The 144,179-nt window shown below is 42.9% G+C and overlaps 1 pseudogene; it reads left to right on the forward strand.

Annotated features, from left to right (window-relative positions):
- Positions 1-138,948: 138,948 nt before the first annotated feature.
- On the forward strand, positions 138,949-139,066 carry LOC126177306 (5S ribosomal RNA; annotated as a pseudogene).
- The last annotated feature ends 5,113 nt before the right edge of the window (positions 139,067-144,179 follow it).

Consider the following 144,179-nt stretch of genomic DNA (forward strand, 5'->3'; position numbering starts at 1 on the left):
ACATCCCTAGGTCCACTGTTTCCGATGTGGAAACGTGGAAGGACACGTACAGCTCAAAAACGTACAGGCTGACCTCATCTGTTGACAAAGAGGCCGTACACAATAATACACTACTGGCCATTAAAATTGATACACCACGATGTGATATGCAAATGATTAGCTTTTCAGAGCATTCACACGAGGGTGACGCCGGTGGCGACACCTACAACGTGCTAGCTTGAGGAAAGTTTCCAACCGATTTCTCGTACACAAACAGCAGTTGACCGGCGTTGCCTGGTGAAACGTTGTTGTAAGGAGGAGAAATGCGTACCATCACGTTCCCGACATTGATAAAGGTCGGATTGTAGCCTATCGCGATTGCGGTTTATCGTATCGCGACATTCCTGCTCGCGTTGGTCGAGATTCAATGACTGTTAGCAGAATATGGAATTGGTGGGTTCAGGACGGTAATACGGAACGCCATACTGGATCCCTACGGCCTCCTATCACTAGCAGTCGAGATGACAGGCATTTTATCCGCATGAATGTAGCGGATCGTGCAGCCTCGTCTCGATCTCTGAGTCATCAGATGAGGACGTTTGCAAAAACAACCACCATCTGCAAGAACAGTTCGACGACGTTTGCAGCAGCATGGACTATCAGTTACCCCTGACGCTGCGTCACAGACAGAAGCGCCTGCGATGGTGTACTGAACGACGAACCTGGGTGCACGAATGGCAAAAAGTCATTTTTTCGGATGAATCCAGGTTCTGTTTACAGCATCATGATGGTCGCTTTCGTGTTTGGCGACATTGCGGCGAACGCACATTGGAAACGTGTATTCGTCATCGCCATACTGACGTATCACCTGGCGTGATGGTATGGGGTGCCATTGGTTACACTTCTCGGTTACCTCTTGTTCGCATTGACGGGACTTTGAACAGTGGACGTTACATTTCAGGCGTGTTACGACCCGTGGCTCTACCCTTCATTCGATCCCTGCGACACTCTACATTTCAGCAGAATAATGCACGTCCGCATGTTGCAGGTCCTGTACGGGCCTTTCCGGATACAGAAAATGTTCGACTGTTGCCCTGGTCAGCACATTCTCCAGATCTCTCACCAAATAAAAACGTCTGGTCACTGGTGGCGGAGCAACTGGATCACAGTACGCCAGTCACTACTCTTGATGAACTGTGGTATCTTGTTGAAGCTGCATGGGCAGCTGTACCTGTACACGCCATCCAAGCTCTGTTTGATTCAATGCCAAGGCTTATCAAGGCCGTTATTATGGCCAGAGGTGGTTGTTCTGGGTACTGATTTCTCAGGATCTATGCACCCAAATTGCGTGAAAATGTAATCACATGTCAGTTCTAGTATAATATATTTGTCCAATGAATACCCGATTATCATCAGCATTTCCTCTTGGTGTAGCAATTTTAATGGCCAGTAGAGTATGTAATAGGCAGACATCTATCCAGACCATCACACAGGAATTCCAAGCAGCATCAGGACACACTGCCAGTACTATGGCATTTAGGCGGGAGGTGAGAAAACTTGAATTTCATGATCGAGTGGCTGCTCTTAAGCCACACATCACGCCAGTAAATGCCAAACAACGCCTCTCTTGCTGTAAGGAGCGCAAACATTGGACGAACGAACAGAGGAAAAACTTTGAGCACAGTGACGAATCACGGGACACAATGTAGCGATCCTATGGCAGGGTGTGGGTATGGCGAATGCCAGGTGAACGTCATCTGCCGGGGTGTCTAGTGCCAACAGTAAAATTCGGTGACGGTGGTGTTATTGTGTGGTCGTGTTTTTCGTGGAGGGTGAATGCACCCTTGTTGTTTTGCGTGGCATTATACATCACTGGCCTAAATTGATGTTTTAAGCATTTTCTTGATCCCAATGTTGAAGAGCAAATCGGGAACGGCAATTGAATCTTTCAACACGATCGAGCACCTGTTCATAATGCACGGCGTGTGGCGGAGTGATTACACGAAAATAACATCCCTGGACTGGCCTGCACAGTGTCCTGACCTGAGTCCTATAGGACACCTTTGGAATGTTTCGGAACGACATGATCCCTGTAGGACACCTTTGGGATGTTTTAGAACGCTGGCGTCGTGCCAGGCCTCACCGACCGACATCGACACCTCCCCTCAGTGCAGCACTCCGTGAACAATGGGCTGCCATTTCCCAAAAAACCTTCCACCACATGACTGAACGTATGCCTGCGAGAGTGGAAGCTGTCATCAAGGTTAAGGGTGGGCCAACACCTTACTGAACTCCAGCATTAGCGATGGAGGTCGTCACGAACTAGTAAGTCAGTTTCAACCAGGTGTCCGGATACTTTTGGTCACTTAGTGTATCTCTGTAGCCTTTGACAACGTTAGCTGCTCACCTGGTGCATGCACTACTGTGTTTAGACTGTCGTCATAAATCCCTTGGATAAACACTGCTCGCGTAGTATCGAAATGAGAGCAAGGCTGCCATCTGGCTCTGATTCTCTCATGATTGATTGCTTCCCTGAAATGGTGCTTCACGGTATTCAATCTCGTGCCCCACTGAGCTATACTTTTCCCACATTCTTGCCGACTTCCAAACACCTCACACGAATAAGAGGCAAGTGTCCTATTACTAGCGTAGATTTTTTCTAACATGGTGTACATATCTCGGCAAGTGACGGTTAGATCTCTGTCTAACAACGTACTACGAGCTGATTGCGAAAGTGTATCATGGTACTCTGTGTCTATTAATTCAAACGCAAAATCACAATTGTCAAGAAACTCATATAGAGTGTTCGTAGTGCCATCTAACGATGTTGTTGTTGTGGTCTTCGGTCCTGAGACTGGTTTGATGCAGCTCTCCATGCTACTCTATCCTGTGAAAGCTTCTTCATCTCCTAGTACCTACTGCAACCTACATCCATCTGAATCTGCTTAGTGTATTCATCTCTTGGTCTCCCTCAACGATTTTTTACCCTCCACGCTGCCATCCAGTACTAAATTGGTGATCCCTTGATGCCTCAGAACATGTCCTACCAACCGATCCCTTCTTCTAGTCAAGCTGTGCCACAAACTTGTCTTCTCCCCAATTCTATTCAATACCTCCTCACTAGTTATGCAATCTACCCATCTAATCATCAGCATTCTTCTGTAGAAAGCTTCTATTCTCTTCTTGTCTAAACTATTTTTCATCCATGTTTCATTTCCATACATGGCTACACTCCATACAAATACTTTCAGAAACGACTTCCTGAGATTTAAATCTGTACTCGATGTTAACAAATTTCTCTTCTTCAGAAACGCTTTCCTTGCTATTGCCAGTCCACATTTTATATCCTCTCTACAGTTATTTTGCTCCCCAAATAGCAAAACTCCTTTACTACTTTGTCTCATTTCCTAATCAAATTCCCTCAGCATCACCCGACTTAATTCGAATACCTTCCATTATTCTCGTTTTCCTTTTGTTGACGTTCATCTTATACCTTCCTTTCAAGACACTGTTCATTCCGTTCAACTGCTCTTCCAAGTCCTTTGCTGTCTCTGACAGAATTACGATGTCACCGGCGAACCTCAAAGTTTTTATTACTTCTCCATGGATTTTAATACCTACTCCGAATTTTCTTTTGTTTCCTTTACTGCTTGCTCAACATACAGATTGAATAGGATCGGGGATAGGCTACAACACTGTCGCACTCCCTTCCCAACCAATGCTTCCCTTTCACGTCCGTCGACTCTTATAACTGCCATCTGGTTTCTGTACAAATTGTAAATAGCCTTCCGCTCCCTGTATTTTACCCCTGCCACTTTTAGAATATGAAAGAGAGTATTCCAGTAAACATTGGCAGAAGCTTTCTCTAAGTCTACAAATGCTAGAAACGTAGGTTTGCCTTTCCTTAATCTTTCTTCTAAGATAAGTCGTAAGGTCAGTATTGCCTCACGTGTTCCAACATTTCTACGGAATCCAAACTGTTCTTTCCCGAGGTCGGCTTCTACCAGTTTTTCCATTCGTCTGTAAATAATTCGCGTTAGTATTTTGCAGCTGTGACGTATTAAACTGATAGTTCGGTAATTTTCACATCTCTCAACACCTGCTTTCTTTTGGATTGGAATTATTATATCCTTCTTGAGGTCTGAGGGAATTTCGCCTTTCTCATACCTCTTGCTCACCAGATGGTAGAGTTTTGTCAGGACTGGCTCTCCCAAGGCCATCAGTAGTTCTAATGGAATGTTGTCTACTCCGGGGGCCTTGTTTCGACTTAGGTCTTTCAGTGCTCTGTCAAACTCTTCACGCGGTATCATACATTCCATTTCGTCTTCATCTGGCCCCTCTTCCATTTCCATAATATTGTCCTCAAGGACATTGCCCCTGTATAGACCCTCTATATACTCCTTCCACCTTTCTGGTTTCCCTTCTTTGCTTAGAACTGGGTTTCCATCTGAGTTCTTGATATTCATACAAGTGGTTCTATTTCCTCCAAAGGTCTCTTTAATTTTCCTGTAGGCAGTATCTGTGTTACCCATCGTGAGATAAGCCTCTACATCCTTACATTTGTCCTCTAGCCATCCCTGCTTAGCCATTTTGCACTTCCTGTCGATCTCATTTTTGAGACGTTTGTATTCCTTTTTGCCTGCTTCACTTGCTGAATTTTTGTATTTTCTCCTTTCATCAATTTAACTCAGTATCTCTTCTGTTACCCAAGGATTTCTACTAACACTCGTCTTTTTACCTACTTGATCCTCTGCTGCCTTCACTATTTCATTCCTCAAGGCTACCCTTTCTTTTTCTACTGTATTTCTTTCCCCTATTCCTGTCAATTGTTCCCTTATGCTCGCCCTGAAACTCTATACAACCTCTGCTTCCTTCTGTTTATCCAGGTCCCATCACCTTAAATTCCCACCTTTTTGCAGGTTCTTCAGTTTTAATCTACAGTTCATAACCAATAGATTGTGGCCAGAGTCCACATCTGTCCCTGGAATTGTCTTACAATTTAAAATCTTGTTCCTGAATCTCTGTCTTACCATTATATAATCTATCTGAAACCTTCTAGTATCTCCATGGTTCTTCCATGTATGCAAACTTCTTTCATGATTCTTGAACCAAGTGTCAGCTATGATTAAGTTATGCTCTGTGCAAATTACCACCAGGTGGCTTCCTCTTTCGTTTCTTAGCCCCAACCCATATTCTCCTACTACGTTTCCTTCTTTTTCTTATCTTACTGTCGAATTCCAGTCGCCCATGACTATTAAATTTTCGTCTTCCTTCACTACCTAAATACTTTTTTTTTATCTTATCATACATTTCATCAATTTCTTCATCATCTGCAGAGCTAGTTGGCATATAAACTTGTACTAGTGTACTAGGCATGGGCTGCGTGTCTATCTTGGCCACAATAATGCGTTCACTATGCTGTTTATAGTAGCTTACCCGCACTCTTATTTTTTTATTCATTATTAAACCTACTTCTGCATTACCCCTATCTGATTTTGTATTTATAACCCTGTATTCACCTGACCAAAAGTCTTGTTCCTCCTGCCACCGAACATCACTAATGCCCACTATATCTAATTTTAACCTATCCATTTTCGTTTTAAAATTTTCTAGCCTACCTGCCCGATTAAGGGATCTGACATTCCACGCTCCGATCCGTAGAACGCCAGTTCTCTTTCTCCTGATAACGGCGTCCTCTTGAGTAGGCCCCGCCCGGAGATCCGAATGGGGGACTATTTTACCTCCGGAATATTTTATCCAAGAGGACGCCATCATCATTTAATCATACAGTAAAGCTGCATGCCCTCGGGAAAAATTACGGATGTCGTTCGCAGTACCACAACAGCAAGGCCGTTTTGGTTAGTGTTACAGGGCCAGATCAGTCAATCACCCAGACGGTTGCCCCTGCAATTACTGAGAAGGCTGTTGCCCCTCTTCAGGAACCACACGTTTGGCTGGCCTCTCAACAGATACCCCTCCGTTGTGCTTGGTACGGCTGTCTGTATCGTTGAGGCACGCAAGCCTGCCCACCAACGGCCAGGTCCGTGGTTCGTGGGAGGGGGGGGGGCATCTAACGATAGCGGTATTAATATTAGCACATCTGACAAACAGGCAAACTGACTACTTTGTGACTCAGACACATTAGAGACATCTCCATCGCCACCACCTCTGCTGATGTCTGGCTTGTGCTGTCCCACCACACCACCGCCTGTACTGTGGCCGCCGTATGTCGTAGCTGGTGCCAGTGCATCTCCTCTGTTGCGTCCCCGACCCCGTGCTCACGCCGTCTGCGGTCTGGCTACGATCTGTAACTGCAGTTGCCACTGCAATGCCTCTGCCCGCCGTCCGGCGCCCCTGCGCTGCCGGTCGTGGCTGCCGGCTACTCTCGTGCAGTTGTCCGTATCCTCAAGCTATCGTGGGAATCCCCTGGCTGCTTTCCAGAATTTTCTTCTCGACTCCGGATACGGTCTATCCACTTCCACTGCGACTGCACCACTCCTGGACGCCTTCTGTGATGTCCTTATTGTCACCAGGCACCGTCTGTTGCTAGGCTGGTCTTAGCCTCTTCCTCTGTCTTCGGACATATTCCTCCTTTATCTCTAAAGCGAGAGAGGTGCCCTCTTTGTTTTCTGTCCTGATTTCCTGGCTCTGACGCTGGCCTGAGTACGGATTATTCACGCAACGCAAAAGGGGATCTCAAAGCCATTCCGTCCTTGTACGTGACATTAGGTGGAGCAGATTCTACATTGCAATGAGAGATGGCCTATTCCTATAAATCGTGCTGTGACAACCGCACGTAATCCACAACCAATCCCTCACACCCGGCACCGTAAAAAAGAGTCCCTATGTCGCGTCCACTGAAGAGCCTAGACACTCAGTGACATAGGAGACTACAGCAGGTCGCTCCAAGCTGACGTGGAGATGGCTAACCGGAAGTTTGAAAGAGTTGTAGATCTTGGTCGGGAAATAATATAACAAAGATAACATTTCAATAACTGCAGTCTTTAACTGCTCATTTTAAGCAAGAATTAGAGACTAACTTGAAAGGCGCTTCAGTCTGGAACCGCGTGACCGCTACGGTCGCAGGTTCGAATCCTGCCTCGGGCATGGATGTGTGTGATGTCCTTAGGTTAGTTAGGTTTAATTAGTTATAAGTTCTAGGCGACTGATGACCTCATAAGTTAAGTCGCATGGTGCTCAGAACCATTTGAACCATTTGAACTAACTTGAAAGACATTCAGACTTATTAGCTTGCTTGAACTTCAAGTTGTTCAACTTAGTAATTGGAAATTGTGTGTGTGGCAAAACTTCAGATCACTATTGTGAAAGCGAATACTTTTAAGATCCCGATTACTGATACTGAACTAGTATCGTCGTAGCTGATCTAGTCTTAAGCTCAAACATAACTGTGAAAATTGCCTTTTATGTACGTGATACGAATTAATGTAAACTGCATCTGACTACCTGTAAATGATAGTGAGAATAAAGAGTGGCTACCAGTATTAGTCAGACTGATGTTCTCATGAAACAGTCACACACGATCGCTAACCGTTGCGTATGAAAATCTGTGCCGTGTTACAGAAAGCATTCACCGAATTTGTAAGAGATTTTTGCAAATCAAAACTAACATTCTCTTCAGTTTCGTTTATACCCTACAACTGCTTTTAACACTGGTAACGGGAAACTCTGCTCTGCTCTGTTTGAATTGCACATGTGATGGGCTGAAGGAAATCACTGCCTGGCGGTTTACCATCCTAGCTTGTTTTATTTTGTAAATTATACTTTTTTTTCTTTAGGTATGAACCATTGTCCACTCAGCAGCGTGATGCGTGACAATGCAAGTTTCTACGAAATACATTTTTCTTTTAAAAAGTGTGGCTAAGCTTAATTCAACTGTTTGGTAATTAAGTAAGTGGCTATGTTGCAGTTAGATTGAAACCTTTCGATAACACAGAAAAATCTGGAAGTATTTCTCTACATCATACTGAATAAATCGCCCTGGTTGTCAACGCGTAGGTATTATAATATACAATGAAATTTTTACACTACAAAAATTACTCCACAGCACTTGCAGCAAAATAAACTAAAATCAGTTACATTCTTCTAGAGCGTTGTTTCTCTATACAGTCCCCTCAAGATTCATTCCCTTTCCTCAAATTTTCCATCATGAACTTCTCAAACAATAATCTCTGTGCAGCACATCCGCAAGCCAAGCTCATCGCTCTGGCAGGACAATTTTCTCCCAATCTGGTCAACAGTTTCTTCCGAACCCTTCAGTCACCCGAGCTCTACTCAACAATGCTACGACGTCTGGTATACGAAGAATACGTATCACACATGTGTTCAGCATACAAAGATGTTTTCTGTGGTAAACATTCCAAATAATGTCATATGTACTAAGCAAACTAATATTTCTCGCGTTATATACATCTTTCATTACCATTTCGCCTAATACATATACGTTTCAACCTCACTTTTCCGTGGCTTTCACTATAGTTCCCATTCATGTTGCCTTCGGCTTCCCTCGTCTCCTGCTTCCGAGCGCAGACTATTTGCGTAAACACTACGGGCATCGTTGTTCCTCCATCCGTCAGACATCTTCCTATTATCTAGTTTATCTATCCTATATGGGACTACTTCCACGGCATTCATCACCATTCATATACGTATTTATATTTCTCAGTAGATCCAAGCGAGTCACTCTTACGCTACGCCGTAATCTGTTCATTTCGACATCCTCAGTTTCTAGCCTTTTCTCCCGTTCAGTGTACAACATTCCGACCCGTGTGACAGAATGCTTTACCCACAGCACGTAGCACTACTTTCTTTGTTCGTCTGGATACTATATAATGAACTAATATCTATACTCGATTGACTTTTCCTGTGGGATATGTGTAAGTCTCGTCGATCAATGAACCAAAGTATTTGAACACTTCTATATTTCTTATCCTGCCAAACCCAAAGTGCCAGTCCTTACCTCGTACGCTTCCAACAACAAGATATTCTGTTTTTACCATGCTGATTGCTATTCCCCATTGTTTTCAAGTATCCGTTAACTTCTCTTTTTATACGTGGCATCACCCTTATCCAGTAGCCCTAAGCAATAGACAAAACGGTAATGAATGTAAGCTTTAAAGCTGTAGTGTCACCCCTTAACGCCTGCACTGTCTATTCCAGTAACCAAAGACAACTTCTAATTCAACTTAAATAATGTTGCTGACACAGAAAATCCTTGTCTCAATCATTCACTTGTTTCAAAACTTTCCGATATCTTAGAACCAACCTTCACAACTGTCTCATTTCGGCTGCACATCCTTTTAACCAACTCTATTAATTCTCCATCCTCTCGAACATTTGCAGTGCTGTTCATAGCAACATCCTTGACAAAGTGTCATGGACTTTTACTAACTCTAATTATACCAAATGGAGATTTTTATTTTCGGCTATCATTTGCTGAAACATCTGGCTTACACAGATGTTATCAACACAGCTTTCCTCATCCGTAAAACCCGATTGTTTCTGTGATATGACGACATGCGAACCTTCAATCAGTTCTTTACTATACTAGTGAGCAACCTAGTCACCGAAGCTATTACACTTATTCATCTGTAATCAGTCGGATCTCTCTTGCTTCTTTTCTTGTGTGTGTCGGTAACCTACGATATTTCCATTCTTAGGCGCCTGATCTCCTTGAACCATGAGTCCTCTTTATTTCAGATAACTAAACCTTTCACTTATCTTTCAACTGTGTTATAGTGCTCTCTTATCTTCTTGGATTTTAGAGTTTAACGATATTTTGTTAGCAGTCTTTTTCTTCAGTCGTTTCATTTAAGGGCTGACTCATCCACGTATCACAACTTCCTCTCCTTCCTCCGTTTCAAAGACGTTCTCCAGCAGCTCCCTCTAAATATGATTTTAAATCTCCACATGGTGATGATGTACTTTCGTCCTTATCCAGTTTGAATTTCTGCTCAGGCCGTCTCTGGTATAAGCCTCGTATGCTCGAATCTTGCAGAAGTAATGCGTATAGCAGTGGTATTTCGATACTGAGTCCTTCTTCCTGTTCCATCTCTACATCATTTGTTCTTAGGGTGATCATGACTTCTCCCAATACCAATTGGTGATCTGTTCTACATTCTGGCCATCAAAACACTCTCGCATGCTAAGCTACCGATCTTATATCCTGCTTGACAATTACTATGTATATAATTGACCTAAAATTCCTAGTTGTTTGAATCAACGTATGCTTAAGGATGTCCTTATGTGGGAAAGACCCATTCGCTAAATTAACCAAAATCCAAATTCTAATTATTAATGATATTAGGTGAGGACAACGTATAATTTACATTTCTTCAATAAATTAAGTTCACATAATGGTAACATTCATACGGGAAATAAAACTGTCAATCGAAATTAGTTTTTACTTTATAAGTTGTGTAAACATGCGGCAAACATGTTTTCCTACAAAATTATCTAACTGAGGAATGCATTTAGACTTATCATTTGAGATTATTCGGAAAACTGTAACTAAATTTTTGTAAATTTTGCAATACTGTGGTATATAACGAGAGTATAATGCTGTATCTCTTTTCTATACGAATATAAGCCAGAACTAAGAATCACATGGTGGACAGAAAAAAATTCAAATGTCTGTGAAATATTACGGGACTTAACTGCTAGGATCATCAGTCCCTGTGCTTACAGACTACTTAATCTAAATTATCCCAAGGACAAACACACAAACCCATGCCCAAGGGAGGACTCGAACCTCCGCTGGGACCAGCCGCACAGTCCATGACTGCAGCGCCCGAGACCGCTCGGCTAATCCCGCGCTGCTGGTGGACAGAAATTGATAATCGGCAAAGCAAGCTATAGAAGTGAATGAAATATTTGTGAAAGATGAAATATTACCACTGTCAAACATTTGTTCAGTGACTGCCTCAAAATGTACTCCACGAAATCGAAGTATCTATCCAGAATCACTAATTAAGACAAACATAGTATGACGTTGATTTCTAGGGAACCAAAGTAACAGACATACAGCTACTCGTATCGTTATTTCCCGCAAACTTATCATTATGCTAATTAACTCATAAGGCATTCCGTCCAAACTGAGGAGTTGCGTAACGCCCAAAAATATTCTAGTTCAAGAACAGTTTTACTTTTCCAGCTATCAGTTCCTCTCCCTCCTGGTGATAGATGTAAACATCTACCTATCTTCCCTATGAATATAAACTACGTCGCCATTATTATTCCTTGCCTCAGCCAGTGTACTTTGTCGTCTGAAGCCACTAACGTTCTCTAATATGGGTGCGCGTTACCACAGAGATAATGTATGTATTGCGAGTACTTTTTTCGACTGACTATTAAAGCTCCGTATTATGATTGAAATAGTTTTACACCACTCAGTGGAGAGCGCACTGGTATAGAAAACTGACGATTTACTAGTGCTACGTCCACACGCTCTGCGAGTCGTAAGAATAATTAATGAATCTTGCGGTATTTCCTTGTATATGCTTGAAAGTAGTTTCTTAAAAAGAACAACGGAACATTTTACAGATAATACAATATATTACTTTATATTGGAAGCACAGACGACTGGTTAGTAAGGCAGTGAACACAAGACTGACAACATCAAAAAATTAAATCCTTAATAGGGATTGGTGCAAGGTGATAACTTAAAAACAAAGATAGCCACACGTTGTCACACCCAAAATAAAATCTCCTTCCTTTTCTTATGAAAATAATGTAAAGTACTAAGCAGCTAAAGCAAGGATTATTAATTACCGTACTGCGTAGCTCGTTAACAGACAATTACAAGTTAAGAACTTCAATTGGTCAAAATAATAGCTATACCAAGGAACTGCACAAACGATTAAGGCTATATGATAAATGCCTACCACGGCGAAGCCCTTTAAAGTAATTAAGCTGTACATAAAAATTTCATTAAGGAACTGTAATAACATTTAAGAGAGCTACAGGATAACAGATTCAATGGCCAGGGTGGGCGAAGGTCCCTTAGGATTAAAACGAAATTTGGTTAAGAATACAAAACGCCCATTATTTAACGTACCTTAAGCCTGCGGCGTAATGGCTGATCAAAATCCAGGTATAATGAGTGAGGTTAATGAGACCTTCAAGGAAAATTGCCCAGAACATACAGCGTGCCGTAAGCGGTCGAACGAGGCTGATACTAAGTGTCGCTTCTAGACGATGTCGCTCGATTTACGTAAGAGGGATTTAGAAGGAATCAGCTGTAATAAATCATACGGGAAACTAACTACAAATACAGAATAAAGACGCCGTGTCCGGTATCATATACAATTGAAATATAAAACGCTAGACAAGGGCAGATACTTACATTTAATGGATCACGGGAAAGTAAACAACGGCAATAGCCGCTCAACTATAGAGGAGTTAGCTAAGCCCGGCGGGCAGCCAGAAATGGAAAACAGACCCATCACAATATAATTATTATACAGGGCTAATACAAATGATTGAAGCGATTTCATAAATTCACTGTAGCTCCATTCATTGACATATGGTCACGACACACTACAGATACGTAGAAAAACTCATAAAGTTTTGTTCGGCTGAAGCCGCACTTCAGGTTTCTTCCGTCAGAGCGCTCGAGAGCGCAGTGAGACAAAATGGCGACAGGAGCCGAGAAAGCGTATGTCGTGCTTGAAATGCACTCACATCAGTCAGTCATAACAGTGCAACGACACTTCAGGACGAAGTTCAACAAAGATCCACCAACTGCTAACTCCATTCGGAAATGGAAGCGCAGTTTAAAGCTTCTGGATGCCTCTGTAAGGGGAAATCAACGGGTCGTCCTGCAGTGAGCGAAGAAACGGTTGAACGCGTGCGGGCAAGTTTCACGCGCAGCCCGCGGAAAATTGGCTCATGCCACAACTGGAGACCGACAGCGCCGACTTCATCTTTCAACAGGATGGTGCTCCACCGCACTTCCATCATGATGTTCGGCATTTCTTAAACAGGAGATTGGAAAACCGATGGATCGGTCGTGGTGGAGATCATGATTAGCAATTCATGTCATGGCCTCCACGCTCTCCCGACTTAACCCCATGTGATTTCTTTCTGTGGGGTTATGTGAAAGATTCAGTGTTTAAACCTCCTCTACCAAGAAACGTGCCAGAACTGCGAGCTCGCATCGACGATGCTTTCGAACTCATTGATGGGGACATGCTGCGCCGAGTGTGGGAGGAACTTGATTATCGGCTTGATGTCTGCCGAATCACTAAAGGGGCACATATCGAACATTTGTGAAAGTCTAAAAAAACTTTTTGAGTTTTTGTATGTGTGTGCAAAGCAGTGTGAAAATATCTCAAACAATAAAGTTACTGTAGAGCTGTGAAATCGCTTCAATCATTTGTAATAACCCTGTACATGTGGCTAGTTCGGCATGCAGTTAATAACATGTAACATGGATTCACTAGAATTCGCTGGCCGGATGCCTCACCAAATCATACATATTTTGCGCAAATGTACGAGAAATTGACAATGCCCAAAATGATCTGATGATAGCCACATGGCCAACTAAGGAATGTAGTGAGGCCCCTTTCCGTGCTTGATCTTGATTTCACTAAACAAGGTATTGAATAATGACGAATCTGTGTTGTAAAATACATACATAATCAGATTTTAACACTATTCCTATGAATTAAAAACAACGAATAAACAAAACAAGGCTGGCAACACTGAACAGGTAATATGCCAGACAGGTAGCTTACAGAAAAAATTGTATTAGTAAATGCGGGCATGCATACACAATCTACCGAGCGACGCTACCCATCAACATGGTAAATGGGAATCAAAATCAACATTATATTCCACGTCGGCCACAAATCACGAACACGTGTCAGAAAATAGGCTAAACACAGCCTGTTAAAAACAAACAAGCGCGCCGGCCGTGGTGGCCACGCGGTTAAAGGCGCTACAGTCTGGAACCGCGCGGCCGCTACGGTCGCAGGTTCGAATCCTGCCTCGGGCATGGATGTGTGTGATGTCCTTAGGTTAGTTAGGTTTAAGTAGTTCTAAGTTCTAGGGGACTGATGACCTTCGAAGTTAAGTCCCATAGTGCTCAGAGCCATTTTGAACAAACAAGCGCCTTCGATCACTGTAGAATATTGCAGAAACGACCACAAATACCAGTGGGATCCGGACGTAACCAGGATGCCGTGGGTCACAGGTCAACGAATAACAAAATTACTGCCCGTTACACAAAAGGGCTTACCATAAAGTTCACAATAAAGGCATGGAACATTCCCTAGCAAGCTAGCTTGCTCTAACGACCGTGTCGCTGACAAATATTCCAACCGGCGTGTTGGTGCCAGTAACACTCTACAGGCAAGGCCGCTGACCTCCAGCTATATGTGGCACAATGGAGCGGTCGTATGTCCTAGGTAAACATGCACCTTCTACTGTCCACACTGCTGCCAGCAAGTCCTTCTGCTTGCTGCGCACACCATTATATCACCACATGCCGCTGCTCACACACCCTATTACTGGCCGGCGTCCACCACTTCCCAAGCAAAGGAGTGGACACATACTCGGGGCAGATACTATGGATAACTGAGCACCAAGGATATGGCACACAAACGGCCCAATAACTATGGCACTCAAAAATGATATTTTGCTGAATTACTATTCCACTTCAATAGCCATTCTGCTTGTATAGCCTGGCCACGAAGGAAGAGGTCCAGCCTGTTATCATACAGAGAGAAGACGATTCATTACACTGATGTGTGTATTCACTGTGATGCTGGTATTAGAAATATAATGGTAATGCTATAAATAACATCCACCTTCGATCTTTGTCTGTCAAGTCGGCGCTGAACCAAATGCTCGTCTTTAGCCTGTAGTAACATGTATGACCAAACATATCAGGGCAGTGAAAACTGTGCTTCTGCTCTTCATGATATGCACCTACAATCGAAGATGAGTGAATATAAAACAAAGATTAATACCATATAATAAACTTTATCAAAATGTATACAGATGTAGGACAAAGATGTAGAACGTTAATAACGTTTGATTTATTCAAAAAGCTTTCACAGTTTCAACAAGTTAAATCGGAGGCCTTACTTTTCAGGACGCCCTCGTATCTCTCTGAAATGTCTGGAATTTTGTCAAATCAGTTTCTCTGACAAACTGACTGACAATTGTAGAGGTCTAGCGATGATCTCAGTAAACATCTGTATTGGTGTACTTTCAATCGACCGCATATATCGAGTGTAACAGGCGTCGTAATCGTACCTTGGTGACAGAACTATACGTTCTTGGGTCTAATGGTCAATCCCGTCATCTCTTTTATGTTCCACTCAATTGAATTACAATTTAGCTTGCGGCCTATATAGTCAGTCAACAGATATTTCGTCCTGTTCTGTTATTGTATTGTGTTCAAAAGCCCCATTTCCATTACCTGTCTTGAAAACTATGAAACTTTCGTTTGTTCGTGAGTTCATTAAGATCCCTTACTCCAATGCCGACGTACTGTTCAGGAATAGTTTCATATCCGAAATAGTTGTTAAATGATTGTGCTGCTAGTTCAACAATTAGACAATTACAAATGTAAAGCACAAAACGGATGCTCTATATACATTTAAGCAGGTTTCGGCATACTGTGCTGTAATTGGACTGTGTTTGACGATTGCCTTTCAAGCCGAAAGCTAACACTACGTTGTATAGTAATACTACTTACATCCACAGTTTTGTTCTTTTCATTTATAACTCCACATAGTTTCTAATATGTCTTTTATTGCGTCTTCTGCCTGAATACTAGGAAGCGGTGCACAGGCGACATTGATAAACTTTTCTTTGTGTATTCGATTATGTGTAGCCACAAAACTGCGACCTTTCCTCAACAGAAAGACAACGTCGACAGTGCTCACTCTGTCTAGAGTTTCAGCACTACTCGTCTTAGTTCGATAACATTTCCAACACGAATAAACTTGATTCTATGCATTTCTTTGCTGTCATAAGAAGAGACAAATGTCTCTAACGAAAAACTCAGATTCCATAGGAAGGACGATCTCATTTAAATTCTTTTGACGTAATGACGTAGTTTTTATTCGGATAGCTAACCGAAGCCTGGAGTCTCATGTGGTATAGGTCCTCGTCCACTGATCTGTGTTCAAATATCCGAAAATGCAAGGGGTCACACAACATAGGTCTGTGCAGAAGAGCAGAAACTGAAACTTGTCCCAACCGAATCCCTGAGGCGAGTCTCCCACCGTAGTCGAAACGTGCGGAGGGAAATATTGTGGAACTGGAGAATGAGGTCGGACAACATTCTAGTCGCTTCTGCTTTACTGACCGGTGCAGTTCGTTCATTTCGGTGGCGTTTCCATCCGGTAGTGGGACCGTACAAATGGAAATCGACAAGCAGCGGACCCCGTTATCCAAACAGAGAGCCGCAGTAACTTTTGCTGAGTTCCAATGAATGAGTGTGTGTTTTCGCGATGGAAGTAAAACCTTTTAATGCCACAGTTGATTTTTACTTTTCCCTTCAGGATGAACCTAGCGTACTCGCGCTTCGCAGACGATATTTTTCATCAGCTTGCTGATACTGTCGCTGTATGTGATACAGAATCTCAACCACTTTTGTTAACAATTTTTTCTAATTTCAATGACGCGGTTTCTGCGCATGTACTATTATGTACCAATTTTCTGATGTATACGGGGGATATACATAAAGATGCAAAAGGTAAAAGAGGAGGAAATTAAAACGAGACAGATAGAAAGAAAGTAAGCAATCTGCTTCTTATTTGTCATAAATGTTAATATTTACATGTCCGATGGAACAAGCATTGCGGTGATGCAGACTTCATGAAAAGCATGAAATGTATTCGTACTTCCGAATACGAACAACCATCAGATATACAAGGGGATGATGACAGTGAATATCCCTACTAGACACGAACTCGGTCCTAGATTTCCTACTTTACACGAGCGGTCGTCTGAACCGTTTTCCCCTATCCGTGAACGACTGCCAGTCAGACCGAAACTTACATATGTCGTCGTTCCTGCGTCACAACCTGTGCTCGTACACACACTACGTAATTTCCGTACAAGGAAGGTCATTTTAATTGAAAGTTCCAGCCTCGTATGGACAGATAAATACGATTTGTAGTGCCTGTGTTGTTAATAAGAACGATCAGACGTTCCTTCGTACATTAATTCATGTATGAAGGAACATTACATCATTTTTCTTAACAACGCAGTCACTGTAACATCATATTTATCCGCCTATACCCGGAAACAAAATAATGAAGACAATAACAAACCTCTGTCTGCGGGGATCACTGTGTCATCCAGAGATTTGGGATGTAACTGTGGGCCTGTACTACATAAGTTACATGACAGCTACAACATAAGCGGAGCGGTAGCATTTGCAGATGTCGTATTGTTCGTTGTAAATGGTGACTCCAGAAGAATTGTAGAAGACAAATGTGATGCGGCGCTCCACAAACTTGAGGGATGTTGTCGAAGTTATAAACTGTCAGTAACACAGAATGAGATTTTCACTCTGCAGCGGAGTGTGCGCTGATATGAAACTTCCTGGCAGATTAAAACTGTGTGCCCGACCGAGACTCGAACTCGGGAGCTTCTGTAAAGTTTGGAAGGTAGGAGACGAGGTACTGGCAGAAGTAAAGCTGTGAGTACCGGACGTGAGTCGTGCTTCGGTAGCTCAGTTGGTAGAGCACTTGCCCGCGAAAGGCAAAGGTCCCGAGTTCGAGTCTCGGTCGGGCACACAGTTTTAATCTGCCAGGAAGTTTCATGTCAGTAACACCTCACAAAACAACGTACCTTCTGCTGAAAGGGAATGTAACAAGAAACACTAAAATAAAAATAAATGATGTGACGATTAAGAGAATTGTAGTAGCAAGACATTTCTGGGCGAACTTCGTAACTTTGCACATCACACAGAGGATGCGGGCAGGAGAGGTGCAAATGTGCTAACGTGATGCATTAAATGATAGCCGTTTCAAATATGCAACATCACCAATCTATAACATCATCAGTTACATGATATGGTGTGAGCGTGCGAGCTCAGACTGCAACTAGTCAAACCAACCTCGTTAGTGACAAGAATTCAACAACGAGTGCTACTAAGATTAATGGACTCCGACTACTCTACCCGGAATGGTGTTTTGTTAGTAATTATAGGAATACGACCACTAGATTTTGAAATTAGGAAAAGGGGAGCCTTTTTTCTGGTTAAAGAAAGTCAATCGAATCTAACAATGAAGAAGGCTTGGAACTGAGGCCCATACGAGAAAGCTATTAAAAGATTGCCTATTAAAATGGTGGCAAAATGAATGGTACACTTCAAGCACAGGCAGGAGAACATATACATTTCTCCCTAACATCAGGAATGGGTTAAAATGATATTTCGTAACCTGTCTGGTGGACTGATACATTACCTGTGAGATCATGACGCGTCTGCTTCGATTGTACACAGAATCAAAAGAGAGATGAATGATAGCTGCGCCTGCGGCCTTGTTGACACAGCAGAGCATACACTGTGGGACTGTGCACTCTACAAACATGCGGTGGGTAATGAGTGTCAGGTATTACGGATGTTGGATCCAAAAGCATCACTAAGCAGCGGGCCGCAGTATCGAGGAAGGCCAAGGAAAACTTCACGAGGCATTCAGCCACAAGTAAACGTGCTGCCATCCCGACTAGACAACAGATTTTTGCCGGCAACTGAGGTCGGGGATCACCAAACGAAATCTGGTGCAAGTGATCATGAAAGTGTGGAATTATAAGACGTAACAGTGATTGGTGGAACTAATTGTTATGTTGGAAACCCCTGCTGACGTGCTGCCCGACGCCCAAGGATTGCAGCAGACAATGGAACTTGACAGGGGCAGGTTGAGGGCAGATGGTATAGCAGAAACAACCATCTACAGATGAAGTGCACAAAAGTAAATGAACAAACAAGTAATATATTCGGTAGTGCTTGTATAAATATTAGTAGCTGAGTAACTGGTCAAGAATCTTATTGTAGTTTTGTAGCAGTAGAAGAATCTATTGTGTTAAACAAATTGTCATAAAAAATTAATATATAAATCTATTGTGTGGACTATTTTAGATTATTTACAGCTAACAGGCTGTAAATTTTGAAGAATAAGAAAATAAATAACAGTCTTACACTCTTTTCCGACTGTTTATGATCACTCTGTATTTTAGTAAAAATTCAGTTCTATGAATTCCATTTTATCAGCTGTAACTAATTAATATTATGCTACCAACTATCGGTACAAATATCGTCGGACCTATATGAAAATTATAACCATGAGAACATAGATAGGCATAGTTGCTCCGTCCAACATTCACGTAGTGGCAGCGACTCCGCAGTTGCTCTTCCTGCCCCCAAAACCTTTTAGTTGTGGGATATCTTCTTCTCAATCAAACTAAATGTTTCTTAGAAGGCCTTCCTCAAGATGCTGCCAGTACCACGAACGATCAGCAGTTCTCATTCTTAAATCTCGATAGATGTTTTAATGACGTAGAGGTCCCAGGAGTTAAATGTCTGTGTCAGAACTTTTTTACGGTCGTAAATAAAAGTGTGTAGTCCTGAGAGGCAATTTTCCGTTACTGCCGACTTGTTTGGATGCAGTCAGCAGTCACAGCTCTGTCGGAAGTACAGGCTTTGCATTACGACCTTAGCTAGGTTGTGAGCGGTAACCGCGCCTGTAGGGCTGTTGGGAGAGAGTGTGGGAGGTGATATAAGCTCTGTAGTAGCTTTGGGTTTGAATTGCCTCGACTTGCGCGTGCAACCTCGCCATAGAAGCTGGGCTACACAAATATGAGTTACAAGTGATTGCTAAGACGCGCGCCACATTCAACTGTTGATTGCGGGGAAAGGCGAGGAGATAGACAGTTGAGCTGTAGTGTTAAACCCGGGCCGCTGAAACTTGTCACTTCATGGTCACTACCCAAGCACCGTAGAGTAGGTAATATAACTAACAAACAAGTGAGGAACATGAGGAGCCGCGTCTTTTGAACCAATAACAGCACCGAACAAAAGCCGGTTCCAGTGTCGACGCTACCACGTTGCCGACTTCCGTGTAAACACTGTATCTTAGTGCGCGAACGCCTGCTGCTGTGTTGTGTTACCGCCTCGTCTACAATTTTTGATTGTTAAACAATGTCACCAAAACGATGTCGTTCACCAAGCGACAATCCGTTGTGCCTTGGAGTGCCATTAAATAGTCAGGCTTTGGAATTGCTACGGAAGACACGTGAGTTTTACGAGCAAGAGAAGAATTTGTTTCTGATCATGAGCATGCGTCGATTCCTGCCGATAAAGTTTTAGAGCGTACCTCGAAAACTCTGGGACTCAGTGAAAGAACAGTTATAAGGAAAGGGGTGCTACCTCAAGACTTACAAGACAGTGAAGTAAACCGTCCGAAAGAAAGCCCTTGTGGAAGAAACAGTGTGTTTTTAAGTACTCCGGGAAAGAAAAGAAAAATCAGCCTCGTCCTGTTACAGATATTGATTCTTTCCAATATGATGAAATTCGTGGGCACATATACGGAAACTATAAAAGGAAAAAATACCCCACAATAGCGAAGCTGCTAATTTCTTTAAAAGGAAGTGATCTTTTCTCAGGGGGAAAAAGTCACTTCAGATGATAATAAAAAGTATGGGCTTCCGTTTTAAAAAGTTAGATGGACGAAAACTGTTACTTGAAAAAGCTCATGTCGTTGCAGCTCGTACAATTTTCTTACACAAAATTGTATGAAAGGACATACATTCAGTCATACGGTAAGACGAAACCTGGGTCAACGCTGGAGAATCATTTGTGAAATGCTGGACAGATGATACTCCGAATAGCAGCGGTCATCAGCCAACAGGAAGAGGAACCCGATTAATCCCGGCCCATGCAGGATCTTCAAACGGTTTTGTGTCTGAAGGACTTTCAGTTTTTCTATCTACAAAAACTGGTGACTATCATAACGATATGGACCACCTACGGTTTTTACAGTGGTTTAAAAATTTGTTGCTCCAGTTTAGTGTTTCGACAGTGTTTGTGATGGACAATGCACCGTACCATTCCGTGATTTTAGATAAAACTCCCACCACTAGTGACTGTAAAGATACTATGGTTCAGTGGTTGCAGGCGAGAGACATTGCTGCGGACAAGAGCATGACAAAGCTGCTGTTATACTCGCTCGTAAAACAAAATAAGCCCGTAACGCCTAAATACGTTGTAGATGAAATTGCAAGCGAACAGGGTCGCTTTGTAATTACTACCGCCTTATCACTGCCATTTTAATCCAATTGAATTGGTTTGGGGTGAAGTCAAGGCGTACATTAGAATTAACAATACGACTTCTACTATAAAAGAAGTGGATAGACTGCTATGTGAAGGTCTTGCTACTGTAGATGCTACTCATAGAGGAAAAAAGTAGAATATGTTGCTAAACTCTTAAGAGAAGCACAGATCATAGACGGCATTATACACGAAAAGGAACAATTAATGATTTCTCTTAATGATGATGAGGATGACGAAGACAACGATTTTGGCGTCGATTCCGATGGCAGTGGACGAGAACTGGATGAAATTGCGCCGTTGACGTCGTCAATTGGTGAGTATAAATGTATAGAGAATTAATTCTTTCTCTCTGCAATCGGGGAGGCTATGCATGTTTTGTTTTACTTATTTCTATGGGTGTGGATAGCGTGTTCTTTGGTATGCTTGGGTTTACATTATTATGCGACGTTTTACGTGGAGCTATTACGGTAACAATTTGGAACGACTTTTCATAGATACTGTCATTAACTTCGGGTGTTTTTATTTCCCGGTTTCGATTACTATCAAACGCTTAGTCTCCGTCGTCGTTCTCTCCATTGTTAGAAAAACGTACTTTGTTGCACTTAACGTATGAATGTTGATCGTAGCGTACATTTACAAAACGCGTATCGGAGTTGTGGGCGTGTGCGGTGGCAGCTATTGAAACCTCGCAACAGCAGTATAGCCAACCATACGTGAGCTGTCAAGTGACACGTTTCACCGGCTCGGATTTAGATGTGAAGAGTCGGGTTTTGGTTTAGTTGCGGTAGGCAGCAAACAATGAAGATTTTTCGGAATTATGTTGTGGATTAAGGGAAGATTTACTGTGAAGAGAAAAATAATTGATTTTTATGTTGGTGTGATTATTCTCTTTTCGAAGAACTAATTACAGATAATTATTTAGCTTGATTTATTTGCGGCAGCGGTTTGATAATGCAGAATTCTTGGTGCGTCAGACATCTATCTATTTGCTCTTAATTTTTTTTTTTTACTTAGGATCTAACGATCATTGTGAGAGAAATGGATTTAACGACTCAATTTAGGAATTTTGTTTAAGGAAAGATTTGCGAGGATTCACTCGCTTGCTAACGCTGTTTCCTTTCCGCCCTGCCATCACAATCCCAGATCACTGTCTAGCCTAGGATGCGGCATTGCAGTCTACGGTGCCAGTGAGCTTGAATTGAAAGTGATTTGTGTTATCGATAACAGTACAATTTTTTGCTAGTAACTAGTTTCGCATGTGCAGAAGAACATAGAAACAGAGTAGCTGAGCGTCATTTCGGCCCTCCACTGACAGAAAAAATCATTCGCGATTGGTGGGATGGTAAAGAAGAACTCAAAAAAATGAGGAAGGCTAAATGTGCATATAGAGGAATGAATGCAAAACGAACAAAAGTAGAAGCTGATGTACTGAAATGGAATCAAGGAGACTGTCAAAATGGCAGTAGGATTCATTCGGCAATGATTCAGAAATAAACGCTCGTAAGCTGGCGCTACAGTGGATCTTCAGACTTCAAGGATGGAGTTGGTAGGGAAGCTACAGGTTTATGAAGCCCCGTGGACTTAGCATACGAACCAAAAACAAAATATCTCGGAAAATGCCGCAGTAGTGTGAAGAGAAAATATTATCTTTCCATCGGTTAATTACTCATGTTGTTGTTGTGGTCTTCAGTCCTGAGCCTGGTTTGATGCAGCTCTCCATGCTACTCTATCCTGTGCAAGCTTCTTCATCTCCCAGTACCTACTGCAACCTACATCCTTCTGAATCTGCTTAGTGTATTCATCTCTTGGTCTCCCCCTACGATTTTTACCCTCCACGCTGCCCTCCAATACTAAATTGGTGATCCCTTGATGCCTCAGAACATGTCCTACCAACCGATCCCTTCTTCTGGTCAAGTTGTGCCACAAACTTCTCTTCTCCCCAGTCCTATTCAATACTTCCTCATTAGTTATGTGATCTACCCATCTAATCTTCAGCATTCTTCTGTAGCACCACATTTCGAAAGCTTCTATTCTATTCTTGTCCAAACTATTTACCGTCCATGTTTCACTTCCATACATGGCTACACTCCACACAAATACTTTCAGAAATGACTTCCTGACACTTAAATCAATACTCGATGATAACAAATTTCTCTTCTTATAAAACGCTTTCCTTGCCATTGCCAGTCTACATTTTATATCCTCTCTACTTCGACCATCATCTGTTATTTTGCTCCACAAATAGCTTAATTCCTTTACTATTTTAAGTGTCTCATTTCCTAATCTAATTCTCTCAGCATCACCCGACTTAATTCGACTACATTGCATTATCCTCGTTTTGCTTTTGTTGATGTTCATCTTATATCCTCCCTTCAAGACACCATCCATTCCGTTCAAATGCTCTTCCAAGTCCTTTGCTGTCTCTGACAGAATTACAATGTCATCAGCGAACCTCAACGTTTTTATCTCTTCTCCATGGATTTTAATACCCACTCCGAATTTTTCTTTTGTTTCCTTTACTGCTTGCTTAATATACAGATTGAATAACATAGGGGAGAGGCTACAACGTTGTCTTACTCCCTTCCCAACCACTGCTTCCCTCTCACGCCCCTCGACTCTTATAACTGCCATCTGGTTTCTGTACAAATTGGAAATAGCCTTTCGCTCCCTGTATTTTACCCCTGCCACCTTCAGAATGTGAAAGAGAGTATTCCAGTCAACATTGTCAAAAGCTTTCTCTAAGTCTACAAATGCTAGAAACGTAGGTTTGCCTTTCCTTCATCTTTCTTCTAAGATAAGTCGTAAGGTCAGTATTGCCTCACGTTTTCCAGTATTTCTACGGAATCCAAACTGATCTTCCCTGAGGTCAGCTTCTACTAGTTTTTCCATTCGTCTGTAAAGAATTTGTGTTAGTATTTTGCAGCTGTGGCTTATTAAACTGATTGTTCGGCAATTTCCACATCTGTCAACACCTGCTTTCTTTGGGATTGGAATTATTATATTCTTCTTGAAGTGTGAGGGTATTTCGCCTGTTTCATACATCTTGCTCACCAGATGGTAGAGTTTTGTCAGGACTGGCTCTCCCAAGACCGTCAGTAGTTCCAATGGAATGTTGTCTACTCCGGGGGCCTTGTTTCGACTCAGGCCTTTCAGTGCTCTGTCAAACTCATCACGCAGTATCGTATCTCCCATTTCATCTTCATCTACATCCTCTTCCATTTCCGTAATATTGTCCTCAAGTGTATCGCCCTTGTATAGACCCTCTATATACTCCTTCCACCTTTCTGCTTTCCCTTCTTTGCTTAGAACTGGGTTTCCATCTGAGCTCTTGATGTTCATACAAGTGGTTCTCTTATCTCCAAAGGTCTCTTTAATTTTCCTGTAGGCAGTATCTACCTTACCCCTCGTGAGATAATCCTCTACATCCTTACATTTGTCCCCTAGCCACCCTTTTTAGCCATTTTACACTTCCTGTCGATCTCATTTTTGAGACGTTTGTATTCCTTTTTGCCTGCTTCATTTACTGCCTTTTCATATTTTCTCGTTTCATCAATTAAATCCAATATTTCTTCTGTTACCCAAGGATTTCTACTCGCCCTTGTCTTTTTACCTACTTGATCCTCTGCTGCCTTCACTACTTCATCCCTCAAAGCTACCCATTCTTCTTCTACTGTATTTCTTTCCCCCATTCCCGTCAATTGTTCCCTTATGCTCTCCCTGAAACTCTGTACAACCTCTGGTTCTTTCAGTTTATCCAGGTCCCATATCCTTAAATTCCCACCTTTTTGCAGTTTCTTCAATTTTAATCTACAGGTCATCACCAATAGATGGTGGTCAGAGTCCACATCTGCCCCTGGAAATGTCTTACAATTTAAAACCTGGTTCCTAAATCTCTGTCTTACCATTATATAATCTATCTGATACCTTTTAGCATCTCCATGGTTCTTCCATGTATACAACCTTCTATCATGATTCTTAAACCATGTGTTAGCTACTCATAGTCGAAAGAAAAGCTGTGTGGAACTAAGCCAAATAGCGAATGTGGACAAAGCACCTCTGACATTTGATGTGCTGTGTAACACAACTGTTGCTATGAAAGGTGCTAAAAATGTAACTATAAAAACAAGTCGACATGAAGAACTGCACTACACTGTAGTCCTTACACGCTGTTCTGACAGTACTAAACTTAATCCAATGACCATTTTCAAACACAAAACAACGACAAAACCTTGTCAAATACCGTACATGACGAGCGTTGGAGGGACGAAACTGGTTTGAAACTACCGATTACCAGAGTGTGGGAGGGAAGGAAAGATACTTTATTGAAGAAAAATTCTCTTCTTGTGATAGATCAGTTTATCGGTCATTTGTAAATTCTATGAAAGAGAAATTGAGGCAGGGGAGTACAGAGCTCGCTGCCATTCCTGGAGGACTACAACCTCTTTATGCCTCTATAAATGAAACATTTAAAGTGTTTATGAGAGAGGAATGGAACAAATGCTCAGTATTTACAGCGGAGCTCTTCACCCTGTATCAGGCAATACAGTACATTCACGGCACAGGCTCTTCAATTGTGTCATTTGCTCCGACACTCTCAATGCCCTTCCCAGCCTGTGTGTGCCTTACACCGCCCATCACTTAGTGCAACAGGTTCAGGAAAGCTTTTACTTTTTCACTCGTTATGGAGATACTGTGATGTTTATGTGGGTCCCTGGTCACGTCGGTCTGACGGGAAACGCGGCCGCCGAGGACGCAGCCATGGCTGCAGTCGACGCACCTCGGCCTACTAATTCTTCCATTCCCTCCAGTGATCTCTGAGCTGCCGTCTGTCAGCAGGCGGTGTCGCTTTGCCATTAGTATTGGTCTTCGTTTCGAGGAAACAAGCGCCAGGGACTTGAACCTCTCACAGTGGCTTGGCGACCTCCTCTATGCCTTTTCGCCGCGAGGAGATCATTTTATCTAGTTGCGAATTGGGCACTGTCTTTTCAGCCATCGCCACTTGTTAAGTGATGATCCCCCACCATTTGGTGTTCATTGTCCGCAACTACTGACTGTTCGTCATTCCCTGACAGGGCGCCCTTTTTGTTTAACCACTTAAGTTCTAATTTACGTTTACCATCTGAGTTATCGGCCGGTTTCAGTGAACGACGCGCTGGCTGTCGACCGCGTTTTACTTTTTATCCGTCGCAGCAATATGGTGAAGGAGATTTAATCTTAAGTTCAACACCTCTTGTCTCTACGCCGTGTTTTATGAATCTTCCTCCAAATTCCTGTTTTTCGCTGTCTTTCCATCCGTCGATTGGGCTTAGTAGTCGCTTTTAACACGTTTTTCGTCTCCGTGTTCCACGGTTCTGACGTGAGTGCGTATGTCCCAAGTTGCCTATGCGTCCTAAAACCAAACAAAACAAACAGAACACCGAAGAGAGTCTTAGAACCATTTAAAATTGAAGAAATTTGTCACTGATTAAAACAGTCGTGGTCTAGAGTGAGAGAAGACTTTATTGTTAAATCTTTCTAGAAGTGCGGCATAAGTAACGCCATGGGAGTGAAGACCATCTTATATACGAAGAGGTCAACGATGACGACGAAGAGGAAGAAGAAGAAGAAAAAAATTGAGATGACGATTTTCAGGAATTTTAAACGTCAGTTTGGTTTCATAACTAAGAATTTGTTTTTAAGACTGGCTTTGCAATTTAATAATAAAAATGGAGAAAACGTTACTTTAAAAGAAATTACTTTAAAGTAAGGTGCTTCTTATAGTCGCTAGGATGTTACAGTCCATAAAATACGGCAGCGCTACGCAACAGACATTTTTACAATAAAAACACAATCAACGTTAAACAACCACTTGCACTAAAATAAATTTAAACGGACAACTTTCAACCCGATGACGGCAACGTAAAAACTTTCTAGAATATTGTGCTCGTTGGAGAGTGAAATCCGGCCATTCACCCATGAACTCTTTCGTAATAGATCTGATTATACACGGGTTGTGAAATATCAAAAATACACTCCTGGAAATGGAAAAAAGAACACATTGACCCCGGTGTGTCAGACCCACCATACTTGCTCCGGACACTGCGAGAGGGCTGTACAAGCAATGATCACGCGCACGGCACAGCGGACACACCAGGAACCGCGGTGTTGGCCGTCGAATGGCGCTAGCTGCGCAGCATTTGTGCACCGCCGCCGTCAGTGTCAGCCAGTTTGCCGTGGCATACGGAGCTCCATCGCAGTCTTTAACACTGGTAGCATGCCGCGACAGCGTGGACGTGAACCGTATGTGCAGTTGACGGACTTTGAGCGAGGGCGTATAGTGGGCATGCGGGAGGCCGGGTGGACGTACCGCCGAATTGCTCAACACATGGGGCGTGAGGTCTCCACAGTACATCGATGTTGTCGCCAGTGGCCGGCGGAAGGTGCACGTGCCCGTCGACCTGGGACCGGACCGCAGCGACGCACGGATGCACGCCAAGACCGTAGGATCCTACGCAGTGCCGTAGGGGACCGCACAGCCACTTCCCAGCAAATTAGGGACACTGTTGCTCCTGGGGTATCGGCGAGGACCATTCGCAACCGTCTCCATGAAGCTGGGCTACGGTCCCGCACACCGTTAGGCCGTCTTCCGCTCACGCCCCAACATCGTGCAGCCCGCCTCCAGTGGTGTCGCGACAGGCGTGAATGGAGGGACGAATGGAGACGTGTCGTCTTCAGCGATGAGAGTCGCTTCTGCCTTGGTGCCAATGATGGTCGTATGCGTGTTTGGCGCCGTGCAGGTGAGCGCCACAATCAGGACTGCATACGACCGAGGCACACAGGGCCAACACCCGGCATCATGGTGTGGGGAGCGATCTCCTACACTGGCCGTACACCACTGGTGATCGTCGAAGGGACACTGAATAGTGCACGGTACATCCAAACCGTCATCGAAGCCATCGTTCTACCATTCCTAGACCGGCAAGGGAACTTGCTGTTCCAACAGGACAATGCACGTCCGCATGTATCCCGTGCCACCCAACGTGCTCTAGAAGGTGTAAGTCAACTACCCTGGCCAGCAAGATCTCCGGATCTGTCCCCCATTGAGCATGTTTGGGACTGGATGAAGCGTCGTCTCACGCGGTCTGCACGTCCAGCACGAACGCTGGTCCAACTGAGGCGCCAGGTGGAAATGGCATGGCAAGCCGTTCCACAGGACTACATCCAGCATCTCTACGATCGTCTCCATGGGAGAATAGCAGCCTGCATTGCTGCGAAAGGTGGATATACACTGTACTAGTGCCGACATTGTGCATGCTCTGTTGCCTGTGTCTATGTGCCTGTGGTTCTGTCAGTGTGATCATGTGATGTATCTGACCCCAGGAATGTGTCAATAATGTTTCCCCTTCCTGGGACAATGAATTCACGGTGTTCTTATTTCAATTTCCAGGAGCGTAGTTGTAAGGGACTGCCTTCTTTTATAAAGATCTTTGACATTCCACAACTCATAATTAATCTCCTTTGAAACGGATTATTAAGTGATCGAAGGTAACTATTATTTGTGACTGATTGTAGCTGTTACAGTAAATGTTTTGAAGAAATATTCTTCAGCTGCTCACGTATCACTCCAATAGAGATCGTGACGACAAGATAAAACCAATATTACAGAGCGGATGTAGCATTTATGCAGTCAATCTTCGCCCACTCGACATGCCACTGGAAAGGAATGATACCATAACTAGCACTTCACAGTGGGCTGCAGAGCTGCATGTAGATGCAGATGTAACTGTAGATGATGTGCTGGTTTCACCATGCTGACTTTATTTGCGTCTTAGGCCATATGGATAATCAGAAGTAACCTACCTTCACCACTTTCCCAACCCACAACACCGAAGCACTTTATTTACAGTGGAAACAGAACGATATGCTGCTATATCTCGATGTAAAGGTGCACTCGTCGCCGGATGATACCCTTGAGCACACAGTCTACAGGAGGCCAGTCAGCAGCATTAGATATCTCCACTTTGTATTCGACGAAGTTGGCACACCATATCTGCGAGGCAGACAAGGTAAATTTAGAAATACAGGATGAGTATGCCACTTCAAAAATCAACGGATACACGATCGAAACCATGAATTATATCGTGTCAGTAAAGAAAAAGAGCAAGAGAGACTTGGAGCCGGAAAAATAACGCACTGCTCTTCTGTAAAGGACGATCAAAATGGGCGTGCGGTCCAAAATCGGTATGACAATCAGGCAAAATCGCAGTGACCATTATGGCTCTCATCTCACTGATACACCAGGGTTAATATACCCGTTTGGTAAAACACCATGTTCTGCTGCGCGAAGGATTCTGTAACTGCCTGCTGTACATCCTTGGCTAACAACAATCGTCGTCCCTTCAAGGTTTTTTTAAGGGACCGAAGGCTTGATAATCGCATGGGAAGAGATCAGGACTACAGGCCGGATGCTTGAGTGTCTGCCATTTCAGCTAGCATAGCTTCTGCGCTATGACATTTCCGATGCGGTACATGCGTTATCATGAACCACCAGTACTCCTTGTCACAGTTTTCCCTGACGTTTTACCTTAATTGTACTCCACACTTTCTCCAGCGTGGTGCAATACCGTTCCCCAGCGATGGGGACACCAGGTTCCGTGAAATCGGTAAGCAATACGTCACAGTAGTCAAATAACTGTTTGGCTCTTTTAACTTATTGGGACGAGGTACCGATGGATGCTGCAACTACATCGTCGACGCTTTCGACTTTGGTTTTCAGTGGTGGCACCAGCTTTCGTCCCCTGTAACAGTGCACTCAGGGAATGTGCGGCCTTCAACATTGAAACTCATCAGGTGCTTCGTGCCATCAGCCATTTGGTTTGCTTTTTTGTTCGGCATTAATTGCCCGGTGTATCCACTTGCTGCAGAATTTACGATGGTCATACTCCTAGCCAAAGTTGATGTAGAGATCCTTTGCTAGCTAACGAATGGTTATGTACCGTTCCTTCTTAATCGTATGATCGATCATCTGCTTTTTGGCCGTAATGGATGATGCTGGCGTCCCAGATCGAGCGGCATTTGGTGTTGAATCGCGACCAGCATGCAACTTGGAACGCCATTCTATAACGGTGATTTTCGATAGACATGTCATTTGTTACGCATACGTCATTCTGCAATGTATCTCCAACAGGTTTTGTTCTTCAGCAGCCAATGAAATAATAACAGCACTTTGCTACTGTATGGGCGTATTTGGTAATTACACCGCCATAGTTTACGTTCCCACATTTACTGCATGCTCGTAAGAACAACACGAACGCCACAGCAATTCCTTGCCTACATGTAGGTATTTATATACTTGTATCAGAATCACCCTGGTTTTCATTTACATTGTAGCAAACCCTCAACCGGGAATTTGTTGATCGTCTCTTATGTAACATGCTGGGGTTTGACAAAGTTGGTGTCTACACACTGCACACGTAAGGATGTCGTGAGCTTAGGTGCGAATGCGGCGTGCTTTATATAAGAGAGATGGACGAAATATCAAAAAACATCTGGAAGAGCATTGCATTAGAATAGGAAAAAATTATACATCTGCGTCAGCTGTTGACCAAAACTAATGTGTTGATGATGATGATTTGAAGTGAGGGTCGTTCAGCATCAAATTCACTATGCCATTTTCATGGGTGGGGACGAAGCCTGTCCCCACGTGTGGAACAGTTTATAATATATTACGGTCTGCCTTCTTTCCACATCAATTTAGGGATGAGGCCTGACAGTTCACATAATTTCACCACTCTTTTAACACTGGAATCAGTATCAGTGAGGATGGTTGGCAGATCTCCATTGAGAATGAGTTCTGCCCTAATATCAGAATATAGGACACACATTGCCAAAATATGCTGAAGTGAAAGTAGCACACCACGAACTTCACACAGTGGTGGATCTTGCCGATAGGCGAGGAACCCATGTTGTAAAGGGCTACGTCCTTTGAGCAGCCTGATATGCAGAACCTCCTTCCAGCGGTGCAGCTGACATGAACTCCGACTTGACTGTATGGTCCATTTGAGCGACCGCGGTTTGATTTTCGTGACCTGTAACAATTCAGTTTCAGAATGACACATGATGTGTCTATCATCCACAATGAAATGATGGCGTGCAACGGGATGGGGCATTGATTGCAACACTATCCTGATAGGCTTTCTTTGCTGCCTTGTTGACCATGTCGTTTTCCTGTATGCTGATGGGGCCAGGTGTCCAGCAAAAGATCACCTCCTAGCTACGGTGTTGTTAAGGCGTCATGGATAAGTTGAATCAACTGGTCTACTGGATACATTTGGTGAAGTGCTTGTTGTGCATGAAGCTGGCCAGAACAGACAGGAAATCTTGTACAGTAATGTCTATGAACCCACTCCAGTGAAATCATAATGCCATGTAACTCCACATCAAATTTTGAAAACCCTATCAGTGAAACAGCATAGTGAACGCATTATAGTGGCCAAGATAGACACGAAGCCCACACATACTACTGTAGTACAAGTTTATATGCCAACTAGCTCTGCACATGATGAAGAAATTGATGAAATGTATGATGAAATAAAAGAAATTATTCAGATCGTGGAGGGAGACGAAAATTTAATGGTGATAGGTGACTGGAATTCGAGGGTAGGAATACAGAGAGAAGGAAACATAGTAGGTGAATATGGATTGGGGGAAAGAAATGAAAGAGGAAGCCGTCTGGTAGAATTTTGCACAGAACATAGCTTAATCATAGCTAACACGTGGTTCAAGAATCATAAAAGAAGGTTGTACACGTGGAAAAATCCGGGAAATACTAGAGGGTATCAGATAGAAAAAAATGATTCAAATGGCTCTGAGCACTATGCGACTTAACTTCTGAGGTTATCAGTCGCCTAGAACTAAGAACTAATTAAACCTAACTAACCTAAGGACATTACACACATCGCCTCCAGACTGTAGCGCCTAGAACCGCACGGCCACTTCGGTCGGCTATCAGATAGATTATATATTGGTAAGACAGAGAATTAGGAACCAAGTAATAAATTGTAAGACATTTCCATGGGCAGATGTGGACTCTGACCACAATCTATTGGTTATGAACTGTAGATTAAAACTGAAGAAAGTGCAAAAAGGTGGGAATTTAAGGAGGTGGGACCTGGACAATTTTATTAAACCAGAGGTTGTACAGAGTTTTAGGGAGAGCATAAGGTAACAATAGTCAAAAATGGGAGAAAGAAATACAGTAGAAGAAGAATGGGTAGCCCTGAGGGATGAAGTAGTGAAGGCAGCAGAGGGTCAAGTAGGAAAAAGACGAGGGCTAGTAGAAATCCTTGGGTAACAGATGAAATATTGAATTTAATTGAAGAAAGGAGAAAATATAAAAATGCGGTAAATGAAGCAGGCAAAAATGAATACAAACGTCTCAAAAATGAGATCGACAGGAAGTGTAAAATGGCTAAAAAGGGTGGCTAGGGGACAAATGTAAGGATGTAGAGGCATATCTCACTAGGGGTAAGATAGATACTGCCTACAGGAAAATTAAAGAGACCTTTGGAGAAAAGAGAACCACTTGTATGAATATCAAGAGCTCAGATGGAAACCCACTTCCAAGCAAAGAAGGGAGAGCAGGAAGGTGGAAGGAGTATATAGAGGATCTATACAAGAGCCATGTACTTGAAGACAATATTACGGAAATGGAAGAGGATGTAGATGAAGATGAATTGGGAGATATGATACTGCGTGAAGAGTTTGACAGAGCACTGAAAGACCTGAGTCGAAACAAGGCCCCGGGAGTAGACAACATTCCATCAGAACTACTGACAGCCTTGGGTGAGCCAGTCCTGCCAAAATTCTACCATCTGGTGAGCAAGATGTATGAAACAGGCGAAATACCCTCACACTTCAAGAGGAATATAATAATTCCAATCCCAAAGAAATCAGGTGTTGACAGATGTGAAAATTACCGGACAATTAGTTTAATAAGCCACAGCTGCAAAATACTAACGCGAATTCTTCACAGACGAATGGAAAAACTAGTAGAAGCCGACCTTAGGGAAGATCAGTTTGGATTCCGTAGTAATATTAGAACACGTGAGGCAATACTGACCTTACGACTTATCTTAGAAGAAAGATTAAGGAAAGGCAAACCTACGTTTCTAGCATTTGTAGACTTAGAGAAAGCTTCTGACAATGTTGACTGGAATACTCTCTTTCAAATTCTGAAGGCGGCAGGGATAAAATACAGGGAGCAGAAGGCTATTTACAACTTGTATAGAAACCAGATGGCAGTTGTAAGAGTCGAGGGACATGAAAGGGAAGCAGCGGATGGGAAGGGAGTGAGACAAGGTTGTTGCCTCTCTTCGATGTTAGGCAATTAGTATATTGAGCAAGCAGTAAAGGAAACAAAAGAAAATTTCGGAGTAGGTATTAAAATCCATGGAGAAGAAATAAAAACTTTGAGGTTCGCCGATAACACTTTAATACTGTCAGAGACAGCAAAGGACTTGGAAGAGCAGTTGAACGGAATGGACAGTGTCTTGAAAGAAGGATATAAGATGAACATCAACAAAAGCAATACGAGGATAATGGAATGTAGTCGAATTAAGTCTGGCGACGCTGAGGGAATTAGATTAGAAAATGAGACACTTAAAGTAGTACAGGAGTTTTGCTATTTGGGGAGCAAAATAACTGATGATGGTCGAAGTAGAGAGGACATCAAATGTAGACTGGCAATGGCAAAGAAAGCGTTTCTGTAGAAGAGAAAATGGTTAACATCGAGTACAGATGTAAGTGTCAGGAAGTCATTTCTGAAAGTACTTGTATGGAGCGTAGCCATGTATGGAAGTGAAACATTGACGATAACTAGTTTGGACAAGAAGAGGATGGAAGCTTTCGAAATGTGGTTCTACATAAGAAAGCTGAAGGTTAGATGGGTAGATCATATAACTAACGAGGAGGTATTGAATAGGATTGGGGAGAATAGAAGTTTGTGGCAAAACGTGACTAGAAGAAGGGTTCGGTTGGTAGGACATGTTCTGAGGCATCAAGGGATCAAGAATTTAGCATTGGAGGGCAGCGTGGAGGGTAAAAATAGTAGACGGAGACCAAGAGATGAATACACTAAGCAGATTCAGAAGGATGTAGGTTGCAGTAAGTACTGGGAGATGAAGAAGCTTGCACAGGATAGAGTAGCATGGAGAGCTGCTTCCAACCAGTCGCATGTCTGAAGACCACAACAACAACAACATCATCAGTGAAAACAGCGGAACAGGTGAGGACATTCTCTTACTGGGATACATCAGTATAAACAACGATGAAACTGTGGTACATAACTTAAAGGGGAGAATAAATGTTGTTCTCGTAAAAACGTAATTTGGGGGAAGTTTACTGCTACTGTGTCAAGCTTAAAATCACGTTGGGCTTCTGATGACACTAAGGCAGCAACACGTTCCGTTCCTGTTTGTATATTTGGGGATCTGATACATCCAGGCCCTTGAAACCGTAAATAGCATGTACCCAAATCGCTTCGTTGCATGGGTCCAATTCCTGAACATCCATTTATGGTTGGGTTGGACGACTGCACTAAGTGCCAGTGACTGAGATGACGCTGTGATTTTCAGTGCCTGTCGAGCCAACAGGATACGTCGCCGAAACCAGGGTGGTGGTTCAGGAGACTCTGCACACAGACTGGGGTAGTCCAAAAGGCTCCAGTTGATATCCGATTGCCCTCAGGGTGGGCAGCGCCCAATATCTTCAGACAGGAAGTACAGTCTGATCCATAGACCACGCTGCCATAATCTAAACATGATTGAACAAATGCCCTATAAAAGTGCAGCAGATGGTACCCATTAGTTCCCTATGCTCTTCCGCTAAGGCATTTAAAAATATTCAATGGCCAGAAGCTCTTTATTTGTAGGGCTGTTAGGTGTAGGAGCCAAGTTAATCTTGAGACAAATAGTAAACGCAAAAAGTGTACACATTCTTGAATACGTAGCCCCCTTTATGTGCACTGATTGACTGATACTTCGACGAGTTCGGTTAGAATGCAAACATGTTGTCATCTTGGACGAGAACCGCAAACCAGGTGTCCTGGCCCTGGTTTGTCGCCTCCTAATGGTCAGATGTAGTTACCTCATAGTCACTGTAAGATTGGAGGAAGAGTATAAGATTGCCAAGTTATACAGAAACAAGGAGCATTTGACAGGAGGAAATACCATTGATAGCAGTGGCAAACAATGTGTCACTGAGTACACTGCCTTGGGGGATCCCGTTCTCTTGAACGTAAAAGTCAGACTAAGCATCGCCAACGTGATATCGGAAATGCTGGTAACGGAGAAAAGATTGGATTAGAAGTGGCAGACGTCAAAGTAGTCCCCATCTTTTATACACTCCTGGAAATTGAAATAAGAACACCGTGAATTCATTGTCCCAGGAAGGGGAAACATTATTGACACATTCCTGGGGTCAGATACATCACATGATCACACTGACAGAACCACAGGCACATAGACACAGGCAACAGAGCATGCACAATGTCGGCACTAGTACAGTGTATATCCACCTTTCGCAGCAATGCAGGCTGCTATTCTCCCATGGAGACGATCGTAGAGATGCTGGATGTAGTCCTGTGGAACGGCTTGCCATGCCATTTCCACCTGGCGCCTCAGTTGGACCAGCGTTCGTGCTGGACGTGCAGACCGCGTGAGACGACGCTCCATCCAGTCCCAAACATGCTCAATGGGGGACAGATCCGGAGATCTTGCTGGCCAGGGTAGTTGACTTACACCTTCTAGAGCACGTTGGGTGACACGGGATACATGCGGACGTGTATTGTCCTGTTGGAACAGCAAGTTCCCTTACCGGTCTAGGAATGGTAGAACGATGGCTTCGATGACGGTTTGGATGTACCGTGCACTATTCAGTGTCCCCTCGACGATCACCAGTGGTGTACGGCCAGTGTAGGAGATCGCTTCCCACACCATGATGCCGGGTGTTGGCCCTGTGTGCCTCGGTCGTATGCAGTCCTGATTGTGGCGCTCACCTGCACGGCGCCAAACACGCATACGACCATCATTGGCACCAAGGCAGAAGCGACTCTCATCGCTGAAGACGACACGTCTCCATTCGTCCCTCCATTCACGCCTGTCGCGACACCACTGGAGGCGGGCTGCACGATGTTGGGGCGTGAGCGGAAGACGGCCTAACGGTGTGCGGGACCGTAGCCCAGCTTCATGGAGACGGTTGCGAATGGTCCTCGCCGATACCCCAGGAGCAACAGTGTCCCTAATTTGCTGGGAAGTGGCGGTGCGGTCCCCTACGGCACTGCGTAGGATCCTACGGTCTTGGCGTGCATCCGTGCGTCGCTGCGGTCCGGTCCCAGGTCGACGGGCACGTGCCCCTTCCGCCGACCACTGGCGACAACATCGATGTACAGTGGAGACCTCACGCCCCACGTGTTGAGCAATTCGGCGGTACGTCCACCCGGCTTCCCGCATGACCACTATACGCCCTCGCTCAAAGTCCGTCAACTGCACATACGGTTCACGTCCACGCTGTCGCGGCATGCTACCAGTGTTAAAGACTGCGATGGAGCTCCGTATGCCACGGCAAACTGGCTGACACTGACGGCGGCGGTGCACAAATGCTGCGCAGCTAGCGCCATTCGACGGCCAACACCGCGGTTCCTGGTGTGTCCGCTGTGCCGTGCGTGTGATCATTGCTTGTACAGCCCTCTCGCAGTGTCCGGAGCAAGTATGGTGGGTCTGACACACCAGTGTCAATGTGTTCTTTTTTCCATTTCCAGAAGTGTATTTGCGAAGGATGTTTACCTCCAAGTAGTGTTGTATGCTTTTCTGAAGTCAAAAAACACACAAACCACATTGTTTCGACGTAAGAAGGATTCCTGCTCTGTCAGATAAAAGGTTGGATAAGAAGTGACAGACGTTCAAGTACTTCCCATCCTCGAAATTTGCGAGGGATGTTTACCTCCAAGTAGTGTTGTATGCTTCTCTGGGGTTAAAAAACCCACAAACCAAATGGTTTCGGCGTAAGAAGGATTCCTGTATCGTCGTTTGCAGTAGAATTGTCAAGTGTGGAACGGTAGCACCTGAAACCGCATTGTGAGCGGCTCAGGTGACATCAGAATGAGAACAGCCAGACGAGGCGGCGGTGGACCATGCGTACGAGACACTTAACCATAGGACTTCACTCTGGTAACTGTTAGAGGCACTAGGCTCCTTGCCTGATTTTCTGAACGGAATTATTATTATCTCCTTCCAAATCTTAAGGTACTGCCCATTAAACCAGATCTGATTAGAAGAAGAGAGGAGCTTCAGGGTAGAGATGTCGAAGCGTAGCATTGTGGATCTCATCTGGCCCTAGACCGAATTTATTCCAGTTCCGACATGGAGATGTTCTATACTTCCTCACTGTGCGGGAAGAAATGGTGGTTCCTCATCTACACAGTCCTATGGAACGCCTGAAAGCAGGATTCTTCTGGATGATGCAGTGACAGTAAAAAAGTGTTCATCTAAAACCTGAGCCATGTCTCCTGGCACGTCCACCAAGACCTCATCTCTTGACAAGGCCATAATATGACATATAGTTCCCTTGCCTGAAGTCCTCCTTATTCTCAAACTTGTGCAGTGGAAGTGGATAGATTAGTGGTCGTCGTGAATTGTTTCAGGGAGTCCCTCTTCCGTTGTTTCGTCACTCGCCTCATATGTGCTATCGCACATCTGAAGGCATTTAGGTTTCCTGTAGTAGGAAGGTATTTGAACTTCCACAGAACTGTTCGTCTGCCTCAGATTGCTCAGCGACAACCACCATTTGATCAAGCTCCAGGCCATCGTCCGAGGTGGTTACCAGACTAAAGTATGGACTCTGTGGCAGACCATTGGATCTCTAAAGTGATACGGCCCACCATCTCTTGTGCACATTCCTTTTGTTCCAAAATAGTGAGTCAATTGCAGCGCAACCACTTCCCTTTGAATCATCCATCTTTGTGGTCTCCTGTCCGCCACTGTCCAGGTCAGCAGACAGGTGCACACTCGAAAGTGGTCACTAGAATTTACGACTGTAGCCACTGCACACTGTTTGCAATAGTTGGGAATCAAAAACAAATATCAATGGCTGAAAAATATCCTGCAGCCGGGGAAAAGTGTGTCATCTGACCCGAGCACAGAATGCAGATATTCTCAGAATGAACGAGTAACTGGATCATTCGACCTCTGGAGCAAGCTGTATCCGAGCCTCACAGCACAATGTGTGCACTGGAGTCCCCCAGAAGAAGGTTCAAATGGTTCAAATGACTCTGAGCACTATGGGACATCCATTTTATTTCCACTGCAACATGGAAGTCCCTGTGGAAGCCATTGATTAGCCATTGTTGGTCTTGTGTTTCTCCCTCGGGGACAGTGATCAACCGGGACGCCAGAAGAACGTTAGCTGGTTCCTAGCTCTCTGGTTCCTCCAATTGGAAGCCCATACCCTCCAGACCATAACCCCCATCTGAGAGGGAGAAAACTCACCGATCTGAAGGTTTAACTGCCACGTTCTTTGACTTTGAACTACTTTTTAAAGGGCGTTTTTCCTTAGCTGTGGGAGGAGTTGGTTCCTTGGGTTGAGGGGACTGCCTCGTAGGTTTCTGACGGTGGGTAGTGGTTTGGGGCTTATATGGTAAGCCCATCACTGACAGCTTCAAAATGATTTGTGCTTCAAGTATAGCATTTCCGCCACAGACAAATGCATGTGCTCGCACTTAAATCTGTGGTCTGAGGTTTTCAGGAGGCATCACACTTTATAGTTCGTTTCTTAAGGGCCGATGGAAAGGAAGCAGCAAAAACTCTGGGTTGCATGGTGTTGAAAGCCTTTCTAGATTCACCGTATGATATGAGTCTCTCGACTTTCAACTCCTGGATTATCCTTTCCTTGTTTCCAACCTCACACTTTCTGCTCCACAATAGTTTATGTAATTTGGAGGAAGTGTACAAGAATTTCCTGATTCGTGAGCTGAGTCTCCACAATTTCCACACGTGGCTTTCCCATTACATCCCGTAGGGGCATGGCCAAATCTTTGACACTTGAAACATTGCGAAACCTAAGACGGATATACCCTGCAAGGATGTGTTCAGGTAATTCTGGGGTACTAAACGAAAGAATAAATGTTGTAGATCTTTCCAGTGTGCCACTGACTCTCCTCATATAATTCTGCATTTCCGTGACGCCAATAATTTTCCATTCTTCACCTAACTCCGCGGGGTCTAACTCCATTATTTCGGAGCTTTTAACGAGGCCTTTTACTAAAGTTAAGGGCGTTACGCTGCTCAGCATCGACTGGGTAGTCACATAAGGCCTTACATCCCAGAAGGTTAGATACTCGTTTCGAATTAACGGTTTCAACTAGAAATGTTCCATTACTAAGGGACCCAGCAGTACTCTCCAATGACTTCTGAATATAGAAAGGGAAAACCTTCTCAAAGGTCCCATGTTCTCTTGACTGCAACCGTTATGGCTCACTAACGTCCTGTTGATATGATTCTGAGACTTCTTATTTCTTTTTTTATTTACACGTTAAGTTCCGTAGGACCAAATCGAGGAGCAAGGTCTTGGAACGTGTCAGTACATGAAATTACAACATAAAAGTAATAACAGATAAAAATAGAGCGTTTATGAACCCGAAAAAAGTCAAGCCATAAGTTTAAGTACATGCAGTCAACAATGTAACATAAGAATCAGCTTAATTTTTTCAAAGAACTCGTCAACAGAAAAGAAGGGTGACCCTTGAGGAAACTCTTCAGTTTCGATCTGAAAGCGAGTGGATTACAGATAAGATTTTCGAATTCTTGTGGTAGCTTATTGCAAATGGATGCAGCAGTATACTGCACACCTTTCTGCACAAGAGTAAAGAAAGCTCGATCGAAATGCAGGTTGGATTTCTGCTGAGTAATTACTGAGTGAAAGCTGCTAATTTTTTGGAATAATGTTATATTGTTAACAAGAAACGACAGTAAAGAATACATATATTGACAGGGCAATTTCAAAATACGAACAGAATCGACAAGAGGTTCGCGAGCTTACGCCACTTATTGCCAGAACTGCCCGTTTCTGAGCCCAAAATAAACATTTTAGACTGGGAAGAGTTACGCCAAAATATAATACCATACGACTTAAGTGAATTAAAATAAGGAAAGTAGACTATTTTTCGTGTCGATCATTTACTTCATATACCGTTCGAAGAGTAAAAAAGCGAGCATTAAGTCTTTGAACAAGATCCTGAACGTGGGCTTTCCACGACAGTTTACGATCTACCTGAACACCTAGAAATTTGAACTGTTCGGTTTCACTATTCATATGACCATTCTGTGAATTCAAAATGTCGGGTTTTGTTGAATTGTGTGTTACAAATTGTAAAAACTATGTGTTACTGCGATTTAGCGTCAGTTTATTTTCTACAAGCCATGAACTTACGAACTTCACTACTTGAAACCGAGCCAATGTTGCACACAACATCCTTCTCTGGAGGACTGACGAACCGAGCTCTCTTTGAGTGTAGGTGCTGCCTGACAGTAGACCTGTGCGGTCGGAAGTAATAGTTTGACGAGACTGCGCCATTGGGGTTAGAAGATACTCTAGGGAAACAACTGCCGGCCGGGGCAGAGCCCTGCATGCCTGAACAAGCCTCATACAACTGAACGGTGGTATGCGGCCAGAGCTTGCTTGCTAGAGCCTTTTTTATCCCAACACCCATTCACCTCACTAGCACGTAGCATACTTCGAGGCTGAGGATTTTGTTATAGAGATGTGTACCTACCTCGCTGTCCAGACGGTGAAGCCAAGGCCGTGTTCTCCGAACCCGTTCTCCGAAACAAACGTTCCATCGCCGTGCCGAACGGTGATCGCTGAAGCATAGCCAGAGCTTACGGTAACAGACGACTGGTGGCGCTTACCAGTCCCCAGCTGAGATACCTGGGGTCGACAAGCAACCAAATACTGAGACCCTGGGAGAAGGGTGGGGGGTGGGCGCTGAATGTGCTAAACATATACAGTTAAAGGAAGGTCGTACACTAGCTGAAAAACCACTTAGTTTTAGAGGAAGATAGGGAGCCGGTATATTTAGTCACGCAACTTTAACGACGGATATAGTCATCAATAGTCTTTGCCCCACCAGTAGCAGAGATGCAGAGGGAGTGCGCTGGGCTGTAAACATTTCTGCTGCAGGCACTCAACGTAATTTGTATTCTTGAAAAACCAGTACCCGCGACAGGAGCACTACCTGGTTCGCTGATATGATTCAAATGGCTCTGAGCACTATGGGACTTAACTTCTAAGGTCATCGGTCCCCTAGAACCTAGAACTACTTAAACCTAACTAACCTAATGACATCACACTCATCCATGCTCGACCACAGCAGCAGCGCGGTTCCAGACTGTAGCGCCTAGAACCGCTCGGGCACCCCGGCCGGCTAGCTGATATGGACTAGTAAACTTTCACCCTATAAATTTAATCCCTAAACGACTGCCGTTCCCTTTCCGCCATTTATGACATCGGGTCATACGGGGTGCCCAAGGCCCCGTTCTCCGAATAAATTTTATTAACCTTTCTTTTATACAATTATATGGAAAATAGTGAAGGTAGTAAAAAAAGATTATTTGGTATATAACCCCGAGTATTTTACCGAATTTTACTATGGATGCGATAGCTTATTGGATATGACGTTGTTTTTGCGGCCTTCGGCCAGAATACGTATTTGATGCAGTTCTCCATGCCACTGGAAGCCTCTTCATCTCTACATCGCTACCGCAATTTTCATCCATTTGAACTTATACGCCATCGTCTACTACTACAGGTTTTGACCCTTCCACTATCAAAATGACACTTTCTTGATGCCTCGGAATGTGAACTATCAACCGATCACTTCTTATAGTCAAGTTGTGGCATAAATTTGGTTTTCCCTCAGTTATATCTAGTACCTTCTCATTACTTATTCGACCTACCCATACATCCTTCAGCGGTCTTCGTAGCAGCAGATTTCAAAACCTTCTATTCTCTTCTTGTCAGATCCGCTTATAATACACGTATCACTTTCGTACTAAGCTCCACTTCGGAGAAATACCTTCAGAAAAGATTTACTAACGCTTCCATCCACAATAAATGTTAAATGGTTCAAATGGCTCTGACCACTATTGGACTTAAATTCTGAGGTCATCAGTCCCCTAGAACTTAGAACTACGTAAACCTAACTAACCTAAGGACATCACACACATCCATGTCCGAGGCAGGATTCGAAACTGCAACCGTAGCCGTCGCGCGGTTCCAGAGTGTAGCGCCTAGAACCGCTCGGCCACTCCGGCCGGCAATAAATGTTAAAAATTTCTTCCTCTTTACAATTTATTTTATAGCTGCGTCCAGACTATGTTTTATATCCTCTCTACTTCGGTCAACATTTGTTACTTTGATGATGCATTTCAACTTATAATCCTTTCGTCATCACCTGATTTAATTCGCTTGCATTCCATTATCTTTATTTTGCTTTCGTTGGTGTCCGTCTTATATTGTCTTTTCAAAACACTATCAGTTCCGTTCAGCTGCTCTTCCAAGCCTTTTGCCGTCTCTGAAAGATTGTCACCTGCAAACTTAAAAACTTTTATTTCTTCTCTTTGAATTATAATTCTCTATCCGACTTTCTCCTTAGTTTTCTTCACATCTTGCTCAATGTACAGACTGAATAACATCAGGGGTAGGCTGCTATTCTGTCTCTCTCACTTGTCAACTGCAGCTTCCCAGTCGTGTCTTTCGGATTATTGCAAGTGAAGTCTGGTTTCTGTGCACGTCCTAAAATGCTATTACCGCCCTGTATTTTATCGCTGCTTCGCTTAAAATTTGAAAGCATTTAGTGGAGTCAACACAGTAAAAACCTTCATGTGTCACTACATTTCTCCGGAAGCAAAACCGATCTTCCCGGACATTTCCCCCAATTTTTCTAATCTCCTGTAAATAATTCTTGTAAATACATTGAGAAAGACAGTATATTCGATATCTGAAATAACTGATTCAATAGAAGTAACAGTCTTTGACGCGGTACTAATAGATATTTGTGTAAACCCGTTGTAACGTAGCAGAGAAGTTCCGGAAAGCGTAGGTGACCTGGGGTGGTGATTCGTGTAATCCAATTATACGGCTCAATGAGGTGGATAATCTCTTGCTGGGCTCACCACCTCGTTGCCATCTTTGTTCATGGATCGCAAGCCGCTGGTTTGTGCACTTTATATTCCAAGAGGAAATATTTTCACAAAATAAAGAGAAAAAATATGATTACTTTTTATTTCACGTTAGTTGGTAAAGACAAAACTTTCACTACACAGCATGGTAATTCGTGAAAGGAAAAGTGGTCGCAAAAGTGGCTGGGCCTATGCTGGTAATGACAGTCGTTTTGAAGTTGGGAACAAACTGCTCTTCGTTTGCAGAGTGCTACTGAGCGTCCTTGTTGTGGTTCATTCTTTCTGGGGACTCTTTCAAAGTGACCGCAACAGCGAACAGCGGTTCGTTTCAAACGATGTGGAAACAAAAGCATCAAGTGTCTGCATTACAACAATGCACATTATTACTCAGCACGGTGGAACTGTAAGGGCAGGCTGTATAGTGAGTTGTATTGCCATTGAGAATTGTCAGCTGATGTGTACCTCCAAAGCACGGCATGCGGGCGGAAAACACGACAAAAGATAATAGGTTAATATGCCACAGCGCGCGGATTATATTCGTACTGCGTTTTCCACTTTTCCGCAAACATGACTACGTGTACATATGGTAAGTGAATATCATAAATAAAGAGCGTGGAAATGTGGCTATCAGTGTGACCTGACCGTGCAGGCAGAATGTGGACTAAAATATGTCTCTTGACTGTTTTGTAAATGACTGAAACAGAGTCTGCTCTTGAAAAAGATGACTTTGCAGTACAATGTGGAGGTCTCACACCGTCGAAGAGCAGAATCGAAGTCCATTCTGCAATCTTTATTTGGAATACCATTACGAATTTCTTTCAAGAGCTGCAGTGTAAAGTTACTTTTACAATGAGAACTGGTGTTGGTGGAAAGGTATTTCTGATCCACTCTGATTCACCTCGATGTTTCTCTCCATTTGTATGTAAATGAGAAATGATTCGTAGCCACAACTTATGAGATTATCAAGAATGTATCAGTCGAATTATTGCCTCATGAGGAGTAGCAACGATCACGCAGCTACAGGTGCGTCAGTTGATGTACTTAAAAGTGTATATTAGTAGTAAAGGTATATAGTAAATAGCTGAGAACAGTTTTGAAGTAAATATTGCAGCACTATAAAATATGACACACGCTTTCTAATTACATATGGATGCGAATCATAAAGTCGTCCTTTTATAAGTCATTGCTTTGGACTCTCCGTCACATAGATGTTTCCCAGTCAGAGGTTACTAATACTAGAATGTCATTTTACTGGTGTCTATAGCTGTTTTAATTCTATTGTTAACGTGGATCATGGAAAAAGTTAACAGGCAGGCTTTCACGGATGTTCAGCTGCGACACCTGTATCTTAATATCCATCACATTATTGGCAGGGGCCGATATATGAAAATTCATGGCCATATTAAATAGTTACTAATTTTATGTTGCGCTATTTTAATATCCAGAGACATTTCTGATGCTTCACACTGTGATTTTCCCTTTCCTATTTTCCGTATTATCGTCAGTCTTACGCTATGTGATTCCTCCCTATCTTCGGGCCACTTTGTGACGATCTTCATTCCGTGAATGATACTCTCGCAAGATATACTGCAAAACTATGAGGTCTGGAAAGTAGAATATAGGTAATGGCGGAAGTCAAGCTGCGAGATGGGGCTGTGAGTCATGCTTGGACAGCTCAGTCGGTAGAGCACTCAATCGCCAAATGCGAGGGACTAGTTTCAAGTACACAGTTTTAATGTGCCAGCAAATTTTCAATCAACACAAACTCAGCCGCGGATTGAAAATGCATTTTGGATTCTTTTGCTTTTTTCCGTTCGTTACATTCAATTTTAATACTTTCTTCACAAAAATTTAACTTTCTGTAACATCTCAGTCTTACGACGCGACTTCTCAGTTTTTATTTGTTTCATCCAGATTATTTTTCCCTTCTCGTCAAACATGTTTCAAAATTAAGTTTTTTGCGTTTCAGTGTAAGTCATCAAAAATGAAACAAACTGAAAATTGCATGAAGCGAATGCGAAAATAACTGCACAGCAAATGTAGAGACGTCGCGAAGGAAGTATTCCTCGGAAAGACAGCATTACTGTACAGAAAAGACAAAATAACAATGTCATAAAATCTCTTCCGGCTTAAAGGCTGCATCATTCGGTTATACATCCGCGAGGTTCTGACCGGGAACTTATAATCCGTATATAGGGCGACTGTTAATACTCAAAGGTAGTGCCAGTATCAGAAATTCTAGTTTGACGACAAATTGTCTACTCAGAGATACTTATGCTGTTGTGAGTCATGTATCTGTGAAATTGTTATTGACGTCTTTGTAAAATCTGGTGGTATGATTATCCTTTACCCCTAAAGAAAATTTCAGTAATTTATTTTTTAAACTGGGCCCCTGCAATCGCTTTGTTAATTCAGGATATTTTAGGGATAATATGCCGTGTGTTTGTGTATATTTGAAATATGTATGAATATTTTGGAGGAATTTGAAATATACATACACACCAAGGGTTATCCCTACGATATTGTAAGTGAAAAATGCGATTCAGACGAACAAACTTTTGTAAAGAAATTGGTTGGAATTTTGTATAGGGATAACATGTAACAAAACATGAGAGATAATAAACACATCAATATGGAGGTAAAAGGAGAGAGAGAGAGAGAGAGAGAGAGAGAGAGAGAAGGGGCTCGTGAGCTCGTCATTACGTCACATACTTGAAGCCGATGTCTGTCATCTCAAATAGTTCCAAACATTAATTTCACCGCATTTAAGCTTCCATGGTTTTCTTCGGTGACACTTCCCCGTGACGTCATGACATGGAACATGGATCCCAAACATCGACTGAAAGCATTTCATAAAGTTCTGGAAAGTAATACGATATATCGAGATCAACCAGCAGAAACACGTAAATGCGTCCATACACACTACCGTGTACCACCTCTCCTCTCGTGAATATGGGAAAGACACCAAATAATCAACATACATCCTCTCAATGGGCTGATTCGTGCTTCAGATGCCAGGAACACTTGGCGAGTATTCAGTGTTGGCTTATTAACTGCAGATTCTTACAGTTCAATACGATATCCGTAATCTGTTTGCCTATGGCCTTACAGATAAAGTTATGCCTAATATGGATTCTGGTCTTGAAGACCCACAGACGACTGCTTACAGGGGTTTCGTGCTGGTACTTGAAGACCAGAGGTACAAAACCTGTGTGTTAAACTATTTTATACCCACAACTCAATCGCACTGTGCTGCACAGAACGTTCCCTTCATAAAACACAGCTTGGCTCTTACTGCTTTCTTCATTCTCTCCTCCAGCTCACTTAGCACCGGCGTAAAATTGGACTAACTCTATGGCCGGAGGTTTCCCATTGATAGAGTGCACAGGCCCCTTGTCTGGGACGTGATCGTGTCCGTCCCCAGACATCCTACTTACGTTATCCGCGAGAATTTTCTCGATGCCACGTGTGTGTTTAACCCTAAACTGAAATGCATAAATCCTCATGGGCCATTTCGTGATATCCGCGACAATTTTCTCGATGCTACGTGTGTGTTTAACCCTAAACTGAAATGCATAAATCCTCATGGGCCATTTCGTGATACATCCATTACATCTCAGTGTAGCTAGTGCCAGCTGAGAGCCTGGTTATGTCTCCGAACAACAATGGACAGTGGTCGAGATAAAGTTCTCAACTGGGAAGAACACAGTTCGTACACAAAATATTTGGCTGCAAACGAGGAGAGGGCAAATTAAGCATAAGCAATAGGCCACTCTCCCCTTCTCCCCCAATTGTCCTGTAAAACGACAACGGCAACACGCGCCATCGATGCATCGATCTGGACTAAAAACTGTTTATTGAAGTGACACATGGCTAACATTCACCAAAGCCTCTCACTCAAGACCTCAAATGCTGCTCCCTGAGTCGCTTCCCACTCGAATTTTTTCGCTTTTTCTGTGCCGTCATTGAGTGGCAGCACAAGCTGAGTAGAGTTGGAAATGACTGTTTTAAACCTGATCATGCCAATCTACCTGTAATTCAAAGCCCATAAACCCGAAGATCTCCGTATAGCATCCAGAAATAGCCAACAATCATGTGCACATTACATTTATTCTGGCATATGGTTAGCTACACATTGTGGAAACTTAAAGATTTTAATATCTGGTAGGTTTACACAGATACATCTTCATTAGTTTCGTCCTCTTCTATCCGTTACTTTCATTTCAGTGAAACCAGAATTGTCCTTTCAAGTGGCCCAACGAATCGGTAGGAGTATACAGAGAGCGCTGCCTCCGAAAACGATGTCGTTACACGTGACTGTCGTTTAGGTAATTAAGGGAGTTCAGGGTCAACCACTGATTTCTGTTTCGTGTAGTGCACGCTGAACGATACCGACCCTTGTCAAGAGCGCTTAAGGCAAAAACCATCATCTGGAAGTCGATGGGCGCACTTCTAGACCTTCTTTTCCAGCAATGGAGTCTTCTTGACCTATATACGAGGAATACCTCCGAACTCTTTATCTGAAAACTGTTGAAACCCATTGCATAATACAAATATTATTATCTCTGATGTGGTCAAGCTGGTAATGTATGGAGGGTGATCGATGACAGTAACCAAAGGCGTCAGATTGTTCCAGACTTAGCAGCGCTAATGTGCCTCTGGCATTGTCATGCTGAAGGTTAGGGTGCTCCTTGCGTGGACTTTTCTGCGGCTATAGACTCGATTACAGCACGCTAATTCCAAAGCGCAGACGTAGTTATGTCACACACCGTCATGTTACACAATATAATTTGGGCCCTCTAGTGGCAGAGGGTTGCAACTTCAATCAGCGAAGTGGCAAAGTCGACCAAGCAATGTGTACCAAATGTAATACCTCAACCAGTATTGAGAAGGGAACAAAGAATTCTGAGACATTTGTTATCAGCACGGCCGCTCACAACACTCTAGGAAAGTCTGAGTGTAGCAGGGATGAAATACGATGAGAAAAATATTACTTACTTAAAATGATCAACACAGCAATGGGATTTTAGTATTTCGTTATTCATCCGACGTAAAATCAACCGCCGGCACGGCGGCCTGGGACGTTACAGCAGAGAGGGCTGTGAGACGACGTCGGTCAATAGTTCGCTGACTAGGAAGACACTAAGCCAAGAGCGCCATCTATAGAAGATAATATAGGCCATGCAACTTAGCCGTGGAAGACTGGTAGAAGAGTCGTCATACAAACGGTACCGCAGTGACTTATGAACTGTTTTGCTTTGCTTGCATTGAAATTATATTTACCGAAGGACGCTGATTATTTCCCTGTCGTCATTTGCTTGCGATACACTTTGTGAATAGCAAAAGTTACGTAATGTCACTTTAATTTACTGTAATAAACTCAATTAATACGATTATCTTGAGTTGTTGTCTACAGGCAATCATTGTAGGCAAAACCACCCCTTCCTTCCACCTCCTTGATTTTTATATCACCATCTATGGCTGTCCTAATCACCACATCCACACCCTCAAGTACCTTGGTGTCACCCTTGACCGTCGCCATTCCTGGACCTCCCATTTCTGGACGATCCAAGCCAAGGCACGTTCCCGACTCCGCCTCCTCAAACTCCTTTCTAGCTGCACATGGGTTCTGAGCCCCTCCACTGTCCTCCACACTTACAAGCCCCTCATCCACCCCATCCTCTGCTATGCCCATTCTGCATGGATCTCCACCCCTCCCACCTATAAGACCCTCCAAATCCTTGAACGCCATGTGCTCCGCCCCACCTATCAAATCCGTCTCCCATCGCCCACGTGGATCCTACATGACTTGATTCCCTTCTCACACGTTCTCCTTTTCCTCGATTGGATATGGATCCTTTATACCTCCAGCAAGATCGATCCCCCACACCCACCTGTCTCTCCCATCCTCGCTCCCAGCCCACTGCCACCCCAGTATTCTTGCATCCCACCTGCTCTCCATTTTCACACCCTCCATACCCTTTTCCAAGGTGGTTTCTGCCAACTCCCCACCTTGTTTCATTCATCTACCCCTTACTACCAGCTCTGACTCTCCCTCCCGTTCCCCCACTTTTCCCCCAGGGCTCCCTCTCGCCCTCCTCACCTTTCGTTTCGCCCCCTCCTCTCTCCCACGTCTTCCGCTTCCAACCCCCTATCCCAGGCTTCCTACCCCTCCCCTCTCTCCTCCTCACTGCTCTCCCTTCCTTATCCCACTGGCTCCACCCCCTCCTTCCCGCCCTCCTACCTCTCTCTTTTACATGGAAGCAGCCCCCCCCGCCCCTTCATCATGTGAGTGCTTCACCAATGATCATCGCCTGTGTTTCCCATGTGTCAGTGTCTCTCCGTTTGTGTACAGTGTTTTCATCAGTGTTCTACTACGCTCACGTATCCACATGGATGGCTTCGTCTGTTCAACTGGTGTCACCCTTTCATGTAAAGTGCCTTACGTTGAACGAATTCTAATTTATTGTGCAGTGTTCATCATGTGTTTACCATGCTTTTTATGTTTTCTGTGTCTATATGTGGTGTCTTTTGGCCGAAGAGGGGCGTCTGTAGACCGCTGCTAGTCCACCTCAGCTGTTGCATGAAATACAATAAAGGAAAAAAAAAGTTGTTGTCTATCGATCCGAGAAAACAGCTTCCTAGGTACCCTGCATTAGCGAGAGTGCGCGATACTGAAGTTATGTTTATGGTACATGAAATTCGGAACTCATATATCAGTCCTCCACAGCAATTCGATGGAGCCCTAAAAAATTCTCGAGAAAATCAATTTTAAATTTTTACAAACGCCCTGAATACACTAAAGTGAGGCCGTTTTACCCTCTGTCTGTTGTGTTGCTCTGTGATTGTCTGGCTTGCGGCCATGTGATTGGCATTGCCTTGTGACGCTCTTTGCCACCGAGGGAGTTTTTTCTTTTCTTTTTTTTTCAATGTGCTTTTGCGAAATGTGAATAACGTTCCTTAAGAAACGGAAGATGTTAACTGGTCGGATACCTTGAATGTCCTTTTTATTATGAATGTAATGCACGCAACAGCCTATGAGACCCACGATTGGTCAATTAACGAGCTCGGCTTAACTGAGGACGATACGTACGGCATGCAGTGGAATATTTTCACCGGCACGTCGCAAAAGAATTGTACGTGAAAACCTAGGCTGCTGAAAATTTAAATATCACTGTGGAAGTGTGTGGGACGTGGTTTTGTTTCACACTGGATACTGAGTACGTCAGTTGCATCTGCTCATTTTGCCATTTGAGACCCCAAAACATCTCGTTCACACCCTGGTATCTACTTAAAATATTCAACTGGTTAGTAAAGAAAAATATGGCAGTGGTTTTACACTGAAAGTCTACACCGGCCTTAAAAGCGTTCGACATGAGCTCCAACAGCACGTTCCTCCGTTTCTCGTCATTTCAGGCAAAACTGTCCGAACAGATGGCGCCCAGTGAAGTCCTCTTTCTAATAGTCAGTGAGGGGATGGGCATCGTGAAATCACGTGTGTGTCTGTTACCTTGGGCACGACTTCGAGACAGCCAAAGCATGGGAATGCGGCTGTTTTATCAAATATTGAAGAAATTGCCGGCACTAATACACAGTATAAACCTATCCCCGAATACCCAACGACACGCCAAAGCGTTCCACAACATTTCTGAACAGTAGCAACAACTGTCACAAATGAAGTGATGAAAATTCAAAAAGAGTCGACAAATAGTGTACCGATAGCTCGCATTCCTACATCGAGTGTGACATTGCATAACGAACCGTAACCACCCTTAACAAACGAAGTAGAGTGTACAAAACAGTGGATGAAGGAAAAGGAAAACAAAAGAACAAAAATCAAACCTCCTAGGTCCTCCACAGATACAATAAAGCAAAAGTGAGAGCGGTACGCAACCCAACCGGCATGTCCCCCACAGACCACGTTTTCTAGTTCTGAGGTAGGAAAATCAAACGAAAGGTCGATCAACTTGCACTCAAAACGAGAAGAAACAATACTGTTGCTCCAGTTAAAAATGAAACTTACGATAATCATTCAGGAACATCACAGCGCGTGCGCCGGCTCTTTCTGTGGTGGCGCCGCGACGCGTAACACTCGCGTTAGCGATGCGGTAATCGAAGCGTCTGCTCACATACAGTCCGATAAAGATCCTCCCTAGTGGATTCACTTGGAACAAGGTCACAGTTAACAAGCCGCTCTTCCGTGTGCCAAGCAGGCAGAAAAATACTGGTAGTAATATCTAGCAGCTCAACAACTAAGAAAATTAACCGTGGTCGCATGCAAATTTCTTTATCTCTACTCGTTGTAAGCACCCCGTTTTACAAATTTCCCCTCCATTACCTAAACGTGACTGATGAAAATAGAATAGCTCTATAAACTAAAATGTCGCCTTTCTGTCTAGTGGTAACGAAATGGAGTATATTATTATCAACGGATGCTTTTTTAACACCCCGATGACGCAAAGTTAGTAAGTACTTTTACGTTATTTTTGTGACAATGGTCGGAAACAGAACTGACCGCATTTACCTTTACACGTGGAAGGTGTTTATAAACTACTGTCGTTATGTATTAAGTAACACCTAACTTAAATCTAATTTTACGTCTTGAAGTGAATGTCAAGCAATAATTACTAATAACTGAAATGTCACCAACTTTTGTCTTCACGCTCCTAAATGCCAACCAGCAATAGACAGATGCAACCTCCTTCAGTTTCAACACAAAACTTTAATACCATAACAGCCCTTCATAGGATTTTATCCTTTATTGATTTTGTAAAGTATGATGATTCTGACGTATTTCTACTTCACGAGGTGCCTCGCACAATTTTTAAAAACGTATCAGGTTGTGATGTAGTCTATAAAACAGATTACGACATCAAATTCTACACTGCTATCCTTCGTAAACATGCGCTTGCGTGTAAAACAATTCAGGTATTGCTAAACATGGGGGGGGGGGGAGACGCGGAAGGGATGATGGAATAAAGCAGTACATCAACATTTATGCTCCTTCTGGCACTGATAGATATGGAAGGACTGTCTTTTCTAACCACAGCGTCTGTCCTTTCTTTGCCACAACCAACAACAAAATTACTCGACAGCGACTTTAATTGTGTCACGGCTTCAACAGATCAGCATCCCACGTCTATGAAATGTGCATAGCTCATAGACGTCATAGCTACGAAAGAACTAAGGAACACACGGCGACATTTCCAACCAACAACTATGCAGTTAACCTTTATACAGCACAATGGTGCCATCAGAATAGGTCGCATTTATGTTTCCATAGAACTTACCGTCAATTTACAAAGTGCCGAAGTACTCCCTATGGCATTTAGTGTGGTCACTGTGACTTCGTATCCGTCATGCACCTTGCGGGTGGTAGTCAGGTGACTGCTCGCGCTTTTGGAACTCAGTATTTGTCACGTCGCGGTAGTTGGCCTCCGTTTGGAAGTGTGGCCTGCGTGGCAACGCTGCCTATAGAAAAAGGGTAATCACATTTCAAACCTTGATGGTTGTACCGATCTCGCAAAGCCACAATAATTTATGATATTCGCGCAATGTTATCCTTCAGGAAACCGTGCACACTCAAATACTACCAGTAAATGTCTAAAAGACGCACTTGAAACCTATATAGAGCACAATAAAAACCTTTGCTTGCGCATGAATAAAATTACGAAGAAGATCCTTCGCAATCTCCCAAAAGTGAAGGAATCTCTGTCGAGAGCCGTTCTCTGTGTGCCCTGGACAACGAAGAACCGAAGACCTACAACCTGTAGCGCGAAATACGACTAACATTAGGGTAACATAACACTTCTGTAGTAACTGATTCTGGTGACAATTTTTTTTTTAGAGAAAAGACATTGTCACGCATTTCCATGCCGTTTTTTGTGCCATCAGTTTTCCGACTAGTCCGATGCAGTCCGCCACAAATTCTTCTGCGCTAACCTCTTCATCTCAGAGTAGCAACCGCGTCCGGCTGTTGTGATATAGGTTTTCCGTGATTTCCCTAAATCGCCTCAAATAAATGCCGCGGTGGTTGTTTTGAAAGGTCACGGCCGACTTCCTTCCCCATCCTTTCCGAATCCGATTTGCACCAATGACGTCGCATTTTGGTCTCCTCCTCCAAATCAACCACCAACCATCCAGAGCAGCATTTGCACCGCACGGTCCCAGTTATTTGGTGGATGTATTAGAAACTCTTTCACCCCCTTATAGTTTTTAGCCTCTATAGCTCCCTCTTGTACCATGTAAGTTATTCTCTGATGTCGTAACACGTGTCGCATCATCCTGTCCGTTAATCTTGTCAGAGTTTCCCATATGTTCCTTTCTTCGTAGATTCTGTGGAGAACTGCCTCATTTTCTATCTTATCAGTTCACCAGATTTTCATTATTTTTCTGTAACGTCACATCTCAAACGTTTCGATTCTCTTTTGTTCCGGTCTTCTCACTGTCCATGATTCACTACAATACTATGCTGTTCTGATGATGTTTGGTTTGTGGGGCGCTCAACTGCGTGGTTATGAGCGCCCGTACAATTACCCAATCTTTGCTCAGTCCAATTTCGCCACTTTCCTGGATGATGATGAAATGATGAGGACAACACAAACACCCAGTCATCTCGAGGCAGGTGAAAATCCCTGACCCCGCCGGGAATCGAACCCGGGACCCCGTGCTCGGGAAGCGAGAACGCTACCGCGAGACCACGAGCGGCGGACTATGCTGTTCTCCGAACATGTATTAGCAGAAGTTTCTTCCTGATACTAAGGCTTATTTTTGAGAACAGTTCAGCTCCCTCGAAATACCCGCTTTGCTTCTGGTAGTACTCTTTTTATGTCCTCCTTCCTTCCTCCGACATGGATAATTTTGCTTCCAAGGTAGCAGAATTCCTTTACCTCGCCTCCTTCGCAGTCACCTATTTTGAGATTAAGTTTCTCGCTATTTTCGTTTCTGCTGCATCTTATTAGCTCTCAATATTTTGTATTCATTATACTGCAAGTGCCATCCAACAGATCCTGTAATTCCGTTTCACATTGACTGAGGATCACAACGTCTTCACCAAATATTATCACCCTGAATTTTAGTCCCACTCTTGAACATACCCCTCGTTTTTCTTAGTTGCTTCTTCGATTAATAGATTGGGCTGCAAGAGTTGATATCGACTAAGGCTAAATGGTTAGATTAAATTTCAGCGTATGCTATAAAATCATTTCGAGAAGGGGCAACTATATATCTACTGAAGTTAGTGTTTGATATCAGTGAGACTGTCGACGTACCATCAGACATTCGTAAAAATGTAGTTCACACAATTCCCTGGACATCAAGTGTATATAAATGCAAGAACTGCCGCACCATCAGCATGACAGCTCTTACAGCTAAGTTGCCAACAAGAATAATATACAAAATAGCATGGAAAAATAAACTGAGAACATTAGATGACGATCATTTTGGATGTAGCAAAAGGTAAAGGATCTGGTAGGGAGTTCTGACGTGGAAGCAATACAGAAGAAAACTCAGGACACGCTCATAGGATCCATCGACCTAGGGAAAGCGTTCAGGAATGTAAATAGTGCAAGATGTTCTAAATTCTGAGGAAAATAGGGATAACCATTAGGGAAAGATGGGTAACATATAATACCTGCAGTAACCTAGAGGGAACAATAAGACTGGAAGACCAAGAACGACGTGCTCTGATAGGGATGTAGTATTTAGATTCTACTGTTCAATGTATACAGACATCATTATACCATCTTGTTTCACAAGACTCAAAGCGACGTAGGCGCCCTGCTCGATGAAGTAGAGCTATTTCCGATTGTGATTGCAAAGGCTTAGGCGAGGACGTGTCGTCACGGAAAGCAGAATCTACGTTAAAACGTGGGAAAAAGGAAACTCTGCAGGGCCTGGCGAATTTCCAACACAGTTGTATCAGGTTTTCTGGGACATCACTGAGACACAAATTCACAGAGGTAGTGAACAAAATAATTTGTGGTTGTATTCAGTTTTCTTGAAGGTGTGTGCCTTGTTCTAGACTTTAGATCCATCACCCTCCTTAACTATGTTTATAAATTTGCTGCAAGGTGCTTTGCAATGTTGGTACTAGTTATGAACATGGCAATCAGTACATACTAGTCATATGCTGTGACTCGATGCAACATTCCCCACGTGGCTTTTCTGTATAGAGACATAGTATCCTATACTGCTATTAATATCGGCGGGCTCTTTGTCAGTTGATTTCGCAAACGTGTTAGCTCGCATAAGCCGCATCTATCGACTGCGCATGATGTCTCAGTGCATTAACAATATTAACTTCCTGACAACAGCCAAGTCATTAGTAACGATCAAAGGATGGGAAACAAAACCTATTTGTCTGTTCGACAGGGTTGCGCACTGTCGATAGTTTTGTATGTCACTGCGGTAGACCCACTGCTGAGGACTATAGGTCCACGATTAGTGGAATGCAGATCCTCAACAGTGCCTTCAGATCCGTAGCCTATGCAGAAGACGCTGGCGTACTCGTGTAACACTTGTTTCGTTCCACATTCCAGCTGTATGATCACGCCCCTTGCGCAGTAGTCAATAACAGCAAAACTGTACTGCTTCCACTAGATCTATCCGGCTTAGACGTTGAAATGCAATAGCATTGTGTTGTGCGAAACCTTATGATACTAGGACTTGACGTTACTGCGTGACTGCAGGAAGTGAAAGCACGAAACTAGAGAGAATGCCTCATCACCATAAAGGGTCTCTTCAGAAGCCATGACACTCGGTGTCTTAAGCTCCACCAAAAAGTGATTATATTCAAAATCTTCATTAACTCTAAGGCCTGGTAAGTTGCACAATTTTGAACTGTGCTGAAACTTATGAGCAAGACAATCTGGCAAGTAGTATATTGGTTGCAGTGAAGGCAGGAAAACTTACAAGCAACGGCCTGTGCGGTGGAAACATGAATCAGGGGGCCTCAGGCTCTTTGATTTCACACACAAAAGCGCGGCACAGCTGGTCCACCGTACAGCCACCGACAGCAGCTTAGATGAACTGACGGCAGCACTTTAGTTTACAGGCCACTGAATCAGCAACCCTCTGCAGAGATAACGAGCGTTGTCTATCAGCTGTCCATTGTTAAAGGACTTGCTAGCACGACCTGGAGTGTATAAATTGGATTGTCGGCTATCCACAGTGGGCTGGAAACAGATGTCGATGAGCATCAATACCTCATTGTACGGAGAAATTTATGCGCTATAGTGTAAAATATCAGTAGTATCCATTACCAGATCCGCTTCAAATAATTGCGGAAAATGTAATGCCTCGATACTAGGGAACAAAGTTTCCAGTGTCATAATGTGTCAGTTTTGCGGAAACATGTTGTTTGCATATCGTCGGATGAGGATGTACCGCAGGGTTCGCGCTGCACGCCCGAGGCGTTGGATACGCCGACGGACGAATCTGAGTAGGCCTTACTTTGGCCGTATGTGCAGATGGCGTACAGAATACACACAGGCTGATGGTGTTAGGTTCGAGTATGGAAAAATGGGCGCTGTTGAGAAACATGATGAAACTGCCATGAACTTTTCAAAATTACAGCATTATGATATTACAGATGAATTTAAGTTTTTCTCTAACAAGTATTCCTCAGTAATAATTAATAAAGTTGTAACGTATGTGTATAGGATTAATGTTAGAATAGAACGTTTGTCATTGGATGATAGAGCTAATAAAAAAATATTTGAGGACCAAGGTGCTCTGGAGAAAGTGCGTATAGCATGTAGTAATAAGATTGGTGGGTTTAGTCTTCATCGGGAACGTTCATCTGGTGTACCATGGCGCAGATATACTAGAAGAAATAGATTTAAGTTTGTAACGTATTCCAAGCCGGAGACAAATGCTGATATATCAAAAGTAAAATCATGGACAGATTTGGAAACCCAGTGTCGAGCTAAATATTAATTATTTCAAGGTATTAACCCTTTTTATATAGGCCTTCAAATTTCCGGTGATGAACCTGCGAAGAATGATGCAGTTCAGAGTGAAGTTAAATATGTAACTTTTGTTGTTAGAAATAGAGTTTATATGACTTTTTGTAAAAGGAAGGGTACTGTTACGTTCTGAATAAAGCTTGTTGTTTACAGCTAATGTCTGCGTTGGAGTTTTTTTATGGCAACTGGGACCATATCAGAAATTATCCGGACGACCTGCGCCTCGCCTTCCTTGTTTCTACCAACCAAGAAAGGATTGATGAATTAGCTATTACCTTCTATGGAAACAAAATAAATTATTCAGCAGCTGTTATTGTACTTGAGGAACTGTGGTATTATAAGCCAAATCTTAACGATTTAATTCGTCAATTCAGGGATGCATATAGAGAGTTTGTGTTTATGCCTAATGGAATAAGATGTTCACATAGGTATTACGATTTCAGACAAGGACGTTTTAGGCCTCTATGGTATAACTACTAGAGCCTAAATAAATAAAACCTCACAAGTCATACCTCAGACGCACAGCCGAAGGCCACCCTAGAATATGGCCTCACGGGTAGTGAGGTCTCCTAATCATGGTAAAACCAAATATAGGCTTGTTAGCAAGTTATCTGCTGAGAAAGAGTGTTGGCATTGTACCTGTCAGAATGAGTTTTGTTTACATTTTAGATGGCAGGTGTTGTCACGTTTGTATTATGTGTTGGATATTTCAGGATGGCACACAACTTGCGTTCCGCTTTGGGATACCGAAGAGCAGAGTATGAAAATGTTGCCAATAGTGATCAACAAACCCAAGGTATGCAACATCACTCAGCTGATTCTTCTGCGGGCAACTGGACAACGGAGGAGTCTTCACCATCTCAATTTGACGACGGATGGGATATGCCGCTGTCGCGCATGCCAGCGTACCTACTCGGAGCTTCAAGGTCATCCGCTGCGCGTGACAACCCTGTGGGAGCCCCATTAGAAAGTCAATCGTTGCCACCTAGTATTACTAGTGGCACGATTCCGCGTTGTAGCGATTACGTCACCCCCTCAAGGCCGTGCGCAGGCCAGGACGTGCCTGACCGGCTTGGACGTGTTGTCAAAAAACGGTAGTGTTCTTGAACAAAATCTCTCTTACAAACTTGACTGCCCACAGCGTCAATGCGCCGGATTTCAAACCCTTCCCAAGAGTGAAGCAAATGCTATGGTCTCGCTGTTAGGGCTCACAGCTCATGCCATTGTAACACAACAGATTGGTGATAGCTAACTTTCGAATTTTAGATACAGTACCGTAAAATAAAATGTGTCATTAACTATCGAGAACTATTAGAAAATCTTATATCATCTGCATTAGGGCATGGGTACAGGGAGGATGTCCATAATTAGCATTTTAAAGATATATCTTTACACGAAAAGGTTTATTATTTACAAATGATAATAAGAAAAGTTCCTTTACCTTTTAAAAAGGTGTCAACCGTGAATTGAATATGTCTCCTAACGATAAATGTTTCTATTCAGCTTGATGGAAAAGAAGGAAAACTAGGTTTCGCAACGGCAAATTTGTAACTTCAGAAAAATATTAATTACGAAATTAATTAGTCCGTAGGAATATAAGATTATGTCAGACGGGAAGAAAAGAGCGACTCTTGTTCTTTGACTATAGGTTGGTAGGATTTCTTTACAGTTGATTTGCGTTATACTTTAAGTCTGTTAAATGCCTTCTTCGAAGAAGTGGGAGGCTTTCAATCACATTAATTTCGATCACTCATTGCCATTCAAATTAAGCCTTCCATTTTAAGTTTTCACATTATTAAAAGAACCAAAAAGTCTACCTCCCATGTCGGTGAGCACGGTTCGATTCTCTGCAATAGTAAAATGTTAAACAAAGGTGAATGTGCCTTAAGAATTTCCGTGACGGTTAAATACGTAACAAGTTAAATAATATTTATTTAAAGTTTAAACTATCTTCATGAACAATCTTCTATCAGAGAATGGTAATTTATAATTTGTATTTGCGATGAAAATTGGATTTTTGTTTACGGATGTAGTCAGAAATAAGAAGATACGCATGTTTCATAAAAATGACGATTACATATATGTCAATTAACATACATGTAATATATTTTACATTTAAATGACGTAGGTGTTGGAACTCAGTGGTGAAAAAAATGAAAAAAAGTGGCAGAAACGAGACTCGAACGAGCAACCCTGCGATTACCGTTCTCGAGCCCTACAAACTTTTTTCCATCTTTATGTATCCTAAAATACACGATAATGCTAGCAGAAAACCAGCCTTTGTTAAAAGAATGCATTACCACGAGTTCAACCAAGAAAACGTACACGGCAAGTAAGCGTTCTACTACAGAGCCAGGTTGCCTGTCGAAAAGAAATCGACCGCTCTTCAAAATACTGATGGTCAGAAACCTTCGACGTCCGTTTTCTCCAGAATTTTTCAGAGTTCCATCGAACTGCTTTGGCATATTGTTATCTGAGATCTGATCTTCATTTACAATACATGTAAATAAGTACAATATTTACGACCGATGCTGCAATTTATCCAAAATATATTGGTAATTTTAAGTGTTAGGAAGCGTTTCCTGAAGTTACTTGTGTAGAAGTGAAAGGTGGACAATGGAAGGTGGACAACAGGCAGTGCTCACAGAACGGGAGCTGAAACTCCTCGAAAAGTGTATGATGAAGATGAGATGGCGAGATTAGATAGATGCTAGTGGCTGTAGGTTGCAATAGTTCGGAGATCAAATCAGTCGTTCGACTAAAGGTCACGACTACCTCTAACGTAACAAATTATTTCGAATCCTTACAACTTCCAGTGAAGTACACTACCCAAATGGGTCTTCTAATTTAGCTGGGAGGATAGTAGGCTTTTTCCCGCAAAAGTGTAGCTTTCGCTGGCGGCTGAGACACCATGAACTGGCCACCATGTGTATGATTTTGTTGCGCCTACTGCCTATTAACCTAAAGATATATTATTAAATTTTATTGAATATTTTCATATTGCATATACAGAATTACACTGATAAAACAACTGATAGAAAGTATCTGAGTTCAGTAGCCGCAAAGCTCTTCGAGATGCAAAATTGTACCTAAAACACGTAATAACTTTTATGCTGTTACAAAATTGAGCTATGGATTGCAAAGTATTCACTTATAACGCCAGCTGAAACTTTATCTAAAGAGATTCTGTTCACCGAAGTTATTTTTTCGGAATTTCTTTTTTTTCCGTTACAACCGGTTTCTGGTGTAATAGTAAACATTTCCAAAAATTATTACTTAACTACTCGTATTTTGCTGTGTGAGTGTTGTGGAGAGAGTGTGGAGAGGACATACGTAAAGGATTGCTGATTCATTTTGTTATAAACTATGTAAGTCTATGAGTGGCAAGGTTACTGTGTAGCCATGACTCCTGTGACGTATGTTCTAGCGTGCACGCTATTGTATAAGAGCAGACAGAAAAATCGTTAGGTGTTAAATCAATTACCATTTCCTTTATGGGGACAGATCGTTATTTCTTCATTTAAATTTAATTTAGTATCGTAAATAAAGAATTTCTATTATAAATTAGTTTCTGTGATTCTGTTGGATAAATTACAGATTACAGCTAGTACCTGAGGATTGTAGCTGTTCCGATTGGCTGCCTAACTCATCATCCATTAGGAATCAAGCACTTTCTACGCTTTGTGTAGCGCTCTGTGCTATTTTCTGTATCTCTGGGTGTCGCTTGTGAACAGGCTTATTGCACTGATCAGTATGGAACCAATGCACGCGAATTTTTGTTAAGATGAAAGAAACCGTACGCTCTATAGATTCTTCGATTCTGTTGACGGAATTGTGAGGCGACTGTATTTTCTGACATTACAGTGTAAATATTGAGATTTTAAGTGGAATTGTTTGGAAGTTACTTGCGTGTGAACTTTCTGGTCATATTTAAGCTTTTGTTGGCGTCTTTCGGGAACATATCTGAACTTTCGGACGAGCAATTTAAAAAAAAAAAAAAAAAAAAAAAAACATCAATCGCTCTAAGTAAATATTGAGATTTTAAGTGGAATTGTTTGGAAGTTACTTGCGTGTGAACTTTCTGGTCATATTTAAGCTTTTGTTGGCGTATTTCGTGAACATATCTGAACTTTCGGACGAGCAATTAAAAAAAAAAAAAACATGAATCGCTCTATGGAACGCTAAAATTGTTCGGGACGTACTGTTAAATTTGTGGCCGCTTTTGTACGGAAACCTTGTAGTAGAAACAGTGTTTATCTTACATCAGTGTCAGTCTGATAGTAGAAATAAAATTCATAGCCATTTATAAAGTGTTTAAGAGGCAATAAAGCCCGATAAACTGAATTTCAAACCTTTCAAGTATGTTGTTTACAATCGCGAACGCCCGATAATTTTACGAAATTTCACGTGCTGCCTCCAAGCTTGACTTGCGCGATCTTTCTTTGGTCGGCATTTAGTCGGAGTTTCTTCAACACTGCTCTTCATCGGCTGAACTAGTATCTACAAAAACAGAGTGATGGAGACTAAGAGTAAGATGTCTATCGAGGTAGGTGGATTGAATGTTGTGAATGAGAATATATAAATCACCCCGCTACATTCCATGTGTTTGAAGAAGTGTTAATTAAAGTAAACGGTTTACTTGACAGGTTGTAGTTATGTGGAATAAGCATCGCTTTCATGTTGTTGTTGTGGTGGTCTTCAGTCCAGAGACTGGTTTGATGCAGCTCTCCATGCTACTCTACCCTGTGCAAGGTTCTTCACCTCTCAGTACCTACTGCAACGTACATCCTTCTGAATCTGTTTAGTGTATTCATCTCTTGGTCTCCCTCTGCGATTTTTACCCTCCACGCTGCCCTCCAATAGTAAACTGGTGATCTCTTGATGCCTCAGAATATGCCCTACCAACCGATTCCTTCTTCTAGTCAAGTTGTGCCACAAATTTCTCTTTCCTCCAATTCTATTCAATACCTCCTCATTAGCTATGTGATCTACCCATCTAATCTTCAGCATTCTTCTGTAGCACCACATTTCGAAAGCTTCTATTTTCATCGCTTACATAAGATAAATTTATTCATTGTTCCGTTTCAATTGCACGTTTTTAATTTGGATTACATGTTTCGATCACTATGGATCGTCACCAGATGTAAATAGTTGCGTGAGCACGACGTTTTCAGTACTCAGAATAGTGCTACTAGTAGTACTCTTAGACCTGATGATGATCCAGAGTGGTCGAAATAAGTAAACCAATAAAAAAATGTTAAACTGATTAACAAATGAGAATTATCTTAATCATCTAAAATGGTTGCTCATTCAGTTAAGACGATTATGTCGCCCGGAGTGAAGTATCGGTTTTTTTTTTTTAAGTGCCTCATCTGGAAATATCACGGAGAATCTAAATTATATTTCTGAATCGTGGTTTAACGTTCACTCTTTGTGCACACAGGCCGAGTTCCCCCGTCCGCTGGCTTCCCTGTTAGCCTGACGTTCAGACAGCTGTGTGTACATGCGGTGTGGAGTGAAATGGGTCGTTTGGCGCCCGGTAACGGTGCAGCGCCGGGCCTGTGCGGGCTGAGTGCTTTATGAGGGGAGTGCGTGCCGCGCCTACTCGACGCCAGCCTGAGAAACGAGCTCCGTGGGCGCCAAACAAAGCCCTAACGGCCAGATTACACAGCCGCCCACCGGCGCCTGCGGACGCCTGCCCACCACTCGGACCACTGCCCCTCGCCGCCCACTCGAAAAGGCGGCAAACGTCGTTCTGCGAAATGTATTTCAATTAAGCTTGCACTTGTCTGTAAAGCCGGCACAGAATTTTCACTAAAGGAGCCACGGACCCCACTCTCACTAGTCGGTGAGCACGCGCGTCAGCGGAAATTTATGCAAGAGCTGGCAAGATTTTAAAACCGGTATTTTCCATGGAATTTCAGAACGGATCGTGCTCCCAGAACTTGGTAGGAAGCACACAAAACATTGTATCTGAAACGGCTGATTGTTTCTCCTTGCTGTTATTGTTTTTGTTTTGATCTGAAGACAGGCTGACACAGCCTACGACACTACTCTATACTTCCAACCCAGCCTCTTCATCTCCTGTATCTAATGCAGCCTACATCCATTTGAAACTGTTTACGGTACGCATCTCTTGCCCAACTACTACAATTCTTCCTCACAACACATCCTTTATTTACCAAATCGATGATTCCTCGATTTCTCGGCATGTGTAGTATCAGGGATTCCTTCCTTTAGTCAAGTCAGATCACAAATTTATTTTCTAGCCTATCTGATTCAGTACTCCCTCATTAGTTACGCGATGTACCAATCTAGTCTTAGATTCGTCTGTAGCACCACATTAAAAAGTTTCTATTCTCTTCCCCCAAACAGCTTATCGACTTCGTTTCACTTCCATATAAGGTTTGCCTCTGGTGAACCGTTAATTACGCTGCTGATTATAGCTTACCTGTATTCCTTCCATATTACATCTGTTGTTGTTGTTCTAGTCTTCAGTCCAAAGACTAGTTTGATGCAGCTCCCCATGCTACTCTATCCTGTACAAGCGACGTCATCTCCGAGTAACTACTGTAGCCTACATCCTACTGAGTCTGCTTAATGTGTTCTTCTCGTGGTCTCCGTCTACGAGTTTCATCCTCCACGCTTCCCTCCAGTACTAAACTGGTTATTCCATGATGCCTCAGAACGCATCCTACCAACCGATCCCTTCTTCTACTCAAGTTGTGCCACAAATTACTCTCCTTCTCAGTTCTGTTCAGTAGTTCCTCATTACTTACGTGATCTACCCATCTAATTTTCAGAATTCTTCTGTTGCAGCACATTTCGAATGCTTCTACTCTAAAGTACTTATCGTCCATGTTTCATTTCCACACATAGCTATACTCCATACAAATACTTCGAGAACGGACTTCCTGACACTTATATTTATATTGGATGGTAACAGATTTCTCGTCTTCAGAAACGCTTTCCTTGCCATAACCAGTCTACATTTTATATCCTCTCTACTTCAACCATCATCAGTTATTTTGCTTCCCAAGTAGAAAAACTCGTCTACTACTTTAAGTGTCTTGTTTTATAATCTAATTCCCACATGATCACCTTATTTAATTAGACTACATTCCATTATTCTCGTTTTGGGTTTGCTGATGTTCATCTTATATACTCATTTCAATAGACTGTCAATTTCGTTCAACTACTCTTCCATTTCCTTTGCTGTCTGACAGTATCACATATCGTCGCCAAACCTCAAAGTTTTTGTTTCTGCTCCATGGCTTTTAATTCCCACTCCGATTTTTCTTTTCGTTACTTTACTGCTTGCTCAATACACAGATTGAATAGCATCGGGGATAGGCTACAACCATGTCTCACGCCCATCTCAATAACTGCTTCCCTTTCGTGGCCCTTGTCTCTTATAAATGTCATCTGCTTTCTATACAAATTGTAAATTGCCTTTCGGTACCTGTAATTTACGCTGCTACCTTCAGAGTTTGGAAGAGATTATTCCAGCCAACATTTACAAAAGCTGCCCCTAAGCCTACAAATGCTAGAAGCGCAGGTTTGCCTTTCCTTAACCTATGTTCTAAGATAAGTCGTAGAGTCAGTATTGCCTCACGTGTTCCAACATGTCTATTGAATTCAAACTGATCTTCCCCGATGTCGGCTTCTATCAGTTTTTCCTTTCGTTTTTTTCCATTCGTCTGTAGAACATTAGTGTTAGTATTTTGTTATTAGATCTGCACATACGTAACTGTTGTTCTGTCAGTCCATTTTTTATGTTAAAAACGCAATTCATTTAGTCATTAGTCCTGTAACTGATTTCATTCAACCCTCTACGAATTTCTCACCTTTGTCATGTGCCAACCTTTTCACCTCAGAGTAGCATTTGCACCCTTGCACCCTATGCCCTCAGTTATTTGTTGGATAAACTCACATCTCTGTCCCGCTGCATAGATTTTACATTTTACAGCTCCCTCTAGTAGCATGGAAGTTATGCTCTGATGCCTTAACACATTTGCTACATTCTGTCGCTTCTTCTTGACAATGCTTTGCGTATGTTCCTTCTTCCGACGGTTCTGCGGAGCACTTTCCCACTCGATCCCTTATCAGTCCACATAATTTTCAACAGTCTTCCGCAGCACCATAACTCAGATGTTTCGATTTTCTTCTGTTACAGTTTGCCCACTGTCCACGACTCACTGCTATGGAATGCCATGTTCCAAACGTACATTCTCAGAAATCTTTTGCTGATATTAAGGCCAATATTTGATACCTATATACTTCTCTTGGACGGAAATGTACTGTCTATGCTACTCTCCTTTTTTATGTCCTCCTTGTTTGGTCCGTCATAGGTTACTTTGCTGTAATGGATCAGAATTTCTTAACTTCGCCTACTTCGTTATCCCCGATTTTGATGCAAATTTTGTCACTATTCTCATTTCTCTTTAATTTACTTTTCCTTTTTCGGTTTATACACGGCTCTGTTTAAAACGAATAGCTCAATATAGTCATAGGGTCAAGCAGTGCATGTCTGTTTTCTTGCCCTGAAACTAATTCGCTGCAAGTAATAACCTATAACTATGATACTGCAGTCAAGTAGTCTATGCATTGGCTAGAATTGTGAATTAATACAATGCACAGAAATATAAAATAGAAGATAAATGAATAATTTACTAATAATGTTTCTGTCCTAACATCATCAATTAATGTAGACGACAGAGAATTCGATTGGATGAAATTTATTCAAGGATGGACATCTCAAATGAAAGGGTAGTTATCCTAGGAGATTCACGTAAGATACAGACAGAAAATACCCTTGTAAAAGGCTGTACATTGAGAACATTATGAGAATTGCAGAAAAACCCCAAACTAAACAGTCATCGAAGATACGCGAAATCCAATTCATTTCTTACTCACAATACCAAAAATACACACGCTCCCAAAACAGTTGAGAATTCGACATGATGGTTCACAAAGTAACACGCACCCACAAAGAATAGTAACTGTCTACTCTCAATTGCATAAAACAGGTAGGTATAGTGAAGAGTCCTACTCTGGAGCACATTCAGAACTCTCAAAGTATTAAGTTCCTTGAGAAGTTGAAGTGTGGCAGCGTTCACCTAGACGACAGAATCGTGCACGTTACTCTAGACAGATCTGCCTTCTTCCAGAACGTACGTAAAAAAGTCCAGAATTGCTCCCTTGAACCCCTCACTTGAAATGGCCCAGTCTCCACTTGACTCCCAAATTGTTCCACTGCTGTCTGCTTTTCCATTGGCTGAAGTTATAATCATGCTTTGACATATTATAAACATGCTTTGACTCATTGTGACCATTTCCCCATAGTAAACTAACATATTTGAATAATATTTAAATAAAAGAAATGTTATAAATATTTGGTCGCACTTTAACCATGTAAAGTGATTACAAGTAAACGTTTGTTCGGAAATAAATAAGCTAGTGTTCTTGGGCAAGTGCACTTGTTTTATACAATTATTTATGTCTTGTTGACACGAGGGTGTTTTGGGCCTCTTCCCAGTTGTAATGTCCGCCACCACATGTGTTTCACCACATAAAAATTACCACCGTTTTTTAGTAGCACTTGCAATCAACAATTGAATAAAATTACTGACAAAATAGTAAATTGTTCATTGAAGAAATACACAAGCATAACAAAATATGAAGTAATCAAGCAGTATTCATTTGCTGTGGAACTGTGACAGATATCATGTTCTGAGGAACATATCTCATTATAAAAAAGATATAAAAGACGTCATAAGTCAATATACCAAATAGATACATACGAGTAGTTTTCGGTAATGATAGCTACGTATTGTACAATCTGTCGTCTGGGATATTGGTTTCTGAAAACACATTAAACTTATGAAAGACGCTAATTCAGACGTTCGTTGTGATAATGTTTATTCGCTGTCAAATATTAATTCCTGTAGTTTTAAAGATATAGAAATATTATTGTGTTATTGGAAGCACTTCATTTAGCTGATATGGCCGATGTATTCATATTTGTACTAAAACGTAACTGTGATTATTGTCGAACCTCAGAGAGCTGTAACTTAGCCATCTTTAAGACTGTCTGACCGCCATTTCTTCGAGTATTTTGTGTCCTAAGCGACCGCCCATCGCCAAAATACCGAGTACTTGGATTAACCCACATTTGGCACTTTGCTGACACACCTGGCTCACTGGTGGGCCCGGTACGACCCGCTGCCCTGATTTCAGGGCCCGCTAGCGTTCAGCTATACATTAAATTCCTCTCACCTCGTAGGAATTATGGGAGGCTGATTACCTCTCATAAATGAGCTTAACGTTACAAGGCCCTCAATTTAATTTTTCCACCTGTCTTCTCTCTCTACTGCTGTAAACAGTGGAATTTTCATCTTTGCTTTTAATATCACCGAAGGATGTTTTGAATTTTGTACATGCTTAATAGGTTCTTCCAACGATCAGTCCTTTTGCGATTTCTTCATATCTATCTAGCAATCATTTCTCCTTAGCTGTTATGCATTCGCTCTTTATTTCATTCTCTTGGGATTTATATTGCTATGTTTTTGTCTTTGCCTGAATATTTTTATACTTCAATCTTTCGTATATCAAGTGAAGTATTTCGTCTGTTACCAAAGGTTTCTTCACAGTTACTTGTAACTGTCTTCGTCTGTTCAATGGCTATGATTGCACTTTTTGGAAATGTTGACTCCTCTGTAAACAAACTGCCTGCTCTGGTAATTCTAAAGGCAGTATCTTCGTCTTGTCATTCCCCTGTACTTCAGTATTTCTCTTCGTGCCACAATGGTCCTTTCAGACCATTCTCTTATACTTACGGCTGTTGCTCATCATTACTAAATTGTGATCTGGGTACGTATCTGCACCAGGGTACGTCCTATAATTCAACATCTGATGTCGGAATCTCTCTTTGACTACGATGTAATCTACATGTAACCTTCTGATGTCTCCCTGTCTGTTCGAGTATACTTCAAACTTTTGCGATTCGTGTGCACAGTAATCGTCATAATCTAAAATTTATTGCAAAGCCCAATTTGTCTTTCTCATCCCTCATTCCTCAAGCTGAGCGCATACCACCCCGCAACACTTTCACCTTTTCGTTCACCTACAACCCATCCCAGTTCCAAATGAGTGTTAATTTTTCGTCTCCCTTTGCATGCTAAATTATCCGTTCAGTACCCTCTCATATCATCTCTGTCTCTTCATTTCTGCTATCGACGTCGGCATTTGTACTTAAACTACCTCGTCAGTGTTTCTTGGCTATGTAATCTGACGAGAACAACCCTGTTTTATCTCCCGAAGGTGGTCAAACAGTCAGTGCTGTTAACCATTTAAAATTATCCGGGCTGAGGGTAAGTGGAAGGTTTGCTGGATATATTACGTTGACGATCTTTTACAGAAACTGAATGCTTATATCTTGAGTACAAGAATGATCAATTACAGCAGTCTCTGACACTGAAACCCGAAGTCTTGTAGACGTTGCTGACTTTCACTCTATTATCCTGTTTGGTGTAACATTTTGGGGATGATGTGTACACACACCAAGAAAATTTTCAGACTAGACCCAGACCGGGGTTCAGCTCTTGGCGGTCGCCGTGTGCCTCACGCCGTCATGACGATGTTACACCGCTTGCTTCCGTTGTCAGAATGGTGTCTCCTGCACTCTGCTCTATTTTAACTTCACTACCGACACCTTCTACAGCTGAACAATTTTATTAAAACTGGACAGAAATTGTTGGGTTGTGTAACGATTATCACTTGAATCAAGCTATGAAACAAATTTTTATCGCTAGAGATGTGCCTCTAACGCCATTAAAGTAGCTGTGTCACAAACATTTATAATTCAGATTAGTGTCCTTTTCATCAGGACACCAGAAGAGAAGGGTCAGACTGATCTGTGGTGCCAGTTCGCCAGCTTTGTGTTGACTGTAGTTCAGGTTTCTTGGAATACAACGTCTGAAGTCTCTGTAAACCTATTACACCATAGGCTGTATTGTCATCATAGGATATGTTGTTCTCAACGTTGACTCACTCAGAAGAAACTGCGACATTCATTCAGTACTCAGAGGAGAAATGATATACATATTCGTAACACTTCCTTAAACACTGTAGAGAAAAGTGTGCACTAGTCATCGGTTGAATTTTCAATAGCCTTCCACCAGACTTGAAAAAGCTGTCTGACTAGCACTAGTGTTTAAATCAAAGTAAAGAAGTAAGTAATAAATATACAAATAATTGTAATTTGTATGTAATAAACGCTGCAGAACCTTAAAAACGTGATATTCTTATTAAACAGCCGGTGCAGTTATCAACGAGCATTATTTTTTCAATATTCCATTCTCGAGCATAAATTAAATTAAATAATTCCCTTTCTAACATCATATACTTAACAGAAGCGTTTGCAGTTATTATATTAATGGTTCACAATGCATTTTGTAGACCCACTACTTTGTTAAAAACTGGAACTTATATCATTATTTTAGAATTAGCGTCGTCTCTGGCGTACACAAGTTTTACTCAGGACTCAATAATATATCTCACGGGGTAAGAATATTATGCGTGAAATCTCATGCCGAGCAAACGTAGTTTTTTGATGATGAATATTCGTGGAGGAAAGTAGGATATGAGAAATCAGACTTCTTTAAATAAATTATGTATCGAAATTACATTGATCCAGCGATTAAATTAAAAAAATGGTTTGTTATGAATGTGTTGTTGAACTTAATGATTATGCAATATGACTAAATAATTTTGTTACAATTACGATTTGCTTAGTCAGTTTGTTACATAACGATCTATATATATCTTCACTTCTGTGTACAACACAAAGATACAGTAATTGCACCATTAAAATGTCATTCGCAAAGTTACGTTATGCAGCATCACATGCACAGACGTGCACTGTGGTTAGTAGTATAGTAGAACCACGTGTGACCAAGTGTGAGAAAAGAACTCGGGACCTCTGCCTTTCACGGGCAAGTACTCTACCTCTGAGCTGCCCAAGCACGACTCACGCCCCGTCCTCACAGTTTTATCTCCGCCAGTACCTCGTGTCCTACTTTCCAAACTTCACAGAAGCTCTCCTGCGAACCTAGCAGGACTAGCACTCCTGAAAGAAAGAATACAAAGCACTTGCCCGCGAAAGGCAAAGGTCTCGAGTTCGAGTCTCGGTCCGGCACACAGTTTTATTCTGCCACAAAGTTTCATATCAGCGCACACTCCGCTGCAGAGTGAAAATCTCATTCAGTTATTATCTGTTTGCGTCACTTAGTTCCGTTCATCACAGCAGCGCCACTCTAGAACCTGTCTGTAATATCCTAGTGAAAATCACGTACCACAAAAATTTCGTGCGAAATGCGATAACATTCTATGAAATAACGTTTTATAGACTGATTGTGTCCGATATCGTGTGATGTGCAAGAGGAAATTAAATGAAAGCACAATAATCAAGTGAATTATTGGTGGCAGGCTCTGTGGCGGCAATTTGTGTTAATAACTTACTACCAGACATGCCCTCTACAGTTAAGGTGTCCTCACAATTTTCAGAGGAAATGTTGAGCTTTTACCTAACACGTAATTAGGTACATCGAACAGAACGACGTTCCATCTTGCCAACGAGCATGGATTCGGAAAACATCGGTCACGTGAAACCCACATCACGTTTCTCTCACCTGCCCAGCTGAGAGCAGTCAGGTCACGCTGTTTGCCTTGATTTCTGATAGAACTTTTCTCAGTGCCTCATTAACGCGTACCACCGAAAGAATGAGGTTACGAAGTACGACACTTAATTTGTGACTGAATTTAGGATTTCTTGGAAAGAAGTACTTTGCACATCACCTTTCATAGCGATTAATCGTACGAAATAACAGTTGTGGGGCTTGAGCCAGGGGAGTATCAGACGATTACCATATTTCAAAACAGTACAACCTGGTAAATAGCTACAAATGTACGTTTATGTAAAGTTATGAATTTCATAAATCGCAAAACATATAAATCTATGAATACGGTGTGAATGAATCTCATTTGAAATGAGTGAAAAATAAACACTATAACCCAAATGCCAAAGGATCAAATAGATTAAATTACAAGTAAATCGGGTAACAGGGCGTGTTACTGAATATTACGTAATACAGAAACGAGATGGAAGTTATAAGAGTCCAAGTGCATGAAAGGGAAGCAGTGGTTGGAAGGGAGTGAGACAGGGTTTTGGCCTATCTCAGATATTATCCAATCTGTATATTGAGAAGGAAAGGAAACAAAAGAAAAATTCGGAGTAGGAATTAAAATCCACGGAGAAGAAATAAAAACTTTGAGGTTCGCCGATGACATTGTAATTCTGTCAGAGACAGCAAAGGACCTGGAAGAGCAGCTGAACGGAATGGACAGCGTCTTGAAAGGAGCATATAAGATGAACATCAACAAAAGCAAAACGAGCATAATGGAATATAGTCGAATTAAATCGTGTGGTGCTGCGGGAATTAGATTAGGAAATGAGACGCTTAAAGTAGTAAATAAGTTTGGAGATCAGAATAACTCATGATGGTCGAAGTAGAGAGGATATAAAATGTAGACTGTCAATGGCAAGGAAAGTATTTCTGAAGAAGAGAAATTTCTTAACATCGCGTATAAATTGAAGTGTGAGGAAGTCGTTTCTGAAAGTATTTGTATGGAGTGTAGCCATGTATGGAAATGACACGTGGACGATAAATAGTTTAGACAAGAAGAGAATAGAAGCTTTTGAAATGTGAATGCTGAAGTTTAGATGGGTAGATCACATAACTAATGAGGAGGTACTGAATAGAATTGGGGAGAAGAGGAGTTTGTGGCACAACTTAACTAGAAGAAGGGATCGGTTGGTAGGACATGTTCTGAGGCATCAAGGAATCACCAACTTAGTGTTGGAGAACAGTGTGGAGGGTAAAAATCGTAGAGGGAGACCAAGAGATAAGTACACTAAGCAGATTCAGAAGGATGTAGGGTGCAGTAGGTACTGGGAGATAAAGAAGCTTGCACAGGATAGAGTAGCATGGAGAGCTGCATCAAACCGTCTGAGGACTGAAGGCCACAACAACAACAACCCATAACAAGGAAGACTAACTGAGGGCACAGAACTTAAAGCATCACTGATGTCCAGAATGTTACTCACGAAGAGCGTTAGTGAAGACAGGAAAACCACCAACGGCGGACACTTCAAGAGAGGCATTAACTGTTCCCCAGAAATGTGCTTACAAAGTTTCTAATATCACTATCAGCTGAGGAATCTAGGGATATGCTACAGACTCCGACGGGGTCCTTCTTTGGTGACGTCTGTGATAACATTAGTTTTATTACAGCGTACACAGAGGCATTTGTGAAGTTATTGCTCGCACGATGAATACTCGAATGGAATGCAAGAAATCCTAATACATTGTACAAAGGATAGTATCCTCTAAATGCACTTCACAATACTTTGCAATAAATAGCTGCAGTTACGCATACAGATCCATTATATGATATTAATTCAGTTTTTGACAGTAGTACCAACACATAAGTTTCATGTATTCCGGGAAGGTGTTCTTGAGGTATAATAGCTCATTCGGTTATCCACAACTTTAATACATGAATGAAAAAGCTATATATCTACTACAAATTTTTAAGTATTTGAGTGTTGTATATGATACGTGGTACTTACTGGAAAAGTGTAAGGGAGGACCCACCAATATAACTTTCTTTTCACTCAATCTGTTTATTTAACTGTGTTTTACAGATAATCGAAACATTTAACCATAAAGTTTTCTTTAACAAAATGAGTAAAATTTGCAAATATTTTTTGACCTTAAACCTCTAGTTGAATAAGCTTTTAATCTTTGCAAAAGATATCTGAAGTGCTACATTGCAAAACAGCAAACAATATGACATTGATTACAAAATGACCGGACCTACAGCCCGCCCTTTATCTGGTGAAACAGCGGTGTTTACTACCGCGCTGAACGCATTCTGTCTTATTAAATGCCCTTCTGCAACACATGAAAACTATATAAGCAACAACAGCGGACAAGATTGATTTAATTAGTCGAAATAGATACTTAAATTTTAATCTGAAAGCTGTATGTCGAAGGTTCGGGGTTAAGATGCGCACCTGTGCATAAATGGTGAACACATTACCAAACATTATGACAATAAGGCTTACTTCAAAGAAACCAACCGCTTAATTTCAATTCGCAGCCAAGGTGCGACTGGATCTCAAACCCATCACTTCTGACAATTTTATTTTGGAACGTCTTAAAACATTACTTGTAAACACTTATTACAAGAGAACTCTCTCAGCGGTACCACAGGATCCAGCCAAAATACATCAATAACGACCCGTTCTTTCAAACGCAGAATTGATCAGCTTAGTACAACAGGCTTTTAGATTACAATTAATAACTGAGAAATGCAATTACAATCAACGAATTGAGCCGGTAACAGCTAAATCTAACCACAAGGTCGCTCTTTTGTTTAACGGCAACCTGTGCGTTAATCCACATCTACATTTATTCTCCATAAGCCACCCAACGTTGTGTGGCTAAGGGCACTTTACGTACCACTGTCATTACCTCCGTTTCCCGTTCCAGTCGTGTACGGTTTGCGGGTAGAACGACTGCCGGAAAGCCTCTGTGCGCGCCGGAATTTCTCTACTTTTACATTCGTGATCTCTTTGGGAGGTATAAGTAGGGGGAAGCAATATATTCGATACCTCATCCAGAAACGCACCCTCTCGAAACCTGGGCAGCAAGCTACACCGCGATGCAGAGCGCCTCTCTTGCAGAGTCTGCCACTTGAGTTTGCTAAACATCTCTGTAACGCTATCACGCTTACCAAATAACCCTATGACGAAACACGCCACTCTTCTTTGGATCTTCTCTGTCTCCTCTGTCAACCCGGTCTCGTACAGATCCCACACTGACGAGCAATACTCAAGTATAGGTCGAGCGAGTGTTTTGTAAGCCATCTCCTTTGTTGATGGACTACATTTTCTAAGGACTCTCCCAATGAATCTGTACCTGGCACCCACCTTACCAACAATTAATTTTATATGATCATTCCACTTCAAATCTTTCCGTACGCATACTCCCAGATATTTTACAGAAGTAACTGTTACCAGTGTTTGTTCCGCTATCATATAATCATACAATAAAGGATCCTTCTTTCTATGTATTCGCAATACATTACATTTGTCTATGTTAAGGGTCAGTTGCCACTCCCCACACCAAGTGCCTATCCGTTGCAGATCTTCCTGCAGTTCGCTGCAATTTTCTAATGCTGCAACTTCTCTGTATACTACAGCATCATCCGCGAAAACCGAATGGAACTTCCGACACTATCTACTAGGTCATTTATATATATTGTGAAAAGCAATGGTCCCATAACAGTTCCCTGTGGCACGCCAGAAGTCACTTTAACGTCTGTAGACGTCTCTCCATTGAGAACAACATGCTGTGTTCTGTTTACTAAAAACTCTTCAATCCAGCCACACAGCTGGTCTGATATTCCGTAGGCTCTTACTTTGTTTATCAGGCGACAGTGCGGAACTGTATCGAACGCCTTCCGGAAGTCAAGAAAGCAGCATCTACGTGGGAGCCTGTATCTAATATTTTCTGTGTCTCGTGAACAAATAAAGCGAGTTGGGTCTCACACGATCGCGGTTTCCGGAATCCATGTTGATTCCTACAGAGTACATTCTAGGTTTCCAGAAATGACGTGATAAGCGAGCAAAAAACATGTTTGAAAATCCCACACAGATCAATGTCAGAGATATAGGTCTACAGTTTTGTGCATCTGCTCGACGACCGTTCTTGAAAACTGGGGCTACCTGTGCTCTTTTCCAAACATTTGGAACCTTCCGTTCCTCTAGAGACTTGCGGTACACGGCTGTTAGACGGGGGGCAAGTCCTTTCGCGTACTCTGTGTAGAATCGGAATCGTACCCCGTCAGGCCCAGTGGACTTTCCTCTGTTGAGTGATTTCAGTTGCTTTTCTATTTCTTGGACACTCATTTCGATGTCAGCCATTTTCTAGCTTGTGCAAGGATTTATAAAAGGAACTGCAGTGCGGTCTTCCTCTGTGAAACAGCTTTGGAAAAAATGTGTTTAGTATTTCAGCTTTCCGCGTGTCATCCTCTGTTTCAATGCCATCATCATCCCAGAGTGTCTGGATATGCTGTTTCGAGCCACTTACTGATTTAACGGAAGACCAGAACTTTCTAGGATTTTATGTCAAGTCGGTACATAAAATTTTATTTTCGGATTCACTGAACGCTTCTCGCATAGCCCTCCTTACGCTAACTTTGACATCGTTTAGCTTCTGTTTGACTCAGAGGTTTTGGCTACGTTTAAATTTGCAGTGAAGCTCTCTTTGCTTTCGCAGTAGTTTCCTAACTTCGTTGTTGAACCACGGTGGGTTTTTCCCGTCCCTCACAGTTTTACTCGGCACATACCTGTCTAAATCGCATTTTACGGTTTCCTTGTACTTTTTCCGTACAAACTCAACATTCTCAGTGTCGGAACAGAAATTTTCGTTTTGATCTGTTAGGTGGTCTGAAATCTGCCTTCCATTACTCTTGCTAAACAGATAAACTTTCCTCCCTTTTTTTATATTCCTATTAACTTCCATATTCATGGATGCTGCAACGGCCTTATGATCACTGATTCCCTGTTCTGCACTTACAGAGTCGAAAAGTTCGGGTCAGTTTGTTATCAGTAGGTCCAAGATGTTATCTCCACGAGTCGATTTTCTGTTTAATTGCTCGAGGTAATTTTCGGATAGTGCACTCAGTATAATGTCACTCGATGCTCTGTCCCTACCGCCCGTCCTAAGCATCTCAGTGTCCCAGTCTATATCTGGTAAATTGAAATCTCCATTTAAGACCATAACATGCTGAGACAATTTATGTGAAACGTATTCCAGATTATCTCTCAGTTGTTCCGCCACTAATGCTGCTGAGTCGGGAGGTCGGTAAAAGGAGCCAATTATTAACCTATATCGGTTGCTGAGTGTAACCTCCACCCATAATAATTCACAGGAACTATCCACTTCTACTTCACTACAGGATAAACTACTACTAACAGCGACAAACACGCCACCACCGGTTGCATGCAATCTGTCTGTGCCTTTGTAAAAATTTAGGCAGAATTTATCTCTGGCTTCAGCCAGCTTTACGTACCTATAACGATTTCAGCTACGGTGCTTTCTATCAGCGCTTGAAGTTCCGGTACTTTACCAACGCAGCTTCGACAGTTTACAATTACAATACCGACTGGTCCCCGCAAGTCCTGGCTTTGCCCCGCACCCTTTGAGGCTGTTACCCTTTCTGTACTAGCCGGAGGCCATCTAACCTAAAAAAACCGCCCAGTCCACGCCACACAACCCCTCTACCCGTGTAGCCGCCTGCTGTGTGTAGTGTACTCCTTACCTATCGAGCGGAACCCGAAACCCCACCACCCTATTTCGCAAGTCGAGGAATCTGCAGCCCACACGGTCGCAGAACCGTCTCAGCCTCTGATTCAGACCCTCCACTCGGCACTGTACTAAAGGTCTTCAGTCAGTCCTGTCAACGATGCTGCAGGTGGTGAGCTCTGTTTTCATCCCGCTAGCGAGACTGGCATTCTTCACCAAATCAGATAGCCACCGGATTTCCTCCGATCCATAGCGACACACATCATTGGTGCCAACATGAACGACCACCAGCAAATGGGTGCACTCTGTACCTTTCATGGCATCCGGAAGGACCCTTTCCACATCTGGAATGACTCCTCCCTGTATGCACACGGAGTGCACATTGGTTTTCTTCCCCTCTCTTGCTACCATATCTGTAAGGGGCACCATTACGCGCCTCACGTGGGAGCTCCCAACTACCAATAAGCCCACCCTCTGCTACCGCCCGGATCTTGCAGACTGAGGGACAACCTCTATAACAGGACAAGCAGCCATGTCTTGCCGAAGATCAGTATCAACCGGAGACAGAGCCTGAAACTGGTTCGTCACTCAGCCCTCCGGAATGTCTTTCGCCCCCTGCCACACCTCGAGACGACCGCCCACACCACCATGGGTGAGGGGTCAGCCTCAATGTGGGCAGTATTCCGGGCAGCCACAGAGGACGTCCTTCTAATGCAGTCGGTTTGTAAGCTGCTGGCACCTGTGGTCTAGGGATAGCGTCTTTGGTTAGTAACCTAAACGTTTTTGGTCCCGGGATCGAACACTACCATTGCTTAAACTTTGAACAAAAATTCTCAGCAATTTCAGCCTAAGATTTCCGGCATAAGAAGTGACTCACTCTGCCTACAGCCTTGTCAAAGAGGGCGGAAGAGCGAACAAAGGTTCAAGGCGCTCTCTTGCTTTTGGTGTGGTGAACTATCCCTTAAGGAGGAAGAATCAGCAATTATAAACGTACTTACGATTAAGGAGGCAATGAAAACCACTGCAATGAAGATACATAGCACGTATCCACAGGACGTGTGGTCTGTAATTGAAAAACATGTCTTGATGATCTCTTCGTTGGCAAAATACACTCCTGGAAATGGAAAAAAGAACACATTGACACCGGTGTGTCAGACCCACCATACTTGCTCCGGACACTGCGAGAGGGCTGTACAAGCAATGATCACACGCACGGCACAGCGGACACACCAGGAACCGCGGTGTTGGCCGTCGAATGGCGCTAGCTGCGCAGCATTTGTGCACCGCCGCCGTCAGTGTCAGCCAGTTTGCCGTGGCATACGGAGCTCCATCGCAGTCTTTAACACTGGTAGCATGCCGCGACAGCGTGGACGTGAACCGTATGGGCAGTTGACGGACTTTGAGCGAGGGCGTATAGTGGGCATGCGGGAGGCCGGGTGGACGTACCGCCGAATTGCTCAACACGTGGGGCGTGAGGTCTCCACAGTACATCGATGTTGTCGCCAGTGGTCGGCGGAAGGTGCACGTGCCCGTCGACCTGGGACCGGACCGCAGCGACGCACGGATGCACGCCAAGACCGTAGGATCCTACGCAGTGCCGTAGGGGACCGCACCGCCACTTCCCAGCAAATTAGGGACACTGTTGCTCCTGGGGTATCGGCGAGGACCATTCGCAACCGTCTCCATGAAGCTGGGCTACGGTCCCGCACACCGTTAGGCCGTCTTCCGCTCACGCCCCAACATCGTGCAGCCCGCCTCCAGTGGTGTCGCGACAGGCGTGAATGGAGGGACGAATGCAGACGTGTCGTCTTCAGCGATGAGAGACGCTTCTGCCTTGGTGCCAATGATGGTCGTATGCGTGTTTGGCGCCGTGCAGGTGAGCGCCACAATCAGGACTGCATACGACCGAGGCACACAGGGCCAACACCCGGCATCATGGTGTGGGGAGCGATCTCCTACACTGGCCGTACACCACTGGTGATCGTCGAGGGGACACTGAATAGTGCACGGTACATCCAAACCGTCTTCGAACCCATCGTTCTACCATTCCTAGACCGGCAAGGGAACTTGCTGTTCCAACAGGACAGTGCTCGTCTGCATGTATCCCGTGCCACCCAACGTGCTCTAGAAGGTGTAAGTCAACTACCCTGGCCAACAAGATCTCCGGATCTGTCCCCCATTGAGCATGTTTGGGACTGGATGAAGCGTCGTCTCACGCGGTCTGCACGTCCAGCACGAACGCTGGTCCAACTGAGGCGCCAGGTGGAAATGGCATGGCAAGCCGTTCCACAGGACTACATCCAGCATCTCTACGATCGTCTCCATGGGAGAATAGCAGCCTGCATTGCTGCGAAAGGTGGATATACACTGTACTAGTGCCGACATTGTGCATGCTCTGTTGCCTGTGTCTATGTGCCTGTGGTTCTGTCAGTGTGATCATGTGATGTATCTGACCCCAGGAATGTGTCAATAAAGTTTCCCCTTCCTGGGACAATGAATTCACGGTGTTCTTATTTCAATTTCCAGGAGTGTATTTCGGGCTGGTCCCCCATTCGTATATCTGGAAGGGGACTTCAAGGGAAAGGTAACCATGAGAAAAAGGCTGTAAAACCACCGAAAAGATAACGTTATACAAGTCGGGACATGTAATATCAAAAGTTTGGACGATTTAGGGAAGCTAGAAAACATGAAAGTGGAAAAGCTTTCTTTAGATATAATGAGGGACAATGAAGTGAAAAGAAAAAGAGACAAAGATTTCTTTGTTACATAAGTATAGAGTAACATCAATAGTAGCAGGTAATAGTACAACGGGAGTAAGATTTTTTATGCATAGGAAAGAGGAACACACAGTGAGTACTGTGAACGGTTTAGCGATAGTTATTCTCATCAGAAAATGGCAGCATACCAACACCAACAACAATAGTTCAGATGTATACGCCGACATCAGAAGCATAAGATGAAGAGATGGAAAAAGTGTATCAGGATATTGAACGGATAATTCAGTACGTAAAGAGAGATGAAAATCTAATCGATACGAGCGATTGGTTTGCGATTTTATAGGATGAAGCAGAAAAAGGGTTCGGGAGACTGTGGACTTGCTAGTAGAAATGAGAGAGGAGATATACTAATTGAGTCGTGCAATAAATTGAAGATCGTAATAGCAAATAACCTAGGGATATCAGAAGTGGAGGAAGTATACTTCGAAAACGTCGAGAGGTAGAGGGAGCTTTCCTTTAGATTACGTCATGGTCAGACAGAGATCCCGAAATCTGATATAGGACCGTAAGGCGTACCCAGGTACAGATATAGACTCAGATCACAATTTTGTAATGGTGATGAGCAGGCCGAGATTTAAGAGGCTATTGAGGAAGAATTAGTGTTCACAGCAGTGGATACGGCAGTGCTAAAGAATGAAGAGATACGCATGAAGTTGAGTATGTCGATACGTCCGCAGCTCGTGGTCGTGCGGTAGCGTTCTCGCTTCCCGCGCCCGGGTTCCCGGGTTCCATTCCCGGCGGGGTCAGGGATTTTCTCTGCCTCGTGATGACTGGGTGTTGTGTGTTTTCATTAGGTTAGTTTGGTTTAAGTAGTTCTAAGTTCTAGGGGACTGATGACCATAGATGTTAAGTCCAATAGTGCTCAGAGCCATTTGAACCATTTTTGAACCTGTCGATACTGCGATAAGGAATAGCTGTGTATGCACTTCAGTTGAAGAGGAATGGACATCTCAAGAAAGGCCCAACACATAAGTTGGAAAGAAATCAGAAGCACGAAGAAGATATTTGCATAGAAACATGGGTAATAGAAGAAATACTTCAGTTGATCGATGACAGAAAGAAGTACTAAGATGCTGAGAGTTATTCCGGAATACAGAAATATGTCACTTTGGAATGAAATATGTAAGAAGTGCGGGGAAGCTAAGACAAAATGGCTACGTGGGAAATGTGAGGAAACAGGAAAAGAAATCGTTATCGGGAGAACTGACTCAGCTTATCGAAGCATTGGTAGTGTTCGAAACCGCGACCCAGGACGTTTAAATTACTAACCGAAGACGCTATCCCTAGACCATGGGTGCCAGCAGCTTACAAACTGACTGTGATAGTAAAGGGTTTCCAGTCCTAAGGTGCCCCAAAAAATTGATAAAAATCTTAAAAAATTAGTATATAGTACATAATTTTTACAATGAATGCCTTCACAGTCGGGAAATGAAGGCACCTTACGAGAAGTGTTGTAAGTGACCTTCCTAGCCTGTATACGAGTACATAGTTCAACAGTGCGCTGCACAATTCCGAAATGATTGTGCGAGGGTACTAAATTTTACGGCGGAATTAAAAGCAAGGACGGTAACATGAAGAATGTAATGGGAGTTTCACTGTTAGGGTACAGCTCACTATTATGAGGGGCAGGTTTTAGGTGATGACGTACCAGGAGAAGAAACAGGAGTCGATAGGAAAGAGGTAGAGCATCCAGCATCAGAGTCAGAATTTAGAAGAGCTCTGGAAGACTTAAAATCAAATAAAGCAGAAGTTATACATAACATTTCATCGAAATGTATAAAAATCATTGAGGGCAGTCGCAACAAAAAGGTTTGTTCACGTTTGTGTGTAGAATGTATGAAACTGGAGACATGTCATTAGACTTTCGGGAAAATATCATTCATACAGTTCCCACCATTGCAATAACAGACAAGTGCGAGAATTATCACACAATCAGCTTAACAGCTCATACATCCAAGTTGCTGACAAGAATAATATACAGAATAATGGAAAAGAAAGTTGAGAATGTGTTGGATGATTATCATTTGAATCTTCGTACATCCATAGTTGAAATGGAACACAGTGGGACGTCAGCTGATATAAATTTATATTAGAAATGAAGAAATTCCTCCAACTGTATCTGAGATGTCGATTTTATTTTGTCAACTAGTTTCAACGATGTAACAACGTCATCTTCAGGCCTAACACTCGTTGACATTAACTGCGTGTGGGTGCTACTAGAAGTCAGTGGTGAGATATGGACGTGCTCCGTGTGTAAGGTGGGTAGTAACTAGGCAGCAAAATAGCTTTTGATGGACAGGAGGATATTAAAAACAGCCTAGCACTGTCAAATAGAGAGTTACTGGCCAAGGCGAGACTAATAGTATCAAACATACGTCTTATTTGAGGAAGAAATTTTTGAGGATGAGTGTTTGGAGCCCAGCATTGTATGGAAGCAAAACATAGACTATGGAAGTATCGAAACACAAGAGAATCAAAGCATTTGAGATACTGTACTACAGACACTTTTTGAGAATTAGGTGCAGTGATAAGGTAAAGGATGATGATGTTGTGCGTATCATCGGTGACGAAAGAAATATGTGGAAAACACGGACAAGAAGTAAGAACATAATGTTTGGACATTTATTAGGACATCAGGGAATAAATTCTGTTGTGGTAGAAGGAGGTGTAGAAGATAAAAACTGTAGACGAAGACAGTGATTGGGATGCATCCAGCAAATAATTGAGGCCGTCGGTTACAAGTGCCATTCCAAGATGAAAAGGTTGGCACAACAGAAGTATTTGTGACAGGGCACAAGCCTTATCACACGAGTCAGAAAAGAAAGGCTGAGAAATAGGATATTGTCTCAGTATATTTATTCCAGTTTTGTATTAGTTCATTTTCTCTTCTCTCGTCTTTTCATCTGCCCCTAACCATTTTCTCTGTCAATCAGGTCCTCTCCTCTCTGTTCATCCCGTCCTTCCCCTCTGTCTCTGTCTTCTCCTCCCCCCTCCATCGCTCCTGTCCCTCTCTATGTCAGTCTCTTCTCCCCCCCCTCACTCTCAATCCACCTCCACCTCCTCCCTTTCGCCCCGTACATCCATTTTTATAATCTTTGTAGATCTGAGTGCTCTGAAGTACCCGTTTGTCATTACAAGTCAATGTACAAACCATTTACCCATCATTATCTTTCAAACAGCGCAATGTTAGAAAGTTCCCCTGAAATCAAAATAATTAACAGAGTTCAATAATTTTTGCGTTCATGAAGTAACGAAGTCGGAGAAGACGTGGCTCCTCTGCAGTTAGCTTAAATTTTTACGATTGAAAGTATTCTCTGGTTGATTAAGGCATCAAAAAGAGCCGAAAAGTTAGAAGACAGTACTGGTGTGATACTGGGTTAATCCCTCAGAGGTCGTGTTACAATCTGTTAACTCACGACACATGGTATTCTTCACTTTTACATGAGTATGCGTGGACGCGTTCCTGCAAATCTTCTCCATCATCCTGTGCAAGCGTTCCCCGAGCGGCGCTGTGGGCTACGGGCGGCCTCCGGAATCGCTCCCGCCTGCAGCCCTGCTTTCTGGCGCCGCGTGGATTCTTCACCCGGTGCGGCCGCACGGCGTTAATCTGCACAGTCCCTGCCCTGACGGGCCCGGAAATTGCTCCCCGCCATTGCGAAGGATAAGGATAAGGCGACGGCGGTTCCTGGAGCTATCCCAGACGGCAGGGGCGCCGCCGGCAAGGTATTGGCCGCCCCTCTGCCGGGGCTCAGGCCGCACTTTCACTCGCCCCCTGTTTCTATTTACTGCCGAGCAACACGAGGCTCGTGTTTCCCGCCCGCACCACACACACACACACATACCCACCCACACACCCACTCACCCACCCACACACACACACACCCACACACACACACACACACACACACACACACACACACTGCTGCTGCTGCTTTGCGCCTCGCCGCCTCCAAGCACGTTAATATTTCACTCCTGCACGCATGTTTAACACATTTGGCTCCACCATGTGCGCCCTCCAGTTCCTGTGTGTGCTTTTGCGCTGTTGCTTGCTCTACTCTCTGTTTCCTTTCTGCCTGTCGCCTTCCTGATATACTTAAAAGAGTATAGTGAGCTTCAAGCGGGAGTAACATTCTAGTACGGGCAACTAGTGCTACCTTCCCACTGTACTTGATCCTGTCTGAAATTTAGCCCAACTTTACCTCTCACTCTGTAATATCTACGTATTACCAAAATTATGTACCCACAAACTGTTATCGAATTTAAATTCGTATGTGCCAACCACTGACTAAACAGAACCTGTTTTCAACTCAACTTTAACAGATCTAAATGCAAGCTGTCTTTAAATTAAATGCCGAATTGCACTCCAACAATTATCTTGTCCTAATCAAAATATTCATTTACCGCGTGTATTGACAATATCGATGCAGATTCCCCTAAAGCACAACAGCAAACAACAAGCGGGCAGCGGCTAAGCTAGATCTCTATTTCTAAATAAAATTTCCAGACTATATTCAAACTTTTTCATACCTCATGGTACAAAGTGGTACGGATAGTGATAAACAGTGGAAAAGGGAGAGTAACTATTCCAGTGAAATTACATTCCAGAAAGCGATTTTAGAATGAAGTATACTTTTAAAAAGACAAAACTTTGGGTAATCTTTACACATAACATAGGTCTGTGCTTAACAAAGTGAACAATGAGTTAAAAAGCGTAAAATATTACCAGATAATTTCTACAAACACCAAACAGATTAATCAGTTTATATATTAATGCATGACTCAGGGAAGTGGGATGCTCTTTCTCTCAGGCCTGAGCAAGTTAACAAGCTGAAATAATTACTCTGATAAACTAGCTGCGCAATGATGCAGTTTTACCTCTAGCTTCTTCTCTTCAAAAATATTGATATTATTTATATTTTAAGTAATGTCAATATTTCTGAAGAGAAGAAGCAAGAGGTAAGACTGCAGCACTGCGCAGCTAGTTTATTAGAGTAATTCTCTTCGCTTTCTAATATAAACGTCTTGTTCATCCTTGCTGTCCATCTCACAGATAAAATCACTAGTTCCCCCAGCACTATTAAATACTTAAACACCTACCACACTTCAACTCAAATACACTGAAGCGTCAAACAAACTGGTATTGGCATGCGTATTCAAATACAGATGTATGTAAACAGGCAGAATACGGCGGTGCGTTCGGCAACGCCTGTATAAGAAAAGGAGTGTCTCGCGCAGCTTTTAGACCGCTTACTGCTGCTACCATAGCAGGTTGTCAAGATTTAAGTGAGTGTCAACGTGGTGTTATAGTCAGTGCACGAGGACACAGAGTCTCCGAGGTCGCGATGAAGTGTGTATTTTCCCGAACGACCACTACACGAGTGTATTCCGAATGTCAGGAATCCTGGAAAACATCAAATTTCCGTCATCGCTGCGGCCTGGAAAAGATCCCGAAAGAACGGCGTGAACGATGACTGAAGAGAATCGTTCAACGTGACAGATGTGCAACCCTTCCGCAAATTGCTGCAGATTTGAATGCTGGTTCATCAACAAGTGTCAGCGTGCGAACCATTCAACGAAACATCGTCGATATAGGATTTCGGAGCAGAAGGCCGACTCGTGAACCCTTGATGACTGCACGACACACTTCTGGGCCCGTCAACACCGATATTGTACTGTTGATAACTGGAAGCATGTTGCCTAGTCGACGAGCCTCGTTTCAAATTGTATCGAGCGGATGGACGCGTACAATCTCAAGAATCTATGTACCCTGCATGACATCAGGTGACTGTTCAAGCTGGTGGAAGCTCTGTAATGGTGTGAGGCGTGTGCAGTTAGAGTGATATGCGAATCCTGATACGTCTAGATATGACTGTGGCAGGTGAGACGTCCGTAAGCATCTTGTCTGGGCGCCTGCACCCATTCGGGTCCATTGTGCATTCCGACGGACTTGAGCAATTCCAGCAGGACAAGGCGACACCCCGCACGTCGAGAATTACCACAGAATGGCTCTAGGAACATTCATCAGAGTTTAAACACTTCTGCTCGCCACCAAACTCTCCAGACATGGACCTTATTAAGCATATCTGTGATGCCTTGAAACGTGCTGTTCAGCAGAGGTCTCCAGCCCCGTGTACTCTTACGGATTTATGGACAGCCCTGCATGATTCATGTTGTCAGTTCCGTTTGACACCACTTCAGACTTTAATTGAGTCCATGTCACGTTGTGTTCCTGCCCTTCTGCGTGCTCGTGGTGGCCCTACACATTATTCGACAGGTTTACCAGTTTCTCTGGCTTTTGAGTGTAGTATCGGACTGCGCAGAGGCAAAGACTGTGCCTAGACAACTGCTGGATAGCGTTGGTACACGTGGTCGCACTGCAATGCCTATCCCAAAGGCAACCATTTCTCGGTATGTTAAGGAGCATCGAGTACTGTCGAACATTATAACGAACACGCAATACGCTCCCCATAAAACATTTGGTGAGACAATTCGCTTAACCACTTTTGACAAAAAGTCTCCTAGCAGATCTGCGCGTATATTTAGCACCGAATGGAAATACACAAGTCTTGGTTACCAATAGAATTATTTATGTGTTTCAGGATAACCTCATCATCAGGTCTTCCAAACACCATGTACAATCGTTGTTGAGATTTGGTACTTGTGATCTGCTAGAATGTAGTAGGGGGCAAAATACTTATATGGCTTTTGACATATCTGATCATAGGAATGTGGTGAAATGTGTAACTATGAGTTGTTTGATAAGAGTCATATTGCTGACCAAGACTAGCGTGTTTCCTTTAAATGATTAACCGTCTCTCCTATACGAGCAGTTACAGAAATGTGTCTGCGCCAAGTCAAATTAATTCTTAGAATTTTCTGTTCATAATTTATACGTAAAGCTATCATTAATCCGAAGCCTGGTTTCGATACCACATTGCCCTATTATGAACATACAGTGAAAATCAAAACATATGTTAATTTTATTATTTGCTATATTTAGAGCGTGTTCCCAGCGGGGGTGGGGCTGCGACGGCAGGGCGAGAGCCGGTACGCGCCGGCAATGTAAGATATTTAATACCATGAGGAAGAAAGAAAGAACGCCCATATGAGGATGCGAATCAGGTAGGCTTTAAATACACGCTGTAACGGTAGTGAAATTTAGTTACCTTTGAAATTGGACGTGTTGAGTTGATGTTAGTCAAGAATGTCTTTAAGGTGACAAGCACGCCATTATCAATGCCTCACCGAGTTTGAGTGAGGTCGTGTAATAGGGCAACAAGAGGCTGGACGTTCCTTCTGCGATGTTACAGAGAGACTTGGCAGGAATGTGACCCCTGTACATGAATGCTGCCAGTGGTGATAACGAGAATGTACGGTAGCAAGAAGACCCGGCTCCGGACAGGCACGTGGCACTACCGAGAGGGACGGCCATTGTGTTCGGCGAACAGCTCTGGCATAATGTAGTGAATCTACAGCAGCAATTTGAGCAGCAGTTGGCACAACAGTGATGCAACGAACTGTTACAAATCACCGGACGACAACTCCAGTTTCATCCACAAACAGCGTTAACCGTCCCTGTATTGCTCCACCATGCGCAACAACCATGGAACTCCATCCAAAAAATGACGCACAGCACAGTGCACGCATTTTTCCTGCGTGCTTGCATTCAACATACTGGTGATTACACCGGTTGTGAGTGTACCAGCATTTCACATTTGTAATGGCGTAACTCTTTCTAACATTTACGTGTGATCCTTCAAAGTTAACCAGTTACATATATTACCTAGACAAATGTGTTTCCGAAAGTTCATTTCTCTTAACTTTTTGGTGTTTGAATACTTTTCAATCGCTGTACTTCCGCAATACTTGTATCAAACGTTACTCCACAAGGTTTCATTTTTGTCTTTCTTTTTTTTTTTAATAAGGTCCTTCACGTTTCACAAACTGTGAGGAAAAGTGGCAAGTATTTTAACGACACATACCGAGTTATTTAGCACATTTTCATGCACTTACAACATTTCCATACATCTGTAACAATAGCGAGCTAAAGGGCTGTACATTTTACAACATTTTATTAATATTCAAATTTAAACGGAAACACTTTAGGGACAGTCACAAAGAAAAACTACAAAATCTCCTTAAATCAAGTCAGGTGATCTAGGGAAATGTCCATAGAAATGTAGTTCCATTTAATCTTGTTCACATCATGTTTTCTTAAAACCTCTCGTAATTCCAAGAGACGTGCACACACCCAGTAAACCAAATCGCATATCTAAAAAATTTTCACCTATCAACCTGTCTGTATCACAACACAAAGAACATTCTGAGATGTCGGTATTGGCTTTAGTCGAATCGTCGCCACTGTCAACTCCCGCATCTTTAAGGAAAAGGAAAAAAAAAACAAGAAAAATACTAGAGTGAAAGTACTGAGGAAGCTTTACAACACAAAAAGGCCAAAATCGCGGTGATCAATGCACAGCAAGAGAGTGCCGGAGATGACATCGCTAATTTCTTCCTAGATTTTTGGTCTTGAACGATCAGCAGCACATATTGAGCTACTGTATATTATGATTCATTGTGTAATACGAATAAAATTTTAAGGGACGTTTTTACTTCGTTATGTAAGGGAGTTTTCCTATTTGGGGAGCAAAATAACTGATGATAGTCTAAGTAGAGAGGTTATAAAATGTAGATTGGCAATGTAAGGAAAGCGTTTCTGAAGAAGAGAAATTTGTTACCATCGAGTATAGATTTAAGTGTCAGGAGTGTATGGAGTGTATGGAGTGTAGCCATGTATGGAAGTGAAATATTGACGATAAATAGTTTGGACAAGAAGATAATAGGAGCTTTTGAAATGTGGTGCTACAGAAGAATGCTGAATATTAGCTGGGTAGATCACATAACTAATGCGGAGGTATTGAACCGAATTGGGGAGAAGAGGAGTTTGTGGCACAACTTGACAAGGGACCGGTTGGTAGGACATGCTCTGAGGCATCAAGGGATCACAAATTTAGCATTGGAGGGCAGCGTGGAGGGTAAAAATCGTAGAGGGATGCCAAGAGATGAATACACTAAGCAGATTCAGAAGGATGTAGGTTGCAGTAAGTACTGGGAGATGAAGAATCTTGCACAGGATAGAGTAGCATGGAGAGCTGCATCAAACCAGTCTCAGGACTGAAGACAACAACAACAACATGTAAAGTAAAATTTTCTGATAAATGCCTGTCTTTATATAAGGGGTGAGTCCATAAGCTCTTGATTCTTCTGTGCCTCAAAACGGAATGAGTCTCTCCACTATCAAAACAATAGTAATAAAGTAAAGAAGTCGTTATTCTATGCGGTAGCTCAGACTGGCTGTCGTATCTACGCTATTGTATGTCGGCTGTTGAAGAGAGGGGATTCCCTTGCGCGTTCGCGTCGACCTGAATAATTAAAAAATAAAAAAGAGAAGAGGAGAAGAAAAACGTAGATATACAGTAACAGTTATTCGTTTTCGTGCCCTGCAGCGTTTAAGTGTACGCTGAACTTGCCCATTATTCATTTTTTAACGGTCTCTAACGACCTCGATGTCCACAGGACATTACATCCTACGCTTTGTGCCTTCCTTCTGTTAAAACAGAGAAATTTAAATGTAAAGTCCTCCAGTATGGTGATGAAAATCTGAAAATTTGGCAAGGTAAGGCCAGCAATTCCGCAAAATGTTCTCTGGAACAGTTCCACTTGCCCTGGGTTTCGTTACATGATTTTCTAGAAAGAAATGTTAGTCCTAAGAGGCACGCACCGTTCTTAGAGAGAGAAGACAGGGTCAGTGTAATAATTTACGACTTGAGCTACAAGACTCTCACAGAAATACGAAAGTGGATTGATCAAAATGGAACATTTTGTGTATCAGTAAGTTTAGACATAGAAACGTCTGCAAATTTAAATCAGTCTGTTGGCCTTTCCCACTTTTCTTCTCCTAATAAAAAGCAGTTAAACAGAATGTCGCTGTCCAGTATTGTAATCCATCAGAAGCAAAGTCTCAGTCCAGATTAATTTATTCTTCTCTTCCAGTTCGAAATCCGAAATGTACGTTCCACAACTGCTGGCTGTTGACCAGATATAATACCTTCCATTTTATAATGTCAAGTGTGAGCTGTTGTGAAAATACATCCAGTGTAATCGGTCGGCTTCGAAGGAAAAATTCTTGTGTATTCGTAGATGGATCATTAAAATAACACAAGGGACCAACACAAGGCGTGTACTGATTTCCCGTAATTCAGTTTTTCTATCCTGTTGTGTTTGAGACTAAGCCATTGCGAACTCCGTAGACATTAATACAATTCAATAACTTGCATTTATTTGTAAACAGAGAGAGATAACTGTGTTACTACCAGTTAAAAACTCTTTTTGTTCTTTTAAGTATATTTCACTTGCAATTATGGATGCTGTAAAACAGTAAACGAACTGCTAGATAAGTTTTTCACTACAAGAATTGTGAATCAAGTGCACGTGCTTGGAAAATAGGATAAGCTCACGGTGAGTGTTACGAGTTACAAAAAGGTTAACGGTTTCTTGAGGACCTAAGATTCTACACTACCGGGACTACAAAAATCACATTCCTTTACACCGCACTTTCTTCAAAATCTATTGGAACACATAACGGAACTAATAAATCAATTGAAACGGGAAATAGGCATCCTTTTTCAGAAGGAAAATAAAGCTTTTCGGAAAAAGTAAGTTCATGAACCTATGTGGCATAGCGTTATATACAGCCAAGATTTTTTAATATTCAAAAATAGGAGACTTGGATTTTCCTCTTTACCCCAACCCAGTCCGGCGTCGAATGTGGATACAATCTTAGCTACACTATTACATTTACTTCTCTAAAATATATTCGCCGCTCTGGCTTAGACAGTTATCGTAGCCTGGTACCAACTTTCCAGTGCCCTCTTTGTAGAAGGCAACGGCCTCTGTTTTCCGCCAATTCCCTATGCTGATCTGCACCTCGATGTCTGTGGTAAAATGCCGTCCTCTTAGCCAGCGGCTTAAGTGTTAAAGAAATGAAAATCAGAGAGGGCCAAGTCCGGTGGGTAATCAAACACTTTGTGAGGCATCGTCTAAGGTTTTTTCTCGTAATGTTTTTGAATCAACGTAGAATCATGTGACGTTTAAATAATTCAATCTTATATTCCGATTTTATTGAGAATATGAGACGTGAGTGGATGTGAGGACTGAAGGGTGCTGCAGTTAGTTACATACTAATACTCTTTAACCTGACTGTAATTCTTACATCTGACGTTTCTGTCTGTGGGAGTGGTTTCTGGGGCTATTTGTGGGGGCTTATGAACTCGCGGTTTTCATGGGTGCGACGTAGGTGGGTCTTCATAATGCCTTTGCTGCAAGTGACCTCTGAGCGAGGCTCGAAGAGTTTGGCGCTCACCGGACCATGGATAAGCAGCTTATAGAGGAAACAAAGGTGACTCTGTGGTCGCAGTTTCGCAGAAATGTGAACTATACCACAGAGTACGATGGCACGGGAAAGGTCGAAAGGAGACATTCCCATTAGAGAGGGGCAGAGTGGTGCAGTGGAGTGAATAACCGCACACCTGTGGAGCATGCTTTTCTGGAAGGTGGTGGGGGACCACTCTTTTAATCAAAATAATACCGTCTCAAGAATAATAAGGGAAAAAGACTCCGAATATTGAGTGGTAACGTGCACTCTTAAAATTTTCATTTCCTGTTTCCATGAATCTTACGAGTAGGGCGAACGGTCACCACAGCGTGGAAATCCGGCCAGCCAGTCATTGCTTCATGCAGAAGCTTGCTGAATGATTGGTCCATAGTCACTATTCTGGTGGGAGGCATATGTTAATAATTACCTGTAACTCGAAGAGGACTTTGGGGCAGTCCTTCGGTTTGTCGCGAGAGAGAGACGTGAGTGTCGCTGCAAGATTAGATGGTGATCAGGAGAGGAGAGGATTGGGCATTGTTATTCCCAGACGGCAAGTGACTTGGTCATTTGGGTGGTGATTCTTAAAGTTCTTTTCGATCTCGGAACGGTATCTGCTGCGATGAAGCGCAGGGACTGCGAGCCCCACCGCTGTACTGGCAGTCCTGCCCAGGCCTAATCCGACACCCCGGCGAAGCTCAGCATCGCACCATCAGCCACCAAGCACTCGATTCAGTGGTGGTCAGACGGCATTGCAATACACGAGACTGAAGCCAAAGCGTGAAATAGTTTGGACAGAGATCTCTTTTTTTAGAATGGGTGAAATTCAGTGGAATTACGTATGCAGTATGCAAGTTTAGATAGACGAGCATTCTTACTCTATTTTTCGCCTTGCGAGGATTGAATAATCACTCATGTTATTACGTAATTGGGGAGATAGCTGCTAGGTTATTGCTGCAAAATTCTCAGTTTTTTCCTCTCTCTTTTATTTAATACTCATTTGTTAGTAATAAACTTCAATGTACTGTCATTTGTTTGGCGTCTGATATTTTATGTCCAGTGACTTCCATTGTTGCCAAACCTGTATTATTCTGTGTTAGTTCTTTGTGGTTTCACTGTCAGGCCACTTATTGGTTATTGATTATGTCCTCCTAGATTATGAATTTGATACTGGCTTCAATGGGTACTTTCACCATAAACTAATGATTATAGCTAAGTAGGAGGGCAACAGGTGCATCAGGGCATTTTGTTAGTGAGGGTTGCCTACATAAGGGGTAGGTATGCACTCAGGGGCTAGCCTATTGTTTTCCTTTGACAGGTCATTAACCTATTGTTCTCCTTTGATTGAAAAGTTCTTAACCTATTGTTCTGCTAAAAGGACCCTTGCTTTTTTGATTGAAGGGCCCTTGACCTACTGTCCCACAGCCATCTGCCTTACTTACAAGCACTCAGAAAACATTCAACCAATCCCTTCTCCCTCGCTGATACAGGTACACTTTCAGGTCTAAGTTATTCGAATAGCCCCCTCTCACTAATATCGGTTTGATTGACTACTTAATCAAACTGAACAATTAACTAACCAGTCCCAAACCAGTAAGACCCTCATCCCCCTCTCCTTCCCTACCAATAAATTGGAGGCTTTGTTAGAGAGGAAGGATCTAACAAAGTTCAATTCAGGGTATATGTTCTACTTGCAAAAAAAAAAAAAAATCATTTAGCAGGGGTTTAATTTCTCTTGATCATTATTCTCAGCTGTTTAGAAAGATTCAGGTCTCGTATGAAGTAATTAAATCGATGGCTTTTTATTTCATTCCGATCACGCAAGGTATTCCATCATGAAACACCTATCACATGTAATTAAATTGGTAAAAATCTTCCGATCACGAAGCATGGGCCATCCATTGAACTGTACTTTTGATATTTTCTATTTCTTTTGTACACTTTATGTTTGGATGTAGGCCGTTTAGTTGGTTATACATTATGTTTAAATCATGTATAGAGCCTTAAAAAATTACGAATGTAGCATCTATACATCTCTTGTAGTATTGAATTTTATCTTTTGCCTGCTGTAATTCTGTAAGAAATCTAACGTGTTTATAAAACTGTCAGCTAGGATCCCTGCTAAACAGCTACCCATGGCAGGGTCTTCTTGTTGTGTATGTATTACATTTAAAACGTAGAATAGTTCTGAGAGGTAACGAATACCAACAAATCAATCAATTCACAAATTTCTGGCAGAGTAAGCTTTTGGTGTTTTAATAATTTTTCTTATTATTTCTACTGTTTCCTATACTGAAATAATTGTGTACATGTTTTCAATATCAAAGTAGGCATACATTCCGTCTTCAGGGATTTGGATATTCTTTAAGTTATTTAATATTTCGTATGAATTGCATGCTGTATACTGGTTGTCATAATTATAAAATTCTTTAAGTAAAGTATTTAGTTTTTTACTGATTTTGTTGCTTGGGCTACCGATAACAGTTGATGATGGGACTAAGTGGGACCGATCGCCTATCGATCTTTCGTTGGGCTCTTAGCTTTGATGCTTTGGGGTTCATATTAATATATCCCTTGACTTCGGTGTTGGCAAAAAGAAAATTAGGTCATTATATGTTTTCTTAAAGTATTATTAACCTTTTTAGTCGGATCTTCATTGACTTTCATGGTTTTGTGACCTTTAAAAATTGTAAAACTCTTTCGTTGTACTCTGATTCAGGCATAATCACAATTGAGAAACTTTTATCTGCTTATGCGTTTTAAGTTGTTCGTTAATACTCCTAATAATCATGTTCTAAATGGCTACCGTTATTTTGTTTGCACCATGTGCGTCTTGTAAATAGAATAACTCAAGTTTTTCACCTGCCGCTAGCCATCCAAGTCAGAATAGTTTTAAGTGTATTTACACCTATATAGCTCACAGTCCATCAGGATTGTTATTGAGAAAAACTTTGCTATTGGCGCTGTTGAAACTAGATTCTAAAGGTGCACCTTGAATTTTAATCCCACTCCTGAAGCTTGCTTTTATTTCCATCATTGCTGCCTCGATGTACAATGGGGAGCGAACATTCATGTCTTACACCCTTTTTAATACGATCACATCGTTCTTGGTCGTCCACTCTCATTATTCCCTCTTGGCTGTTGTACATATTGTATATGACCCGTCTCTTCTTGTAGCTTACCCCAAATTTTTTGAGTATTTCGAACATCTTGCACCATTTTACATTGTCATACGCTTTTCCAGGTTGAAAAATCCTATAAACATCTTTTGATTTTTCGTTAGTCCTGCTTCCGCAGCGTCAGAATTGCCTCTCTCAGGCCTTTACCTTTCCTAAAGCTAAACTGATCGTCATATAGCGCGCCCTCAATTTTCTTTTCCATTCTTCTGTATACTATTCTTGTATTCTTGTAAGCAACTTGGATGCATGAGCTGTTAAGCTGATTGTGCGGTAATTCTCGCACCTGTTAGCTCGTTCCATCTTCGGAGTTGTGTAGATGATGCTTTTCCGAACGTCGGATGGTATGTTGCCAGACTCATACATTCTACACACCAACGAAAATAGCCGTTTGTTGCCATTTCCCCCCCCCCCCCCCCCAATGATTCTTGAAATTGTAATGGAATGTTATCCAACCCTTCTGCATTAATTGATGTTAAGTCCTCCAAAGCTCTTTTAAACTGTGATTCTAATACTGTATCCCCTATCTCTTCTAAATCGACTCCAGTTTCTTCTTCTATCACATCACACAAATCTTCCCCCTTATAGAGTCTTTTAATGTATTCTTCCCACCTATCTGCTCTGTCCTCTGTACTTAAAAGCAGAATTCCTGCTGCGCTCTTAAGGTTTTCACCCTGGCTTTTAAAGTCACCGATGGCTGTTTTGATTTTCCTGTGTGCTGAGTCTGTCCTTCCGAAAAATTATTTCTTTTTCGATGTCTAAACATTTTTCCTGCAGCCATTTCGTCTTAGCTTCCCTGAACTTCCTGTTCATTTCATTCCTCAGCGACTTGTATTTCTCTATTCCTAAGTTTCCTTGAACACTTTTATGCTTCCTCCTTTCATCGATCAATTTAAGTATTTCTTCTGTTACCCATGGTTTCTCCACAGTCATCTTCTTTGTACCTGTGTTGTCCTTCCAAATTCTGCGATGGCCCCTTTTAGAGACGTCCATTCCTCTTCAACTGTACTGCCTACTGATCTATTCCTTATTGCTGTATCCATATCCTTAGGGAACTTCAACTATATCTTGTCATTTCTTAGTTCTTCCGTCTCCCACTTCTTTGCATGTTCATTCTTCCTGACTAATGTCTTGAACTTCAGCCTACTCTTCACCACTAGTATATTGTGATCTGATTCTACAACTGCTTCTGGGTACGCCTTACAATCCAGAATCTGACTGCGGAATCTCTGCCTGACCATGATGTAATCTAACTGAAATCTTCCCGTGTCACCCGGCCTTTTCCTAGTATACCTCCTTTTCTTGAGATTTTTGAGTAGAGTATTCGCTATTACTAGCTGAAACTTGTTACAGAACTCAAGTAGGCTTTCTCCTCTCTAGTTACTTGTCCCAAGCCCATATTCTCCTATAACCTTTTCTTCTACTCCTTCCCCTATAGCTGCATTCCAGTCCCCCATGACTATCAGATTTTCATCCCCCTTTACATACTGTAGTACCCTTTCAATATCCTCGTACACTTTATCTCTCTCTTCATCTTCGGCTTGCGACGTCGGCATGTATACTTGAACTATCAGCATCGTTTGTCTAGTAAGTTTACTCTGCCCATGATAGCAAATGGATCGACTTGCATTTAAAAGTAACTTAAATATCGAAATAGTTGTTGAAGGACTCGTCATGTACATGTTCGAAATTTAAATGACATGTGGAAATGTTTTCATCTGCATACGAACTTAAGCTCAGTATCTATAACCGATGGTAACGAAGCAAAGCATTCCCAGCTGATAGAGCCTCGAACACAGCATCGAATGTCACAGTTGTTTGGCCGTGGCTGCTTTCCTCGCAGTTCCTGTTCTAATTTGGTTGAACCGATTCTGCCTTTGTATGAGCATTCTCTTATTTACCTTGACCTGTGTTTACCACGTCTTATTTCCTATGTCCTGGTTCTACGTCGTTTTTCAATTCTTGTTTCATTTCTTGCGTCATATTCAATAATAGACTCACTCATGATTAGGATTTGTCTCTCCTGAGTAACCTGCTTCTACCACGGAGTTTGTCAGTGTCTAATTTTTCACCTGTTGCATCCTCCACCTGTGCAACATTTTGTGTTGCTTCTGATAACTTGTTCAGATTTTATTTAACTGATGCCTTTTCGAGATTTTTGATTTTTTTGTGTCAAAGTAAGCATAAATTGCCACCCATTTGGTGTCCCCTTTCAGAATGCTGCTGAAGGCACTGTTTATTATGGCAATGACACTGTTCTGTCACAGTTGCGAAATATAATGGTTAAATTATGTACAAATATTTTGAATGATTTAAAAGATTGCGTAAGACAATGCTTACTCTGATGGCACTCGACTGACCAACGCTGGAGTACAGTTACTTTGACACAGATGGATGTGTGATGGAATACTGTCGTTCTTTTTAAATAAGATTCGTATGACTGTCTTTACCCTGGACACAGTCTTATCAAAAGAAATGAGGACACAAGCTATGCTTGCCCTTAATTGATATGTGGTAAAATATCACTTCTACACTTCAAATAAAAGTAAATTTACGTTATCTCTCTCTCGCACACAGACACACACACACATATAACTTTGGGAAGGTATGAATGTTTGACCTCCTGTGAAGTGGAAAAATCCACAAAACAATCTGTGTGTAATTCATCGTAACCGAAGCAAACTGTATGTGAATTAGTTACTTTTATGTTCCCATTTCTGAATGCGTTATTAAACATATCCAGTACAGTATTTCATTAATTTTTCCACGTAATAGCACAAATTAAGGTAATCTATAAACATAATTACGTTATTATGCGTACTGAAGTATAAATTATTAGGAACGACTTAGCACTTCCGCTTCGAGACAATGAGGGACGCTACGGGAAATATATAAACAGCCTTTGTCATGTATTTAAAAGAATGTACTGAGTTTTCTTATTAACTTTCGGAACAACCATCAATGCTCTGATCTACTTTTGGGTTAGACTTACTGAAACAGCATGTTATTAATTTCACATAAACACTTCCGTCGGTTTGGTGTGAAATTGTCTTCACCAGATATGTGCAGTTTGTTTTTCTCACCTTTTCTCACTTTGACTGCAGTGATGTTGCCGGCTGAAGAAGATCGCTGATCACTTGACAACAGATATTTTGGTGGAGCAAGGAATTAGCAATAGGGCGATGAGCTGTTACAGAAATGAATAAATTACTTGAAAATGATCTGCTGGTTTCACAAACAATCTTGAAATTAAAACTCATTTAAATAATTGGGATAGAACAATTTAGATGTTAGCTAACGAGTTTACCCACAGATTCAAGCACACACTTGTAAATGACTTTAGTGGACACCCATACACCCCATATTCATATAGCATAACATCAGTGCATAAACCTTCACATCAAACGAAGCAGTGCTTCTCCCTCAGAATCAATGATCATCATAATTAATATATCATCCTAAGTTCGTCTTCCCCCCCCCCCCCCCATGAACCATGGACCTTGCCGTTGGTGGGGAGGCTTGCGTGCCTCAGCGATACAGATAGCCGTACCGTAGGTACAACCACAACGGAGGGGTATCTGTTGAGAGGCCAGACAAACGTGTGGTTCCTGAAGAGGGGCAGCAGCCTTTTCAGTAGTTGCAAGGGCAACAGTCTGGATGATTGACTGATCTGGCCTTGTAACAATAACCAAAACGGCCTTGCTGTGCTGGTACTGCGAATGGCCGAAACCAAGGGGAAACTACGGCCATAATTTTTCCCGAGGGCATGCAGCTTTACTGTATGATTAAATGATGATGGCGTCCTCTTGGGTAAAATATTCCGGAGGTAAAATAGTCCCCCATTCGGATTTCCGGGCGGGGACTACTCAAGAGGATGTCGTTATCAGGAGAAAGAAAACTGGCGTTCTACGGATCGGAGCGTGGAATATCAGATCCCTTAATCGGGCAGGTAGGTTAGAAAATTTAAAAAGGGAAATGGATAGGTTAAAGTTAGATATAGTGGGAATTAGTGAAGTTCGGTGGCAAGAGGAACAAGACTTCTGGTCAGGTGACTACAGGGTTATAAACACAAAGTCAAATAGGGGTAATGCAGGAGTAGGTTTAATAATGAATAGGAAAATAGGAATGCCGGTAAGCTACTACAAACAGCATAGTGAAGGCATTATTGTTGTCCAAGATAGATACGAAGCCCACACCTACCACAGTAGTACAAGTTTATATGCCAACTAGCTCTGCAGATGAAGAAGAAATTGAAGAAATGTATGACGAAATAAAAGAAATTATTCAGATAGTGAAGGGAGACGAAAATTTAATAGTCATGGGTGACTGGAATTCGAGTGTAGGAAAAGGGAGAGAAGGAAACGTAATAGGTGAATATGGATTGGGGCTAAGAAATGAAAGAGGAAGCCGCCTGATTTTTTTGCACAGAGCACAACTTAATCATAGCTAACACTTGGTTTAAGAATCATGATAGAAGGTTGTATACATGGAAGAACCCTGGAGATACTAAAAAGTATCAGATAGATTATATAATGGGAAGACAGGGATTTAGGAAACAGGTTTTAAATTGTAAGACATTTCCAGGGGCAGATGTGGACTCTGACCACAATCTATTGGTTATGACCTGTGGATTAAAACTGAAGAAACTGCAAAAAGGTGGGAATTTAAGGAGATGGGACCGGGATAAACTGAAAAAACCAGAGGTTGTACACAGTTTCAGGGAGAGCATAAGGGAAGAATTGAAAGAAATGGGGGAAAGAAATATAGTAGAAGAAGAATGGGTAGCTCTGAGGTATGAAGTGGTGAAGGCAGCACAGGATCAAGTATGTAAAAAGAATAGGGTTAGTAGAAATCCTTGGGTAACAGAAAAAATATTGAATTTAATTGATGAAAGGAAAAAATATAAAAATGCAGTAAATGAAGCAGGCAAAAAGGAATACAAACGTCTCAAAAATGAGATCGACAGGAAGTGCAAAATTTCTAAGCAGGGATGGCTAGAGGAGAAATGTAAGGATGTAGAGGCTTATCTCACTAGGGGTAAGATAGATACTGCCTACAGGAAAATTAAAGAGACCTTTGGAGATAAGAGAATCACATGTATGATCATCAAGAGCTCAGATGGAAACCCAGTTCTAAGCAAAGAAGGGAAAGCAGAAAGGTGGAAGGAGTATATAGAGGATCTATACAAGGGCGATGCACTTGAGGACAATATTATGGAAATGGAAGAGGATGTAGATGAAGATGAAATGGGAGATACGATACTGCGTGAAGAGTTTGACAGAGCACTGAAAGACCTGAGTCGAAACAAGGCCCACGGAGTAGATAACATTCCATTGGAACTACTGACGGCCTTGGGAGAGCCAGTCCTGACAAAACTCTACCATCTAGTGAGCAAGATGTATGAAACAGGCGAAATACCCTCAGACTTCAAGAAGAATATAATAATTCCAATCCCAAAGAAAGCAGGTGTTGACAGATGTGAAAATTACCGAACAATCAGTTTAATAAGCCACAGCTGCAAAGTACTAACACGAATTCTTTACAGACGAATGGAAAAACTAGTAGAAGCTGACCTCGGGGAAGATCAGTTTGGATTCCGTAGAAATACTGGAACACATGAGGCAATACTGACCTTACGACTTACCTTAGAAGAAAGATTAAGGAAAGGCAAACCTACGTTTCTAGCATTTGTAGACTTAGAGAAAGCTTTTGACAATGTTGACTGGAATACTCTCTTTCAAATTCTAAAGGTGGCAGGGGTAAAATACAGGGAGCGAAAGGCTATTTACAACTTGTACAGAAACTAGATGGCAGTTATAAGAGTTGAGGGACATGAAAGGGAAGCAGTGGTTGGGAAGGGAGTAAGACAGGGTTGTAGCCTGTCCCCGATGCTATTCAATCTCTATATTGAGCAAGCAGTAAAGGAAACAAAAGAAAAATTTGGAGTAGGTATTAAAATCCATGGAGAAGAAAATAAATACTTTGAGGTTCGACGATGACATTGTAATTCTATCAGAGACAGCAAAGGACTTGGAAGAGCAGTTGAACGGAATGGATGGTGTCTTGAAGGGAGGATATAAGATGAACATCAACAAAAGCAAAACGAGGATAATGGAATGTAGTCGAATTAAGTCGGGTGATGCTGAGGGTATTAGATTAGGAAATGAGACACTTAAAGTAGTAAAGGAGTTTTGCTATTTCGGGAACAAAATAACTGATGATGGATGAAGTAGAGAGGATATAAAATGTAGACTGGCAATGGCAAGGAAAGCGTTTCTGAAGAAGAGAAATTTGTTAACATCGAGTATAGATTTAAGTGTCAGGAAGTTATTTCTGAAAGTATTTGTATGGAGTGCAGCCATGTATGGAAGTGAAACATGGACGGTAAATAGTTTGGACAGTAAGAGAATAGAAGCTTTTGAAATGTGGTGCTACAGAAGAATGCTGAAGATTAGATGGGTAGATCACATAACTAATGAGGAAGTATTGAATAGGATTGGGGAGAAGAGAAGTTTGTGGCACAACTTGACCAGAAGAAGGGATCAGTTGGTAGGACATGTTCTGAGGCATCAAGGGATCACCAGTTTAGTATTGGAGGGCAGCGGGGAGGGTAAAAATCATAGGGGGAGACCAAGTGATGAATACACTAAGCAGATTCAGAAGGATGTAGGTTGCAGTAGGTACTGGGAGATGAAGAAGCTTGCACAGGATAGAGTAGCATGGAGAGCTGCATCAAACCAGTCTCAGGACTGAAGACCACAACAACAACAACAACAAAGTTCGTCTTCCATAGCAGGAGGATCATTCAACAGTCACATTGTTTAGTACTATCTACTGTCACTGTCGTCTGCAATTGTTTCTGTCTCCCTGTCATTACAAATCATTGTTATCTTTCGCGAGCTCAGTCATTTGTTATATTTCCGTAAATTCAAACTTTCTTGATTGAACCCTCAACAGTCACTGTTCTGAGGTCTTGAATTCTTCATTCTTGCTAATAATCTTATGCGTTGACTGTCTTCAAAACTTTTCTGGCTCCTCTCTTCAGGCCCTCTTTTCCATCGAAAACTTGAAAAACCACAATGATTTTCCTGTAAAATTTATTAACGCCATAGAACAGTGAAGCTATCAGCCGTCTCTGGCGGTCTTAATTCTCCTCGTAGATGAACATCTTAGAAGTGCTTCCTACTCCTTCAATACTTCTGTTCTCCACTCCACTCTTTACAATGAAATACTTATCAGAATTAAATAACTTCCTTTTTACTTGTTTCCCCATTTGTAAACTGCTACGTCCCCCTGTGCACTTTTCCACAACAGACTCTTGTCGTCAATAGTCTCTTCCTTCTCCATGAAGTTACAGAGATGTTCCTATCAACTGGATATTGCATAGAACTTACATTTGAATGTACATGAAATACAATAAATATAAATTTACCAACAACGTCAGACTGGTGTTTATTTAAATTTATGCTGCAATTTAGAATTTATATTTAAATATTGTGGAACACTTATTAAATCTGATTCTGGTTTAAGATCATGGATCAAAGAAACCGTGCATACTTACAGTGGAGAAAAATCTCAGTCACAGGCCCAAGTGATTTGCCGCTTTGTCCAACGCCGATTTCAGTCCATCCACTGTGAAGGGACGTCCGAGATCTAGGCTGTTAAGGTGTGACACGATTTTTGGTACCTTTCTTTCAGTACAAATCTGTCTTTGTTGTATTCTTCTCTGTAAAATTCACTAAAATGGCTCTGGAGGTGTTGCACTATTTCATGCTGATTATTATGTGTCATTCATGTTGGACCACTAGCGGCACAGGTTAGTTGCTCTTCCATATGTTTGCTTTGCTCTTTCCATCTTTTTTCTTCTAACACGTCTTTGTTTCCATTTCAGGTTATTGCTAAAAGTGTTTATACGGTATTGATCCATATTTCGGTACACCTCTCGTAGGCACTGGTAGTAATATTCGATAGAGAGCTTCTCCCATCGCATTGTCGCTCTCCTTAGTGTAGGTTTCCCCAAGTGACTTACCGTGGCGTGGTACTAGGTTTGTGACTTCTCTTTGCAATGTGTGAACGATATCTACGATCAGATGATCTTCAATTAGTAGGTTTGTACACCTTTCCGTTTACTACTTAACACACCGTATATTCTGTTGCTCCATGTTCATATAAGGCTGGTAGGCACAGATGTCGGATACATTTCCTGGAACGACGTCACAATTCTCAGTTTCTGTCCTAATGTGAGGTGAATCACAAATTATGTTATCATGCCTTGCAAATTAGTACGTGTGTATGTGAAATCGACATGGTTAACGCGCATCCTCTCCCAGCTATCAGTAAGATGAACCTCTTAGACGAAATTACGTAATCCACTTAATTTGTTCATATTTGGGCTCTGTTCTTTGCTTCACATTAAACAATTAGACCCAGCCGAAATTTAAGCTGCCTATGTGATTGTCAAACAGTTCAAGGATTTTGGGCTTGAAGAAGTTTGTCCGACGTGGTCTGTCGTGGCTTCCGGTTGGTGTGTATTTGTTCGCGACCTGAACACCATTAAAGTTTACGCTGATGCCTCTTCTGTTATCTCGGATAGCATCATGGACAGAGTTGCAGTTCCAGTTCCATCGTTCTTGATGAGGTCAGTGATTTCGGTATCTCATGCGACAGCAAAATCTTCTGTTACAGCATCTTGTAAAAGTGCTATGTCCACATCGCTTCCATATAAAAACTCCTCATGACATTTGAGTTTAATGTCGCTTTGTGTTTTGTTTTGTTTAGTGTGGCTGTGTTGTAGGACTGCTGACTATTCATCAGTGGATGTATCACAAACAGACATTTTATTCAAGCAGTTGTCGACAATATTATACAAGATTCGTAACATAACGCAGCATTTGGTTCTTTCATTGTACCAGATCTATCGATTTCACTTACAAACTGTCTTTTCGTAACCGTTTCACATGACCCGTGAATGTAGCTACAATCACACGACTAAAAAGGAAATGTAAATGACAAGAGGATTACATTGTAGTACTAACGAAAGTGGAACAGAAAAACGTACCATATTACGAAAAAGGAAACATCGGAGTGCATCTTTTCGTACATTCATTGACCAAAATTCGTCAGTTTGGTTCAAGTTTAAAAATAACATTCCAGACTCTTAGAATCAGGCAAGAACCACTACTTATTTAGATGAGATGTACGGACAAGTGCCGGCCGCGGTGGTCTCGCGGTTCTAGGCGCTCAGTCCGGAGCCGCGAGACTGCTACGGTCGCAGGTTCGAATCCTGCCTCGGGCATGGCTGTGTGTGATGTCCTTAGGTTAGTTAGGTTTAAGTAGTTCTAAGTTCTAGGGGACTGATGACCACAGATGTTAAGTCCCAAAGTGTTCAGAGCCATTTTTTTTTTTTTTGTACGGACAAGTCAACAGCATGCTAATTTGTATTGCTAGTGATTTCTTCATACAACTACATAGCTGATCTTTCTATACATCACCTCCATATACGCAGCTCTGTATGACTGTTTCTTATATCCTGTAATGGTATTTTTAAACTTGATCCTTATTGACGCATCTTTGTCTGTGAATGTTTGAATTCCTGTGTTTTGCTTTTCGTAACATGTATGTGCTTTTGTTCGAGTTTCGTAGGTATTGCGGTGTTATGCTCTTGTTATTTACTATGCTCATTTTTGTGATTGTAGCTACATTTATGATTCATGTTCCAATTACTATGATACAGTTTCGTACCCGGAATAGATAGCACAATAAAAGAACGAAATACTGCCTTGTGATACGATATTTGTGGAATGTATCATTAACGTTTGCTCCCTTGTTTTCCGTTATGTCTTGTCTATGTTCTATTCATCAGTCATTCCTTTTGCGGTTTTGGTACTCTGTGTGAGTAATTTCCATTTCTTCATCGGTAATGTTTGCCACTTTTTGTGACACGTGAATTCTAAATGAACCTTGGCCTGTTTTGTAATTTTTACACCTGCTGCGTTATATGTGCAGACGTACGTTGAACGATACGTAACTTCTTTTGTTGCGTTGAAGTGCCCTCATAGATAGCAAAAGTACGATATACATTAACATTAACAAATGAAGAGACTTGTGTCTTTAAACTAATCCTCAATGTGCGTATACCGTTATCAACTTTGAGTGTTATGCTATCACTACGGTTATCATTTGTTATATTGCAGACGGTCCCATACGTACAAGATGGGTGGTGAATAACACACTTACCCTTCTTCACTGGCAAGTTATAAATTTCAACTACGCTGAATCCAGTACCAGCCAAGCTAATGTTAACGGCCCTCACATTGCAGCGGTACTTTTAGTACGCTCCGTTTAAGCCTTGCTGAGTAGTATAATGAGAGGATCACACTACTAATCATCTGAGTTTTTTTTTACCATAAGGAGAAGCTAATCGACCTCGTTTTCGCATCTCATGGCCTTTAGAACCAACGGAGCTTGTTTTTGGCTTGGCGCCAAATGTATAAGTGAGCCTTAAGCAACTTAAATCCAAAGTCTAGCGAGTGTTTATCGATGTTTAGCGATTGCTTTAAATATTGTTAAGATAGTTAGGATGTATTTATGGGATCATTTGCGGAATTTTGTGATACTCCTTTGTGATTTGGAGAATAACACAAGTGTGCGCTAATGGTGTATCTGAGGTTTAACCTTTAGAAACTGGCGACGTTATGCGACTTTATCGTTCTTGAATAAATGTTTTAGGGAATATAGACTGGGTTAAAGTTATGTTTCTGTAATATTTAGTGTATTTAGTGTGTGTTCTTTGTGGTTTACATGTGACCACATGTTTCGCACCAATTTTCGAAAGTAGCATGTAGTGATTAGTAATCAGGAGTTGGTGTGTATTTTCCTAACGTTAAACATTATCCAGGGGAAGTAGGTCAGTGAGCACTGCTATATTGATTTATATGCATATTTTATAAATAAATAAATAAATTTCATAAATCCTTAAGAGGGTTAATAATGTGATAAATTGAATCAAAGGAGTTAAGAAATGTCATAGTTGGCTATGAAATCATTTTTGTGCGTGGAATTTTATTTCATTTTAATTGAAATGGTTCTCAGTAAAATCTTAATGAGGGGGTGGGGACCTTACCTGATTTGATTTTAAACACAATTTTGTGCTAATTAATTTTGTAGAGCACCACAATCAATTTTTAACAGTCGTCAGCAACATCTGACGTTATGAATTGGGCTTTTTCAATCAACAGTAGGAGGTAAATCAACGTACCCCACGACACTGATGATTAAATCAGCATCAATATTTAAATGACTTGTTTCACGTGTTTGCTGGACGCTGATTTTATTCATGTGCCCCTTAGTCACAACGTGTAAAGTTTTCTAATGACTGACGCCTTCATGCTTTCTTTATTTGAATGATAACTGGTGAAGAATCTGTTGAATATGAGTAAACTTTGACACCAATGTGTTTGACTTTGCTTTATACTACATGCCACAGTACATTCATTCCATGCAGTAGTTACTTTGATCGCTGTGTATTTTGGCAATCCAGTGTGAATATGGTGTTGTTCGCTGATACGAAATCACATACAATAAGACCTTCCTTCTACATTATGGAGTGACACAATATCGTTACATCCGCAAGAGACCAAAGGTCCCTACTGGGAATCATTAGTGGTAATTACACACATTTATATGAATCATCAGATAGTTTTAACACCCCTGATACAGTAATTGGAAATGGTGTATTAAGATTTTGTGGGGCTGGAGATTCAAATGGAGCCACTGACATGGTAGAATTATCTCTTCCTCTTCCCAGTCAGTGCATAAGTTTTCAGTAATCAGCAGTAGTTGAGAGAGGTGAATAAATCGAGAAGTGGAAGAAACCTAATACAGAGTAATAATGGGTCATCAGTTGTTGGTGGTTAGCTTGTGGACATTAACAAACGATTAACCCCCGCCCCCCACCTTATGGATTCCGATGATTCATGATAATTTCAGGGAGAGTTATCCATTAAGTACTTAATTAATTGAAATTGTTGTTGTTGTTGTGCCCTTCAGTCCTGAGACTGGTTTGATGCAGCTCTCCATGCTACTCTATCCTGTGCAAGTTTCTTCATCTAACACTACCTACTGCAGCCTACATCCTTCTGAATCTGCTTGGTGTATTCATCTCTTGGTCTCCCTCTATGATTTTTACCCTCCACGCTGCCCTCCAATACTAAATTGGTGATCCCTTTACACCTCAGAACATGTCCTGCCAACTGATCCCTTCTTCTAGTCAAGTTGTGTCACAAACTTCTCTTCTCCCCAATCCTATTCAACACCTCCACATTAGTTATGTGATCAACCCATCTAATCTTCAGCATTCTTCTGTATAACCACATTTTGAAAGCTTCTATTCTCTTCTTGTATAAACTGTTTATCGTCCATATTTCACTTCCATACATGGCTACACTCCATACAAATACTTTCAGAAACGACTTCCTGACACTTAAATCTATAATCGATGTTAACAAATATCTCTTCATCAGAAAAGCTTTCCTCCCCATTGCCAGTATACATTTTATATCTTCTCTACTTCGACCATCATCAGTTATTTTGCTCCCCAAATAGCAAAACTCCTTTACAAAACTCATTTCCTAATCTAATTCCCTCAGCATCACCTGACTTAATTCGACTACATTCCATTATCCTTGATTTGCTTTTTTTGATGTTCATCTTGTATCCTCCTTTCAAGACACTATCCATTCCGTCCAACTGCTCTTCCAAGTCCTTTACTGTCTCTGACAGAACTACAATGTCATCAGTGAACCTTAAGGTTTTTATTTCTTCTCCATGGATTGTAATACCTACTCCGAATTTTTCTTTTGTTTCCTTTACTGCTTGCTCAATATACAGATTGAACAACATCGGGGAGAGGCTACAAACCTGTATCACTCCCATCCCAACCACTGCTTCCCTTTCATGCCCCTCGACTCTTATAACTGCCATCTGGTTTCTGTACTAATTGTAAATAGCTTTTCGCTCCCTATATTTTACCCCTGCCACCTTCTGAATTTGAAAGAGAGTGTTCCAGTCAACATTGTCAAAAGCTTTCTCTAAGTCTACAAATGATAGGAACGTAGGTTTGCCTTTTCTTAATCTAGCTTTTAAGACAAGTCTTAGGGTCAGTATTCCCTCACGTGTTCCAACATTTCTACGGAATACAAACTGATCTTCCCCGAAGTCGGCTTCCACTAGTTTTTCCATTCGTCTGTAAAGAACTGGTGTTAGTATTTTGCAGCTGTGACTTATTAAACTGATAGTTCGGTATTTTTCATATCTGTCAACACCTGCTTTCTTTCGGAATGGAATTATTATTTTCGTCTTGAAGTCTGAGGGTATTTCGACTGTCCCATATATCTTACTCACCAGATGGTAGAGTTTTGTCAGGACTGGCTCTCCCAAGGCTGTCAGTAGTTGTAATGGAATGTTGTCTCCTCCTGGGGCCTTATTTCGACTCAGGTCTTTCAGTGCTCTGTCAAATTCTTCCATTTCATCTTCATCTACATCCACTTCCACTTCATCTTCATCTACATCCTCTTCCATTTCCATAAAATTGTCCTCAAGTACATCGCTAGAAATGGGTTTCCATCTGAGCTCTTAATATTCGTACAAATGGTTCTCTTTTCTCCAAAGGTCTCTTTAATTTTCCTGTAGGCAGTATCTATCTTACTCCTAGTGAAATAAACCTCTACATCCTTACATTTGTCCTCTAGCCATCCCTGCTTAGCCATTTTGCACTTCCTGGCGATCTCATTTTTGAGGCGTTTGTGTTCTTTTTTGCCTGGTTCATTTACTGCATTTTTATATTTTCTCGTTTCATCAATGAAATTCAATATTTTTTCTGTTACCCAATGATTTCTACTAGCCCTAGTCTTTTTACCTACTTGATCTTCTGCTGCCTTCACTACTTCATCCCTCAAAGCTACCCATTCTTCTTCTACTGTATTTATTTCCCCCATTCCTGCCTTTGTTCCCTTACGCTCTCCCTGAAACTCTGTGCAACCTTTGGTTTAGTCCATTTATCCAGGTATCATCTCCTTAAATTCCCATCTTTTTGCAGTTTCTTCAGTTTTAATCTACAATTCATAACCAATCGATTGTGGTCAGAGTCCACATCTGCCCCTGTAAATGTCTTACAATTTAAAACCTGGTTCCTAAATCTCTGTCTTACCATTATATAATCTATCTGACATCTATGAGTATCTCCATGGTTCTTCCATGTATACAACCTTCTTTTATGATTCTTGAACCAAGTGTTAGCTATGATTAAGTTGTGCTCTGTGCAAAATTCTACCAGGCGGCTTCCTCTTTCATTTCTTAACCCCAATCCATATTCACCTACTACGTTTCCTTCTCTCCCTTTTCCTACTGCCGAATTCCAGTCACTCATCACTATTAAATATTCGTCTCCCTTCACTATCTGAATAATTTCTTTTATTTCGTCATTCAGTTCTTCAATTTCTTCGTCATCTGCAGAGCTAGTTGGCATATAAACTATTACTACTGTAATAGGGGTGGGCTTCGTGTCTATCTTGGCCACAATAATGCGGTCACTGTGCTGTTTGTAGTAGCTTACCCGTAATCCATTTTTCTTATTCATTATTACACCTACTCCTGCATTACCCCTATTTGAATTTGTATTTATAACCCTGTAGTCGCCTGACCAAAAGTCTTATTCCTCCTGCCACTGAACTTCACTAATTCCCACTATATCTAACTTTTACCTATCCATTTCCCTTTTTAAATATTCTAGCCTACCTGCCCGATTAAGGGATCTGACATTCCACGCTCCGATCCGTAGAACGCCAGTTTTCTTTCTCCTGGTAACGACGTCCGCTTGAGTAGTCCCCGCCCGGAGATCCGAATGGGGGACTATTTTACCTCCGGAATATTTTACCCAAGAGGACGCCATCATCATTAACCATACAGTAAAGCTGCATGCCCTCGGGAAAAATTACGGCTGTAGTTTCCCCTTGCTTTCAACCGTTCGCTGTACCAGCACCGCAAGGCTGTTTTGGTTAGTGTTACAAGGCCAGATCAGTCAATCATCCAGACTGTTGCCCCTGCAACTACTGAAAAGGATGCTGCCCCTCTTCAGGAACCACGCGTTTGTCTGGCCAAATCAACAGATACCCCTCCGTTGTGGTTGCACCTACGGTTCGGCTTTCTGTATCGCTGAGGCACGCAAGTCTCCCCACCAACGGCAAGGTCCGTGGTTCATGTGGAGGTAATTGAAATTATGAAATTCGTTATGTGTCCGTAATTAATTAGATAAAATTGGGTCAATGTGAATAAAGTACCCTGCTATGAAGAGCTCCAACAAACAGTAAGAGGTTATCTTAAGCAGCAGAAGTTAAAACTAATCCCAAATTAGATGCAAAATTTGCACAAAAGAGTTGTGCCCATTCATGCACCTCTGTCCCCATAAATAAAGAAAAAAAGGAAAAAGCAAGAGAGAGCGTTGCAACACAGTTATTAACATGCATGAAATTTCCAATACAAGCAGTCGTTTCAGTGATATTCACTTTTCTTCGCTGACAATATTCAAATAAAACTAGTTCGTAAAAAAGTCGCGTTGAATGTAGGCGACATCTTGTTCACATAATCAAAATCCCTTGATGAACAAAAAGTCGATATCGACGTCTTTTGGTCTTGGATGCTTATATCCGAAACCAAACTTCAGATTACGACTACCATAGTTATCGAAAATCAAATTAACTCTGCTAAGGAAAACCTCCCTCCTCCTCCCCCAACACTCAGCAATAAGGGATGCCAATCCTGAGATACATTGCCCACCCCTCCTCCCTTCCCCCTGAAGTGTAGAAAAAGTTTATCTACACGTGTATAGCTGCGCAGGAACCTTTCCACAGATACATGGTAAGAAGGGATAGGGTAACAAACTGTACTGAAGAGTAGGAAGGCCAATATATGCTACCACAATTGACAAGAAATATTTCACTGCTCTTTTGAAATTTTCATGACAAAATCACTTCCTGTAAACAATTGACTACAATGCAACACACACACTGTGAATAGAGAAACTCACTTTAATAACACAACCACCACAACTTCCAACCACAGAATTTCTCGCCCAGAGGAAGTGGAGGAAATGCATTTGTGTTGACCTTGATATGTGGATACAGACAACGTAGATTAGAACCAATCTTCCCTCCCCTCCCACCTCCCCTCCTTCTCCCCCTACTCCAGCCGTAGGTGGGGATACTGGTTTTCCAGGCTGGAACTAACATGTTCGTGATAGTACATAAACGGTTTAAACTGCTGGCAGTGATATACTGTTCCAGTCTGCCGAAATCAGTCACAGATGGACAAAACATTCGAGAACAAGACACTTCCTGCAAGGCGTTAAATGTATTTCTCGGAAAGGCTGGCCCCCTTAGAAAATAGTGAAATCCCTGACTGTCCAGCGCAGATGAAGAGCTGAACAGGCAACCGTGACATTTTTTCTAACGTTCTTGATGCACTGTAACTATCTGGAAGTGGTCCTCAGTTAAGTAAAACCAATCTCATGTAGGAGAAACATAGAACTAATGCGTACCGGTAAATGAGACACACAGTTCTTTATACTATTCGTCTCACTGTGGGGTGATCCACCAGCACTGACCTGGACAGGTGGAAAGCAGTGTCCGCACTCGGTATGTTCCAATGCTCCATAAGTTTATAACTTGTCATCTCTAGCGGTTATTTCACTTCTTCATGTGAGCTATCCAAAGGCAATATGATAGAAGTTTAATATGCTCCACAGTATCGAGAGTAACAGTTTTGTACATGTGTGTATATGTTTTCTCATATGCTGTGGAACCATGAGAGATTCCTCTCCCCTCACAGAATTTCGTCTCTATCTCTGTCATTTAGTAGGACTGAGAATGGTCTAGGTACGTGTATGGGTGGTTGAAACCTGCTCTGGAAAGAATGGAAAGAATATGGACGCACAACCATTGAGGGCTGTCACTGTTGAAAGAAAAGCACTGCTGCTGTACAGACTGGAGGAATAGACTGTGGAGGGATTTTACACAGATCAGTTGCTCCTCATGGAGTAACACATTGGATGTTTGCGGTAGTGTTGCTGTACTTAACAGCTCAATTCCTGTAATATCACTTCGACAACACTTTTGGTGGCTCCAAGCACTTCGCTATAGCACGTTAAAAACATACCTATCAGGAACTTCTACACCATTTCAGCCTTAGAGGGACACTTTACCAGGCAAACTCCACCTAAGGGCGTCAAAGAGGTTGCCTAGCCTCCAGGCGTTAGAGGAGCCTTGTGGCTGAATTGACGACGAAGTTCCTGACAAGTACATTTATAATATCTTTAAGAAAGGTGCGTTAGTAACACGGAGGATGTTGCCGAACTCGGTGGTCTAAGAGGGACACTTTACCAGGTTATCCATTCCTGTGTGAAATTGGAAATCTCCGTGACCGCGCCACAGGAGGGTGCCGAAGGGAACGGATCAAAAGGCATAGAAGCATTTCTCTGCTTCGAATCGCGTTCACATTTCCTCGAATTCTTTTGAACGACCCTAGTGAGATCCACAGTGTATGGTACAGGAAAATCCAAAGGGGTTGCAGCACCGAGATGTACTTATACTAGGTTTGAAACTCCCACGAGTTGACAGCGATGGCCAAATTATGAAGAAAGTCGTCATATTGCTCATCGCCCCACGAACTGTGTTGTCGACATATGGGGTATTCGTGCGCCGAGAGATGAAGTGGTTTCACTGACGTCATTTGTGTTATCCTTCAGAGGCCTGTACGTGTCGATTCTGATCGGCGGTGTGTCTAATATGTTGTACTAAGCCAACCATACGAGAAATGTCAATGCTCAGTGTCAGGGTACTCATCTCCATCGCAGAGGCGTCACAAAAAGAAATGGGACGTGGGTAAGAGACACTTTCGAGGTGGCGTTGGGAGAATTGTGGCAAAAATTTGGTGGCAATATAATGTCGTTATTGGGTCTCACAGCTCACATAAACGTGTGAGTTGTTGGGTGGGCATTTTTCGCATGTGTCGACACCTTGCTGTTTGAAGCATTACCTAGGCCGAAGGTGACTTCGCAGTCTGCCAACCTATGGCAGCATTACATAAGCAGATTGTAGATCACTTTTGAGAAAAAATTCAAACTTAAGAGTTGCGATGGGAACAATTACAGGGTTTCGAAATCTCAGTCTTTTAATTTGTTGCACAGTGTAGCTGTGGTGGTGAACACTTTGTATTGTCAATCGATTTTCCCGAGAAGAAATTGAATAATATGTAAGAAAGAGATGGTATGTGGGCAGCTAGGAAATCAGACGAAACGCTGTGCTTATTGTCCAGATGCTTTTGAGCATGACAGTACACTGCTCAAAATAATTAAATCCTGGTTTTTGAAATGTCGTCATATCCTCCACTGGTGCACAGAAGTGAGGAATCTGTCTCACAACTGCCGACAACCTTCCACTGTAATAGTGAAAAAGCACTTGTCAAAACCAGTGAAAACAGCCGAGCAGAAGGGGAGGCATCAAGCCGGCAGCCGAATAGCCGGAGGATTCAAGAAGAGGGGTGGGAGAGTACGACCCCGATCAGTTGGGAGAGTGCAAGCAGCGTGCGATGAAGTCGAATTCTTAGGACATAATAAAATGAAGTGTCCGATTGTTCGCGGCCCCAGTACTAACGATAGTCTGCCCTAGCGCACAAAGTGTTCTGAGAAAAGACATGCTACTAAAAGCATGAAATCATGGGCGTCACCTACTTTTAATTCCTTCTAGCAATATTCAGTTTTGTTTCCTCTTACGCTTCAACTATTTCACTGAGTAAGACTGCCTGGATTGCAACAGATTAATCTCTTTATATATAAACAAAATTAATATAATATTAATGTGAACCGCTTGTAAACTTTGCTATTCTTATTGATTTCTGTCTTCACATTTTATGTATCTGTTTAATGAGGTATATTCTTCCAGTTTTGAAATCAGTATTCCTGGTGATTGGAAATGGGCTAAAATTTAATAAGAACTTTCTTAAAGAGTTATGTGGTGTATAATTAAAATTCTTAATGGTGAGGATCGGTGAAGTCCGCCACTGCAACTGAGTGGTCAGCGAGCCTGACTGCCGTGCAAGGGATGCAGGTTCGATTCCCAGTATTGCCAAGAATTTTTCCTTGGTGAGAGGAACGTTGTGGGCTGCACTCAGCCTCAGACTGAGGAACTACTCGATGAATCAGTACAGTTTCAAGTTGAAGAAAGCTTGAATTGAGCGGTAGCACGATGTGCTGGCCACATGCCCCATCATAACGCATCACATAACGCAGTTGTCAGATGACACGGCTGTTAGTCAAGCACCGAACGTACTTCAAACTATGTGCGCGAAAGTAGTTGCATAAGGACTATGACAAGCCTCCCAGGGATTGTTTTACTTATATCTCAATCATAACAATTCCATTCATAGTCATCATATTAACGATAATTTTTTGGTGGCAGTTATAGCAGTTGTAAATATGGAACATATCAGCACAAACTAGGTGTCAGAACTTTCTCGAACTGATGCATGAACCTTGGTTGTACGTTCGGTTCCTGCGCTCTCATAACCACCAAGACTGATCGGTTATTAAAATTCAGACAGCTAGATAAATGAAATAGAGGAACAACATACAGAAAGGCTGAGGAAAATATTTCGGGGACACCGCTGCTTAGATTCGTCATGGAAAGGCCTGAGGAGTTGGCGTAAAGAGCATCAATCAAACCACGCCTTCCCTTGGGCGTACATGTAGATACAATTTGCGACCGAAAATAAGATTTGGGAGTGCAAGTCTGCCACAGATGACCGTCCTTAACAGCCTTTCATACTGCGAACACCCCTCCGACGATACACCCCGCCGGACGCGGTGGCCGAGCGGTTCTAGGCGCTTCAGTCCGGAACTGCGCGACTGCTACGGTCGCAGGTTCGAATCCAGCCTCGGGCATGGATGTGTGTGATTTCCTTAGGTTAGTTAGCTTAACGTAGTTCTGAGTTCTAGGGGACTGATGACCTCAGATGTTAAGTCCCATAGTGCTCCGAGCCATTTGAACCATTTGATTCTCCCCACAAAACACATTGTTCGGCTCCAAACACAATGAGCCTTATCTATCAATTCTTGACATAGCTAGGGAGGAGACAGGCGAATTTAAAAATTTAAGAAGCTCTTCAAGAAAATCTTTCAACCATCAACGTATAAAAAACATAAACATAAAATAGTCCCCCATTCGGATCTCCGGGCGGGGACTACTCGAGACGATATCATTATCAGGAAAAAGAAAACTGGCATTCTACGGATCGCAGCGCGGAATTGCAGATCCCTTAATCAGGAAGGTAGGTTAGAAAATTTAAAAAGGTAAATGGATAGGTTAAAGAAGGGTATAGTGGGAATTAGTGAAGTTCGGTGGCAGGATGTACAAGACGTCTGGTCAGGTGACCACAGGGTTGTAAACACAGTATCAAATAGGGGTAATGCAGGAGTAGGTTTAATAATGAATAGAAAAAAAAGGAATGCGGGTAAGCTACTACAAGCAGCATAGTGAACGCATTATTGTGGCTAAGATAGATACGACGCCCACGCCTACCACAGTAGTACAAGTTTATATGCCAACTGGATCTGCAGATGATGAAGAAATTGAAAAAATGTATCATGATATAAAAGAAATTATTCAGATAGTGAAGAGAGATGAAAATTTAATAGTCATGTGTGACTGGAATTCGTCAGTAGGAAAAGGGAGAGAAAGAAATGTAGTAGGCGAATATGGATTGGGGGAAAGAAACGAAAGCGTAAGCCGCCTAGTAGAATTTTGCACAGAGCACAACCTAATCATAGCTAACACAAGGTTCAAAAATCATAAAAGAAGATTGTATACATGGAAAAAACCTGGACATAATGACAGGTTTCAGATAGATTATATAATGGTAAGACAGAGATTTAGGAACCAGGTTTTAAATTGTAAGAGATTTCCAGGGGCAGATGTGGACTCTGACCACAAACTACTGGTCATGAACTGTAGATTAAAACTGAAGTAACTGCAAAAAGGTGGGAATTTAAGGAGATGGGACCTGGACAAACTGATTAAACGAGAGGTTGTACTGAGTTTCAGGGAGAGCATAAGGGAACAATTGACAGGAATGCGGGAAACAAATACAGTAGAAGAAGAATGGGTAGCTTTAAAGAATGAAGTGGTGAAGGCAGCAGAGGATCAAGTAGGTAAAAGGACGAGGGCTAATAGAAATCCTTCGGTAACAGAAGAAATATTGAATTTTATTGATGAAATGCAGTAAATTAAACAGGCAAAAAGGAATACAAACATCTCAAAAATGAGATAGATAGGAAGTGCAAAATGGGTAAGCAGGGATGGCTACAGGACAAATGTAAGCATGTAGAGGCTTATCTCACTAGCGATAAGATAGATACTACCTGCAGGAAAATAAAGAGACCCTTGGAGAAAAGAGAGCCACTTGGATGAATAACAAGAGCTCAGATGGAAACCCATTTCTAAGCAAAGAAGGGAAAGCGGAGAGGTAGAATGAGTATATGGAGGGCAATATTCTTGAGGACAATATTATGGAAATGGAAAAGGATGTAGATGAAGATGAAATGGGAGATATGATACTGAGTTTGACAGAGCACTGAAAGACCTGAGTCGAAATAAGGCCCCAGAAGTAGACAACATTCCATTAGAAGTACTGACAGCCAAGGGAGAGCCAGTCCTGACGTAACTCTACCATCTGGTAAGCAAGATACATGAGACAGGCGAAATACCCTCAGACTTCAAGAAGAATATAATAATTCCATTCCCAAAGAAAGCAGGTGTTGACAGATGTGAAAATTACCGAACTATCAGTTTAATAAGTCACAGCAGCAAAATACGAACACCAGTCCTTTACAGACGAATGGAAAAACTAGTGGAAGCCGACTCCGGGGAAGATCAGTTTGGATTCGGTATAAATGTTGGAACACGTGAGGGAATACTGACCCTAAGACTTATCTTAGAAGCTAGATTAAGGAAAGGCAAACCTACGTTCCTAGCATTTGTCGACTTAGAGAAAGCTTTTGACAATGTTGACTGGACCACTCTCTTTAAAATTCTGAGGGTGGCAGGGGTAAAATATAGGGAGCGAAAAGCTATTTACAATTAGTACTGAAACCAGATGTCAGTTGTAAGAGTCGAGGGGCATGAAAGGGAAGCAGTGGTTGGGAAGGGAGTGAGACAGGGTTGTAGCCTCTCCCCGACGCTGTTCAATCTATATATTGAGCAAGCAGTAAAGGAAACAAAAGAAAAATTTGGAGTAGGTATTAAAATCAATAGAGAAGAAATAAAAACCATAAGGTTCACCGATGACATTGTAATTCTGTCAGAGACAGCAAAGGACTTGGAACAGCTGTTGGACGGAATGGATAGTGTCTTGAATGGACGATATAAGATGAATATCAAAAAAAGCAAAACAAGGATAATGGAATGTAGTCGAATTAAGTCGGGTGATGCTGAGGGAATTAAATTAGGAAATGAGACACTTAAAGTAGTAGGGGAATTTTGCTATTTGGGGAGCAAAATAACTGAATGGTCGAAGCAGAGAGGATATAAAATGTAGACTGGCAATGGCAAGGAAAGCATTTCTGAAGAAGAGAAATTTGTTAACATATATAGATTTAAGTGTCAGGTCCCTTCTTCTTGTCAAGTTGTGCAACAAACTCCACTTCTCCCCAATGCTATTCAATACCTCCACATTAGTTATGTGACCTACCCATCTAATCCTCAGCATTCTTCTGTAGCACCACCTTTCGAAAGCTTCTATTCTCTTCTTGTCTAAACTATTTATCGTCCATGTTTCACTTCCATACATGGGTACACTCCATACAAATACTTTCAGAAACGACTCCCTGACACTTAAATCTATACTCGATGTTAACAAATTTCTCTTCTTCAGTAACGCGTTCCCTGCCAGTGCCAGTCTACATTTTATATCCTTTCTACTTCGACCATCATCAGTTATTTTGCTCCCCAAATAGCAAAACTCCCCTACTACTTTAAGTGTCTTATTTTCTAATCTAATACGCTTAGCATCACCCGACTACATTCCATTATCCTCGTTTTGCTTTCTATTATTTTCATCTTATATCCTCAAGACACTGTCAATACCATTCAACTGCTCTTCTAATTCCTTTGCTGTCTCTGACAGAATTACAATGTCATCGGCGAACCTCAATGTTTTTATTGCTTCTCCATGGATTTTAATACCTACTCCGAATTTTTCTTTTGTTTCCTGTACTGCTTGCTCAATATACAACTTGAATAACATTGCGGAGAGGCTACAACACTGTCTCACTCCCTTACTAACCACTGCTACCCTTTTGTGCCCCTCGACTCTTACAACTGCGATCTGTGTTGTGTAAAAATCGTACGTAGCCTTTCGCTGCCTGGATTTTACCCCCGCCACCTACAGAATTTGAAGTCTATAAATGCTAGAAACGTAGGTTTGCCTTTCCTTAATCTTACTTGTAAGATAAGTCGTAAGGTTGGTATTGCCTCACGTGTTCCAACATTTCTATGGAATCCAAACTGATCTTCCCCGAGTTCGGCTTCTACCGGTTTTCCCACTCGTCTGTAAAGAATTCGTGTTAGTATTTTTCAGCTGTGACTTATTAAACTAATAGTTCGGTAATTTTTACATCTGTCAACACCTGCTTTCATTGAGATTGGAATTATTATATTCTTCTTGAAGTCTGAGGGTATTCCGCCTATCTCATACTTCCTGCTCACCTGTGAGGACTGGCTCTGCCAAGACCGTCAGTAGTTCTAATGGAATGTTGTCTACTCCCGGGGCCTTGTTTCGACTCAGGTCTTTCCGCGCATAATCAAACTCTTCACGCAATATCATATCTCCCGTTTCATCTTTATCTACCTCCTCTTCTACTTCCATAATATTATCCTCAAGTACATCGCCCTTGTGTAGACCCTCTATATACACCTTTCACCTTTCTGCATTCCCTTCTTTACTTAGATCTGGGTTTACAACTGAGCTCTTGATATTCATACAAGTGGCTCTCTTTTTCTCCAAAGGTCTCTTTAATTTTCCAGTAGGCATTATCTACCTTGCTCCTAGTGAGATAAGCTTCTACATCCTTACATTTGTCCTCTAGCCATCCCTGCTTAGCCATTTTGGACTTCCTGTCGATCTCATTTTTGAGACGTTTGTATTCGTTTTTGCCTGCTTCATTTACTCCATTTTTAAATTTTCTCCTTTTACCAATTAAATTCAATATTTGTTCTGTTACCCAAGGATTTCTACTATCCCTCGTTTTTTTTACCTACTTGATCCTCTGCTGCCTTCACTACTTCATCCCTCAGAGCTTACCAGTCCTTACCACAAATTAAAAAAAAAAAAAATACAACCTTTCTTTTCCTTATGCTACCATAAAGACACTACTTCTCGTTACCAGTAAAGATACTGGATATGAATGGTCGGTGTTGTTCATGAGCCCATTGATGACAAAGAAGCAGAGAAGAACATATGGCCATCTGCAGTTATTTACGGTTTTGGCTTAGAGCATGCGGTACGCATACACTCGATTTTTAGAACATTCGACATTGCATGAAAATGTCGGACGGTTGTTTAATGATCACAGTTCATCACATTTGCCAGTTCTGTAGTGCACTGACGTTATTCATCGTGGATTAATCCGTTTAAACGATCTTCATAAAACTCCGAAGATTTTCGAGAACGTGGATAGTTACAACTGTCAAAACAATCGTCCTTGAAACGAGAAAACCACTTTTGTGGCATGCTGTGTTCAACGGTACTGTCGCCGCACACGATACATGTCTTTCTGGCTACCTCCGCTCCTGTCACCACATTACTGAACTCAAACAGAAGAATACGTCGCAAATGTTCAGATATTTCCACTTTCTCTCCATTTTCAAGCGTTCACAGCTCCTCTCACTACCCTTTGATGCAAAATGACAGTACGTATACTCAAATAGCAGGAATGAATTACAAATAAAATATGGCAATCGATAAAAAAAACCTTGGCAACCGAAATACCAACATGCAAATCAAAAACGCTACGACCTTATACATCAGCCTTATAAAATGTAGGTAAATCATTAAGTGCTCAAGACCCAAAAAAGGTAAATAGTTGTATATACAAAATATAATACAGGCATGAGTATATAAACTGCAAACGAATCTTACAAAACCACACTGATACAAAATATTGTGCATACTATCATGTTACAGCAGTAATCGACTGTGAGCCACTCAGAGATGTATGTGGATTCACAGTCTATTTGTGCTCAAGCACAAGGAAGGGTAAAGTGCCGATAGGTAGCATGGAGTACCTGTATAGAATCCTTTCGAGTGTAGTGCGACAGCAACATTTTGACTGGTACACGGGAAAGAACCGCTACCGACCGTTCAAAGCCAGTCGACGTAATACGAAAGCGCTCCAAAGCAGCAAACGGTATCTGTGCATTTTCGGCCTTTCTGTTCCGCTCCTTCCTGTGGCGTGATGATAGGCAGATGCTACATTGACACGTGCATGAGCAAAATGGCTGACGGTACTGCGAACCCCAGCTTCCCACATTCAGCAATAAGCAAAACTGTTGTTGCCTCCAGTGCACCGTAGTTGAGAACTTTCTGCACACAAAGACAATCCATCGCCGATTCCTAGGTGCCTGTAGGTAGGCGAAGCCTCAACTGAAAGATGCCACATGCCCAAAAGCAGGCACAACGGCAGCAGTATAGCGGCACTTAGCAGCATTTCGGCCAATGGGGTTGATCAGAACCTCGTGGTTAAACTGTGTGTACCAGAGCCAGAATTGCGGCCGAGGAACACCGAAAAGTGGTCAGGCCATATTGAAGAATCCCTCCATGTTGCCAAAGAAGACTTGAACCGTTCGGGGATGTCGTTAGTGTCAAATGTTACCAAATACATCGTTTTGTGACACACCACATTGCAAAACGTCGTTTTCCGTCGCGATGTGTGTGTAAATGAACGGCCCAAGGAAAGAAGCGGTTTCACTGAAATACTGTATGTAACGTCCTCAGCCCTTTTGGTTTCGATTTCGAGCGGCGGTGTGTTTGTAGTGTTTATCTAAACCACCCACAAGAAAACTGTGTGATTTCAACAGTTGAGGTCGTAGTTCTCACCTCCATTGCAGTGGTAGCAAGACGCTTAAGACGCAGTAAAGAGGAGTGTGATGATCTTTACTCGTATGATTCATCCAAGGAGGCGTTGGGTGGTACTGCACTGAAATTTGAAGCCAGTGTGACTTCGTTGATCAATCTTAAAGCTCAGATGTACATTTAAGATACGGCCTTTATTTCGCGTATGCCAATGCCTTCCTGATTAAACCATCACCGATCGCGATGTTGGCGTCGTGGGGCTCCACGCTTTTGCAGCATTACCAAATTCCAAACTGTCGCGTCGCAGTGGAATAAAGTTTCAAAGAAGTGAACCCTTAATGACTTTGCCCAGTGTAAATATACAGTGGCTGAACCAACAGCGACAGAAAAGCATGCTCGGACATAAGTACAGATACTGGCCAAGCTTGTCGTATTTGGTCACCATTGGTGCCTGAGCAATGTCCCCAATACGTCGCCTGCGTCGGTCTTGGCTAAAACAGTTTTCTGAGAGGTTATGAATGTATTATGTCGGAGAAAAGTCATTTCGATCCTGTGTAAATTGTTGGATTCGTATGGCAGGTGCTCAGTAATCAACGTAGCCAGAAAGTTTGGTGTTTCAAGAGACAGTGTATTGAATATTTTTACTGCATACAAGGAAAGCAGAAAACATCATCCGCTAAGTCACAACATGGTCGAAAGTGTGCGATGAGTGCTCGTGACAGATAGTCATTTAGGAGGACATTGGACGAAAAGTATGAAGACGACAGCAAAAGCTTGCAAGTCTCTGATGAACTTAATGTCGCACTCGCCAACCCTGACAACAACAAAACAACACGAAGGGAGCTCCATAATCACGGAACTGAGGAGAGCGCTTGAATTCTAAAACCGCTCATCGGTGATGCATATGATAGTAACAGGAAAACATTGTTCAGAAGCCGTAATACCTGGACTATGGGGCAATGGAAGAAAGTAATTTCACTGGAGAAGTCTAATTTTTCACTATTTCAAACTTCTGGCCGAGCTTACGTCGTGTTTTCGGTTACGATTAGGGCACCCATATCGTGGTATTCCGTGGGTAAGCGGTTACTCTGCAAGGTTGAATGACTGGCAAGGATTATGTGACCAGTTTTGGCTGGTCAGGTCCATCCCATGGTACAATGTTTTGTTCCCCAGCGATGATGCTGTGTTCTTAGACGACAGCGCCCCTGTACACACGGCTCAAATCGTTGACGACTTGTTTTGTGAGCGCGAGAATGAAATGCCGCGTCTTGTTTGGCCACAACAGCTACAAGATGTCAATATTATTGATCCTTTCCTGTTTAATTTGGCGAGAAGTGTTACTTGATCTTGCCACTATTTTGCAAGAAGAATGGTTAAAAGTGGTGGCTCGTTTTATTTTACAGGTTACTATCCCTTGCTGTAGAGGCTGTAATTTTTGATATATATATTTATTTTTAAACCAGCGAGGTAAGACAGAGTCCACTACTTCCACCACATCAAGTGGATTTAGTACTCCCATACTCACATTGAGCCGTGAACACAATCCTGTTTATCTATGAGGGATAACTTAAAATTATTATTACTATTATCGGTGCCATGCGTGCAATGGTCGTACCAGGAGCGCGATACTGAATCTTTATCCTGTCGTTAATGGTGCGAGACCTGCACGACCTTGTAGCAACCGTTATAGTTCTTCATTATTCTACTGTGACACTAAGCACGGTTTCACATAGTGAAAGTGTGAATGTACAGATTAAAAGATTCATTTGTTTAACAGTTGATTACTGAACAATTATATAATCAAATGGGGGTGGGGGAAGAAAGAATTGAGTTCAGCAGCCTGCCCCAACGCTCGTTCATAATAAGCCACGATAGCAGTAGTAAAGGAATTTTAGGAACGATCGCCGTCTTATCAAATGGGGTCCTATTTACTAGAGGAAGAGGTTGCAAGCATGAAACGACCACCACCATGAATCAGGTAAAGACAAAGAAAGATGCTACTGTGGGTGAATCACTAGGTCGCCTCCTGTACTAAAGGAATAAAACCAGCAAGACGCGAAACTATTCATACGAGTGAATCTAGATAACTTGGGCTCGTGGTCTGACGACGTTAACGAAACATGAAGGGGCGCCAGACACTCACCACGTGGCGTAGGACAAAGGGCACAAGGTTTCAAGCTAGGAAGACCTAAGTTCTGAGTCTAATTTTACACAGGAGGACTGAAGGAGCTACTGCCAGGCGAAGCGGAAAAGTGAGCGTGAATGTATGCACTTTAGTGCCGTACTGCAAGCTACTTGACTAACCAACACATCTCGCACATTATGCCCAACTATACAAGGAAAACCTACAGTCTTAAACCGGGAAAAAATTGCATAAACCGTAATTCAAGGAACGCACATCAGTATAATGACCTGTAAGGTTCCCTCTGGGCCGCAGGGCGCGAATCTACAGTGCACGTCGGCGCTCATGCTTACCGAACTTCATCTCCTGGAAGCAGCACCTCCGGTCTCCGGCACGGTCACACTAGAACTGAACTACTGCCCTATTGTCCACTATCCACACGCGGAGGGCGGTTGGGTCCTACCAGCGGAAAACGGGCGCGCACCTGAACTGGCCAATCAGAGGGCCGGAATCTCACAGGGAGGCGACCTCGCGACGTTAAAATCGAGCAGAAATAGCAGTTACAAGGTTGTTAAGGCAGGTTGGGGAACAGAGAACAGGAGAAACTTTGTTCACTACTGAACTTTCATACGACACCACGTGCTATACTGGCGATCGGAAAAAGGATGGGGAACGGGAAGCCATCATGGCTGCTAGAAAGACTGCAGCCCTCGCCCATTATTAAAGAAAATTCCTGGCGCCAAGCTCCTCTCACAGATCGGTGTGAGACAAACTGCAAACATCTTCAAATAAATTAGGCAACCCATAGAAATTGTTAACAGGGTCTGAATTATTATACACTCCTGGAAATTGAAATAAGAACACCGTGAATTCATTGTCCCAGGAAGGGGAAACTTTATTGACACATTCCTGGGGTCAGATACATCACATGATCACACTGACAGAACCACAGGCACATAGACACAGGCAACAGAGCATGCACAATGTCGGCACTAGTACAGTGTATATCCACCTTTCGCAGCAATGCAGGCTGCTATTCTCCCATGGAGACGATCGTAGAGATGCTGGATGTAGTCCTGTGGAACGGCTTGCCATGCCATTTCCACCTGGCGCCTCAGTTGGACCAGCGTTCGTGCTGGACGTGCAGACCGCGTGAGACGACGCTTCATCCAGTCCCAAACATGCTCAATGTGGGACAGATCCGGAGATCTTGCTGGCCAGGGTAGTTGACTTACACCTTCTAGAGCACGTTGGGTGGCACGGGATACATGCGGACGTGCATTGTCCTGTTGGAACAGCAAGTTCCCTTGCCGGTCTAGGAATGGTAGAACGATGGGTTCGATGACGGTTTGGATGTACCGTGCACTATTCAGTGTCCCCTCGACGATCACCAGTGGTGTACGGCCAGTGTAGGAGATCGCTCCCCACACCATGATGCCGGGTGTTGGCGCTGTGTGCCTCGGTCGTATGCAGTCCTGATTGTGGCGCTCACCTGCACGGCGCCAAACACGCATACGACCACCATTGGCACCAAGACAGAAGCGACTCTCATCGCTGAAGACGACACGTCTCCATTCGTCCCTCCATTCACGCCTGTCGCGACACCACTGGAGGCGGGCTGCACGATGTTGGGGCGTGAGCGGAAGACGGCCTAACGGTGTGCGGGACCGTAGCCCAGCTTCATGGAGACGGTTGCGAATGGTCCTCGCCGATACCCCAGGAGCAACAGTGTCCCTAATTTGCCGGGAAGTGGCGGTGCGGTCCCCTACGGCACTGCGTAGGATCCTACGGTCTTGGCGTGCATCCGTGCGTCGCTGCGGTCCGGTCCCAGGTCGACGGGCACGTGCACGTTCCGCCGACCACTGGCGACAACATCGATGTACTGTGGAGACCTCACGCCCCACGTGTTGAGCAATTCGGCGGTACGTCCACCCGGCCTCCCGCATGCCCACTATACGCCCTCGCTCAAAGTCCGTCAACTGCACATATGGTTCACGTCCACGCTGTCGCGGCATGCTACCAGTGTTAAAGACTGCGATGGAGCTCCGTATGCCACGGCAAACTGGCTGACACTGACGGCGGCGGTGCACAAATGCTGCGCAGCTAGCGCCATTCGACGGCCAACACCGCGGTTCCTGGTGTGTCCGCTGTGCCGTGCGTGTGATCATTGCTTGTACAGCCCTCTCGCAGTGTCCGGAGCAAGTATGGTGGGTCTGACACACCGGTGTCAATGTGTTCTTTTTTCCATTTCCAGGAGTGTATTACAGAATACCAGAATTCTAGGATTAGGAATATGAAATACGAGCACTGAATGGTGAATGAAGTGCAAGTATTTCATGGCGTAAGATTACTTTGAAACTATACAGAAACTGTATTTATACATTCTGGGACGACTGGGAGTCATTTGAATGGCAAAGGGTTTCCTACACTTTTCAAATGTTCAAATGTGTGTCAAATCTTATGGGACTTTACTGCTAAGGTCATCAGTCCCTAAGCTTACAAACTACGTAACCTAAATTATCCTAAGGACAAACACACACACCCACGCCCGAGGGAGGACTCGAACCTCCGCCGGGAGCAGCCGCACAGTCTATGACTGCAGCGCCTTAGACCGCTTTCCTACACTGTATTTGGCAAAATTATGTGTTGTGTCCTAGGTGTTTCGATATTTTTGTCAACATTCTGCATATCCACTTCTACTTTCCATAAGCTATGAAACAATTGTACTGACCATAAATATTAATACAAGGTTTCAAATGACCGTAACATTCGGCCAAACATTTTGCCGCATTTTAGGAGAGAAAACATGATCGATAAAAGTCTTTCTCCAGTTTGCGGCTTCACCAGGAGTCAGGGAGAATCAAGTCCAACAATCATCACCTGACGCCGACTCTAGGCTTCGGCGTTCTCGCCGTCATACGTTCGAAGATCCAGTACGTCGAATAGCAGGACTGCAGTACTTGGGCACTTAACACCGCAAGGTCTCGGGGCCTGAAACCGATACCGACGAGGTCACGCTTCGACGCAGGAGACATGCCCCCCGCCAGTTCACGATCGCTGCGGACACCGTCACCTCCTGGACACCTGGATACAGGTTGGAGACGGATGGACGGTGCATGGACGGCGTATCGTAGTAGGCCGCCTTGTGGTCATGACACCAGTCGAGCCGGAGATGGTCGCCGACTACCTGGGCATCGATCACGCGGGCCATGCCGTCTTTCACCACCACCACGTCAGGCTTATTCAGTCCCTCAGGTGTGTGCAGGTGGGGCTGCACCATGCCAGTGAAGCCCTTCTGCACGAGCTCGCAGGCAACATACTTGACGATGGCATCATGTCGCTTCACTCAGAACCAGTGCGTCTGGTTACGACGGCTCTCCAGACCGAGCGCCAGCTGGTGTCCGCCTCCCGCCCGCGACTGCGCTGCGCCTTTGTTGGGAAGGCTTTGACACGGGCACGGATAGCATTGATGTAATCTCGCCCAGTTAGTAGCCGACTGGTGTTGCGGCCCACTGATGCTGCCCCCAGAAAGCGTCGGACGAGTTGTGAGCCGGCCCGTCGATGGCGATGTGCCGGCGCGCCGCCCACATCTCCCCGACCTGCATGGACGTCTTTAGAAAGGGACTGTTCCACATGATGTGCCACTCCAACGCCGCAATCTCGAGTTTTACCTCGTCCAGGCCCGCACCGTCGATGGCTGGCCCCATCTTCCTCAGCGTCAGGAGACGGGAACGCGGAAGAGTTGGCCCCTTCCAGTGGCAAGATGGAATGCCGAGTTCTCTCTGGACTACAGGAGCGTAGAATTAGTCCACAGGCATGTCCGCCAGGAGGCGGAATCATCTCCTGATGATGGGCCGGATGGCTTTGTCCGCGAACTTCAGAGCGCCGACGCGGTTCGGGGCCATCCCATGGAACAGGTCAGGCCGAAGTACACTGATTGTAGATACGTTGTTGCGGCTTCAGCGGAGCTCGAGAGATGACGTCCAGCTGCTCTCCCATATGACATCGGGGACTGAAGAAGCATCGACCCAAAGTTGAGAACTGCAGCCCCAGGTAGCTAAAGGTTTCACCCATGCATAAGGCGAGCACGGTGGTGTTGCCAGCCTTGAACGAGATGTCACTGGCCATCATCACCTTCATGTCACGGCCCGAGGCAACCAAGGCGAGGGTGAAACACGTCTGCGGGTTGAACTGCAGCCCCAGATGTGCGAGGGCTGCCACAGCTGCACCAGTGATGGACTGCAGGCCCTTCTTGGTCGGCACAAAGAGCAGAACGTCATCTGCAAAGGCCGCAGTGCTGACTCTGCAGACCAGGATCAAAGCTCCGATGTGGGATGGAAGTTGTTCTAGTACATAGTCCTCAGCAATATTGAAAGCAGGGGGCGCCGCCCATTGTCACAGTCGCACTACCCCTGTGGCATCTCTCCTCATATCCTATGAATTCATCTGGTAGACCATGGGCCCTCAGCCCAGAGAAGAGGGCAGCATGATCCACTGATTCGAACGCCTTATAAACGTTGGTCGAGTCTACATAGAGCGAGCGGCAGGAGAGTACAACGCCAACGAGAGCTTGGCACAGGATGAATGTGTTTTCCAACATCCGATCCTGAGGGATGAACGCCCACTGACTTTCCTGCACAGCACACGCGCGCATCAAGCGCGACTCGAGAACCATGTGAAGGGTTCGAGACAGCACAGAGCAGATGGTGATGTGGGGGATGTTGGTGCAGCTGTCTTGGGTAGGAGACAGGTGCGAGCACGAAGGAGGCCCTCTGGAATCTCGTGCAGCAGGCGCCGCAGCTCGAGGGGAGTTAGGCCGTCAGGGCCCGATGCCGAACCCTTGGGCGGCAGAGCGGCCACGACCTCCTCGGCAGTGACCGGCCCCCACAAGCACACCAGAACAACAGGCTCTGAAGGCGGCAGGAGGCAGTTGCGGATGAAGCCAGCGGTGGAGGTGGGGTTCTTCGTGAAGAGATCGGCTCAGAAGTCCAGCAGATAGGGGACGTTGGATTAGGACTGCAGGAGGCCACGCGCCCAATGCGCTCGCTACTGCTGTAAGGCATCCTGTGTCTGCGCGTACTTCCATTTGGGCCTTGCTCCGGCGGCCTCGCAGCCGGTCGCTTAGGTGGTGGTCGCGGTTTCTGGTTCTTCTGCCCCCTATCGTCCCTGGAACCAACCAATGTGAAAGCTCCCAGAAGCACGTCCAAGTTGACGTCGGGATTGTGCCGTGTACTCCTGCGATTTGATTGTTGTGGTGTAGTGCGTTCGATCTCTTTCGATTCGCTTTGCGGTGCGCGGGTTGGTGCGCCCTCTGGGATTTCGTGTGGGAAGCCGATAGGGAGTCTCGGGAGACGTGGTAAAAATTTCTGTTTTGAAGAGCGCGCGGCAGCGCGTAGTGTGACGCAGTCGCTCTCCGGGTCTTGCGGTGGCGCCGCTGTAGCAGTCGCAGCTTTGGTGTCTCCCTCTGGTGGAAAGGGGAAAGGTTGCCTGTTCACGTGCATTTAAGGGGCGCTATGAGGTCGCCAGTCAGTCAGTCTGGGAGTCGGTGCAGTGGGTCGACAGAGTCAGTCGTAAGGCCGACATTCGCATGTTGGTCTGCCGGCTCTAATTCTCAGTCGCTGTTGGTTTGTGGACTGAGTCGGGTTCGTCGTTACTCCGCTGCTGGACGAGTTGGCAGTCAGCATCAGGCAGGTCCGCACGATGCAAGTACGCGCCGGGACCGTGGGCGACGCAGACGGAAGGCCGTTGGTCGATCGGTCGGCTGGTCGTCGGATGGCGACATGTGGGCTGCTGAGCACTGACACCAGTATCAGTCGGGAAGAGTTGGCAGCCAGCAACAGTCGGGTCCATATGGTGTTAGTATTCGCCGGGACCGCTGTCGGCGAAAGCAGGCTGCTGTTGGTCGTTTCCTCGGCCGGTCGTCTTCGTCGACGACGTCTTGGATGCTCAGGATGAACACCACTTTCCGAGTTGGGATGTGGTTGGACCTTGTTGGTTCGTTGGAACTGAGCAGCGACGTAGTCTCCACAGCGCAAAGCCTAGGCCGGGGCTTTTGGCGGCGGGCACGCGCTGTTGCATTTGGAGGCGCTAGCTGCGAGAGCGACTTTTCGCTTTCCTCCGAAGCAGGATCCTCATGTTGAGTAATTAGTTACTTCCTTTTAAATCTCGACTGTTACGATTTGTTCGTTATTTGTGAATTGTTGTTTCCTCAGCCGTTCACGCGTGTGATAACAAGTGGTGTGTGTTGTTGTCTAGAACTCGCAGCCTTCTTCCGTAGCGATTTGACAGTTGTGACTTGTGTTTTCTGTATTCTTTTAAACTTGTCTTGATCGGTTTTTGATGCCTTGATTTTGGTGAGGCCGAGTTAGAAGGTGTAGGTATCTTGGTTTACTCGACATCGCCCGATATTCTCTGTTGTTTGTGCAGTTGGATCTGACGGTTGGAAATCGGTCAGATTGTCGGTTGGAGTGCTAGTATGTCTGTCGTTCGGAGCTGCCTCTGTCATGTTTGTCGGATTCGGTGTGTTAACGAATTTATTTCTTGGAGTGTAAAGGCCTAATCCCTGAAATATATTTTTCACTTGCCTATCATCTTGACAGGCGGTATACGTGTACTGTAGAGCATGTTAACTCGTTTGGCCAACCTTGTATAATTTTATATAAGATTTCATTTCATGGGATTTTATTTAAAGTTTCATTTTAGTATATGAAGTGGCCACCCTCACACCGTAAGACATTTCTTAGAAGTTAAAATCAAGTTTCACCTTCGGTGGCAAGTTAATCTTTTAATTTTAGTGTTTTGTACCATTTCCATCCCCCCTACGGGGTATATAGTTTGTGGGCATGTGTGAATTGTTGAAACTTTTAGTTTAAGGTAATCTCGTGTGTTGCAGATTTGCACGAGTGTAGTCTTCCAGAGGTTGTTGTGAGCGGTCATGACTACGGCCGTGTCAAGAGGGAGCGGCAAAGTTCTCAGCCCGAAAGCTCATACACTCAAAAATTTGTTTCTTCTGCCTCTGAATAAATTGTTACTTGATATTTAGAGGGTGCTTTCTGCTTATAATTTTAAATGTGTTTCTTTAAAAAAAGGCTTTTAGGAATAAAATTCCCATTTATTAAAAAAAGATTTGATTATGATTTCATCAGTTACTCCCTGTCAACTACTTCCACGCTCACATAGTGTGATTAAATGTGTTAATGTTCTTGATGAAGAAAGCTGGTAAATAAAACACATTCTTAAGAATATTCTTTGAAAGTTCAATCCACGGTTCAGTCACTTCACGGTGTGGTTTTAGAAAGAGTTCTGTGGGTACTGTTGTTAACGGCTCCTGTTGTAACGGAGTTTGTGACCCACACATCTATCGCACACCAAGGGTTTAGTACCAACCGCCAACAGTGCGGTAACTTGTTATCAATCCTTTTCGAATCGCCTTCTGGCCTGTGATTATTGATGGTTTCTGTGGTAAAATTCATATGGAGGCACTGTCTTGTTAACTTGTCTGAACTGAAGGTGCTTGCCTTGTAAAACAGATCATTACTGATTCTGAATAGTTTAATCAGTGGTAGGGCACACGTTATTCTGGCATTAATTGCATTGTCTTGGTAAATCGGTGAGCTACGTAAGATTATAAAGCAAGCGCCATTGTGGGTAGTATTTACCATTTAACTATGTGAGTTGGTTCTGTGACTCATTTTGGCACATAAGGTCACGTAAGACAGTGTTGTAGTGGACAGATATTGCTATACGTCTGTGATATTATTTCCTGTAAGCCATTGTGCCCATTAGGTTATGTAAGGCTTAAATACAGTGACCAGTTTGGTAATTTTATTTGTTTCGTAATAACATTTCACAAGCATTAAAATTTTGGGAAGGGTTTAAATCTCATATTTGCAGATTATTTGATGTTAGATAACTTGTTGATGATTCATGTTAAATCAGCTGATGTACATTTAAATTGAACAAGTTACATGTCAGCATGTTGTTACCAGTCCCTTTTATGAATTTTCTTGCGTAGTAAATTAAATTTTATATTCTGTCATCAATTTGTTGCTCAGCCTTCCACTCCAGCAACCCCGGTATCCTGCTCCCAATCATATCAGGGATGTGTCAACAGACTTACTTTGCGGTCCGGCGCCGAGAACCGCTATGCTCCCAGATGGCAGCGTCGACTGGCCTCACTGGCGGTGACTCGTGTCGGTATTCGGTAGTCGCTTGCCGGCGCGGCAGTGTCGGCCGTGTCGAGAAGTGACCTCCTCGTCCCAAACTGAACGCTGGTTCTTCTCCCCAACCGCCATTAAGTTCCTCCATGAATTCGGGACGCTCTGTTTGTGGGCGTGCTTCCGGTGCTGGCACTTAATAGCTTCGTGTGGCTATCAGGGAAGATCCTGATAAGCTCTTGATTTACAAAGAAGAACCGGGCGTCCCTCACGAGGAACAATTTGGCCTCCGCCCGAGCGAGAGACAGGACTTCTTCTTTCGCTGACCTCACGTGATGTCTCTCCGTCACAATCTTCTCATTGGTGGCCGAAAGGTGTAGGTAGCGGCGGTGGACCTCGAGGCAGGTCGTGGTTGTCATTGGTGAGTAGCACTCACTGAAGGAATAAGGTGCTGTCCCTCATACCAGATCTTCGACTAGGCCAGTTGGCTATGTGGGTGTTGGTGTAGTTGGGGTGGCGCCTTCAGAGGAAGGGCCACACTCGTGTTTTCTTATGTGCTGCTCCCAACTTTCAAAGGGTATAATGTGAGGGAGGGCTGGTAACTCTCCCCCTCCCCGCCCCTCGAGCCCACAGTGCGGTCTTCCACTCAGCAAAATCAGTGGACCCCCCTTGAAGGGAGGAAGACCGCAGGAAGAGAGAGGTTAAGTGCAGGGCAGAGCACACATTTTTTATCTCTATCATTTTTCCGTCTCCTGCTATACTCGTGAATGATGGGATGGAGAAACCATTCCTAGGGAGCCTCCGTGTAAAGCTCTATTCTCTTTAATATGACCTTATGACTTTCGTTTCCTTCTACCGAGATGCTCGGGGGGGGGAGGGGGGGAGGGGGGGGAGGGGGGGGAATCAGTATGACACCTAACTGCTGTTCGACACTACACAGTGAATGTCCTGAGTCAGAGCGCCAACGATAACATTATTGTAATTTGACAGGAATACTTCATTATACTGTTAGGTTTGCCTTAGGCTATCATGAATTTTTTAATTAATTCATTGTTTGGACTCTGCAACTCACTTCAACTACCACCTAGTGGTAGCTTCCAAACTGGGCATGTCAGACTGTGCAGTATAGTCCGCCCCGTGTCGGGAGACCTTGCAACCTACTCGTAGAAGTGGACCTGCCAGGTCCTTTGTGCGCGCAGGTAAGATTAGCGGTTGTAACGGCCGAGCAGGTAGCTTCGAGACCCTATAGTGGACGGGCGTGTATGTGTCCCAGCTAAGCCAGGAGCCGCAGCCGGCACGCTGCCTGTGCAAGTTGTAAAGTTTATTTTAATAAACAGTTATACCATATAATTTGTTCCATTCAGTTATTGTGAGTGGAAATAAGGGGAGGACAGTGAGTCCTCTCGCACTATACATACACACTCCAATGTGCCACCACCGGAGGAAGATCCCATGTGTAAATTTTTTGGTCCTCCTGGTTAGATACGATGACCACGCAGAATTTATGTTCGCGTGGATTTATTTCCGGTATTTGTGAACTTTTAAAAAATCACGTGTGTGAGTTCTTTGGTGAACAGCATCGAGTGTCCCAAGGCCTGTTTGGGACCTAAACAATAATAGCCTCAACAACGGTGATCGGGGACATATTTGTGAACGTTTAATGTGTCTCGAACTGAAACGCGATAACCACGGAAACGTATCGGTGCTAGCATCATCGGTGACGTCACCTCCTGCTCCCACCGAAACTTCGCGCCTTCGGAGACTGCAGCGCCTGCCACGCCAGCTGCCAGTGCCCATTACGCCGCTGCTGTTCCAGTTCGTACTGCCTCGTATTGCCGCTGCAACCAGGTAAGTACAACTGATGGCTTCCTGCTATCATCTTCGCGGTCTTAAAATGGAACCCTAAGAGAAAACGAAATTAGTCAAGTAGAGGGGTGTAGCGAAAGCCGCTCTCGCGTGATTTGTGCAGTCTACGGGCAGTGTCACCAACGAATTGCTGGAATTAACATTAATTAGATTGACTCGGATTCAGACTGATTTTGAGTCGTCTCAAACACGACTGGAAACTCAAGATGAATCAGCAGATAATAGTAAGGACAGGGCAGAATTCGAGGATTCGTGGGACTTCGTTGAATCCAGTATAAAGGGTTCATTGAAGAGGTACAACCAGCTTTCGCAGTCTTTGGGCACGAAACCGTCAGGCATTGTCCGCCAAATTTTGAAGGCGATTACCTCAAGTGGTTATCATACAGCGAGACATTTTTGAGTCTCATTATGAATGACAATTTAATTAATGACGTTCAAAAACTTCATTACCTTAATTTGCGAGGTAAAGCTAAATACCTATTGAAACATATACCTGCCACTGTAGGGAACCTATCTATAGCCTGGGGACTTTACGCAGAGGTATAATAACTCAAAAATTACCGCAGCCAGACATGATAAGGCTTTGTTGGCCTTACCTACGGTCGACCATGGTGCAGCGAGCGATTATAGGCAACTAATTACTCACGTATTTACCCATTTAAAGTCCTTTGAAGCTCTCAAACCTGATGCTCTACTTCATGAAGTTATTATTTATTATTTCAAGAGATTCTGTCCAGTATGAGACACAAAGATCGTCATGAGTGGGAGGTAAAGAAGTCTGGGTCGACATTGACCACATTAAATCAATTAATAGGTTTTTTAGAAACAAAATGTCAGGCCCTTGAGTTGATCAGGTTCTGGGATAACACCGCAAGGGACCCTCAAGGAAATGCCAATAATTCAGATCGATCGAGACATGTGAGGAGCGCTCATCTGGATAATGCTGATACTGAGGAGTCGTGTAATTTTTGTAGTCTATCACTAAATGCAAGGGGTTTCAATGAGGAAATATCTATGAGAGGCGACCATATGTGACAATCAATAAGCTTTGTTTTTTGTGCATCTGTTCTGGCCATTTCTCGGCTAAATGCAAAATTTCTCCTTGTAATACCTGTAACAGAAGGCACAACATAAAGCTCCACGAGCCTTCTGATCCAAGGAATGGACAAAATAGTGAATCTGGAGACCATTTCTTGGCCCATCAAGCTACGAACGGGAAAGCAAACATCCATTGTAACGTTTCGTTGGCAACAGCTGTTGCCAACATTAATGAGAGCATGGGTGGACAGCAGGTTTGCAGAGTTCTTCTATATATTGCGACTCAGGGCATATGTAAGGGCATGACAGAGAAATTAAAATTGAAACGAAGTAACCGCTCGTTTCCTGTGAAAGGCACAGACAATGCCTTTGCAGCGTCAATGTCTTACACCTGTAATGTTAAACTGTCGCATGGGCTCAACGACTTTCATGTTATAACTACTTCCGTTATCGTAGCCAATGTCAGCAGTGACCAACTAGAGAGCTATATAGACACAAGGTCCTGAAGTATCCATGTAATGTTCCGCTCGCCGATCTGGAATTCAATAAGCGTGCCGCAGTAGATTTAATTCTTAGTGCTGAGGTTTTCTTTGATGCTGTTTGTAAGGAAAGGCTTATGAAACCTAGTCATCCTTCACCGATCGAAACAAATTTGGCTGGAGTTTCTCGATACCCTCAGCGGCATGTAACACGCCTCGTTCTGTAGTGACCTCGTGCTTTGTTAGAGGTAACAATTTAGATACCACACTGCAAAGGTTTTGGGACTTGGAGGAACTGTCTACGAAAACGACGAGTAAGCAGCATAATATATGTGAGGCTAACTTTCAGCGCCACCGGCACGAGGTGAAGAAGGGAGATTTGTGGTTCAACTACCAGACAAACCTGACTGTAAACCCTTAGGTGAATCACAACAAGCCTCTCGGAGACTGGCGCATCTTCAGAGGAGATTTAAAAGTCAACCGAATCTGCAGGAATATGCTGTATTCATGCATGAATATGTCTAAATGTGACACATGGAGATCTATAATTCTCAAGGTATTATTGTTACAAGGTCTTACCTTCCACATTACGCTGTCTTCAAAGAATGCAGCCCCCCTACTAAGTTGAGGGTAGTGTTCGATGATTCTGCTGCCACTTCTAATGGAGTATCGCTCAATGATATCTTGATGGTTGGTCATACTGTCCAGGTAGAATTATTTTCTATTATTATCAAATTTCGCTCCTTTAATATGGCTCTGTCAGCTGACATAACAAAAATGTATCGCCAAGTGACTCTCCATCCTGATGATAGGAACTTCCAGAGAATTCTGTGGCGGGAATCACCGTCTGAACCGATGCAAGAATATAGACTGTATACACTCATTTATGGAACCGCTCCTGCTGCGTTTCTTGCTACCAGATGTCTTCAACAGTTGGCTTTGGAAAAGCAAAACAGGTTTCCAATGGTATCGGAAGCACTGATGTCTAGCTTTTATGTGAACGACTTCTTAGGTGGATCAGCTACGGAAGCTGAAGCTCAGAAACTTCAAACCCAGCTGACTCAACTACTTGCTTCTAGGGGTTTCCATTGGCCAAATGGTGTTCCAGTAGTCACAAGGTCATGGAAAAAATTCCTGTGTGGGACAGAGAAACGTCTTAGCATTGTAATCTTACTGGTGAACAAGCCATAAAAACGTTAGGAATATTATGGCACTCTGGCCCTGACACATTCCAGTGCCATGTACAGCTGAAGAGTCATCAGCTCTCAAAGGTTACAAAGCGCAATGTCCTGTCTACAATAGCATCAATCTGTGATCCACTGGGGCCTCTGGGTCCAGCAGCCATAGGATGTAAATTGTTCTTGCGTCGCTTGTTGCAACTAAGCCTTGATTGGGATGAAATTCTTCCATCCAACCTCATTGATGAATGGAATGCTGTTTGTGTACAACTGCCTTCCAAAAATGGTATTTTGATTAACAGGAAGATCATTCCTTGTCCCCGGTATGTTAAATTAGAAATTCATGTTTTTTGTGATGCTTCACAGTTGGCATATGGTGCATGTGAATACGTCACAAGTTTTGTTCCAAATAACAGTGTGTTGATCTCATTGGCTGCAGCCAAATCTCTGGTTGCGCATTTAAAATAACAGTCTCTTCTACGAGGGGAATTACGTGGTGCTCTGCTTCTTGCTCGACTTATTCACAAGGTGGTCAATGCCTTAGACATCATAGTGGTGACATTCATTTGTTGACGGATTCCACAATAGATCTCTGTTGGATGCGGCTTAGTCCTGGTCATTGGAAACTTTTGTTGCCAACAGAATCTCTGAAATCCAGGAACTGAGTTCAGTTGCCAATTGGAGACATGTCAGATCAGAGGATAGTCCTGCTGACAACTTATAGCGTGGTATTAATCCAGCTGCTTTTTCATTGGTGGTTTGGCCCGTCATGGCTATCCACTTGTGATCTCGACTGCAAAACATACACTCCACTTAATGTAGAAGATGCGCCTGACAGAAGGCGTACAGAAGTATGCTTGGTGTTGGTCATCAAACTTAATGATGAACTGCTGTGTAAAAATACACCATTCAAGAACACTTACAGAGCTTTGCCCTATGCACTGAGATTTGCTAAAGTCGAGACTTCAGCAATTAGGCAGGATAACTGGGCGACTCGTTCCACAGGAACGCCAAAGGGGCCTTTCGCACAGTTCATCATAAAGCATATGGTAATGAAATCGCTTTGTTGAAGGCCAGTTCCCTGTTCCACATAATAGCAAATTAAGGAATTTGCAACGTTTCTTGATGCTGAAGGTGTTTTACGAGTGAGAGGGACATTAATGAACGCTGATGTACCATATGATGAGTGCTCTTCTATTGTCGCACTGCCTAAGCATCATTTGACCAAAAATCTCATAATAGATAAACATGAAAATCTGTTGCACACTGGGTCCCAACTTTTGTTGGCTACGCTGCGTAGGAGGATTTGACCCCCAATCGGCGTAACATAGTCAAAGGTGTTACCAGGAAATGTTTAAAATGCTTTAGGCTTAAGTCAAAGACAGCTGTTCTACTCATGGGTCAGTTACCTGCAGCTAGAGTAAACCAGTCTCGTCCATTCCAGCACTGTTGAGTTGATTATGCAGACCCTATTGGTGTAAAGCATGGTGGCAGACATGAGAAGAAGGAAACTTCTCATATGTACAGTGACCATGGCACTACATTTGTAGGTAAAGACAATGAAATTAAACGTTTTTCTCTAATGATACTACTGTTGAATTTGTGGTGAAATTCTCGACCTCACAGGGAATCAGTTGGATGTTCACTCCACCTCCAACCCCTCACTTTGGTGCACTTGAGAGGCTGGAATCTAATGCATGAAGTCACATCTCAAACTTGTCGTAGGCAATGTGGTTCTGACATTTGAGGAACTGACTACCCTCTTAATTCAGATTGAAGCATACTTGAATTCAAGGCCGTTGTATCTTCTCTCTGATGACCTAAATTCTCCTAATGTCCTCACTCCAGGTCATTTCCTAATTGGACGGCTCCATTGTGCTCATCCTGAACCCTCTGTTCTTGAGGATCCCGCCAACAGGTTGCACAGATGGCAACTTGTACAGCAGTTTCATCAGTTATTTTGGAAGAGATGGTCCACAGAATGCATAGATGAGGTGCATGAACGCAGAAAACGGACATCAGAGGCATCATGACAACCGCAGATCGGTGAAAATGTGCTTTCCAAGGAGGATAATAAGCTTTCCTTGGTATGGAGGCTGTGTGTCATTGACCAGCTATTTCCCGGTCTTGATAAGTGTGTGCATGTGGTTCAAATGGCTCTGAGCTCTATGAGACTTAACTTCTGAGGTCATCAGTCCCCTAGAACTTAGAACTACTTAAATCTAACTAACCTAAGGACATCAGACACATCCATGCCCGAGGCAGGATTCGAACCTGCGACCGTAGCGGTCGCGCGGTTCCAGACTGTCGCGCCTAGAACCACTTGGTCACACCAGCCTCTAGTAAAAGTGTGTCCCCCGCCTAAGCAGTGAATCAGTTACGTGTTTCCTCAGATCTGTGTAGTGGTATATGATACATGGCCTCTGCCAATATGCCGATTACTGGACCAGCCTCTTGATTCATAACAACAGCTTGGGTAGCTGTGGATGTTTCTTGTGAACTAACATCTGTTAATACTGATATCCATGTTTGTATGCAATTTGATATTAATAATGTATAGCTTTGTGGCCTTCATGTTAGTACCCATCGTGTTTCATATGCAGTGTGACCGCTGTGTTTTGATGGTGTAGGTATCCCAAATGTTAGTATATTCATGTTTTGTGTGCATTGATATTGTGTCTACTTATATTTTAATTGCTTTCCTTGTTTTGGTGTTGTTATATGTTAAAATTATGGTTATTTGTAAAATGACAAAAATCATTTTAGAGTGGGAGTACGTTTGGACACTGCAACTCACTTCAACTGCCTTCGGTGGCAGGTCAGACTGTCCAGTATAGTCTGCTCCCTGTCGGGAGACCCTGCAACCTACGGGCAGAAGTGGCTCTCCAAGGTCCTTTGTGCGCGTAGGTAAGATTATCGGTTGTAACGGCCAAGCAGGCAGCTTCGAGACCCGGTAGCGGACGGCTGTGTATGTCTGCCAGCTAAGCCAAGAGCCGCAGTTGGCGCGCTGACTGTGCACGTTGTAAAGTTTATTCTAATAAACACTTATACCATATAGTTTGTTCCATTCAATTATTGTGAGTGGGAACAAAGGGAGGACAGTGAGTCCTCTTTCGCTATACACTCAAACTCCAAGAACCCGTGCGTACATTCATCTAGACTGTAATGTTTTATGTCTGAAGCAACCTTCTGAACTTACAAGGATATCATGCGGCAATCGGAGTTTTATGTTTTTTATATTTCTGGTAGATACCAAATATCTGTCAGCCAAGCAATTAGATGCGACTCTCAAAAATTCTCGAGATATAGGACTCTGACTATTTCCTATGTACTTAATTGTCTATTATAAGGCCCTTTATTTCGACGAGCCACGTTGCTCATGCCGACACGATAGCTCAGGATATTCGTTGTGAGGGTTATCTGCACACTGTCATAAAAGGAGTGAAAGAGGTATTCAACGATGAACTTGAAGCGGTTCATGTGATTTCCACCCAATCCAAAGAATGAGAACAATGACAAACAAAATGAAGGAAAAGAGCTCGGCATCGTTGGAGAATAGTAATTGTAATCAGTGAGTCGCTGTTTCGAATCTTGCTGTGCCATCTTTTCCTTCCATTTTTCTTTCACTAAGTTCAATTGAGCTAGGCAATGGCATTGCCGCAGTGAATACACCGGTTCCCGTCAGATCACCGAAGTTAAGCGCTGTCGGGCGTGGGTGGCACTTGGATGGGTGACCATCCGGGCTGCCATGCGCTGTTTCCATTTTTCGGGGTGCACTCAGCCTCATGATGCCAACTGAGGAGCTACTTGACCGAATAGTAGCGGCTCCGTTCAAAGAAAACAGTCGTAATGACCGGGAGAGCTGTGTGCTGACCACCCACCCCTCCAATCCGCATCCTCAGCTGAGGATGACACGGCGGTCGGATGGTCCCGATGGGCCACTTGTGGCCTGAAGTGCTTTTTCGAATAACCTTATCATTTAAATACGTAACTGACGAAATGTATACAAAATAAAACCATCTTTTTATCATTTATATGAAAAATGCATAACTTCTCCTTTGTAATTACATGTCGCACGCAAAATTCCAGTTTTGATTACAAACATAAGTTCCTAAGTATGAATATTTTGTAAAATATTGTTAATGAATTTTTAATATTTATCTCAATTAAAATATTTTTATTCACAATCCTGTATAAAATATCAGTAATTACGAATTTATATTTGCGATGCGTCTGATATGTAACTGGAAACCTTTAGATGTGCATTTATCATAAAAACGCTGATTACGTACTGGTTAACTAGCACATTTTTGACGAATTTTATATTTAAATGATATAAGTATCCGAACTGAGAGAAAAAAGTGGATATGAAGGAACGCTATTGAGAGATACGAATCACCGATCCAAACATTCAACATTTAACGTTCTCCAGCGTTAGCGGGTGGGCCACACAGCTCCTTGAAAGTAATCTTAACTTTAATAAGCTTAGTACCTGGGAAAAGTTCGAAGTCGTTTTTCTGGTGAATGCCTCAGATGGTTCAAATGGCGGTCGCGCCGTTCCAGAATCTAGTGTCTTGAACCGCTCGGCTACTCCGGCCGGCAGTGTCTGAAAGTAGCATCTAAATACTTTGAGACAGTGATATATGAGTTCCAAACTTCACGTACAACAAATATAAAACATTAGAAACATCTGACTGCCAAGTGTTCTCCTTTTACCAGGTGTACCGGTGTGAAATGAGCGTTTTTTATGAAAATGAAACACTAATTATGAAGTGAAAAGTAAAAACATTTTATTCAAAGTACTGACCGTTGCTTTCTATACACTTTGACCATCTTTCTGGAAATTTGTGGACACCACGCCAATAGAAGTAATCGTCTTTTGAAGCAAACCAATCAGACACCCAATTTTCGTCTTCTTCGTAGGAATCGAAGTGTTCCTCAGCCAATGCGTGTCCCACTGATGAAAACAAATGGTAGTCGGAAGGGGCCGTGTCTGCTGAATACTGCAGGTGGGGTAGCAGCTCCTAGCCAAGTGTTTTGATTGTATCCTGAACCAGTTTTGCTTTGTGTGCAGGTGCATTGTCGTTTAAAAAATTTACTTTGCCATGTCTTCTGGCCCATTCTGGTCTTTTTTCAATCAATGCATAGATCAAATTGATCATTTGTTGTCTGTAGCGATTAGTATTCACAGTTTTACCGGGTTTTAGAAGCTCATGATACACCACACCTTTCTGATCCCACCAAACGCAGACCATTGTCTTCTTGCCGAATCGATCTGGTTTTGCAGTCGATGTTGATGGTTGTCCCGGATTAACCCATGATTTCTCCCGTTTAGGAGTCTTAAAATCAATCCAGTTTTCATCGCCAGTAACAATTCGTTGCAAAACTGATTTTCGTTCATGTCTTTGAAGCAAAATGTAACAAATGATTTTTCGGTTTTCCATCTGTCTTTCATTCAATTCATGTGGCACCAATTTTCCACATTTTTGGATCTTTCCCATAGCTTTCAAATGGTCAGAAATTGTTTGTTGTGCAACTATTAGCATTGCTGGAATTTGCTTCTGACTCAGAGTATCATCTTCATCCAATACTGCTTGCAATTCGGCGCCTTCGAACTTTTTTGGTGGTCTTCCACATTCTTCATTTCTTACATCAAAATCATTATTTCTGAACCGTTGAAACCATCTTTTGCATGTTGCTCGTGATAGAGCGTGATCACCATATGCCTCGGCAAACATTCGAGGCGTCTCTGCAGCACTTTTTTTTTTCAAATGAAAACTAAAAATTAATGCTTACCGCAAATCATCACTTTCTGGTACAAAATTCGACATTGTTAACACGATGAAAACGTATGATGTTGTTTGTTCCATGACTTGATGTATACTAAATATCTTTGACAGATGTCGTACCAACCAAACAAAAAAAAAATTAAGACTCGTTCACAACAAATGTTCCCTATGGACACACCCTGCTTAATGCGATCCAGGTGGACGAGGGCGCAGCACGAGGTGCCGCCGCCCGCGTAGGAGGCCTGCCGTCGCCGTGGCAGCGACGCCGCGTCCAGGGAGGAGCGGAGCTCGTAATTAGAAACTCGAGGCGCGGCGTGGCGCGGCCGCTAACAAGCCGGGCCACGCGGCCAGCCGGGAACGCCTCCGCCGCGCCCCTGCTCGGCAGGCGGGCCCGCAGCGCGGCTCGCCTCTCAGCGCTGGCAATTATCTCTGTCGCCGCAGCAGTTCACCGCACGCACCGGCCGCACTGGCGGCGCCCGCCTCAATCCGTACCGCCGAACTCGAGCAGTAAATTTGCATGTATACCTGCGCTCCGCAACTTGCTCCTCGCTCTATGGCGTGTGCGCGTCGACTAGGGTGTCACCGGCCGCAAGTAGCAGCTACCCCTGTACCGCCGCCCCTCTGAACCGCCACCTGTACCACAGACCCACAGTGGAAGAATAAAGTGCAGAATGACTACTTAACATATATTAATTAAAGAAAAGGCCTATTATTGGATTGATGCACAGGAGCGTAACGTTTTCCCTACAATAAACACAACAGATTCACATAACAGTGGCTTTAGTCATAAATAATACATTCTCATCAGGTTACCTTCCATTAAGGACGTGGGTGCACTCAAAGTAGTGATACGACTTCCAAATCATAAAGCACAGCAGCCAGTCGTCCTTTTCTTGCAGGTTTTATTCGGCAAATCTAAATTTTGGCTAGTGCCCAGCCATTAAAAATGCACCATTTCATTGTATCAACGTATGTTCTAGTACGTCAGTCCTCTGTTGTTCGGGCTTTTGTCGTAGTACGATCAAGACTGTCGTTAAGAAGGCTAGTTATTTTACTTAGTTATTTGACAGGAATGTTAAATTTAGAATTCAGAGCTGGCAGGGCACTAACTAACGCTATGTTATCCTGCAAATGCTAGTTGTTTTATGAAGAATTATTTGTTTGTACCCTAGCGTGTCATGCAGCTTTGAATTCTGAGCTGATTACCGTTTGTCATTGAAATCTATAGTCTCTTCTTTTTCCCTTCATCAGCTGCAGTAACCTGTAATGATAGTCACGTTTTTTTCTCTCTTCCTTGACATTTAAAACTACAATTCCTTCGTTCATATAACTTTATCCTATAATTCCCTTTTCCCATCTTTTATGTATGTAAATGGCAATCGCTTCGCTTGTTCTCGCCTGTTTCCGAGTGAGACACCCTGCTTAGGTCCGCAGGACACAACAGGTAGTTGTAATTGTGGAAAGGGCCAAAAGGGGGCTGTCAGTTACACTCAAACACATATAGCTTTATTTAGTTGTCCAAACAATACAGCAAATTTTTTGAACTTAGTTATCAGCTGAATAGGCGACTCTATCTTATACCTTAAGGGCAAAAACCACTTAAATGTAAAAATGGCTGAAAGCCATTAACTTAAAATTCAGACTCAAAACAGAGTATTTATAAGGCAGGCGGCCTCACGTAAGTAAGTTCTATAACTTGGCTGAAGTCCCAAAAAATCTAACAAGTTTAATTTAAAGACGACTGAAGGCCCATGATTTAAGACTACAGGTAAAATTGATAAAAACAACGCAAGGCAGTAGGCCTTATCTTCATTTAGCCTGAATGCCCCACACAGTCTGATATTTGAAAGACAAGAACTTTAATTGAAAAACGGCTGAAGGTCGATTACTTAAAACAACTAAAATAATTTTTAGTAGGCAGAAGGCCCAAAACTTTATCTTTAAACAATATTTTACACAGTCTGAAGGCCCAAGCAATCTAAGATTTAACAAGTCAGGAATTTAAGTTTTTAAGCAGCTGAAGGCCCATTATTGAAAAACACAACTACAATAAGTTTTCAAAAGGCAGAAGGCCCAAAGCTTTATCCAGAAAAATGTCTTAAATGACGCTGAACGCCCAAACAATGCGCCTGCTGTTGTGGCCGAGCGACTATAGGCGCTACAGTCTGGAACCAAGTGAACTCTACGGTCGCAGGTTCGAATCCTGCCTCGGGCATGGATGTGTGTGATGTCCTTAGGTTAGTTAGGTTTACGTAGTTATACGTTCTAGGGGACTGATGACCTCAGAAGTGCCATAGTGCTAAGAGCCATTTCAACCATTTTTTAACCAAATAATGCAAGACTTGGCAAGTAAGGAACTTGCAATTTTAAAGAGGCTGAAGACCCATTATTAAAAACCCAACTAAAAACATACAAATTCAAACCTACGGCTATAACCCATTAAAATACACAATGAAACACCAATAAGAGAAGGCAGTACAGCCAGCAGCGCTCATAAGTTTCTGGGGGTCGGTCTGCACTAGAAATATTAACGTTTGCTTAAGGGAGACAGGTAATCGGCCCAATTATATCCGATCCGCCGGCAACCCAACCAAGAGACAGTCAACAGACTCACAGACAAGACGACTGGCGTTCCACCCGACCAGAGCATAAGGAACTCCAAAGCCAAAACGTAAAAGGCGTAGCTGCACACAACCAAGAATGCATAAGCTGTCAAAACTACACAGACGTACTATAGTGACAACACGGTGAGTAAAGGACACTGCCTGAATTTTACGTCAGCAGCCAGGGAAGATAACCGGAACGCTAACGTCCACAAGACAGAAAATTCCGCTGGTGCACTTGGACTTCAAATAACCAAAATACAGTTAAACTCCACCGGATGGTGGCCAAACTTTCGCCCACTCGAACACTCACTGTTCCTCGCGGGAATACCCCCAACAGCCAAGAATGAAAACCAATGGCACAATGTGAACAGTCTGGCTTCGGTAATTAAATCACCAATGAACTCTGAAGTCCTAGGTCGGTGAGCCACGAGCCCCACAGCAATCGGAATAGCTCCCACACACTCTGACACAGCGTAGAGA

The sequence above is a fragment of the Schistocerca cancellata genome, chromosome 3, assembly GCF_023864275.1.
Source record: "Schistocerca cancellata isolate TAMUIC-IGC-003103 chromosome 3, iqSchCanc2.1, whole genome shotgun sequence".
Classification (NCBI taxonomy): Eukaryota; Metazoa; Arthropoda; class Insecta; order Orthoptera; family Acrididae; genus Schistocerca; species Schistocerca cancellata.